The sequence below is a fragment of the Podarcis tiliguerta genome, assembly GCF_965153285.1.
Source record: "Podarcis tiliguerta genome assembly, chromosome: 8".
NCBI classification, from domain to species: Eukaryota; Metazoa; Chordata; class Lepidosauria; order Squamata; family Lacertidae; genus Podarcis; species Podarcis tiliguerta.
The window spans coordinates 19,339,201-19,441,395 of NC_139541.1; the positions used below are offsets into that span (position 1 = coordinate 19,339,201).

The window sequence follows — 102,195 nt, forward strand, 5'->3', positions numbered from 1 at the left end:
TTAAAATATCAAAGAGAAAAACTAATCTTAATAAAAACACAAAGGTAAAGAGAAAAAAAGGTAAAATGTATTATTATTCATCTGTCAACTATATATAGAATTTTTTTTCAAAACATACACACCAAGGCGACACCCAGCTATTCTGCTTTCTATAAATTTATAATTTCTTCAATTCTCAAACCCAGATATCACAAGTTTTTTCTTTTTCAAGCAAGAAGTCCATAAAGGCTTTTCAATCTTTAGTAAATATCAATAATGATTCTTCTCTAATTAAACACATCAACTTTGCCATCTCAGCTAAGTCCTTTAAATATAACAACCATTGTAGGTAATGGCAATTTTTTCTATCTTTGTGCATATACAACTACCTAACATTCAGAAGACATCTGAAGGCAGCCCTGTTCAGGGAAGTTTTTAATGTGTGACATTTTAGTGTATTTTTGGTCTCTGTGGAAGCTGCCCAGAGTGGCTGGGGAAACCCAGCCAGATGGGCGGGGTGCAAATAATAAATTATTATTATTATTATTATTATTATTATTATTATTATTTAGAAGTCTCGCTGCTGTGGAAGTGTTAACTGATTTTTACCTTTTTGTATTGCACCGCTTAGAGACTATTGTGGTTAAATGGTATATAAAATGTTCATATAAATAGTACTGTGGGGAGCAGACTGCTGGGCTTGACAGGGCTTTGCTCTGATCCAACAGGTATCACCTTATGAATGGCACACCTGTGCATCTGCACTAGGGGCAGTGTTAGAAACTGAGATATGAAAGCTAGGAGCTAAATAGCATTTTAAGCCTAGGTTACAGGCACAACAACTGAATGTCTAGGTGTGCTTTTTTATAACAAGAATACAGAGCTGAAAATGAATGAACTGCAGCTAAAATATTACGTTCATTTTTCACAAGGTCTAGTCCTTCCCCTGCCCACTCCCCTAATATTCTTTAGAGGGTCTCTTCTCCAGTCTTCAGAGAGGGGCTGGAAGTGGGGAGACAGAAAAAGCTCCTCCTTTTCTTCCACTCTGCAGTTTTAATCTGAAACCTTAGGTGCAGAACTGCACCCAGAGCTTGGAAACTGCTCGCGCAAATGAAATTCCCTGTCACAAGATGCACCTAGAACAACGGGAGTTTCGAACACTGGTTAGGGGGAGCTGGCAGCCACATGCAGGTTTGGCAAACGGCATCCATTGTGTGCCTATAGCTGCTTTCTAGGCACTGCTGAGCTCAAGGCTGTGCCAACTAGGAAATTGTTGGGGATTCAGGGAGCAGAAAAGGCCAGGCCAAGATGAACCTAACAGGGCAGCCAGTGCAAACTGGCTGGGCAAAACAGAGCAATGTTATAACCATCATAGGAAATTTATTGCGAGAATCTCATCTGGAGGAAGTTCACATCAATGAAACAAGGCGGGTTATGGAATCCCAGGGGGCAAACAAGGACACTATAAGCCGCCATTAGGAGGCAGGTTAAAACCAAGGCATGGCAGTAGAAAGGAGATGGCGTTTGGAATGGAGATCAGGGATGGAGAAACTTCAGTAGATTGTGGCCCTCCAAGCCTCTCTCCTCGGCCCTCAGGAGTCTCCCCAGGTCACACGTCTCACTGGTCCTCCTTCACACCCTCCTTGAGTGCCTCAGCCTGGCTAGAATATGTCCTTGAACTCTGAGCATGCCTCTTGCTTGCCTGGAGGGAGAAGAGAGAGGTCTCTCTGGGTGTAGATGCTAGCCTGCTGTACAAAGGGAAGACGCCTCTGGCCCTCAGAAGGTTGCCCAGAAGGGAATGAGGCCCTCAGGCTAAAAAAATGCTCCCACGCCCCTGCTGTACATACTCCAGACCTCACAATTTGCTTTGTTTACTGCTCAAACAAGCAGCAGAGAAGATGGTGGATGTGTGTCTGGACTGTACCACTCTGGATTGCACAGAGAGGCTCACTCAGGGTTGCCACCAGCTCCTGCCATACTTGGGTAACTGCCAGGGCCCCCAGCTGATGCTGTTCGTCAGAGATCTTTGGATGAGCAAATCCGCCAATCCACATCAGTTTCCGATTTCCCCTAAATTTCAGTTTGCCACATTTCCTTGTCAGTTTGATGTATTTCATAAGGCCTCCCAAAATACCACCAACCTTTTTAGTGGGCATTTCTCTTAATGTAAGGGATGCGGGTGGCGCTGTGGGTTAAACCACAGAGCCTAGGACTTGCTGATCAGAAGGTCGGCGGTTCGAATCCCCGCAATGGGGTGAGCTCCTGTTGTTCGGTCCCTGCTCCTGCCAACCTAGTGAAGGGAGAGGGGAACGGTTAATCATTAATATTATCTACACATAGTAAATTCCGGCACTCTGCTAGGATGGTTACACAAGCTCAAAACAGCCCAAAATTGCAGTTATTTGCAAAGTCTAAATCAGACAGGTCAGGAGGCCGTTTCCTGTCTAACCAGCTACTTGAAACTGCTGATGCTAGCTACAGGTCAGAAGGTCGCTTCCTGCCTAGCCAGAAACTGCTGTCAACTAAAAACCACTAGCAAGATGTTTCCTGCTTTGCTTCTGCTTTAAGTAATGCAAGATAAGAAGAGATACGAAGGGAATGTTTAGCAAGCAATAAAATGTGTTAAGCAAACAATATTTGCTAGCCGATTGGGGAAGTCTGGGGGTATAAGAAAGTCTGCTGAAGTGTCTTGCTTTACAGCCAGTGTATTTCTAGGAACTAACCAGCAGGCTGTCTCTGAGTACAGACCTCGACTCTGTGCTCAGATCTCAATAAACTCTTTTTCTCCAAAGAAGATTTTGCTTTCCTGGTACTTTTGTTCCCTCCGAGGTCCAGGGGATGGCGTGGCTAATGGATCCCTAGGTAAATAAGGCTTCATTTCTTTGGGGGCTCGTCCGGGATCAGCCCCCTCCCCAAATACGGACCGGAGGGCCAGGCTCAACCAAGGTGAACAAGCTCCAATCGGCGTTCGCATTTCCGGTGCACACCCTGCCAGTTTGTAGGGGGAGATTGCCACACCGTCCTGGAGCGGAGACATCTAGTTGAGGGAGAACAAGAGGACAGAACGGCGCCGAGGGGACAGGTCCGCAGCGGAGAAAGGTAAGCCCGAGGGAAAGGGCTAGGGGCCCGAGGGAAAGGGCCAGAGGCCTGATCAGCCTCACCTGGTAGTTGGCAGTAGAGTGCCCGGCAGTAAGAATGCCACCAGGAAAGGAATTGGTAAAGGTTTGGGAAAGGGAATGGGGCAGAGGGAATTGAGTGTTTTGTTGACATGTTGTGTGTCAGATACTCCAGTGGATGAATTGTTGAATGAGGGCCAAGGCTTAGTGCCCCTTGGCCGAGCGATTGTAGGGTTGTGCATTTTCTGACAAACTGTAGCATGTGAAGTGTGAGAGAATTTTGAAAACCCAGTTAGGAGGGGAGTATCTGAAAAGAAAAAAAAAAAAAAATAGGGTCTGGAGCAAGCCAATGTATTCCTCTGGAATGCTTTTTTAATAACTGGAAAACAGCCACGAAGAGTGATGATTCACATTGAAAAAACAGAGACTCAAAACTTTATGTGAGGTGGACTTGCCAACCCAGAGAACTGCGTGGCTTTGATTTGCAATTAATCAACCCCCTGTGGCAAATCAACCCCCTGTGGCAAAATATATTAAATGTCCACCCAGACCAGATCCCCTATATCTCTACATGGAAGACCAATGTAAAGAAAAGAATCTACCATGGCTAAAGTCTTGCTGTGACAGCAACACACAGAACAGGATTTGTACAGTGAAGCCTCTGGTGTTAGAAGACCCAGAAGATGAGGAGGGGGAGTGATTAAGCCACCACCTTACACTCCACCAACAGCCCCTCCAAACCCCCCCCCCCCAGGCCAAGATCAAGAAGCACAGGGAGGTGCTGGTGTAGGGGGGAGGAGGACCTGCGAAGGAGGATAGTGAGACGGAAGAAGAGGAAGATGAGGAAGATAACGAAGAGTTTAGGAAGACACTAGATGATATGAATCAAGGAAAGAAAATGTGGACAGAAAGACAGAAAAAGAGACTAAAGGAGTTTGTAAAGCCATTTGAGGAAGAAGTTGGATGTAAGCCCCTTGTTAGTTGAGGCAGCAGAATGCTGCACCCCTGAAAAGAGGAAGAGATGGCAACGTAAGTGGGGACAGGCGGCGAAGAGAGTTATGTCTCACAGATAGTATGAGAAAACCAGGAAGGATCAGGCAACTGGAGAAATGCCCCTTCAGAGGGTTTATGATCCACCAGCCCCTGTCCCAGCTGAACAAGCGAAGGCACCACAGACCTACACGGTCCAGCATATACCCTTTTCAAGTGCAGATGTTTGTAATTGGAGAAATCAGAACCCCTCTTTTGAGGAGAATCCAGCAAAGATCGTAAAATTGTTTGAAGGGATTTTTTTTTTTTTTTAAACCTATAATCCCACTTATGATGATGAACAATATCTCCTGGACTCACTACTAATTACAGAAGCATTGCTTGGCCCCTGCATGAGTCAACTAGGGAATAGAGAAGGATCCTTTTATATGGGGCAGGGAACAGCAGCAGGCTTTTCAGGATCTCAAAGTGACAACAAGCCCCAGTGCTTGGCATCCAAACCCCAAGAAGCCTTTTACGCTGTTCATAGATGAAGACCAGGGGGTAGCCAAGGGAGTCTTATGCCAGAAACTGAAAAATTGGCAGCAACCCGTCGCATACTTGTCAGAGAAGCTAACCCCAACAGAACAGAGATTGCCCCCCCCCTGTATGAAAGCGATTGTGGCAGTGGCCACCCTACTCACGAAGGCAGATAAAATTCACGTTTGGACAGGACACCACCTGTGTGACTCCACATGCAGTCCCAGCCTTACTTGACATGAAGGCACCTATTTCCTATCACAAGCGAAAATGAGGAAGTGCCAGATGCTGTTATTACATTCACGCCTGAAGTTTCAGGTTACCACAGCCCTTAACCTAGCTACCTTATTACAGGTAGGAGAAGGTGAACAAGGGAGCTGCCCACTCAGTCTTACCTGTGCCTGTAACAAAACCCACAAACCAAGTGGTTAATATAATTGGGGCCACAGGTAAATCACAAAAGGCCCCGTTTTTTGCAGTCTGTTACCTGCTGCCTAGGTGGCCAAGTAGTCCAGCACAATTTTTTGTATATACCAGAGTGTCCCATTCCTTTATTGGGCCAAGACTTGTTAACAAAATTACAAGCCCAGATTTCCTTCCAACCAATGGGGGAAGTAATGATGACAACTGGACCAGCAGGAGAGTTTTCTTTAGAAATGCCCCTGAGAGACCATTGGTGCTTGATGATGGTAAAAGAAGAGGAGGGAATCCTCCCTGTTAGCCTGCCTCATGATGTTGACCCTGGACTATGGGCGAAAGATAAAAACCAATACCCCATCCCACGACAGGCAGCTGAAGGAGTGTGGGTGCATTTGAAGCGATTGCTTCAACATGGAATCTTGAAACAATGCCAATCACAGTGAAACACCCCACTGTTGCCAGTGAAGAAGGAAGATGGTGGGTACCGCATATAGGCCCCAAAGTTCTGGAAAAGAGGAAAGGATGAACAGGACTTTGAAAAAAAACCATTGACCCAAGAAACAGGGTCTAATTGGGTGTCCATGTTGCCCTTGGCTTTGCTTAGAGTCTGTAGCCTCCCATTGAAACGTATTCACTTGTCACCCTTTTGAAGTGATGTTTGGGAGACCGGTTCCTTATGTGTGCATGCTTTCACCTATCCCTGCTCAAGATGTGGAATTGAACAATTATGTACAGTCTCTCTCTCGAGATTTTCTCTCTCAACCCAGGCCCGAACTTCTTGCATGACCAGTTTGAGCCAGGTGACGAGGTGTGGATGAGACTGGTCCCAGGCACCACTGCCGCCGTGCTGGAAGGGCCCATCTGCTCTCCACACCCACAGCTGTAAAGGTCGCTGGCACCACCCCTTGGGTCCACCACATAAGAAAGCTGCTTCAGATTGGACTGTGTCTCAGCATCCTGAAGATCCCCTCCAGTGACGACCGCCTTGCTGATATCTCTACGCACGGTGAAGAATTGGATGGGAGGGGCGCCCGCAGGCAGCGCCCCCAACGTAGACATTTGTTCTCCAGCCAATTTAGAGGCACCACCGGGACTTTTGATATTGGTACCAGAACTCACTCCAGACGATGTGGAACCACGTTACACCCTTGATGAACAGCAGTGGACCAGCCAAGAAGGAGCAACGCTCCAGGAAGGACCGGACAGCCGTGTTTTTGTGCCCCAACATCTGGCCAGCACAATTGTAAAGAATTACCACGAGTCCACCCATTTGGGAGGCCCAGCTGCTAAGGCGCACCTTGGGAGAATATTCTACCTCAACTAACTGCTGCTATAACTAACTGCTGCTATATCCCAAAATGTGCCCTGTGCGCCAACCAAGAGACTGAGAACTATCACCCTTTGAACTTCTATATGGCAGGCCAACCCCTTTCGTCCGAGGCATCCCCGCCGGTTTGGGCAGATGGGAGATCACATCACCCAAGAACAAGTGCAATCCCTGTGTTTGTTGTGTGTGTTTGCTTTCTTTCCAGGTATTCCCTCAAGCGTACACCTGCAGTCCCGTGGCAGTCTCGCTGAGCCGGTTCACCAGTCCCTCTGAGTGACAGCGTTTGGCGACCCCCTCATCCCTAACTGCAGTGAAAGTAGTCGAGGTGATCCCCTGGGTACATCACACGCATCTGAAGAAGGGTGTCTGGACTTGCAAAAGAAATCCCGCTGACCCTCTGAAGTTGATCATCACCTTGTGTCTGACGCTACCAGGAAAAAGCGTTAGGCCACGGGCAACGAGATCCTGCGACTAATCATCACAAGGACAGTTACAAAGACTTTCTCTTTTCTCTCTTATTTTCTTTATTGACTTGCTCTATGTCTTATTGCCCTGACCCTACCGAACCATACCAACCCTATTGGCCTGCTGGCCTCTGCTACGACTGGTTCGTCTTGCCGGTGGTAAGAGATGGCGTGCTCCATGGCTATTGGAAACTGGGGTTTGATGAGATTACCGTATTGAGACACCCCACTGCCCCGTTGTGGCTCCTCTCCCACACCACTGACCAGCATGCGTGGACAGTGCTCTTACGGGAAGCTGTAGAGACGATCGAAATCTATCTAGTTCTGTACCGCTCTTGCTGTTGTGGGAGGGTAGTCAACTGTTATCTGGAAGGTAGAGCACTGTACCAACCTCATTTGATAGACCAGGTCCTACTCTTAACCCAGGTGATAGATGGGAGCCTGAGCCAGGTGTGCATTGAAATTACTAAACAAGTGCCAGTAAGAATTGCCACCCCAGGATTTCAGCTTCCATATGCTCTGGTCACTAGGGAGGCAGCACGAGAGTTCAATCCACCCAACAGGGTTAATAGAAAAATTGACCCACATAGTGGGAGCATCAGCTCACCGGTGGGCTCTCATCCTTGAGGCTCAACAGGTAGTCGGGCACAAATATCAGTGGGCTCTTCAACAATGAGCACACCCCCTGAATATTGGTGGGAGGAACCATGGAGATATTGGGTTTGGTGGGTAGGAGTGATATGTACCGCCCTTGTCATATGGATGCTCTCGTATTTCTGTTGGCATGAACGGTATCGTATTTGTGGGGAGAATAGGCCCAATAATGCTTCTATTGCTTTTCTGCTTCTGTATACCCTGCTTAATGCAATGCCTGCAACATATGATGAAAAAGATGATGTCTCGCATGATGGGACCTCGCGTGATTGCTGTAATGAGAGAATATAGACCCCTACCCCAGAACGAATCTAAGTAATAGATTGTTCAAAAGAAGAGGACGGAGTGAAGGGAGAGGGGAACGGTTAATCATTAATATTATCTACACATAGTAAATTCCGGCACTCTGCTAGGATGGTTACACAAGCTCAAAACAGCCCAAAATTGCAGTTATTTGCAAAGTCTAAATCAGACAGGTCAGGAGGCCGTTTCCTGTCTAACCAGCTACTTGAAACTGCTGATGCTAGCTACAGGTCAGAAGGTCGCTTCCTGCCTAGCCAGAAACTGCTGTCAACTAAAAACCACTAGCAAGATGTTTCCTGCTTTGCTTCTGCTTTAAGTAATGCAAGATAAGAAGAGATACGAAGGGAATGTTTAGCAAGCAATAAAATGTGTTAAGCAAACAATATTTGCTAGCCGATTGGGGAAGTCTGGGGGTATAAGAAAGTCTGCTGAAGTGTCTTGCTTTACAGCCAGTGTATTTCTAGGAACTAACCAGCAGGCTGTCTCTGAGTACAGACCTCGACTCTGTGCTCAGATCTCAATAAACTCTTTTTCTCCAAAGAAGATTTTGCTTTCCTGGTACTTTTGTTCCCTCCGAGGTCCAGGGGATGGCGTGGCTAATGGATCCCTAGGTAAATAAGGCTTCACTAGCAGTTCGAAAGCACGTCAAAGGGCAAGTAGATAAATAGGTATCTCTCCGGCAGGAAGGTAAACGGCGTTTCTGTGTGCTGCTCTGGTTCGCCAGAAGCGGCTTAGTCATGCTGGCCACATGACCCAGAAGCTATACGCCGGCTCCCTCGGCCAACAAAGCGAGATGAGCGGTGGTTTCTGGAACCTGGAGAGATCACACAAGAACCCTGTGAGATTTGGAGGCCTCTGTGCGATCACTTGGGGGCTCCCACAAGATTTCACTGGAAGTTGCAGCCACACAACCCCAGTAAGCAAGGGTTTTGGCAGGGGCAGCAGGAGGGAGGGGCAGGTGGCATACGCACATTGCAGCACTTTTTCATTTCGCCACAGGCAGCAAAAGGCAACAGGGTACCCCTGCCTCCCAGGGTTTTTGGCACTAGTTTTCAGACATGATTTGGATGCAGGGATGGGGGTGGGTAGGAATGAAGGGGCAGAAATTCAGGCGTATTGCTTTCTTGTCCCAAGCAAATAATGCAATAAGGAATAAAATGGGTAGGTGCAAAGCTGTTAAATCGTATTGCCTGCAATTCAGAGCTAAAGAGCCAAGGTGTGCCAAGGTGAATAGTTGCCAGCTGTATAATTGGCAAGGCCATTCTTCAATATACCACAACCATAGCACTGTGACAACATAATTCGGCTGTAGTATTGCTATCGCCTTGTATGTTTTCTCCTTGCATCGACACATCTCTGCTGTAAAACTGGCAAATAAATGCATTTAATGGCACTCTATGTTTATACCTTTATTTGCACAAGGGAGTGGAACCAGGATAAGGCAAAAGCCATCCATTTGTTCTGAGAATTTATGCTTTTGCTTATTAAAAAAAAAAAAGTATAGATCCTCAAGATTTCCAGGATGAAGGAAAATGTGGAAAAACCTGGTGAAAATATCAATTGGGTTGGGTGGTGGAGGACTGTTTTTGGTCACCACAAGAGAGATATTTTCACTCAGAATAGACCTATTGGAATCAATGCTCATGGCTTGCTTAGGTCCATTTATTTCACTGGATCCACTCTGAATAAAACTTAAGTTTATGCTGACTGGCTGTGCCTCTCCAGAATGTCACAGGCAGGGATCTTTTCCAACTCAATGTCATGGACTGGTTGGGCACAGAGGAATGGTGGGAGGAAGCAGCTGGGGAACTCGCAAGGGAAGAAGCTCAGAGCCCAGGGATTGGTGGTTTGGATGACAATGAGTGGCCAGAGGGAGAAGACTGGGGAGGAGGAGGTGTCAGAAGCTGAAGGCGTAGCAGGGTTTAGGGAACTGGGAGAGTCTTTGACATGGAGAAGTCCACTATCAGAGGCAGAAGCTGAAGCGGGAGAAGAGGGAGGCCAAGAGGCAGAGATAAGTCAGGCTGGTGAAGAATCATGGGTGTCTCCCTCTCCTGCTGTGACAAGCTCCCCTCCTTCATGGTCTCCCAGAATCAGAAGAGGCATGAAAAGGGTAGAGAAGAGGTTGGTTGCAGGCAGGCACAGTCTCCGATTGCTTGGAAAAGCCCCGGAAAGGAGGGGACTTAGATAGCTGTGGGGAAGGGCGGGGGGACTTTCAGTCTCAGCAACTGATCCATGGGGCAAGACCTGCTGGGGATGAGCTGCTTTGCTCATTAGGCCTAGCACTCCACCAAGTCTGTGCAGAATGTGTCCTTGCTACTGTTGTTGTTGTTTAGCCGTTTAGTCGTGTCCGACTCTTCGTGACCCCATGGAGCAGAGCATGCCAGGCACTCCTGTCTTCCACTGCCTCCCGCAGTTTGGTCAAACTCATGCTGGTAGCTTTGAGAACACTGTCCAAACATCTCGTCCTCTGTTGTCCCCTTCTCCTTGTGTCCTCCATCTTTCCCAATATCAGGGTCTTTTCCAGGGAGTCTTCTCTTCTCATGAGGTGGCCAAAGTATTGGAGCCTCATCTTCAGGATCTGTCCTTCCAGTGAGCACCCAGGGCTGATTTCCTTAAGAATGGATAGGTTTGATCTTCTTGCAGTCCATGGGACTCTCAAGAGTCTCCTCCAGCTCCATAATTCAAAAGTTCTTGCTAATACAGAGTTTATTTCAATTTGAACAGTGTGATTTACGGCCGGCTCGCACCTGACACTCTACCTGGAGATGCCAAGACTACCTGCACACAAAGTGTGTCCTCTACTACTGACCTGCACCGAGGCCCGAAGGGATTCCTGTCCCTTTAAGAGTTACATAGAAACACTGAATTTCACCAACTTTCTTTCCTTGCCAATTGTTGCGGACACGGGGAACGTTGAATCTCCTTGGCCCCTCAGAAACATTCATAGGGGGCTTTAAAATGTCGGGCCAGATTTAACTGGGGGATCTGTCTCAGTCCAAACTCCATACCTTGGATTTGTTTACTCAAAACCTATCCATTTCAAAGAGAACCCACGTCACAAGCCTGTTAAATACAGAATTGTGCTTGATGATCAGATAACACCAATATTATTTCTGTGAAGACAACATTCATTCTTCCTTACATGCCTGGCCTTTGCGGATTTAAAAGCAGAGGTCATTCACTCCTTGGTGAAGGGCCGCAAGAGTCCCACGTTCTGTTTAAGAGGGCCAAACAAAGCTCAGCAGCTGCAATGCATTTCATACCAAAGGTCTGGGATATGAATGCATAAAGCCCTGAAGATCTCAGGACTAGCTTATGTGAAAGATCATGTGGGAACATTTTGCTCCTGGCACCGCACCCTAGAGAATATCACAGGCAGTGGCCTCAAATCAGGCGTTTCCAAACATTCTCCCTCAGTGGCGTAGCGTGGGGGGTGCAGGGGGGGCCGGCCGCACCGGGCGCAACATCTGGGGGTTAGGGTTAAGGGGCGCAAATCCACGGGTTAGGGGGCGCAAATTACTTGCCTTGCCCCGGGTGCTGACAACCCACGCTACGCCACTGTTCTCCCTGCACTCTGAAATGCCCTTCCCTCTACCATACGGGGAGCAACACACAACTGTCACTTCAGATGCATTGTGATGACATTTGTTTGCTCGGCTTTCACTGACCCAGACAACTGGACTCGGTTCTTACTGATTTTATTCTTTATATTAACAACAGCGTGGGGAGAGGACAGGAGCAAAATCCATTCTTTCACCAGAGACTGCTGTTTGAAATGATTTCTTCCCATAAATCAGAGTTGGAATGGAACTCAAAACAAAAAAGCCACTGCTTTGCAGGCCTGGATTTAGATTTGATGAGGCCCTAAGCTACTGAAGGCAAAGGGGCCCTTTATATGTCCAGCTGTCCTTTGTCAACAACAAATTGTTGCTGTTTTTTTGTGTTGAATATATGCTATATGGTAATTTATGGACCTGATAGGTATCTAAAGCCATTTGCACATAACAAAATATGGATTTTATCAAAGTAATTGCTGAACTGAAATACAACTAAGAAGAAGTATATTAATAGTGAAATACAATTAAGAAGAAGTATATTTTGGGGGGGGGGCAAGAGAGTGGGGCCCTAAGCTATAGCTTGTTTAGCTTAAACATAAATCCGGTACTGCTGCTACGTCACCCCGATTCAAGCCTCAGCTTGAAAAGCACTCACGACTGAGGGTCCCCCACTTTCAAGGCAGCCAACCCAGCTGTCAAGAAGAAGAAGAAGGAGGAGGAGGAGGAGGAGGAGGAGTTTGGATTTGATATCACACTTTATCACTACCGAAAGGAGTCTCAAAGTGGCTAACAATCTCCTTTCCCTTCCTCCCCCACAACAAACACTCTGTGAGGTAAGTGAGGCTAAGAGACTTCAGAGAAGTGTGACTAGCCCAAGGTACACTACCGCTCTTAACCACTACACCACACTGGCTCTCTTCCTAAACCTTGATCACTTTTAGTATCGGAGCCAAGCTGGGGATAGACGCCTTCAGACAACAACATGCAGGAAGAGAAAGTAAGAGGAGGGTGGGATTTGCTCCTGACATGCTCTCCCTCTGTTGCACCCTGAAAGTGAGCATCCCACCTGTTCTTTATAGATAAAGGTAAAGGGATCCCTGACCATTAGGCCCAGTCATGGCTGACTCTGGGGTTGCGGCGCTCATCTCGCTTTATTGGCTGAGGGAGCCGGCATACAGCTTCCAGGTCATGTGGCCAGCATGACTAAGCCACTTCTGGCGAACCAGAGCAGCGCACAGAAATGCCGTTTACCTTCCCGCCGGAGCGGTACCTATTTATCTATGTGCTTTCGAACTGCTAGGTTGGCAGGAGCAGGGACTGAACAACGGGAGCTCACCCAGTTGCGGGGATTCGAACCGCCAACCCTCTGATTGGCAAGTCCTAGGCTCTGTGGTTTACCCCACAGCGCCACCCGCATCCCTTAAAAGGTAAAGAGACCCTGTTCTTTATAGGCAGACTGTAAAACAACAGGGCACCTGAATTGTCTGTTAGCTTTCCAGGGAGAGAGCTGAACACAGGGGTGGGGGCATAGCTGTCAACTTTTCCCTTTTCTTGAGAGGAATCCTATTCAGAATAAGGGAATTTCCCTTAAAAAAAGGGAAATGTTGACAGCTATGGGTGGGGGTGGGGGTGGGGAATGGAAATACAAACCAAACTAACATAGCAGTATGATGGACGCAAGAAAGGCATCAAAATGCAAAAGCTTAAAAACCTCCCACAGCAGCCAACAACTATAAACCTAAGAGCCTGGTTGGATCAGGCCAAAGGTCCGTCTAAGTGCTGTTCTCAGAGGGGCCACCCAGAGGCTTCTTGTGAAACCCCAAAGTAGGACACGAGTGCATCAGCAGCACTCTCCCTACTTGCAATTCCCAGCAGCTGGCATTCAGAGGTGTACTGCCTCCAATAGCAGAGGAAGTACATAGGCTAGAGCACGGTAGGAAAACTAAGGCCTGGGGGCCGGATCCGGCCCAATTGCCTTCTAAATCCGGCCCATGGATGGTCTGGGAATCAGTGTGTTTTCACATGAATGTGTGCTTTTATTTAAAATGCATCTCTGGGTTATTTGTGGGGCATAGGAATTCGTTCACCCCACCACCACCACCAAAAAATATAGTCCGGCCCCCCACAAGGTCTGAGGGACTGTGGACCAGCCCCCTGCTGAAAAAGTTTGCTGGCCCCTGGGCTAGAGCCATGATGGCTAATTCCTCTTTAAAGCCATCCAAGACGAGTATGATGAATCATCAGGTATAATGGCCTTCTGGATCACGCCAGAGGCCCATCTAGTCCAGCATCCTGTTCTCACAGTGGCCGACCAGATGCCTGTGGGAAGCCCACTAGCAGGACCTGAGTGCAACAGCACCTCTCCCCTCCTGGAATTCAGAAGCATCAATGCTTCCAGCTGTGGAGGCAGAACATAGCCATCAGGGCTAGTAGCCACTGGCCGTCTTCCCCGCCTTGAATTGGCATGATCTTCTTTTGAAGCCCACCCTGGCCCTCACAACCTTTGAAAGGAGCAAATGCCATAGTTTAACTGCGCACCTGATGAAGGCTGAAAGATCGGAAGTTAAAATGCACATGCCAGAAGTAAAGGTAAAGGGACCCCTGACCATTAGGTCCAGTCACGGACGACTCTGGGGTTGCGGTGCTCATCTCGCTTTATTGGCCGAGGGAGCCTGCGTACAGCCTCCGGGTCATGTGGCCAGCATGACTAAGCCACTTCTGGCAAACCAGAGCAGCGCACGGAAATGCCGTTTACCTTCCCGCCAGAGCAGTTCCTATTTATCTACTTGCACTTTGACGTGCTTTCAAACTGCTAGGTGGGCAGGAGCAGGGACCGAGCAACGGGAACTCACCCCATTGCGGGGATTCGAACCGCCGACCTTCTGATCGGCAAGCCCTAGGCTCCGTGGTTTAACCCACAGTGCCACCCGCGTCCCATATGCCATATGCCAGAAGTTGATTACAATATAAGCTTAAAACAAAAAAACATCGCCAGAATAATTAGTATGTATAACACTAGTTCCCATACAAGAACGAAGTACAAGAGATGGCAACTTGGTTTTGTTTTGTACTAGATGCCAAGATACCAGAAATCAATCTTGCTTCAAAATAGCAGAGCAGCCATCAACGTCAATTCTGGGAGTTATCCAAAGTTAACTAAGACACCCTGGGGTGGGGCCTTATGAAACAGAGTGCTCACATCATCCAGGATCACGTCTATTAGCTAAATTGTCTCTGCTTCCCACTCAAAAGGAGAGCCACTAGTTTATTCTTCACCACATAATTGAAGAGTGGTTTCTGTATCCTACTTTACAGCAGACAGTCCTCTATTTAAAGGCATTTAAAGAGAGGAGGAGGAGCCTTGAAACTGTCCAACAATTAGCACCTGCACAGCAGATTTATCACACAGGTCCTGATCACAGTCTTACCCACAGTTGCTAAATTTCAAATACTTACGTTTAAATTAGAATCGTTATTTGTAAATGCGCGTCTATACGTATTAACCAACACATGCAGAATTAACACAAATCAACAGCCTCTTGTTGCCAAGTACAAATGACCTCCAGCAATAAAACTGCTAGCAAATTTGCAAAACTAAGAAGGGGCTGGTATGGTTTCAAATTGGGTGGGGGACCATGAGTTGAGATTCCTGCAATGGAGGAGGTTGTACCAGATTACTCTTGGGGTCTCTTCCAACTCTGTGATCTCCTTTTGTTATTATTTATTATTAGTTATTGAATTTGCATACTGCCCTGTACCCGTGGGTCTAGGGGCGGTTCACAGAATAAAATCACAATATAAAAACAAAAACAAAAAATATACATAAGCAAAACAAAATCAGAAACACCCCTTTTAGGGATACATCCCCTTTTCTCTCTGCAATGTTTAAGTAACTGGCCACCCTACTAAAGCACATTCCCCCATGCCGGTAGGTGTCCTCAGGAGCTAGAGTCCCACTTGCTATAAGCCACTCACCAACACATGAAGAATTGCTGGCACAGCTTAAGCAAACCAAGGTCAAGCATAGATTTTCAGGTAAGAACCAGTCATTATCCAGAAGTCAGGTCAGGAAACAGCCCGCCATCAATATCACTGGGTGCTCAGCAAGGCGTAAGACCTGCAAAAAATAAACTCCAGGCCACTGTTGTTTCTAGGAGCCAGAAGACTGAGACCTTATATACTCTGGCTTCCCAGACCACACCCTGACCACAGCTGCTGACAGCAAAGGAGCCTCAATGGACACCTACTCAAAAGTAGACCCCTTAGTCATTAACTGTATGACAATTCTGAGTTCATCAAGTCCTGCTGGAAAACTGCAGCCAGAAGGGACCTTCCCTTCTGCTTTAGCCTTCATGGAGAAGGTAAGCACAGGCGTTCATTGGCTTCATTGCTCCCTGGTACAGATTGTCGCCGCCACTGCATGCCATTGCTGAAACCGGGCTACCAATTAGCTACCAGGCTAACATCAAGGTGCTGGTTCTGGTGTACAAAGCCCCATGCAACCTGGAAACCTGGTCTATCCTGCTTTTGCAATACTCTCCCCAGGGAGGCTTGCTTGGCACCTTCACTATATATCTTTAGGTGCTAGGCAAAAGCCTTCTTCTCCCAGCCCTTTGGCTAATTAAATAATCTAATTTGTTAATTATCTGTTCTGGAGACTTTCTTGTTATTGATGTCAAGCTGACTGTTGTTTAGTCGTGTCCGACTCTTCGTGACCCCATGGACCAGAGCACGCCAGGCACTTCTGTCTTCCACTGCCTCCTGCAGCTTGGTCAAGCTCATGTTTGTAGCTTTGAGAATACTGTCCAACCATCTTGTCCTCTGTGCGCTCATCTCACTCTATAGGCCAGGAGCCGGCGCCATCCGCAGACACTTCCGGGTCACATGGCCAGCGTGACAAGCTGCATCTGGCGAGCCAGAGCCGCACACGGAAACGCCGTTTACCTTCCCGCTAGTAAGCGGTCCCTATTTATCTACTTGCACCCGAAGGTGCTTTTGAACTGCTAGGTTGGCAGGCGCTGGGACCGAGCGACGGGAGCGCACCCCGCCGTGGGGATTCGAACCGCCGACCATGCGATCGGCAAGTCCTAGGCACTGAGGTTTTACCCACAGCGCCACCTGCGTCCTGCGTCAAGCTGACTAGTTGGTAGTTAACCTAGATCTTCTTCTTTTCTTTTCTTTTTGAAGACGAGGACAACATTTGCCCGCCTCCAGTCTGCAGGGACCTCACTTGTTCTCCAAGAATTCTCAGAGATTATAGAGAGAGGCTCTGGGATTACATCCGCAAGCTCTTTTGGTACTCTTGGGTGTAGCTCATCAGGCCCTGGAGATTTGAATTCATTTAAAGTAGCTAGATGTTCCCTTACTACCTCTTTCCCTATATTGGGCTGCAGCTCCCTCCTGACATCATTTATTTTTGTTATCAGCAGGTTGGACACTGCTTTCCTTTTTGGGCAGAGGCAAAGTAGGTGTTGAGCAGTCCTGCCTTCTTTCTGCCACCTGTTAGCATTTCTCCTTCTCCACAAAGAGGACCTACTACAGTGGTACTTCGGGTTACATATGCTTTCAGGTTACATACGCTTCAGGTTACAGACTCCGCTAACCCAGAAATAGTACCTCGGGTTAAGAACTTTGCTTCAGGATGAGAACAGAAATCATGTTCCGGTGGCGTGGCAGCAGCAGGAGACCCCATTAGCTAAAGTGGTGCTTCAGGTTAAGAACAGTTTCAGGTTAAGAATGGACCTGCGGAACAAATTAAGTACTTAACGCAAGGTACCACTGTGCTTGCTAGTTCTTCATCTTGCTTTGAAAATGGGAATAAATGTGCAATTAAATTAAAAAATGATCTGTACCTGTCTTTTCAAGAAACATTTTGATTGATTCTGGATGGATATCCTCAAGACATGCAGCTACAAAGATGTGTGGATGTACTTGGGAATACCTCTGGAGGAATTGTACTGGATTGGGGAAGGAGCAGTGGCATAGCGTGGGGGGTGCAGGGGGGGGCCGGCCGCACCGGGCACAACATCTGGGGGGCGCGCGCTCGCACTCGCAGCTCTCTGCCCCTACCTGGCTCACTCTCTCTCTCTCACTGCAGTGCTGGCTGTGCGAATCTGATCCGAGCCGCCGGGTCGCCGCCCACTGTGGAGGGGAGGGTGCCAGGTGTGCGGTGCGGTGCGGAGAGAGAGCGAGGGACTATCTGGGGGAGGGACAGTGCAGCGGGGGGGGGGGGCAAAATTACTTGCCTTGCCCTGGGTGCTGACAACCCACGCTACGCCACTGGGAAGGAGTGTCGTTGTGAGGAGATGGGGAAATGTCTGTAACGTTACTTTGCCATTTGCTTGTTATTTGCTGCAGTTCTTTAAGGAAGGGAAGGGTGAGAGACTGGCCTTTTCCTAAATGTTTCAAATATTTTGACCCTCTTCTGTGCAATTTTTCTCTTCTTTCATAAATTTCCACGAGGCAGGAGATCTCTGCCCTACTGAGTAAACGGAAAAAAGATCCCTATCAGCAACTCTTTTGAATAGAATATTTCCCCCCTCTTCTCCTGTGTGGCAGGGCAGAGGGAGGAACAGGTCTAATGTTTGAGAAATGCTCTCCTTTTGCAAACTAAGCTGATCCTTGACCTCCAACATCGTGCATTTAGGTGTGAATGCTGCTTTGTGCAGCCAGAGGCTGAATTATACACTTATTGGGCATTTAATTCCACTTTCATTACCAAATTCCAATAGTTGTTTGTGGATAGGCTGGCAAAAAGAGAAGTAACTTGTTGGTTAATTCACTGATTGCATTTACAAACTGCTGTGAATTTTGTGTGAAGGAAGTCTATTGTTACAGTTTTGCCTCAACCATCATGGGAATTAAAGAAAGATGTCACTGTTCCTTCATAGCTGAGACTCTCTTGCCAGGCCTGGAAGACAATATCCATCAAAGTTTGGAAAGATGACCCTCTTCAACTAGTGGGAGAAGTTGTGTTTATGAATCTGCCAAATTCAAATTCTTCTGGTTTCTCATTTCTCCACTCTTAAACCCAGTTCTCCACATTCCACATCAGATTGTAATTCACTCCCCACTTTAAAAAGTCCCCATGAAAATTCACCAGCATTTTGGTGCTATTTTATCCTAATAAAAACACATTTTTAATCCAACCTTGCCTGATTTACAGTTTTGCAAAGCAATTTCCCCTGTACTGTAATGTAATTTTGTGTGTTTTTAAAAATTGATATGCCTTTTAATGCACGTTTTGCCCATTTGTATGCATTTTTGTAAAAAAATTATTGGCTGGAGAATTGTATTGCAAAATTTGAAGCAGTGTGAAGTTTGAGCAATAGCTGCGCTTCTGTTCTTGTGTTATTCTGAAAAGGGTGAATTGGGGAGGCTTGCTTTTAAATGCAAAGGAGACCAGGAGTCTACAGAGAACCACCAAAAGGTGGTGTGTGTATGTGTATCTAATAAATAAATAAAAATATGACCTGAACTGAATTTCTCTCCCATTCCCTAGGGAGAAGGCAGAGAAACAGTTCAGAGCAAAAAGCCACAATTGGGCGATACGTTTGTTTGGCTCAACCACACTGTCAAAAACAGTGAACAGAACTTTATAATTCTCCAGAACTCACAACCAGGCTTGATATAACATGAATCAGATGTGGTGGTGGTGGGCACTGAGAAAAGAAAATACAATAATGACCGCTCCGCACATTAAATGGGAGGTGCCCTTTGCGTGGTCGCTCGCAACCCCCTGGACCCTATGCGTCACTATTAGCACAGGCTTGGCTTTGCCTTCCCCAGGTGGGATACCTGGAGGTCTCCGCCTACCTCAGCCAGTTGCCCAATCCCACCTGGGGAGGCGTTGCCACGGTGATCAGGCCAGGTAGGGGGAGGGACCACCCTGCCCACACAATAGGGGGAGAATCTTACCTGGGAATCGTCAGTTGGCTCCAGAGCTTCTCCCACCCTATCCACCCTCAGTTAAGACTCCTTTTGCAGGTTAAACTTTTTTCCACAGGTACGCAGGTGCTGCTATGTCCAGGTCGCTGTTGAAGGGCTGGAAAATAATTCTCCTGCATTGGCAGGTGTGCCTTTCCCGTAGCAAAACGTCACAACTTTGGCGGTATCAGGCCTTGGGTGGAATCCTTCAGTCTCTCTTCCCTGAATGGGGGTGGGGCATGTAGCGGTGACCCACACCCCCCTTCTCGTTGCGGTGGCGATCCCAGGGTTCCCCATTAAAGGGGTTGTTTTGAGGGGAGGCTTTGGTCGTACACGTAGAGGTTGTCATTGCTCTCCTCTGCGACAGCGGCATAACAGGGGCGGGCTCTCTCTGCTTGAACATATATTCTCCAGAGCCAGCCCACCCGCCCACACACTCTAGATAACCCTGATGTTCCCCAGATCCCCAGCGGGGGACTGGGAGGGATAGACACCCAATGCCTGAGCCAAGGTCTACCCACATCTGAAACATAATAAAGTTGTGGCCAATTTTCAATCCCATAGCATGTTGTCTGGAGTCGTTATTCCACATGGGGGCCGCCCATGGTTTGGGGGACTCCACCTGTCCACTCAAAAGGTAGAAAAAAGGTAGAAAACACAGATGCAACAACAACAAAAACAACAAAACAAGTAAAATGAGATTATAAAAACAGACTGAAAGCAGGGATTCAGTAATGACAGGGTCTGATCTTAAAGGTCTGGGGTTGGGGGTGGTGAGGGGAGCCTGGAACTAAAAAGATATATGGTCTTTGCAAGATGTCTGAGGGAAGTGATGGATAGTGCTTCATGCATGGCAGAGAGAAGGACATTCCAGAGTTCAGGGGCAATGGTGGTATTCTGTGGGGCACAGTGTCATGGGTAGCATTTCTGCAGATGATAACAAACTATTGTACCAGTCTCTACAGGGGCAGGTGGTCCCTCAGATAACCTGGTCCCAAGTTGTTCAGGGCTTTAGATGTTAACAGGAACATGGCTCAGTAGCTGGTTGGCAGCCAGTGGAAAATGGTGCTCCACTCAGCATCCCAGAATGGGTGATAAGTAGTGTCTGATCCCCGTTTTAAAAAACACAAAACACAGCTCTTACCCAGAGCTGACACACACGTTCCTGATTAGAGTGTAGAAATAACAAGAAAGATGGCACTCTTTACATGAGCATAAAGGTAAAGGTAAAGGACCCCTGACAGTTAAGTCTAGTCGTGAACGACTCTGGGGTTGCAACGCTCATCTCGCTTTACTGGCTGAGGGAGCTGACGTTTGTCCGCAGACAGTTTTTCCAGGTCATGTGGCCAGCATCACTAAGCCACTTCTGGCGAAACCAGAGCAGTGCACAGAAACGTCGTTTACCTTCCTGCCAAAGCGGTACCTGTTTATCTACTTGCACTTTGAAGTGCTTTCGAACTGCTAGGTTGGGACCGAGCATCGGGAGCTCACCCCGTCATGGGGATTCGAACCGCTGACCTTCCGATCGGCAAGCCCTAGGTTCAGTGGTTTAGACCACAGCGCCACCCACGTCCCACTTACGTGAGCATAGCAAGAGATTAATTCTTGGTGGTGTGCCAGGTAAACAAGTGAACTGAAGCCCTATTGTGCAATATGTATAGTGACTGGAGGGAAGGTAAGTCTAAAATGTAAAGTCCCTCTGCAGGTATAGAAAATAATATTCCTCTGGTTGTAGATTCTGCCCTTTGGGGCTTTGGAGCCACTTTCCAGTTTTATGAGCCACTTTGGGACATGATTCCAGAGGCACAAAGTTACTCTTTCAGGGGAGGAGAGCTCTGATGCAGGGCTTGTAGATGTGCTATCTGCTTCTAGAAATTTATTTTCAGAATGAAAGGTATTTGCCTCCAATCTGCTGTTTGTATACAAAGCAAATATTGCCGAGACACTCACAGGCTGTCTTATCTAAAGCAAACAAAACCCTGTAGCTCTGCATCTGGTATGTCTCACTGCTTGGGGAAGCGCAGAATGCACGTGACAATATTACCCAAACCTCCATGTTAAGCGGCTTTGCGAACTATTGAAACTGTTAAGATAACTCTACTAGTAAACAAAACTTGCCAAATGAATAGACCAAAAGTACCATTTGTTGGCACTGTAAGCAACACGAGTTGGTAGTATACAAAGCGCTATGAAAGCATGAGTGCTGTTGCACTCATATGCTCTCTGTGAGCTTCTCATGACCACCTGGTTGGCCACTATGGGAACAGAATGCTGGACCAGATAGGCCTTTGGTCTGATCCAGGGGTCCCCAAACTAAGGCCCGTGGATAAGGCCCAAGGGACTTGTCTATCCGGCCCGCGGCAACCCCCGCCGCCCACTCTTACCGGTGCGGCGCTGTGTGGCTGCCCACTTCTGGGTTGGAGGAGCACCGGAAATAGCTTGTGTGCATGTGCAAGTGTTATTTGCGCATGCACGTTATTTCCGGTGCACATCCGGGTCTGAGGAGGCCTGTGCACATGCACACAAGCTATTTCCGGTGCTTCTCCGACCTGGAAGTGTGCCAGAAATAGTGTGTGCGCACGCGTATGGGCACGCACTCCCTCTCCCTCTGGCCCGCCGCGCAATTGGCACTGGAGACACCAGCCCGAGGCGCGGTAAGTTTGCTGACCCCTGGCTCTGATCCATAAGGTTTTCTTATTTTCTTCAAATAAGGGTGGTGAGCCCATTCAGACAGCCTGTTCTCAGACACTTGGTGGAACCTGACGTGTTCCTGAATGCTCTGGGGCATTTTCCAGTGAAGAAATTTGACAATCTTGTTGACAATCCCCTGGCCTTGCTATAGAAAGATAAAAGAGGCAGTTGACATGACCCAAGCATCCTCTCCAGCACTGGCCAAACTATGAAGCAAGCTGGACAGAGTCTAGAGTGTGAAGTGATCTCGCACCAAAACTAACAGAACACTGGTTAACAAATACCTCTGAGTCCACTATGTGGCAATGTGAGCTGTGAAGAAGGCTCACTTTGCAACTTGTGTTACATCTTCTAGTAGAAAGCTGGCAGAATTATTCTGGTAGGTCTGGAGGTTACTGACTCCTTAGGGGGACGGGCAGGTAGGGTCCCTCTGGAACAACAGGGGACCTACCCTGACCAACTGGCTACACGCTTTGAGGATAAACTGCTTGCTTTTGGAGTGACCTTGACTCTGAAGCTGCTGCAGTTGCAGATGAAGTAACCAGTGCCAGAGCCAGTGATGTGTTGTGGGATCTGTTTTGATTTCTACAGTCAGCTGATGTGGACAAGGTGTACTAATTTAACATTGAAAACATGGGAAATCCAAATTGATAGATTCACTCATCCCATAGATAGATTGATCGATAATATCAATACAGGATTATTCAAGTATTATGGTCTGGGTGGACTTCATGAGAACCCTCTGCTTGACTCCAAATGTTTATTTAGTTTTATGGTTACAAATCATGTTACAGCTCCATCCTGTGTATCTGGAGTAAACAAGAAGAGATACCATCAGGATCTGGAGGCAGCAAAGAGGCTGTAGGAACAATGACCTCTCATCCTGAGCTGGCCAAGCCCTGCAGGGGTTTTTCCATTGTGATCTTAAGATAGAGGAGAGCCAAGGGCTCTTATATAAACACAAAACTCTCCTGTTCCCCACTCAGACTACTTGAATGGTTTTAAACCTGACTGGACACTACCTACGTCAGGGGACACGGTTTTTCATTCACCTGAAAATTACTTACACATTGTGATTTATCTGGCTAGGGCTTATTGCCCAAGATTAATTTCTCCCTTGCACCTGTTCCTTTTTGGCCTTTTCAGTAGCTGCTCTTCTGATGCAATAAATAACATTTGAACCAAGTCTTAAGGACACCACATTATGTTAGAGAAGGGGGAATGAAGCAAAATGTTGCCAGTGGCATCTTCCTGTTCAGTATCTTAGTGATGCCTTCTTCCAGGATATACCATTCCAGGGCCCTCCAGACTTCACTTTTATTCATAATTATTTGTGCTCAAGACAGTATTGGGGCGGTTTACACACAATCCTGTTTGCATCCATAGATTCATTTCATTCTATAGCTTCATTTTCAATCAGTGTGGGTCCTGTGACTTCCTGCTGAAACTTCCTGCCACAAGTGTTCTGGGTTTTTGTCGTCCTGCTTTTCTTGCTAGAGCGCCCCTCCAGATGGCAATAATGCAATAACACTGTGGATCTGGAGATCATGGTTCATCAGGGTGGGGGTTAGAGAGGGGGGAATTACCCCCTTGTTTGTATGTATATATTACTTCTACAAATTCTGGTGTTCCTCCAAAGCCTAAATATACCTTCATATTCTGCATGAGTACTGCCGTGTTGGCTATGTAAGGGTTTATGCTTAAAGGAGGAACTCTTTATATGATCCCACATTTGTCAATATAGTTTTCCTCTACAACAATTGCTTCTGAGGGATTGAATCCAGGAAAAAAAACCAAGGACCATGAACCCAAGATGTACTTAACATGGACCCTAAAGCAACATGCCCTGTGGGGATTTTGGATTCCCTCATCACACTTTGCTTTTGAAAGCTCCCCATGTCCCAAAGAAATTTTCCGTGGGGCCTGGGGGCTATAGTTGAAGAAACCAGGCTAGATCAACCTTAAGGTTCTTGGGATCCTAGTCCATGCTGTTCACTTAATCTTTTAAAATACACAAAAACACCACCCTAAATTCTTTTATTATCTGAAAACGTGCAAGACTGCACTCCTTCTGTAGGAACTATGAGACAGAGGAGGGGGGTGGGAGAGGGCCAGGAAAAGGTCATTGGAACTATTAATAGTCTGGAGCCCTTTCCTTAAGAAGGAAGGCTAAAAGCACCTGGTTACTGACAGCTGAAATGCTTAATGTTTTCCCACTCCATTAAAAATGAAGACTCATCAACTGTACTTCTAAAGAGCAATTTGACAGTGGAGCCAATGCCTCAGAGGGGTGGTGGGCTCTGTCCTCAATGGAGGTCTTCAAGCATTGGTTGGCGTGTCATCTGCTGGGGATGCTTTTAGTAGACTAGGAGGATGAGGGCTCAGTGGTAGGGAATGACTATTGATCAGTGAGGATTAGGGCTGCTCACTTAAGTCTCTCAGCCTTACCCACCTCGCAGGGTTGTAGTGAAGATAAAATGGGGGAAAGGAGAACCACGTTCACCACTTCAAGCTCTTCAGAGAATATAAATATAATAATAAATGTGGAAATTGGATGGAACAGACTTGTGAATGCTTGGAAAACCGATGTGGAACCCCTTCTTCCAAATGCTTTTCACATATTACTCTTACCCCACCAGGCAGTTGAGCAACACTTTGATAATGCTACCTACCCCCTTCTCCAAAGGACCCCTTCCCACCTCCACCACAGAACCCCTGTTCTCCCCATCCAGCTCTTGTGTTGAGGCAGCTTGTTTCACCTTCTGAATCCAAGTTCCCCAACCTGGTGCCCTCCAAGAATTTCTCTCCTATCAGCCTCAACCAGCATGGCCAATGGTGCAGGGCTGGTGGGAGTTTGCAATCCAAAACATCTAGAGGGCACCAGAATGGGAAGGCTGTAATCTGAACAGCTGAGGGTGTTTTGAAACATGTATCATGAACACATCTGTAGCTCAGCCAATGATTGAGAGTGGACTCATTTCAATCAACTCAAGGTGGGGCTAGAGATGCATTAAAAAGTGCAGTCCAGTGGGGCAAAGCCCCACCAATCCTCAACCTCCTGGCAGTCAGCCTCACCTACCCGTGCCCTTACTTGCAACCACTCATGGGGTTGGCTCTGCCTTTCGTTGACTGTGGTGCCAGCTACTATTGGTTTTGCTGCCTTCTGCTCCACCAGTCCCAATGGGCATCAGCCACCACTGCCTGAGGCTCTGTGGGTGGGTGTTTACCCAATTTTGGTATAAACTAGCAAAAGCATGATTTCTTCCAAAATCTCTGTGCTCTAAACCTTTATTGGATACTGTATCTCAATTTCTGACAACAACCAGGGCAATCTAAAACACGGATGGGGGACCTACAGCCCTCCAGATGTTGCTAGACTACAAATCCCATCATCCCTGACAGTGCTGAGGCTGATGGGAGTTGGAGTCCAATGGCATCTAGAAGGCCACAGGTTTCACAACCCCTGGCTCCGAAAGGTTATCTAAAGCTGCATCTATCTTCACAGGCACACAACCAATCAATCAAAGAGATTTGTATGATTGGGTAGGCCTTGACACTGATGCAACAGCATGCGATGTCTGCAAGTCTTTACATTACCAAATATTCCACGTAGCACACATTTATTGTAATAACTGGTTGTGGAACAAGCATTTGCATGCAGAGGCCACATACTGGGCAGTGCAAGCTCCTACAGTATAATTATTGTCATTTATAGCACCACCCGCGGTGTGCAATTATCACCCTGGAACAGACCTCATTGGCTCAGAGGCCAGGATGGAATGTTCTGCCAGCTGATCAGACTGTGAGGATAAACAGCTATTAGCTGCCCTTCACAGTGATTGACATATGTTTGCAAAAGGTCTGGAAAAACTTCAGTCAAGTGAACTTCTAAGGAAGAAACACACAGTGTGATTACGAAGATGGATGGTGGATGGGTGTGGATCTGGGGCTCAAAACCCCCACAAACTCCCATCATTTCAGTCTACAACATTGCTTCTTGAACAACTGGAGGCTGTGTGAGTTCAAAATTGAGACACCAAGGGGAAATAATAAGTTTTTTGCTGCTTTGGCCCTTGCTGAAACATAAGGAAGAAAGTATACCAGACCTCCTTTCTTTTTTTAAAAAAAGTTTGAATCAAGTGAATACACAACGTAAGCTACTTTAAAACATATTTGTATTCAGAGGACTTTATTCAAAACAACAGTGCAGCATTGACTCAAATTAAAGTCATCAGTGGGTTCCTTGAAATATGGCAGGTTTGGCTGCTAACCATCTATCTGTGGAGTCTCATTCTCCACCTTATTTGCCAAATTCAACAGCCCACCTACATCCCTCCTTCTAGTTTCAGAAGATAAGTTGGGCTCACCATTACTAGAAAACCATAAGGGGTCACGTAAAAGAAAAATCAGAGCAGTGGTTCTGTGGAAGGAGGAGTTTGACCCCCTTCCCCATCCTGTTTTCCAGATCTATATATCTGTGAAACTGCAATTAGCCTTGAAAGGATACAAAGGACCCCCAATTTAAGCAACTTTAAGGGAACTGGATTATGCCATTTCAGATCGCAGACTTTTCCTCATCTTCTTTTTGATCTGTTATCTTTTGCTTCAGTTCTGGATGCTCTGGGAGATTCATGAGGATGACCCAACACCCCCAGGGATGTTTTTCCATCTTTCTTCAGAAAGGGCAGTTTGGAGCCTCAGCTCAGTGGCAGTTCACTTGGTCACGATCCTGCCCATGAAGTAGACACTGTACACCTCCTTGATGTCTCCCTTCACATTCAATATGGCTGATCCAGTCACAGGCTGGTTGGGCTGCGGAGACAAGATGGAGGGAAGTGCTAGGCAGAAATTGCAGGCAGCCCAGTGGACAGAAATGCTAGCCCTGCCTCCCCATTGACTTCTTTATGTTTTCTGAACTACAGCCCCTGTCACCCCTGACCACTGGCCATGCTGGCTGGGGCTGACAGACTGCCTGGAGGGCCACAGGTGCTCCAGTACTGTTATAAAGGGTGCATAAGTGTCACTCACCCCCTCCCCACAACCAAATAGATTCATCTAGAGCAGGAATGGGAGACTTGTGACCCTCCAGATGTTGCTGAAATACAACTTCAACCATCCATCAGCACTGGTCTTGAGGAAGATTCCGCCTTTGCTTCTTTTTTGGCAAGGGGTAGGGGAATTCCCCATTGGCACCAATAGTATCAGGAGGGAAGGAAAGAGTTAAATTATCCCCATACCACCTGCTGCAGTCTGGAGAATTATCAGCCCCCACATCAGATGCTACTTGCATTAAAAATAAAAATTGCATGTTATATACAAAGCTGCTTGTCGTGTTCAGTTTGGCCCTGAGTGTCTCCTATAAAATGACTCTCATGCTTCACATGGAGATATGAAGATGCATTTTACAGAGTCTGACCATTGGCCCATCTAGGCCAGACATCTAACTGGCAGTGTCTCTGAAGGATGTCAGGCAGAGATGTTTCAAGCCTGGCTATGCAAGATCCTTTTAACTGCAGATGCCAGATGTTGAACATGGAATATTCTGTCAGCTATGCTGGTGTTTTACCTAAGCCTCCTTTGCTTAACAGGGAAACTGACCTTATAAAAAACTTCCCTCCTCCTATCCTACTGCTTGGGGAAGTATAATACAATAGCAATAAATGGCACATTTTAAAACTTGCAACATACATTTGATCCAGCAGGGGGCACCCAAGAAACATTGATGGGTTTGGTTTGTCCACGCTCCACGCTTCCTTTCACAGGATCGACAGTGAATCCTTTTAGCTGAAGAAGTTGCATGTTTTCCCAGTTGAATTCTACATTCTGCAGAAACGAAAGGTTCACAACATGCTGTCAGACACTATGGCTGATGAAACCTCATGGCACAAAACATGCCTGGGTGAATAAGCGAACATGCCCTAAGATCTGCTCCTCATTTGTAGAACTGATTCAAACTCGGGTTCTTTTTTTAAAAAAAGGAAGGCAAGAGACCATCTCAATTTTTCCGAGTATCCCATAATAAGGTGAATCTATAGCACTGATTTGTGCTGGTGTAAAAAAAAATGAACACCAGCAATTTCTGCTCCCATTTTTGTTTGTGCATGAATTCTCTGAACATCCCAAAACACAAAGATGAGCAGAGCTGGACTCTACATGCTAATTTTCCAGGGTCTTTAAGAGAACAATGGGGTCTCTGCCACTGCGTCTGACATCAAACCTGACCTATACCTCTATTTCCCTTTTTCTTCTTCGCAATTCTCCTGCAGGGAAACAGTGGTGGGAGTTTTCCCCAGGTGACACATCCCAGGGTATTGTCGCTCCCTTTTTCAATGTGCCTCTTTCACCCATGCTAGCAAAATGGTTCATGAGAAGGAAGGCCAAAAATTGCAGAGAGACTTGCAAGGGTAGAAAACGACTGAGGGAGATGATTGGCTTTTTCCTACAACTTGAGTCCCATCCCTTCCAAACAGTGTTAACACACTCCTTGGAATATGGCCCATGTTTCCCAGAAAACCACTGTGCTGTGTCCTCTAAGGGTGAGGGTGTTGGGAGCCACTGACATATGCCTGGTCCCTATGGCTCCTGCACCTTCTTTGATGCAAACTGAGTGCTTCGTATCGCGCCAACTCTCAGCTCCCGAGTGGCTGGGATAACAAAAGTCTCTGACTGTACACATTCCAGGTTCAGAAGAATGGAGTTTGTAGACTTGCCGCTCTCTGCAGGAGAAACAAATCCAGTTGTAATTGTTGGTGGGGCAATAAGAAGTCGGTAAAAACACATACACATACACTCCCAAACAGTATTAATTGGGATTGTACAGGGACCATAACTACTGTCACTGGTAGGGATAAACAAATTTGCCAATTTCAGTTTGTTTGTTTGTTTCATAAAAATTATACACTGCTTGGTTTAATAAAAAAATTCTCAAAGCGGTTTACCAAAAAAGACAAGGAAATTATCAGTAAAAACAACTAATTAAAAACATAAAAATCAGCAATAAACTAAAGCAGATTAAAACATACACCAGCATTCTACATGGTGCGGTAAGTTAATCTAAACATGCTTCTAAAAATGAAACAGAGATTCATCCATCAATATGGATGGGTTTAAGGTGGGCTACCTGCTTTGCTTGCTTCTTCAGCCATAGACGTAGTTACAGCCAGTGACTCAATGGGCACATCCAGCGGGTCACCTCCTTCCACATACATTATGTGGTTCCGTGCTGCCCCTTTCAGCTGGATCACACGGATGGTTTCCTAAAAAGAAGATTATTGCAGCCTAATGTTTATTCCACTTTACTGCAACAGCCCTCAGTAGTTTTGGCAGCAATTCTCTTTGCAAACAGCTTTGAGGTTTTTTCCCTTTAAACAATTAAGTGGTCTGGAAATTAAGTGGTTGCTTTTGGGCAACCATTCAAAGCTCTCCACCAAAGTTCAGAAACTTTGTAGAAATCCAAATGAAGTTTGGGCTTTGCTGGGGGCTTTTAGTGGCTTTGCAAAGGGAAGAGTTGTTCTCGTTGCTTTTCCAGGGTATTTGAGAGTGCTTTGCCCTTTAGCCTAGTTAACACTAGATGGCACTCCTCATTCATCACCAATGTTCCTTCATTCACCGGTTCATCTTAAAGTAGGGAAGACACTTTCACAACTCAGTCCTTGAGGCCAGTCACTTCTGTTTGGATTGTGCCACACATAGTGTACCAGGAACCAAATTTACAAGAGCCTTAGGAACATAGGAAGCTGTTTTACACTGCATCGGACTGTCAACACCGATTGGAGGTGAGTCTCCAGGCTTTCAAGAAGGAGTCTTCCCTGGCACTTGCTACCTGGAAATGCTGGGGGTTGAACCTGGAATCCTCTACATGCAAAACAAATGCCACACCACTCAGCCCTTTCTCTAAGATACAGGAACAAAGGAAGCTGCCTTATATAGCTAGACCATATTGGGTCCACCTAGCTCAGTGATGCCAATACTGGCTGGCAGCAGTTCTCCAGGGTTTCAGACTGCAGACACTCCTAGCCCTACCTGGAGATGCTGGGGATTCCAGGACACTAGCAGGACCTGAGCAGAACTCTCCCCTCCTGCAGTTTCCAGCAACTGATGTTCAGAGCCCTACCTGAGCCAATCTCACCTTGCCAAAGATTAAAATGTGGATGCAATCGGAATAATACAGGCTCTCATGATCAGGGCTGAAGGTGATGGTGAACTCCTGACACTTCTTGAAAGTGATGGTGCCTTCCACGGGAGAGACGCTGAACACACTCAAGCCATTGTAATTTTGTGTACCTGGGAAAGGATGGAAACACAAACCGGTAGGAGAAAAGCAGCTGGAGAGCCACATCTCCTTGGCCAATATTTTCAGCACTCTGTTCTACAGGAGAGGTAAAAAACCCAGCAGCAAAGCTGGAAAAATCTGGATGATTAAAAGTATTAAGCTGGAGCCTGCTGTCAAGCTTGTAAAAAGGTATAAGAGAGAAACACACAACACACATACACACGGCTTAGGGAACTAAAGTACCACAGATTAGAACAATTCAAAGCAAATATTGAACACAAGGCTTGTCACCTGGCCAAGGAAGCCCTATCTGTTTTTAGTTTATTAAGTAAAGCCGCATAACTATGCATGTGAGAAAAGATTACTTAAGATTTCAGCAGTCACAGCAGTCTTCATCTTACAGGAGAGATCCTCATTCTTTCCTATGCAGGTAGGAATGAAGATGGTGCTTGCAAATAGTTGTATTAAAAGTAACCATCTAAAAATCTGCTGCTTAGTTGATCAGGGCCATTTAAACACTGTAGCCTACATTTTGTTAACTCCAACTCTATAGGCTTTTTCCTCTCCTTCATCTGCCATCCAGCAGCAGCTATTCCATTCGTCTGCTGCAGAGAAGAGAAGCAGGGCCAGCCCTTTTCCCTTTCACGCTGCACCTTCCAGATTGTAAATTTGAGGGCAGGAACTGCTGCAAACTGCTACAGGTTGGCTTTTGCTAAAACTTATGCTATACATCTCACTACCTGCTCTGACCAAAATGAAAACAGTTATTTCTTAAATTAATTTCAGTGGAAAAGGAATGTCAAAAATGATGCAGAAAATAATGTAATTATTTATGTTATGTTCATGGACTAAAAAAAGGATGGCGGGTGATTGTGTGATTTCTGTTCCTGACCTCGGACGAATGTGCGGATTGCGGCAATTTCCACTCCTGGTTCCAAAAGAATTCTCCAACATCCCTACTTACACCGTGTGGCTGGAATTATAAACAGCAACTGTGCCTACTCTTAGAATTACTTTCACAGAATATATACAGATCCTGATCAACACAGGATTGCTTTGAGTAAATCCACAATTATCTCCATCACTTCCATTAATGAATATTCAAAAGCATTATGAGCAATTATTTACCAACTACGTCTGCTTTCCCTGGAGATGCGAGGAAAGGGGGAATCTTTGGCTGTTCTCTCTCTCTGCTTGGTGACAGCGAGTCAAGAAGAATATTGTATTTCAGGGTCAGATTCGAAGTGTTCTCTATCTGCAAGAGACCAATCAACCAACGGCAGAATCAAAAGCTGTGTTCCTGCAAACTGACTTCAACCTTTTTCTGTGGTTGTCTTTCTGCTATATCCATGCATGGGCACACTTATATTAACAAGGAATCTTGATTAATAATAATAGCAATCAGCTGCAGCTGCCTTAATGTTTGTATACCACCTTCAAGTACAGTATTCTAAATGCTTTGCATGTGTGATCTAGTTGTAATCCTTACGCTGTACAGAAGTGATGGAGAACCTGTGACTTTGAGTGTTGCTAGACTCCAGCTCCCATCAGCCCCAGGCAGCTTGGGCCAAGGATGATGGGAGCTGCAGTCCAGCAACAGCTGGAGGTCCACTAGTTCCCCATCCTTCCTGTGAGGTAAGTAAGTATTATTATCCCACAGGCTGCAGATGAGGGGACAGAGGCTGTGGTTTGCCTAAGGCCAGCTAGTGAGTTGTGAAGCAGAGGTGGGATTCAAACTGGGGGTTTCTTGATTCATAGCCCAGTGTCTTAGCCACTAATTCAAGGCATTGTTTGCTTTGTCCCTGTAAAAAACAATCATATAAATACACTTGTTCTGGTCATCACTTGGGATTTGGAGCATACTTTCTCCTGGCTTTTTACAGTATTGAAAAGACAGCTGTTTATTCCAAGCCTCGGCCCTCCAGATGCTTTGGCCTACAACTTCCATGATCCCTAGCTAGCAGGACCAGTGGTCAGGGATGATGGGAATTGTGGTCAGATGTTCGGGTTCCAAAGAATGTTCACAAACCGGAACACCCACTTCTGGGTTTGCCGTGTTTGGGATCCAAGGCAAAACTGTACTGCTTTTATTCAGGTGCGTAATTTCTGTTCCTGACCTCAGACGGACCATCTCTTTCAATTTCTGATGGAATCCTTCAACATCCCTATTCACAGTGCAGTTGTGATTTACCTTGAAAGTGGCAGTGGCTGTTTCCTTAGCAAGAACATATCCCATGTTGAATACGTCTCCTTCCACTGAGCAAGAAATTGAAGGGATGACACCCTGGCCTGTCAGGGTAAGGGTTAGAGTGAATTTCCCACTACGGATCTCCAGCATTTCAAAGTACTGTGGGATAAAACATTATTGGTCAGTAAGGATAGTATTATTTCAGGTGGCATGAGCCACCTAAGGGGCTCAATAAAAGCTGAGTGTCAGTGTCACTTTCCTGATATTTAGGGGCTACTGATAGTAAAGTGTCCACTATGGATGGCTAGACCCATTTGTCTCAAAGGGGAAGGGACTAAGTCCCACTGGGAGCATTGGCACTTGATAACATTACATCATTCTCAGGGCAAATTGTACAGAAGAAAACCACTAGGGACAGCCATGTTTGTTTTCTGTACACTTGGACTAATAAGCAAATGGGGGCACTGACCCACCAACCTCAGTCTCCTCTCAGCTAGCTACCACTTGCCTGCCTTCTTACAACCAGTCAGGATGTGGCTCTGCCTGTTATTGGCTCTGGCTCCACCTGGCTTTCATTTGAATGTGTGATATACTTAAATGTACATACACATTTCTATTTATATATGCATATTCATTCTTTGTTTTAATATGTCTGTCTGTTTGTACTTATAGTTAATTGAACTGATTTTTTTTTTTTTTGTATTACTGTCATCAGAGAGGTGGAAGATGTGCCTGTGAGATTTCATCCCTCAGGTGCCAAAATAACCTAGCTGGCCTTGTAGCCTGACTTTGAGGGGAACCGTGTCTGCTGGCTGCACTGCCTCAGGCGGCAAAATGTTTTGGCCCTTCCCTGTGCACTTAAGATGTCTGCCCAGCGTTAACAAGCCAGGCATACATGATCTGAGCGCAGACTCTGCTGGCATGCTAACACAGCATGTATTGTGGGACAGCGCATGTGACAGGTATATTTAAGCATGGTGGGGGCATGCAGAACTCGTGCACGATTAACCACCTGTCATGAAGTCTGCGTCACATATAAACCGGGCCTTAAGATAAAATGGGTACGGAGGAGAGTATGCCAGGGCTGCAGAACCTTTTTCAGCCAGAGGGCCACATTTCCTTGTGGAAAACTTTCCAGGGGCCACATTCCAGCGGTGGGCAAAGCCAGAGGTAAAAAAAAAAGGGGGGGGAGCAATGGATGTGCCTCTTACCTTTGTACATAGGCAACATTTCAACCACTGAAAAGTCAGATGTTCTACACTCACACACACAACCCTACCTCCATCTTTCATCCAGGTAAGGAAGAGGCATTAGCATAGTTCAAAACCCATACATTTATCCAAGCTATCCTAGTTCAAGGACACATCCTCAAAGAATTTCAGCAGGCCCAGGGAATGGTGTGGAAGGGGTTGTGGCCTGTGGAGAGTTCTGAGGGTCAAATAATGAAGCCTGGAGGACCGCAGTTGATTCCTGGGCTTGAGGTTCTCCACCCTTGCAGTATGATCCCCTTGGAGGAAAGGTGGGACACCAATGAAATAAACTAAACCAATTCCTTGTTTAGAGACTCACCGGTGTGTTCTCCTCTGGGCAGAATGAGATGAGAAGATTGCGGGATTCGCCTTCCTCCAGTGTCCAGAAAGGATTTAGCACCGTGAAGGATCCAAAGGGATTCAAGAAGGAATATCCCAGCTGAAAATGACAGCTCAAGGAAACACAAGTTTAGTGGTAACCAAAGCAACCATCCCCAAAAAAGAAAAGAAATGGAGACAGCCATGGCAATATGTTACCTAGGGACTATTACAAGAATTAGCAAGCATGGGGACTTCCCTTCAGATATTACCATATTTTTCGCTCTATAAGACACACTTTTCCCCCTCCAAAAATTAAGGGGAAATGTGTGTGCGTCTTATGGAGTGAGTGCAGGCTCCATGGCTTCAGCGAAAGCAACGCGAAGCCTCCAGAGCGCAGCATATATGACATGGGGCTGGCTGCCCCTCCACCAGGTCACTCCCTAACACCTCAGATTGCATGCCAAGAACAATATCAGATGGTGGACAGCTGATATGCAGGTTGTAGCAAAGTGCCTCATCTATTTCATTTATTTGCAGATTTATAAAAACGCTTCGGAACAGAAAGTTAACAAACAGTAAAAATATACCAAATTTTTCTGTGTATAAGACTAGGGTTTTTTTTAACTAAAAAGTAATGTTAAAATGGAGGGTAGTCTTATACATGGGGACAATCTCCCCCCATTTTCTTAATTTTGGGTCCCCAAAATTAGGGGGCGTGTTATACACGGAAAAATATGGTACAGGATATATAAAATATCATCTTACTTTATGTTCCCTACCTCAAGCAGGCTTACCCACTATTGCTGCTGGCAGTGACAAGCAAGAATGTGATCTGCAGCTGATGACTCCGAGATCCTTGCCATTTTAATTTACCCACAATATCCCAACACAAAGGCCTTGTAGTGGGCACAGGATCCCACCTGCTCAGCTTCCAACCCCTTCCATTGCTGAGTGCAGAAGGTCTGAAGGGGCCTCCTATATCCAGATAACAGGGAACACTGCCTTTTCAGGGTTCCAGATTGTGTGTTGGTTTCAAACAAATAGATAATATAGCCCCTTTCAATCCTTGCCCACTCAGCACAGGAAATTCAGTAACTGAGATGTGCTCTTATAAGATGCACCTACTATTCCATTTTCTTTTTTGTATAAGCTCCATTACAGATACAAACTGTTCCTGCTCCCCAGGAAACCTCTGGGAACAGTAGTTCTCCAAAGCGGTGGAGGAAACCTCTAGTGATTCTGAACTCTCTAACAAAACCATAATTTTCAGGATCCTCTGGTTGCAATCATGCCAATTCAGTGGGTACCCAACTTAAATTAGTAGCACAGGTATCTCCATAATGTAATATTCTAACCTGTGACTTTGAAAATGGAAGTATATGTGGGTATCCTATTGTTTTTATTTTGGAATATTTATTTTGGAATATTTCATTCATATTTGGAATATTTCATGGTGAGTCCAGTTGATGTCTTCTACTGAGCAGCCACAGATTTTGGGGAACAGAGAGTGGATGATTCAACTCAAAGGATACAACCAGTTGTTCTTGAGAGATGTTATGTAGCTTCACTTCTTTCTTAACTGTGTGCCCTAGTAAGCAAGAGAACCTCACATTTACAAAGGTGAGCCACCCAGAAAGCATCTTTATTGGACAGCCATACAAATAAAAACAATAAACAAACCAGGAAATCAAGCCAGCGGAAGTCTATTTTAAAAATCCACCCGGAAGCCATTCTCATATTACTCCAGAAAACAAAACACCCGCTCCAAATAAAAATTAAAAATCAAAAAAGAATTCTTAAGATGCTTTCAGATGTTTCAGTAGGAAAGACAGAGGTCCAGCTGTTCCATGTGTAGAACTGGGACACTTTTTACAAGTGCCACACAATCTTTATTTGGTACTTGTAAGGAACTGATTCTTTACTGTGGCAGCACCTACATTTTGGAACTCACTGTCCATTGATGTTTGTCAGGGGCCTTGACTGTTTACTGGTAGTTTTCAGCACCTGGTAAAACTTTTTTTGTTTAGGCAAGCCTACCAACACATGCAATTTTTAGCATGTAATGTTCATGACATTTGTTGCAAAACTGCTTTGATTTTTATTTTGATCAATCTTTATGTCAACTGAGTTTATTTTTATTTTGATCAATGTTTATGTCAGCTGAGTTTTTTAACATATGACTTTATTGGCACCTAAAAAAAAGTTTATTAATTTTGAATATAAGAACAAACATACAATCGGTTACAGTTTCCCCCTGCTCCCTCCCCATAACAACCCCAACTACGTATTAGCATTTTTAATTATTATTATTATTTGCATTTTTTCTGGGAAAGTCTTAGAGGCTTTTGGTGATTAGGCAATGGTATAAGCCTTGTTAAATAAATACAGTGTGGCTGCCAATGCCCTTTTAGGGACAATATATGGTTTGAGCCATGTCAAGAATCAGACAGCGTGTGTTCTAAAGTTATCTAGTGAGTTCACAGTAAAGGCAAAGACTCAAACAAGAGAGTCCCCCCTGATTCAGCACTACAGCCTCATCTGTGCTATACATTTATATCACTATCATGTCACTTTAAACATTCCTAACTCTCTACAAGGCTCAAGACGGATCTGGCTAATGGGTGGATTTTATGTTTTAAAAAGTGGGGAGCAGCTTGTGTAGCGATTAAACCAACTCAGCTCTTTACTGAGCATTTGGTCTGGTTTGTTTAAGGAGCAGTTATATGAAAATGACCGCTCGTCTGATATTCATCCTGATTTGCTTTGTGGGGTACTTACACATCGGCCCACTAATCATTTGTTCACTCCACAATTCTCAATGCATTTCCCTGTCACTTTCCAAACCACTTTTGTTTTTTTAAAGTGGAATTGTTGTGCCAGGTCCTTTAATTCACTTTAACTGCACAAACCTACAGTTCCAATTAAGTGTTCCAATCCCTCCTGCAAAATGTTTACAGCCTGGAGATCACTCCATGTGTTTCCCAAGGGTCATCTAGTCCAACCCCCTGCAATGCGGAAATCAGAGCTAAAGATTCCTTGATAGATGCCCATGCAACCTCCCTTTAAAAACCTCCAGTGAAAGAGTTCAGCATCTTCCAATGTCTGCTGCACCCTTCTACACTCCATCTTAAGACTCATGACATATTTTTACTGCTTTAACACCATTCTAGCAATAGGGTGTGAGGAGGCTTGGTTCCATACCTACGGCAACATCCCCAAAGTTGAAGACTGTTCTCCCATTATTCGAAATCACCATAAGAGCAGGTGCTACGGAAGGACAATGCAGCTCTAGGTACAAGGTAAAATAAGGGCTACAAACACACACAAAAATAAAGAAAAATGATGATTGCTCTCAGAATATATAAGGTATCTGGTTGTTCCAATATATGGACTGCAAGTCACCCTAGTGTTTTATTCAAGGTCTCAAGTATGTGCAAACATGGCTTGAAAATGGGAGGCATTGGAAATACAGTTTTCTTGAACTTGAAGGCTTGAGCACCAATATCTGATATTTGGGTTGGGCTAAAAATGATATTGCCCTAATATGGATTTTGAATCAGCAGTAGAATTAAGAGTCCAGAAGGTATGAAAAAAGAACTTTTTCCTTTGGGCTAATGGTAGTATAGAGTAAAGGGAGGGGATTTTTGCTGGGACAATAGTGGGAGGGGAGAAAGGGCTAAACCTCTCCTCCTCCCCCATGGCTAAGTAAGGTCCGTTAATTTCAATGGATCTACTCTGACTGGTTCTTAATTATGGATTGAGAATCATGACTACCTGGGTCTCAGTTAATCCTGACAACAACAAAAACATGGTGCCCAAATTTATGTGCTTTCCTATTTTCTTTCTCTTTCTGCATTGTATTTATTAGCCTGCGGCCGGGGACCGAGATTCCTTTCTTAATCTTTGTATGGTGCTGAGGAAACTAGGAACTTTATAAATAAATTCATGAACAACAACCACACTCCTTGAAAAGTAGGAGAGACATTATGCTGCACAAGGGGGCAGAGGATGAGAAAGAATGGTTGGCCTAAGGGTGGGTTGGGGAACTTTTGACCCTCCAGAGGCTGCTGGACCACAACTCCCACTATCCCTGAGCATTGGCTGTGCTGGCTGGGACTGATGGGAACTGGAGTGCAATAACCTCTGGAGGGCCAAAGCTTCTCCAGCCCTGGCCCAAAGCCATGAAGTTAGTTCATGAGAGAAGCAAGATTTGAACCAGAACTGCCTGGGTTACATTTCAGTCATTTTCCCCACTGTGCTACACTAACCAATTTATTATTTATTACTGTTTTATTAATCATTCTTATTACATTTATATCTCGCCTGTTCTCCAAGGAACAAAGGGACACGGATCAGCCTCACCCCATTCTATCCTCACAAAAACGCTGTGAAGTAGGCGAGGCTGAGAGACTGCGACTGGCCCAAGGTCACACCGAGAAAGCTTCATGGTCGAGTGGGGATTTCAACTCTGGCCTCTTGGGTCCCAGTCCAGCACTCTAATAACTACACCACAGCAGCACTTGTTCCAGCTGGCTTTGTGTAGTAAGCTTCTTAACTGGTTTACCTATCCACTCGACCCCAACTGCAAATAATCCATCAGTGCAGTGGTAAATTACAACAAATCAAAGTGTTTTTTCCTTTTCCTTTTCCGTTTTCATATTTAATAGAACAAAATAGCTACTTTAAAAGTGACCCCTTATACACTGCCATGTGGCGGGGGAAGCAGTGCACACTCTTTCTCTCACACACCCACACCCCAACTCCCATCTACATCTATGCTCAAGGCATTTAAAACTATATGACCAGGGTACAAGTCTGACAAAAGTATGCTTGAGCAAGTCTAGCCTTTAATTATCCTGTGACGCAAAGAAGTCTGTGTCTGTTGCAACAGGCACACAGACTACTTGCTAATTTTAGCAGCTACAGATGTAGGCAAAGCAACCACAACAACAACACCCCCGCCACATGAACTGTATGGGGGATTGCAGCTCCCAGATAACGCACCTGCTCGGCTTGCAGGAGGCCTTGGCTTTAATCCCCAGCATCTCCACAGTTAGAAGGGGAAGGAGATGGGAAAGAGCTCTCACTCTCTGCAACTGACCCTGGAGAGCCGCTTTCAGTTAACAGACCAAGAATGGGAAGCCTGCAGCCCTCTAGATGTTGTTGGACTCCAGCTCCCATCAGTCCTAGCCAGCAGGGCCAATGGTCAGGGACGATGGGGGCTGTCGTCCAACAACATCACAGAGGTCCACAGGTTCCCCACCCCTGATTCGGATCAAGAGAATTCAGAGCCACCCTAACAAGACTGCAGCACCATTCAGCTCCGTAAGAATGGATATTTTGATCTGACTAAATAATTAAATCTTTCTCTCAACATCATCTCAGAGGCCCACAGGTTTCCCTTCCCTGGACAGAAGGCTCTTGGGAACTGGGGGCACCATTCAAAAAAAGAAGGCTGCCTGCTGTGTCTCTGTAGGAATAGCTGCACTGTCTTTTATCAAGGCTGATTACAATGCAGATGGGGAACCTGTGGCCCTCTGGATGTAGCTGGACCCTGCCTCCCAACAGCTGCAGCCAGCATGGCCAATCCTTTGGGATGATAGGAGTTGGAGTCCAATAAAAACTAGCCACCCAGAATGGCTAGGGCAACCCAGGCAGATGGGGTACAAATAAATATATTATTATTATTATTATTATTATTATTATTATTATTATTAGGCTCTCCCTCTCAATGGCAGACAATACTGGGCTAGCTGAATCAATGGCCTGGCAGGCAGCTCTGTATATATTTAGTTCCACATTCATCACTGTACTTGTAGTGTAGGTTTTCAGTTCCTTTCTTCTCGTCTATATCTCCACATGCTATCAGGCAAGGGATAACATATTTGTCAAAGTGGTTGGCGAAGCTCCGGATCAGAGATAAATGAGCTGCGATATACTCTTCGGAACTAGAGAGGAGGAAAAGAGAACATTGATGGCAAGGAGAAAACCAAAGCAAAACAAATCATCTCGCGCATCCTTTCAGTAACAAGTCATGGCTGTGGATTTGATGCATTTATAGCAGAAGAGGAGTCATCCACAGCTAAATGAAGTTTCCTTGTTCAAAGGGAGTATGCCACTGAATACCAGTAGTGTGGAACAGGCAACTGGAACAGGAGAGGTCTAGTCTTTAGGTCCTGCTGGGAAGCACACAATTGGCCACTCTTGGAAATCTTTGATCTGATCTATCTGAGATTTTATTATGCTCCCTACCAGGGATCACTAAGAGGGAAGAGCAAGCCGGGGATGAGTCTATGGCAATTGCAGGCACAGTTATCTCAGACCAGAACAGAGATGGCTTTACTGGCAGGCATCAGAAAGGGCCAGTAGAGCAAGTGGAAGATAGATCTGATCCATAGGCAGGGACTGAGGCTCTAGGTGGGGATGCAGACAGTGTGTGGTAAATCTACAAGGGGGGCCTGGAGCAGGAGTCAAAGGGAGTAGGAATGGACAACTGCGGAGTATTTGGAAAGATTTTCCCTGACAAGTGTACCAATAAAAAAATTAAAAATCTGTGCCACGGTAAAGGTAAAGGGACCCCTGACCATTAGGTCCAGTGGTGGCTGACTCTGGGGTTCTGGTGCTCATCTCGCTTTATTGGCCGAGGGAGCCGGTGTACAGCTTCCGAGTCATGTGGCTAGCATGACTAAGCCACTTCTGGCGAACCAGAGCAGCGCACAGAAACACTGTTTACCTTCCTGCCACAACGGTACCTATTTATCTACTTGTGCTGGCATGCTTTCAAATTGCTAGGTTGGCAGGAGCAGAGACTAAGCAATGGGAGTGCACCCCATCACAGGGATTCAAACCGCTGACCAAATTACACAAGTAAAGGTTAATTCTGCTACCCCCATAAATGATGCTCTGCTACTGAGTTACAGCCCTACCTGCTTAGAAGTGGGTGAAAAGAAGGCAGGATGACAGCTGGAGAGAGTTCCATCAAATGGCAAGGTTGCTGGCCACATCTTTTGTAAGGGAGACTGCTGGCTAATCCATTAGGAATCTATCTTAAATTGTAGATTATTGATTAGGTGTGGGAGCAGCCATTGTGGTGCTCTGCAAATGAGTTGCACCAGCTCTGCTTGCCTGTTTCCTGCTTGTTTGTTCTTAAGTCTTCAGTTATTCTGGGGTCCCAATGCCCTAGCAGAATCTACCATCTCTGAAACCTATCCTGCCTACTCTCATGCTGGGTGGCTATGAGCCGCTATTTAAAAAATTCCCATAATGCTGAAGTTTGACAAAGCATCACTCTGGCTTTTGTGGGAAACAGCAGCTCTTGGCTACTCACTTTTACCATTAGATAAATCCATAATGGGGGGAAGGGTGCTAGTGTAGGAGGATGGCATTGTGCTAAAGATTTCCCAAGCCTGATGCCAGCCCCAGTTAGCCATCCACATCCTGGCATGCACCCTGACAGTCATGGAGAGGTGTACTTGGTCAGCCATGGATGAGGGAAATGGAAAATGCCTTTTCTCACGCACTCTGGAGAAATGTCCTCTGGGTTGGGCGGCTGAAATGGTCGGGTGTGCTTTGAGATTTGACTGATGGAGAGTATGCTTGATGGCCTCTTTCCATCTTTCCGGGTAAGCAGGGCTTCCTCTTTCCTTCTCTGCCATTAAGAGAGAGAGAGAGAGAGAGAGAAGAGAGAGAGAGAGAGAGAGAGAGAGAGAGAAGCAGGGAAGCAGAGCCTTTTGGTTAACTGCTGGAATGGGGGGAGTCAGAGCAAACCTCCCCTTGCTGAAAGCAGGTGCCTAATGGGAGGGGAAAGGAAGATGATAAGAGAGCTGAGTAGAGAGGAGAATTACGGGGCAGGAATATGTTGTGCCATGGGGGCAAGACATGGACTCCACTTCCAATGAGGACCTTGTGCAGAAGTGGATCACCAGGTGTGGAGGAGTCACTATGCTTGCTTTCTGGCAGGTGGAACGCTTGGTTATGGAGGGGGTTGGCAAGGTGTCAGGAAGGTCTGCATGGTGTAAATGCACTCACAGAGCCAATCCAGTGCTCCTGCTGACGCCTTTGCCCCACACCGGCCTCCCCGTTGCCTCACCCCTCCTGGAAAGCAACAGCAATCTACATTCTGGGAAGTGACTGCAGTGGCTCCTCCCCACCCAACAAGTTGCTTCTGGCTCTGTGAGCCCTTCTCGTAATGGACTGCTTGTCGATAGGGGCTGATTTGTGGGCAAGAGCAGGGGTATGGTAGAAATAGGCACGTCTGGAGAGCAAAATGTTAACAGGAGGTTGATGAGGAAAGACCATCACTATCTCCAATACCAGAGGCAATGTGCCTTTGAATATCAGTTGCTGAAGAATGGGTAGTAGAGACTGGTTCATTAGGGCAAATGGGGCACTGCCCCACCAACCTCAGTCTGCCTGCAGACAGGTCCCCCCCCCCCCCCGTCTTCTAACTTACAACCACTGCCTGCCAGCATCCTCCTCCTTAGTTTCAGTGTCACCATTAAAGGATGGGGACAAAACTAGAATTGGTTGGCTTTCACTGTCAATGGCTTTGACCCTCCCTACTTCTTGGGCTCCTTTGACTTCGGCTCCACCTGTTGCAATAGGCATCAGCCACCACTGCGGGGCTTGGCAATTCCGAAAACTGCACCTGCCTCTCCACACAGTGTGACATGGGTACGGCAGATGTTCTTTGCAATGAGCAACACGCAGGAGGCACAGATCCCTCCCACACTTACCTGCAGTTCCAACTCCCGAGCCTTCCTCTCCATCTGAGCCTTTGCTTCGGCAGCCTGGCATAGCAGCTGGACTGCCTCCAGCCTGATAAGCTGATCACACAACACTGGACGGAAGGACACTTCCAGCATGCATTTCTGGCATGGGGGGAGGAGAGAGGAGGCCGGAAAGAAAGAGAACATGCAGAATGAACTTGGGTGGTTAAATGGAGTTCAGACTTATGCTCTATTTAACAGACAATCCAATCCACAATAGAGAACAAGGCAGGAGACCTGCTGGATCTGGCCAAAGCATCCTGTTCTCACTGTTATCCACCTCAATGCTATGAGGATAAAATGTGGAAGAAGGAAACCATAGATGCCCCTTTGAGCTCCAATGGAAATCCCACAGCAGGAAATGAGTAGAACAGCACTCTAGCACACATGATACCTAGCATCTGTTATTCAGAGGCATACTGGAGGTAATATAGATATTGTGACTGGTAGCCTTCATGGATTTGTCAAATCCCCCTTCAAAGTCATCCAAATTGGTAGCCAGAATTATAGTTTGTGGCAGCGAATTCCACAGTTTAACTGTGTGCTGAGTGAAGATGTACCTCCCTTTGCCTGTTGTGAATCTCCCACCATTCCGCTGCCCTGTAAGACCCCATGAGGTTACAGTATTGTGAAAGAGGCCTATCCACTTTCTCCAAACTGCGCATAATCTTATATGCCTCTGTCATGTCCCCCATTACTCAACTTGCTTTCTAAACTAAAACTCTTCAAGGCATTGTAACCGTTCCTCAAAGGGGAGTTACTCCAGTCCCTTGATCATTCTGGTTGCCCTTTTCTGCCCTTACACTGTATGGTCCCCCACAAGGCCTGTCAATTCCGTGCCTCCCTCTGGACTCACAAAATATACATTGTATAGCAAATGAACACAATCCAGTTCATGTCCACGTTACTTCCTAAATCTGGGGTTTTACGCTTGCAGCATAGGCTCTCCTTATTAAGAAGCCTGAACTATATCTAGTGGAGAACAAAAAAAGGACTCCGATTACATTTCTTTTTTAAAAATGTGAATTAAAGCTACATGTGCTCTCAACACTTTCTTTTCCTTTAAGGGAGGTGCATAAGGCCAGATACATAGGCTGTAGTACTCCATAAGCATGAAGGTTCTATTTTTATCCAGATCTTTAATAGGCTGAGAGTGTGTGTTTACCTTTCCAGGCAGGACAGTTCCGACACATGGCATGATCGTAATAGGAGAGTCTTCTGGAACAAGGAACTGGAAGGAAGTTGGCCCAACGGGGGCCACTTCTCCTTTGCCAACTCTTGGGACACTGTGAGTGAACTGATTGACACTGACGTGATTGTTGATCACGAAGATATTTGCTGCTGACACGTCGTTGAGAGCAGTGGCAGAAAACTGGACCAAGGTATGAGAGAGCTCAAGAGGAGGGTGGACTCCGACTGCCTTGCATGACAGCTTGAATTCTCTAAAAATGGAAACACAGCTGAAAAAATCCGGTCACAGCACAATACGCAGCCTGTTGCCAAGACTTTAAATAAGCCCTATGACAAGTATCTCATTGCTTTCAAGTACAAAGATATTTCGCTGCCCATTCCAGGTTCTGTGGCACCCCTATGGCTCAGGACTATACGGAAATCAAACCATGATGACACAAGATGGAAACAGCCCCTCTAATCCCAATGTTCAGGTGTGAGTGTGGTTGCTTAAGTAGCCAAAATGGCTCCATACCCATGCAGAATAAAGAGTTTTCATCAGAGGACAAAAAAGGTTGCACCAACCAAGTTATTCTTAGAGTAGATCCACTGGGTTGGTCTTCAATGTTAGCCCTATGCAAAATAGACCCACTGAAATTAATGGGCTTGGCTAATGTACTCCTAGTAAAATTTAAATGATACAATCAATTGCAATTAATGGACCTAAGTTTGCTATGTCTTTTATTTTCAACGAGTCCACCCTGAATAGAGCTGAAGATGTATAAAACTCAAAACCTTTCTTAACAAAAAGCTTAAAGGGGAAACATTCCCCAAACAGCCCTACAAAAACATGCGTCCTGGATGAACACACTGCACAGGAGCACTTCATGCTGCAACACTTTGCTCTCAGTCCCACTTCTGGAATACTTAATTTTCACTGAAAAGATGCTGCTGATGCTGAAACATGACTGCAGAAATGCTGAAAGAAGTTGGAATGTTCTCTGGTGGTTTATTACAAGTAGAGCAACTGCAAATATTCACTTTTAAGTTTTGGGTTTGGTTCTAACATGCAAAGCTCGGGAGCGGGGGAAGCTTCGCTGCGAAGAAGCGACAGGTAGCAATGCATGTTTAACCCAGTCCCACAGCTGCTAATTTTCCTATGCAGTTCTTCCACCCTGGCTGATTTCCCCTCAGCAGGCCTCCAAGACTGGTGGCATTTCCAGGCTGTCATTGTTTTCATGTAGGATTCAATCACACACCAGCAATTCCAGACTGCACAATTACAGTTGATGGGAGGGAGGGGTCGGGTCTTTTGCAACAAGCCTTCTTTCCCCCAAAGGTTGAAAAGTGGCAGGAAATGCAGTTTGAAAGTGTGGGGTAGCACTTTCATGCCACATCATCTAATCTCCCTGTGAGGAAGTCAGATTGCATGCTCATTAAATAGCCCATATCATCTGATCTCTTAGCAAACAAATCAGGATGAATGCTCAACGAACAGGTCATTTGGAAGCATTCTGAGGGTCCTGGCTAAGCAAAGGAAAGTGGCCTCTGCGTGCATGTGCATGCAGAATGCAAGAATGCAAGCACCCTGCCCCCAAAGCAGTAAACAGGTATAGGTTGGCCTTCACCTCCTTCCCACTAACTGCAATGTGTTTTGGCCATTTGGGGCAAACCTGAATCAGACCGGGGGATCAAACCTGGTTATCCTGTCTCATTGGCAGAACCCTTGATGGCTTGAAACTCTGTGCGCACCTGTTGATTTCAGTCTTGCAAGTCAGCTCAAAATTGTATTCTTTTGCCCGCTGGGCTTTGAAGATGATGTCCAGCTGCAACTGTTCAAGAGGCAGGAGCATTCCAAATCCATCATTGGGCTGAATTTCTACAAACTTTCAGAAGGAGGCAAAAAAGCATCACTCTCTCAGACAAACTAGCCATAATCCAAATGTTAACCCTCCAGAAAATAACCTACCTATTCTAAACCCTCCCAATTTGGATCCCGCCCCCAACCCAACTCCGTAAGTGGTAGAAAAAAATCACACTCATTTAACTTCTCACAATATAAAAACATAGACACTGCATGTATTTTTGTCACTTATGGAAAAATCTTTCAATAAAAACATTTTTTTTAAAAGAAAGGGAGTAAAAGAGAAAAATAAATGTACAGTATTGAGAATATACCAAAAGGAAAAAAAAGCACTATAGATCAAATGGAAACAGGGGAAATGCATTGCCTAATAATGCACTTATCAGGAACAAATATTCATTTGGTCCTAGCCCATGCGTATTGTGATGATCAGGGCTGTGTGTTTGCATATATTCTGAGTGGAGTACAGAAAACCCTAGAGTGCAGTACTGGGAACACAATTATGCTGAAAATCTCCATTTAAAAAAAGTTCCTAGCCTTCATGGCTATAAAATGGTATACTTTTAAAGTGTGGGTGAAACGAACATAGCTCCTCACCACTTTTCCATAATGTGCAAACCCAGAATGAATTAACATGTTAGAATATATTATGCAACACACACTAAATGATATACATTTGCTTAGTTTGCTAATTTGTGCACGTTACAGAACTGAGCTGTTCATGGGACAGATTTTATTCAAAATGAGATATATGCAGCTCTGATAGTAATCATTTGGGTGCAGTTCTCTCCTTCATTACAAAACTTCATGGAATATTTATTGTGTTAGAAACTGAGAAGAAGGTATTTACCTCTGGGAGTTCCACAAATCCAAATTCCTGGGGAAGGATGGCTTTGTTTGTTAGTGTGATTGTTGTTTGGACAGCTTCGTAGATAGAGCAAAATCCAAAATCCACTTCAGTTGGTCTGATCTCCAAATCTGAGGTTGTAACAATTGCATGGACCGTAAATTCAACTGGCTTACTCTGAAACAAGAATACAAGTTGTGTTGTGGTGTAATGATTGAATTAGGGCAGAAGAGATTCAGATCCAAATCTCAATTCAAATATGAAGCGCGCTGGGTAACATTGAGTCAACCCAAGTTTATTGTTCCAATAATTTTGTTAAGAGATCTCTCCCCATCCTTGCTATCTTAAGTGCAATTCCTAGAGATCCCTAGACAGAAAGAATTACCATTAAAACAATGTGTCCACCTTGTAGATATGCTCTAAGAGAGATGCATCAAGAGAAACATATACATTAAAAAATTAAAACTGAAAACATCAGAATGACTTATGGGAATTATTGGGAATGATTATGAAAAGCAGTAGAAGTATGAGATGAGATGATCAGATCTCCCCCGACCTCAGAGCATGGTGAAGTCCCCCGAAAAATTTATAATTTGGCATAATATTTGGATTGATTATTGAATAATATGTATAATTCGGAATATACGATGTGGTTTGATTGGATTGTTAAAATGGAAAGTTTAATGAAGATCATATATATAAAAAAACCCTGAACACTGTGCTTTAGGTTACAGTCCTAGACTTTGTATCCCTTCAAGGCACTCCTGCTGGCCTGGGGAGCTCTCCTAGGTTCTGAAGAAAACCATTCTGACCCAATCCCTGCACTTCACGGGTGAGGAACATTTTTTAGCTGTGGAGCTACATTCATTTATGGGTAACCTTCAAGGGGTGGGTGGGGGTCAGTGCCAAAGTGGGTGGGGCTGGAGGTAGGGCAAACTGATGTGCCTCTCACCTTCCTACAGTAGGCTACATTCGAGTCATGCCAAACTCAGAAGTTCCTGCATACACATTTTCCCATGCAACACCCAGGCAAGCAAGAAACATTATTATAACTCCAGCCATGCCCTTGAAGAAGGGTACAGAGCTAGGTCAGCAAAGAGGGATGCTCTGTAGCCTAAAGTCTTGAGGGTCAGATAGAGAAGCCCCCATCATAGGGTGGGCACATTTGGTTTCCAGACCTGAGGCTCCCCACATCAGCTGTACTTGGTTCTCTGTTTCCTACCACTGATGGATATTATGCTACTCAAACCATTTCCCTCAGACCTGGACCACACCCAGCAGGCTCTCATCCTGCCTGAGCAGGACACAATCTTCCCTTGTTCTCTAACAACAAGCAGCTGAATCTTGCACCAACCTGATCTGAAACCATGACGGTCATTGGGACTTCCAGAACTCTTGTTTTTACATCAAAGTACTTCCTTGCATCTTCTCGAAGAGAGTGCCTGAAACAGCAAAGTATCACATACTCTTTAAAGAGCCAAGCGGAAGGAATCAGACAGAAGGAAATCATTATGAAAGCCTTTTAACATGGCTGACTTTTGTCCTGTTAACATGTAGCCAAACCTTACAAGAAGACGGGGACAGTCCTTGAGAAGCTGTTTGGGGCTTTTTCAGCTCAAACAAAATGAGGTACATTGTGCTTGAAGAATGTCTGCTGAACCTCTGCAAGTAATGCTATCTGGAAATATGCTTCCAGGGGAAACTTTGGCCCCCCAGATGCTGGACTACAACTCTCATCATTCCCAACCATTAGGTGTGCTGGCTGGGGCTGATTGGAATTGGAGTCCAGCTACATCTGGAGGGTCAAAGGTTCCCTAGCCCTACAGTACAGGCTTGAAACATATTTCATCCAGATACAAATGCTCATAGAAAAGTTTCACATTAAGTGTTTAGATCATGCAAATGACGTTAATAATTGCCTATCTCTTTTAAAACCTTAAACAACAACTTCCCTCACCCAATACTGCATCAAATTGCTGAATAACAACTGATTCCTACAATGTAGATAGTGTAAAATCCAGGCTTGTTTCGTGCGACAGTGTATTTTTAAGTACCAATTCCATGTGGGAACTGCAAAGCACATGAAAGGGTCCTGGCCTCTGTTTCTTTGCGTGTAATTCCCATTAATGCTCTCATAAGTGTTTTCGGCTTGCATTACTAAAGGGAGCTGATTATGGGGCCATGTTGTATTTACCAGCGTTTTAAGAAAGTATTAACCGATATATTGCTCTTTTCCTAGCAAAATATTGACGACTATAAATAGGGCTTTAGAAACTTGCTCGATAATCAGTATGCAAGCTTCCTCGGCCCCAGCTGTAGTCAGGAGCACAGATGAGACACCCATCTTGGGCAATCTGTTCCTTTTGACATTGACGTTAATTAATTACCAGCTCTTCTGAGTCAGTATCAATAGGAAGGCAATACCACACAGATACTGAAATAAGAGCAGGCTGCAAGGAGAGTCGTAAAGACCATCTCCGTCTGTCTGATTACCCACCACGGAGAGGGGATGTGTAGGGATTCGCTTGCCAGAGCTTCTTGCCTAGCGCAAGCCTTGTTTGCAATTTTGAGCCAAATTAGTACAAACAATGTATCATTTTTAGAACCCCCATCCTATTTATAATCTCTGGGTCCTATAACACAGAGTGATTTTTCCCATTTTGTCTCCAGGGAGACAGTGTTCTGTCTTGGAGTCTTTGCTTTGAAAAAACGGGTCGCTAGTGAGACGGTACAAGGTCATATAGATTTGGTTTCCCTCCTTTTATAATATCATAACAAGTGGAGGAAATGCTGTGAAAATGTTGTAGATGTATGGTTTTCAAATTTAAAAAGGAGGAGGTAACCTCAAAATAGATTCCAAATGGAAAAATTATTTAATGAGTTGCCTAGTATATGTTGACAAAATCTTTGTCTATAGCAACTGTAATATTGTTAGACTATCAAAATCAAATCAGGGAAAACAATATTCTGTAAGATGATAAAACAATATTTATAAAAGAGAGGGAGAGAAACTGAGTAAACAATCAGCATACAATACAAAATTGCCATACTGAGTCATGTGGATACATTTGAAATCCTTTTTTGAAGAAATGATTGGCAACGGATTTATGATTTTCTCCTACTCAGAGCAGACCCACTGAAATTCATGGCCATGACTAACTTGCTCTGAGCAACACTTAGTTGGAGACAACACTTAGAATATAATAGTTTATGACAACCTATTTTCAAGCCAGCCATTAAATGAACACCTTCAGCTAGCAAATTATGCAATATTCTTGAGAAAAAAGACAAATTTTGCATATCAAAAGGGCATCTTTTAGATTAGAAACCTGCAACAATTATATCAAGTTGTCCTCTTTTGTAGTCAAGCATTGTCACAAAAGCCATTGTATGTTTTTTGTTTTGTTTTTTTCAGAAGAGAGCAAGGATCCATTCATGAAACTCAGGCTTCTGCTAGAATTTGTCTTCCCAAACAACCCCTGTGAACAAAAGCCCCTCTTGTGGAACCCCTCAGAAGCTTCTCAGGGTTTCCTTCATGAGAAAATTATTGATGGCAGATAAGTTTCTCCAAGCCCATTGGTACTGATCTTTCCCCTACTGCAATGGGCAGCCATGTGGGGAGTGCCAGGCGTGTTTCTAGATCACACATTTAGTTGACATGGAGTGATGACAGAGCCAACAGGTGGTCAGTTGCAACCACAGGTTTGGCATCTGCTCAGAAAATGGATGGACACAAGGACCATACACAAATTGCACATTGATACTTATAGACACATAAACACAAAGGGAAGCAGGTGTTTACAACTGCACACATTAACACCCAATCAGAAATTCAGCGAAGCAGGGCAGTGATAAAAAGTATCTGCAAATGAATGACTCTTAGGTGGTGTGGTGTGATGGACACAGGGACATGGAAAACTATCTCATACCTTTGACCCTCTAAATGTTGCTGAATCACAATGCCTATCAGGTCTAGAAAGCATGGCCAGTGGTTGGGAAGTGGTTGGGGATTATGGGTGTTGTAGTTCATCTTTAACATTTTCAACACCAAACTTTAGTAAACCCTCCCGGTAACCCTGCTCTGCCTTCCATGCACCCCATCCCCTTTTATCCGATCTCTGCTTGGTGAACCAGTCAGGGGCTTATTTCATGAGTCAGAACCTCCTTAATCTCATCAAATCTCCTTTGAAGCTTTCCCCCAGCCCCCCCCCCCCAAATGCAGATTAACATTTTAAATCCAAGCTGTGTCGCCTCTATCCACTTGACAAAACTATAGCAGTGTTTCACAACATTTGAAGTTTAGGGACTGGAAACTGTCATAATAATGGTAACTCTCTTTCTATAATGGGATAGGAATTTAATTCTGCACAGAGACATGCAGTGTTTGCATTTCTTAAGGCTCTACTGCAAAAAAGTGCTCTGGTAATTTATTCCACCAGAATGCAAATAACAGATGCTGATGCTGCTTTCATCTTGGTCTATGTAGTTCCGTGGTTCTCTAAAGTCTCAGGCAGAATCCTTCCCAACCCTGTGACCTGATGGCCTTTAGCCCAGGGACTGGAAAACTGCAGATAGAAGGACCTTTTCCATGCATAGTCTGAAAAAGAGGCCTTACACTAAATCTGTATTTTGTAAGAACAGAAGTAGAGCCCTGCTGAATCAGGTCGAAGGCCCATCTAATCCTACATCCTGTTCTCACAGTGGTCAACCAGATGTCTCAATGGGACGTCTGCAAGCAGGAACTGAGTGGAAGAGCCCTCTCCCGTCTTGTAATTCCCAACAACTGGTATTCAGAGGTATTACTGTATTTTTCACTCTATAAGACACACCAGACCATAAGACCATAGTTTTTGGAGGAGGAAAACAAGAAAAGAAAAAATTCTGAATTTCAGAAGCCAGAACTGCAAGAGGGATTGCTGCGTAGTGAAAGCAGCAATCCCTCTTGCTGTTCTGGCTTCTGTGATAGCTGTGCAGCCTGCATTCGCTCCATAAGACGCACACACATTTCACCTTACTTTTTAGGAGGGAAAAAGTGAGTCTTATAGAGCAAAAAAAACGGTACTTCCTCTGACAGGGGAGGGAGAACAAAGCCATCATGGCTAGTAGCTATCTGCTTCTCCTCCCCTGGAACTTACTCCACGGTCCTTTGGGACCCAATGTCAAAGTTGGTGGTATTCATGGACAACTGGTATTCAAAGGCATTACTGCCCCCAACAGTGGCAGCAGAGCATAGCCACCAGGGTGAGTAGACACTGACAGCCTTGTCCTCTATGAATTTGTCTAATACTCTTTTAAAGCCATTCAAGTTGGCAGCCATCACTGCATAGTAGGAATGTAATCCAAGTCAATTTCCTTTCTGGACACTCCTAAATATGTTTGGGGGGGGAGGAAGAGAGGCATGGTGGGAAAGAGCCAATAGACCTTTTAAACTACATGGTAGTCAGAAGTGTATTCCTTAACGTAGGGTAAACCACTCACAATATTTAAATAGCATGCTGCATAGTTCACATCTGTGCTGTTTAAATGCTATTGTTGGATGAACTGGTGATTAATTTTTTCTTACGATTAAGCTGAGCACAGGAAAGTTAATCACATCTTCCCTTTCCCCACTATACCTGAAGGAGTGTCTCCACTCCCATCGTTCTGCCTGGACACTGAGGTCCAGTGCCGAGGGCCTTCTGGCAGTTCCCTCGCTGCGAGAAGTGAGGTTACAGGGAACCAGGCAGAGGGCCTTCTTGGTAGTGGTACTCGTCCTTTGGAACGCCCTCCCACCAGATGTCAAAGAGTAAAACAACTACCAGACTTTTAAAAGACATCTGAAGGCAGCCCTGTTTAGGGGAGCTTTTAATGTTTGACGCACTATTGTATTTTAATATTTTGTTGGAAGCCGCCCAGAGTGGCTGGGGAAACACAGCCAGATTGGGGGGGCGGGTATAAATAAGTTCTTCTTGTTGTAAACTCTTAGTTAAGGTCACACAATTATACACCAACAGTACAATTCTAGGAGTCCTTGATGGGGGGCACCGACTACCTATTTATTGACTGAGCATTTGTCCTGCATTCATTCTGATTTGCTTACAGGGTGTTTACACATCTTCCCATTAGTCAGTCATTCATCCCACACTCATCAAAGCATTTCCCTATCACTGTGTAATCTTGGTCCTCTCACTGCCACTCAGCCTAACCTGCCTCACCAGGTTGTTGTGAGGCTAAAAGTGGAGAAAGCATAATATATGTTACATTGAGCTCCTTGGAGGAAAGGTAAGATAGAAATGAAATATAGTAACAACAACCTTAAGACACTGGAAGTTGTCTTATACTTGGCCTATCTAGCTTAATATAGTCATACCTCATGTTACGTTTGCTTCATGTTATGTTCTTTCAGGTTATGTCCTGTGGTGACCCGGAAGTACTGGAAAGGGTTACTTCCGGGTTTCGCCGCTCGCGCATATGCAGAAGCGTAAAATGATGTCACGTGCATGCACAGAAGTGGCGAATCGCAACCTGCACGTGCGCCACTGCGGGTTGCACTCTTTTCATGTTGCGAACGGGCCTCCGGAATGGATCCAATTCGCAACCAGAGGTACCACTGTATTGTCTACACTGAGCAGCAGTAGCTCTCCAGGGTTTCAGACTAGGAATATTCCCAGCCCTACCTGGAGATGTTGAGGATTGAGCACAGGATCTTCTGTATGCAAACAGATGCTCTACCACTGATCTAGGACCACTGATCTAGAACAACAGTTTGGGACCAGGATATCTGAAGGGCCACTATCTATGGTATGGACCTACCAGTGCACAGAGATATCTCCAGAGGCCCCATAGTGATGTCATGGCTAGGTAACTCATCCCAAGAGATTTCCACTTGACACCATCTCTCTTCTCCTTTCAATAACATCTCAGGATAGTTTTATTCTCTCATACCCTGGGTGACCCAATATGAAATTGTCTTGCTGCTACCTTCTGTTCCCATTTCCATGGTCTGCATTGTTCTGAAAATTTTGTAGGCTGCTTTGGGAGCTATAGAAGTGGGATGTCATTAGGGGCCAATGACTGCACCCACATGAAAAAGGCAAATAGATGACGGAAGGATCCCAGGCAGAGCAGGGAAATAAAGATCTCCCAGGATGGACGACTAGAGGAGGAAATGAAAGCTCCCAGGCTGATTTGTGGGGAAGGTGGAGGCAGGATAAGAATTGTATTTGTGTACTGCTTTGTATTTTATATACCCTGCTTTGGATTTTCTTCTTTATTTTTTATCTTGCTGCTGTTATAAGAATGTGCATTTCATAATGTATTTCTTATTGTCATAGTTGTATTTCTATAACCATTCAGAATTTTATGTTGTATAGATAGTATGCTATGTATGGACAAAGGGTGGTTTGTAAAGTTAATAAATATAAAAATAATAAAGATTAGCATTTAAATAGAATTGAGACACTTGGCCATGGATGGCTGAGGTCTACCTTGGCAGAAACTTCAGCTGCACACTAAAGGATGAATGAGCTTGAATGTAGCCTGTCTTTGGAAGCAGCTCCATGTGGTTGGCAAGTTCCTTGCAAACTTCAAACTTCAACCGCAAGGCACTTTTTGCTCTGCAAAGAGAAGAGGAACATCTGAGTTGGCATGACATTCTCTGGCCACCTCTACTGACAGATCTGACTGTATCAGCTACCATTTCTTCTCGCATTGCACAAATACACAAATACACAATGACTGCATTTAAAGCACTACTATGTTACCACTTTCAACAGTCATGGTTTCTTCCCCCAAAGAATTCTGGGAGCTGTAGTTCAGTCCGGACACTGAGATCCAGCGCCGAGGGCATTCTGGCAGTTCCCTCATTGCGAGAAGTGAGGTTACAGGGAACCAGACAGAGGGCCTTCTCGGTAGTGGCGCCCACCCTGTGGAACGCCCTTCCATCAGATGTGAAGGAAATAAGCAGCTATCTTATCTTTAAAAGACATCTGAAGGCAGCCGTGTTTAGATAAGTTTTTAATATTTAATGCTGTATTGTTTTTAACACTCGATTGGGAGCTGCCCAGAGTGGCTGGGGAAACTCGGCCAGATGGGCGGGGTATAAATAATAAATTATTATTTTTATTATTAAGGGTTCTCAGAGTTCTTAGGAGACCCGGCTTCTCCTCATAGAGCTACAATTTCCAGAGTGTTTTAACGCTGGAAAGGGGATGAGCTTATAGCCTATATTTTAAGACAGCAAAAACATCTCATTTAAGGAGCAATTAGCAGGAGAGCATTCGTCCAGTGCAGGATCCTGAACACCATACAAAGAAAACAAAAAATGATTGATATTTGGTTTAAAAAAAATATGAAAAGCAGCTCAGGTTTGGGGCTAAGCAACTTGACAGTTTTCTGTCGGGAACACCTCAAAACCTTGGATTTGCATTGTGAGGATGAAGCAAATGGATCTGATAGCAAAGATACTCTGCCACTATACTTATAATCCCTTTCCTGGTAGTGAGTGTTATCTAGACCCAGGAAAGTCTCTTACATAACTTGACGTTTGTCACACTTGTAAGCTGAATTTCTGAGATAGCAGCTTTATTCATTTCCTTCCAACTGTGAAGAATCTCAGCGGGGTCTAATTCTAGTAAGGAGTTTAGGATGTATCCCTTTCCAACAAAAATAGGAAAAAAGGAAAAGAAAAGAAAAGAGAAAAGAGAAAAATAAATACCATTCAATTGTATTCGCTTGCATTTAACTAGAATGTGAAATAGTGATAAAGAGGAGCAAGTTAAAAATAGCAAGACTCAACATCTAGCTAGGAAAATCCATGGATTCAAAAAAAAAGGGGGGCCGTCAGCAATGGCTTGTCAGGGGAGATGACAGAACCATTTCTAAAAAGCAAAAATTGAGCTTCCATGGCCTACAAGTGGGATGGTGCTTGTCTGCCAAGAAACAAAAACCTAAACTTTTTTCTTTTAAAACTTCCATGTGTAGAAGTCCTATGGAGATAAATGGGAATCTTATATCCCTATGAAACTACAATATAAAAATATGGGCCAAGGGCATATATCAGCGAATCAATTAATTACTTTGTTACCACCAATAACCAGTATCCACAGAACAGCTAAATAGAATACAAATATCCAGAGCCAGTCTAATTCTGGACCACCTGCCCTGCTTTTTAAAAAAATAATAATTTACTTTTAATAGTTTTAATAAATACAGAAAAATGAAAAAGAGAAAGGGATAAGAAGCCCCATCCCCTAACAACAACAACAAAACCTGCTTAATTTCTACAAAATTAAAGAACTTGGGTGTAGCCAAATCCTACTCAGAGTAGACCCACTGAAAGTAATGTACCTAAATTAGTCATCATCATTAACTTCAATGGATCTACTCTGAATAGGATTAGCAATGGATGCAACCCTATTCAGAATAGATCCATTGAAGTTAATGATGATCAGCAACCAGCACAGCTTCCCCATCACTTCCTTTAACATGGACTCCCGAGTTGCTTCTGACACATGTGACCGACCCAGCAAAGGCTAATGTAAATGAGCTGCCTGCCCAAAGCTCCCCTGCTGTTTACATTGGGAAGGAAAGGGTCAGCAGGCCTTTGCCTGCATTTGAGGAGAGAGCAAATAATGATAAGGTGTGCAGAAAAGGCCCGTAATCCTGGGGTAGGGCTGGGAGGCTGTGGGGTTGAAGGCTGGCCACCCAAAGGCAAGCCTGGCCACCCAAGGTGACCACCTCTGAGGAAGGCAGGAAACAGACTGCGGTTGAGGAGGACTAAGCCCTGCCTACTTACTACAGCTTTGTGTGCATTGGATGACAGGTGGCGCCAATACCCATTGTGATGGACCTTCATCCCAGCAGAATAAAAGTGTACTTGGGAACACAATCGAGTTCCCAGCTTTAAATAAATAATGGCAGATTAACAAAACCAACAGTGCAATCCTATTCATGTCTGCTCAAACTAAGTTCCATTGAGTTAATTTAGACTTCCTCCCAAGTAAATGTGAATATGATGGCAGCAAATGCTAATAAATGAGGGCAAATTTAAGAATCAGTCAACCTGCAGATGAACCTGGAAGTAGATGAATTCCTGGGCCACACACCTGCTTTGGATGATGATGCAGTCCTGATACAGCCTGTCATACATGCAGATTTTGAGGTCAACGTTTGGATTGGGCACCCACACCGGCACAGCCACAGAAACAGCAGTGACGCTGAAGGACAACTGAACACGAACAGATGCAAAGTTTCAGGGGCAACGCGGCCTTGTATGCTGAAAAAACAATTGCTGCCCCAAGTGTTCAGGTTCAAACTCTTCCCCCAAACTCTTGGAGGCCCCAAATTACATACGAGAGTGGCAGATATGTTTGCTTAGTCTAGGGATGGGGAATGTTTGTGGCCCTCCAGATATCTTCCTTACCTGACCTTTGGCAACACTGGCTGGGGCTGATGGGAGCTAGAGTGCAACAACATTTGGAAAGCCACAGTTTCCCAAGCAGCCGGTAGAGGGCTTTGAAACTCTTATCAGCTTAGGGAGGAACCGCCTTGTTTCAGAAAGCACTCCCTTCAATAGGAACCTGGATAGGGCTGCCCTCTTCTACCTTTTCTCTTCACTCTACTTCTCTTGTGTGTCTTTTTAGTTCCTAAGCCCAAGGGAGTGACCATTGCTTTCCACTTTTGCTGTTGATGCCAGCTCTCTCATTTATCTGAAAAGTGTGGGGGGGGGGTGATAAATGAATGAATGAATATTGTATCACTTTGCTCTCACAGGAGGCAGTGATGGCCACCAACTTGGATGGCTTGAAAAGAGGATGGAGGACAAGGCTATCAGTGGCTATGGTTAGAAGCAGTAATGCTTCTGAATGCCAGTTGCTGAAAACTGTGGGAGAGCAGAGTGCTATTGTGCTTGAATCTTGCTTGCAGATTTAGCAAAGGCATCTGGCTGGGCACTGTGAGAACAGAATGCTGAACTAGACAGGCTGTTATTCTGATCCAACATGCTCTTTTTATGTTCTTATGCTCAACTCTCCGAAAAAGCACCATCATCCTAAGAAGGGGCGCTAGTCAGAATTGCCTGCAGATCTTAGGGTGAAAAATACACGTTTGGAGGCAACTCGGGTGACCAAGGGCACTTCCAAATTGCCTGTTTATTGCACATTCATTCCTATTTGTATGCAGGGAGCTTAGATGATGTTGCATCAAAGCAAGTGTTGCCCTACACTTTTCAGTGCATTTCCCCATCAAAATCTGCCACAAACGTCTGATCTTTGTGAGGAAACTTGGTTTGTTGTGAAAGACCTCCCAGTAAACTGCAATTGCACAATGTGATTTACTAGTATGAGGTTGAACCCCACATGAAAATAGTAACAGTATGAAAGTGCCCTAATCTGGGGCCCCAGGCCTCTGCCAAACAGCTACAATACTGCAGCTGTTTGCCCTGTAGAAGAGGTGGCTGGATGCTTAATGCTTACTCCTTGAAAACCCCTTTTTCTTGCTCAGGTTTCTGAATGTGCCTTTGACACATCAGGGGAAAAGAACACCTGTGGGGACTAGAAGACGATGTTGCAAGGATGGGGGTGTGGGGAATGGTGGGCACCTTTTTTGGCAGAAGGTCCCAGTTTGACTCCTGGGCATCTCCAGGCAGGGCTTGGAAAGAATCCTCCATGGAGAAATCCTGCCAGTCAGTGTTGACAATGTGACACTATATGCCCTGGCTTGATGTAAGACAGCTTCCTATACTGCTCTTTTCACCTGCCACTTCCCCACTGCTAAGCATGTTTTACTGCTGTTTGGCAGCAACCCAGCTTCCCAGACCTGCTAGGTGCATATGTGGGCCTGTCAGGTGTACACTTCTGGACCTTCCAGAAGAGGGTTTCAAACCCATTTTGTCCTGAGCAAATTCTTCTAGAGCCATGCCTACCCTGGCCACATCCCTCACTAGCCTTGCTTTGCACCCTCCCCTAGTGATTGGCATTCCATGGCTGGAATGTTTCTTTGAAGTGTGATAATACTTTTTGTTTGCCTAGTATGTGTCTGGCCAAACCCACTCTGGGAATGTGGACTCAGCAAAGTTCCCCATGAGAAAATGTGGCCCTTATGCTGAAAAGCCCTCCATCCATTCCACAGCACATCCTAGCACCAGCACAAAAAGCAAACATAAGACTCAGAGCAATAACTACTCACTGGTTTGCAGTCTGGGTTGTCAAAGGTAATCTTGAAATCAGCCTGCACAGCCCCAGGAACTGCTGGGGTGAACATAATCTGAAGTTTGACAGAGCTGAAGGGTCCGATATAACCTTCAGAAACCTGGATAATAAGCAAAAATGAAGAGTAACGACAGCTCAACTTTCAAAAAATGGTTTGTGGTTATTGCTTACTTTCACTTCCTTTTTATTTTCACTCTGCATCTTTTCTCATCCATGTTTAAGTTGCATACGCACCATACCTTTAAAGCATATTTCCCACCTTCCCAAAGAATCCTAGGAACGCTAGTTTACCCCCACAGAGCAACAATTCCCAGTACCCTTTACAAGCTACCATTTCCAGGGTTCTTGTGGGAGGGGGTAAACACTCTCCCTAGTGAAATGTGTCTGTCTCCATCATTATTAAGCTTCAGAAGGAATTTGGCTGAAGGACACGGTTTCTGGCATCCCCAAGATCACTGGATATACAGTGGTGCCTCGCAAGACGAAAAGAATCCGTTCCGCGAGTCTCTTCGTCTAGCGGTTTTTTCGTCTTGCGAAGCAACCCCATTAGCGGATTAGCGCTATTAGCGGTTTAGCGGCTATTAAAGGCTTAAGGGATTAGCGGATTAGCTGCTAAAAGGCTATTAGCAGCTTAGTGCCTTAGAAAAAGGGGGTGGGGAGCGAAAAAAAATTGCAGGAACTCGCAAGACATTTTCGTCTTGCGAAGCAAGCCCATAGGAAATTCGTTCTGCGAAGCACCTCCAAAATGGAAAACCCTTTCGTCTAGCGGGTTTTCCGTCTTGCGAGGCACCACTGTAAGAATGTATTTTGACTGTAACTGCTTTTAAAATGTTTTTCCTTGGTCAAGTTGTTGAGAAAACCTTTCTTATTGTGAGCTGCTTATTGGCACAGTCCACTATGGGAAAGTGCCACTAAAATAAAAAAAAACTACATGAAGATATCTCATCTAGGGTATTGGAGAGCCTTTACATTCACCAATAAGCTCACAGGGTTATATCCCATGTTAGTCCAACCCAGAGTAGACTCACTGAAATTAACAGGTGTGACTAATTAGGTACATTAATTCAAATTGGTCTACTCTGGGTAGGACTTTGTTAAGCTACAACTACAGTTTCTCTTTCAATGCATTACCTTGCCGACTGTGATCTCAAGTACTTCTTCCCTAGACTGCTGTCCCGGAGGTCTCTCAGCTGAAGGGACTTGTAGGCTTTCCCCAATGATGTCCGTGTCAGAAGCCAGATTATCAAGTTGCTCTAAAAGGTAGACAAATGAGGAAACCCGGTAATATTATTAGCCATATTTATTTATTTGTCTCCACCTCCTGCCTCTAAAATCGAACTCAAAGTGGCTTGTTAAAATCAGACATTGAAAACAATTGGAAAAACAAGGGGGGAAACAAAAACCCTGAACTGTTCACCAATAACATTATATAATATGCAGATCCAACTCAACCCCAACTCACTAAAAGAATAGCAGAAAGTGAAGATCCAAATGCCTGGGAGAAAAAGAGTGCTTTTGCCTGCTGCCTAAAACAGATGGTGCCAGCTGTGCCTCCCTAGAGGGAAAATTCCACTAACAGGAGCAACCACTGAGAAGGGGTACACGAGAATGGCCTCAGATGACAAAAGCAGTGTCAGGGTTGGTTCAGAGTTGGAGAACCTGTGGTTTTCTTGATGCTGTTGGACTACAACTCCCATCATCCTTATGTTCCTGGTTGGGGTTGGGGTTCTGCAAGCCTCTTATATAGCATGTGTGGTCCCCCAGATACTGCTAGACTAAAACTCCCACCATCCCTATTAGCCATTTGTGGCAGAAGCTGGTGGGAGTTGGAGTCGAACATCTGGTGGGCCATAGGTTCCTCAACCACTGCTATAAAACAAAACATGACTCTTCAGACAATGATACTAGAACCAACAGCCTCCTGAACTCTGCAAAATTATCTAAAGCATGTTTGCTCCTTCTTGGTGTTTTGTACAGGAAGTTGATGGGATGAGTAATTTCTCTTGGCTATCATAGAATACTCCAGCTGTTCCTTTCTGACCTCTAGAAACTGCTTCCAAAGGGCTGGTGCTGCAACACCAAAAGCCCAGTTCCCAGTGTGTACAAAAAGCATAGTTGCAGCGATCTAAGGGGCAAGGAGGTCCCTTTGGCAACTTGTCCCAAGTCATGTAGGGCTGACATCAAAATGCTGCGCTGTCTTTGGTAGTGTATTGGCCACCAGTGAAGCCCTCTCAGTAGAGGTGTTATATGGTGTTTGCAGAATGTCTCAGTTAACATTCTAGCATTCATGAACAATAAATGAGAGTGAGCTATTGGGATAGGTGGCAGTTACTGTCGCCCCCCCCCCAACCCCGCATTGCTTTCACCACCGCAAGAGTTATGAGAGATAGTGAGCAAATGAAAAATATATTATAAAGGTGTGAAAGTACTTCTTGTCCTCTCCAGGCCTGCAAATGGATTGGGCCCAAAGGGTGAAAGCAGGGGAGGTAATGGTGGCAAGAAACTGTTGCAGCAGATGTGAAATATATTCAGAGTCGAGTGTGGATTTCATGCTCTTTATTCAGCTCATAGTGGTGAGGAGGAGGAATGGAAGTTCCCCCAGAATGTCTGCTTTATATATATTATTTACACAATGAGCCCCATGTGATTGGCTAATTCCGGGATTCACCTGTAGGCCAATCAGGTTGCGGATTCACTTCCACCTGGAGCTGCATTGGGTGGCTCCTGTGGACCAATCAGACTGCTGCATTCTGGACCCTACTGTTCCAGGACCAATCAGACTGCTGCATTCTGAATCCTATTGTTCTAGGACCAACAGACTGCTGCCTTTTGGATCCTATTCAACTCAGTACATAACAAGATGATTCTAGTCAGAATTGGGCATTCTAATACAGCTGTGTCCAGGACCCTGATGGTCGCTGGAGACTGATTCATTAGGGTGAATGGGGCACTGCCCTGCCAATCGCAGTCTGCCCTCAGCCAGGCCCCACGTGCCTGACTTCTTAAAGCCAGTCCATGGGAGTGGCACTGTCCATCACCTTCCTTCCTCTTAGTCTCACAGTTTTCCCCTAGGGAATTCAGCTGGGAGGAGGCCAAGGACACAATTGGAATTATTACTTGGCTCTGCCTGTCATTGGTCTTTGGTGTGTCTGTGATTGGATCTGGCTTTGCCTACTGTTGGGTCTCCCTGCCTTCTGCCCTACCAGTCCCAACAGGCACCAGCTGCCACTGCTGTATTGCACTGGCAACTTGTTTTAGCTGTACAGTTCAAAGCCCACAGGCTAGAGTTTTGTTGAAAAGCAGCACAGCAGGGCAACTGCGGCACAGGCAGCATTTGATAAGGACAAAAAATGGGGGAGCAAATATTTCCAAACTGAATGGCTTTATTTTCTCCAAAATAAATAAACTTGATGACGCTTTTGAAACATTTAAAAGCTGGGGAGAGAAACTTACGCAATTTATCGTTGTGTCACTTTGTTCATAAAATTGCAGGTTGTAAAAATAAACTTGTCACATGGTTCTCGCTTTTTGAGAGGTGGGTGTTTCAGATAATTTCAAGGAGAACAATGATAAGGATTCTGTATCCGTGGGAAGAAATCCTTGGAGGTTTTGTACTTGAGGGGAAACTGCTATTGCCTGCTCAGGACAGGGTTGCAGGAATATGCACCTTAAGGTGCTCCTGGATAATTGTCATTAGAGGACCAAGTGACCCCAGAAGGTTGGGAATGCTGTCCTTGGGCTGAAAAGGATTCCCCACCACTGTTTTAGCACCTTTTCCAAGCTATCATTCTTTCTCCTTGCAAGTCCATGCAGATGGGGGTGGGGGGTGGGAATCCAAAATCCATAGTAGGGTAATAATGTTATTAGGCAGCTAACCCAAATGTCACAAAATGGCGAGCATGATTTTGATTTCTTCAGAACTCTTGAACAAGCCAAGTTTTATAGGAAGCTTTTTAAAAACAAAAACAAACCAGGCACAAATAGTATCTGCAAGAGATTTTTTTCTACTACTTTTACTTACACTCTTGGAATTTACCTTAAATCACTTAAACCAGAAACCTTACCAAAATTGTCAGGCAGAGGGGTGTGGTGAATAACCTCTTCAGAGCGGTTAAGAGAAACCGTTTCCTTGTCGCCAGTGAAGCGCCCCATACTAAAGTTGCTGTCTTTCTTATTCCCAGTTGTTGTTTCGACCAAAGGGGCACAAACCTAATTGGGAGATATACAAAAAGCTCTCGGGTTTACGAATTCCAATTATTTTCAGATGGACTAAGATTTGATTTATCGTATTTATATCCTGCTTTTCATTCAGATGAATCTCAAAGCCGCTTACAAACAATAAATAACAGTAACGTAATAGAACATCACAAATACAGCATAAATCAAATAAAAATAATGAACAAATGATCAGTAAGCTTTATGGTTGAGTAGGGATTTGAACCCTGGTCTCACCAGCTTCTAGTCTGATTCTCTAACCATTACACCACACTGACTCCCAACAAAGTAATCTGATCAGTCTGGCCTCCATATAGGGCTATTTCCTGGACAGCTACTCAGCCTTTTGATTCTGATGGGAAAAAACTATCAGTAGCCACAGAACAGGACCATCCACATAAGAACACTAGAAAAACGTGCTTGATCAGGCCAGTGGCCAGTGACTCATCTAGTCCAACATCCTGTTCTCACACTGGCCAAGCAGACATCTTATGGCATATTAACTACGCAAATAGACAACCTAGAGACTACCCCACCAATGTGACAGCAATGTGGCCAACTCCCCAGAGACTGCGATCTACTCACAGTTAAAGACTGGCAGTGATCTACCCCCTTTTTGATCTACCACAGACATCCAATGATGTTACCTGTTGGACGTGCCTGTCTTATGGAAAATATGCAAGTAGGACTTGAGCACAGCAGCACTTTCCCCACTTGCGATTTCCAGAGACAAGCTGCCTCTAACAGAGGGGGGTGGAACACAGTCTTCATGATAAGAGATTGAAAAATAGATAAGAGATAAGTTAAGAGATAATATAGACAAGAGTTAGATAACAGATAAGCAAGGAAAACGATAATATAAAAGAGATAAGAATATATAAGAGATAAGAGAGATGAGAGATAAGAGGTATGTAAGCTATATATGATAGAAGAGATATAAAAGATAAGAGGCAGGTATGTAAAGAGGCAGGCAGGTGGGGACTGGCTGACGAAGACTGAGCTTGGTAGGGTAGCCTCCACAGAGAATATGAAAGGAAATATCAGTGCTATATAAAACCTAGGGACGCGGGTGGCGCTGTGGGTTAAAGCCTCAGCGCCTAGGGCTTGCCGATCGAAAGGTCGGCGGTTCGAATCCCCGTGGCGGGGTGCGCTCCCGTTGCTCGGTCCCAGCGCCTGCCAACCTAGCAGTTCCAAAGCACTCTCTGGTGCAAGTAGATAAATAGGGACCGCTTACTAGCGGGAAGGTAAACGGCGTTTCCGTGTGCGGCTCTGGCTCGCCAGAGCAGCGATGTCACGCTGGCCACGTGACCCGGAAGTGTCTTCGGACAGCGCTGGCCCCCGGCCTCTTTGAGTGAGATGGGCGCACAACCCTAGAGTCTGTCAAGACTGGCCCGTACGGGCAGGGGTACCTTTGTATAAAACCTTGCCTTCTGTATCATGAGTTCCAGGGCCATTTCCCCTGAAACACTGCACCATATATTGCATAATACCAGGGTATTTTTTGGAGGGGAGGGGGGAGACAAATACTCTTGAACAACATAATAGCCAGGAAACCCAGGAGGAATATATGGTCAACGAGCAGAAGCAGCCACTGACCTCAGTGTTGCTGCCATACTAGAGTAAAGTAAACTGCCCTAATCTCTGAATGGCACAAATGGGGAACGTAGAAGTCTCAGTTTAGAGAAATTTTTCATTTGTTCCAAAATGAAAGAGGGCTCATAGTGCTCATAATGATCAAGGGGCTTGATGTTTATGGTTGTGGTAACTGCCTGCTCTCTGCTCCATTTAAGTTAGTCATCAAAGCGTTCACTGGCTTATCCCAAAAAAGGTTCCTGGGAAAAACACACCTTGATTCGATAAAACAGTAACAAACAAGGCATGTGCAGTTTGGGATAGAGAAATTTGTTCATTTCAGTTTCTCATTTTTGCAATTCAGTTCAGCTGCCCCCATTTCCTGAGTTTGCTAAAAAAAAATTAAAGTTCGCACAAAGTTTGTATGCATTTGCTACATACAAGCAATTTTTGCAGACCAATTCCCTCAACATAATGTGGTTTTGTACATCATTTTCCATAATATGAGCATTTTTGTGCTTTTTTGTAAACATTTCTTGGTTGGGCGGATGCACCAAAAATTGAAAGCAGTGCAAATTTTCAAGCGATAACTGCATTTCACTTTGATGAATGGTTCAGGAAGTTTGGTATGTTTCTATTAAAATGCAAACAAAATATGTTTCTCCTCTATCCCTATATTCAGTCTGTACCCCACCCCATCCCACAAGAAATCTTATCAGAATGCTTTCTTTCTTTCTTTCCTTAATAGTCTTGCCTGAAAAGCAATCATTAATTTTGCTTTAAGTTTTCATATTTCTAGTAGCAAATTTAGGCTGGGGAGAAATAACATCACTGGGCTAGACTCTTGGATCCTATTAGGAAGCCAATCCAGAGCAAAAGGAATAGAGAAGAAACTCTGAATTGCAAACTCATCAAGGAAAGGATTCCTGCTTCCAAGCAGGCTTAAGGGAAATGACAATCAGATCTCTCTGGGAAAGGAGCACCTATCAATGACTAGTTTGAGATATGCCGATCTATGTCGCTTAGAGCTCTCAACTGAGGAAGGCTTACAAAGACTGATTTGTCGATGGAAGGTGGTGCAGTCACAGTATGTTGCACCATTGCAGTGTGTGTAGTGTCAGCTGCTTTGCGGAGCTGGAATCTTGTTCCCAAGGCGCCACAGTTCGTCAAGGTGATGGTCCGTGAAATTGTCTCTCCCACCACATGAGTGCCAAAGTCAATGAGCTCTTTATCTAGTGCCAGCTGAAAAGAGAGGGAGAGAGGGAGGAAACATAATTACTACTGTCCTAGATAGGCAGTAATGTCAGTTAAATGAACGGCTACCATTTCAAGCACAAGACCTTAAAATCCTTATTGCCGCTTCAAAAGGCAATGTCACAGTGGGATCTTTTCCCCTTGACTGTTGCATGGAAGCTGCAGCAGATTTAGAATCATAGAGACCACAAGGGCCATCGAGTCCAACCCCCTGCCAAGCAGGAAACAGAGTATAAATCAATGATTTTTATATTATTTTTTTACAAAAGGAAAAATGAAATAGAATTATAAAGAATGTAAATCATTAAAAAAACACCCATCTAAATACTACAGATTGCACTCAGTGTTCATCCCACTCAGAGCCAGGATTAAGGCCCATTAAATTCAGTGACTCTACTCTGAGAAGGACTTACAAGGATACAACCCAACATCTCTCATATACAATTGGGTTAATACTAAATCTTGATAAAAGCACAAGTCAAAGTTTAATCTCTAAATTAAATCAATGCTTCTACTAGGTACATCAAGTTAGAGGAGGCTTTTCTATGTAAATGAAAAACTCATTGAATCATTTATCAAATATGAATATTAACACTCTATCACCCACTGAGGTTACAGGACCCCTCTAGTATGATGAGCCCATCCTGCACTAATTACTTCTACATTCCACAACTGTACATTCATACAAATGTTTCTATCCATTTGGTGAGCATAGGACAGAATATTACAGCCCCTTCCATGGTACAGTAAAGATAGTGCTTTTTTATCAGCTTTGTATTTGGATATCAGGTCTGCTACTTGTCCCCAATACTTCATCCTCCGAGCTGCTGCCTCAGTGATACGCCTTCTGGGATGGGGCATTAACTATATTCATAATTCAGCTATTTTAGTATTTAGGCATGTTTGTTGTGCTGCTCAGTTTTGACATTTAGTGACAAATAAGAGATCCAGCTAACCGATTTATTAAGCAATTCATTTCCTGCCAATTTGCTGCTAAGTCAGGGGGCACATTTCTAAACTTGGCAATGCGGATTGCCATGGAGAGCCAGCAAGAAGTGATTCTCGCCCAAGTGTTGAATACTTGTCATGGTTTATTTGATGGGAAAGAAATTATTTATGAAACATCCCTGATAAGGGAAACACACACACACCACAAAATCCTAAATGCATAAGGAGAGCCCTGCTGGATTAGGACAACCCTTTTCTCACAGTGGCCATTTGCTAACATTGTCCTCCGAGATGGCTGTCCAACTGCAAACTCTTGAATAGTCCTGAGGTCCTTCTGTGGTCAGAAAGTAGCACAGAACACATTTACACTGGAATACACATCAGACTGATCCTATCAACTTGAGGCCTTGGGTGCAGTGATGCACTAACAGGCTTGTCTTTGGGACAGAGGTCCACTCAGCAAAACTAGTAGGAAGGCTCAGAATTGAGGCGTGTCTGCGGAAGGAACAAGCAGCAATGCACTACATAGACTCAGCCTAACCTACCTCACAGGGTTGTTATGGAGATTAAAATGGGGTGGAGTAGAAACATGTGCACCACTTTGAGCTCCTTGCCCCTTTGCTGGTTTCCCACAATTTGCCTTTGAAGAATTAAAATGCTGCTACCTTGCAATGCCTTGATAGCAAGCACATGTCGTGGAACTAATCATGTCCTTGGTTGTACAAGGAGCTTGTTTAAGCATCTATGTTTAATAAGAGCGACTGTCCTTGATGGAACTGTGCGTCCGATGCCTAAAAATAATGCGTTGACGTCTTTTCCCCTCAAATAGCTGCTTGATAAAATTCTCGAAAGGCTCCCAACAATGTATCAGCAATAAATAAATAAATAAACAAACAAAAGGTTCATAAACTTTTATTGCAAGCTGTTGGTTAGATTTCAAGATGCTGTTGTTTTCCACTGCACAGCTAATTTTAGGAACAAATTCTCTGAAGTTGTTGTCTTTGAGCATTATACTCAAGTGCACTTTTAAATGGAACCACCTACATGTGTTTTTGCAGCACTAGGCACCTGTAGTCTTAAAAAGAAAAAACACTATAGCAATACATATTATTTAAAATTTAAAACAGAGAGCTTCTGTGTGTTTGGGACCACCCTGTTCTCTGCAGTTTTTCTGAGGCTTTCCTCCAAGTGGCGCTATGCAAAGCAGGTCCCTTTCAGTAATGGCACCAATTGTGTGGAATGTCAGGTTTTACAACATACTCATTTCACTGCCAGGTCAAGAGTGGTTTCCCCTGCTCTGAAGGCTTTAAAGTCAATTCTTTTCAGGCCCTTTTCAAGGGAGACGGCTTGAATGTGAGTAGAGGAAAACTCCAGTCGAATGAAGTCAAACACTGGTGGGGACTCATCATCGAGCCAACCTAGTGGCAGTGAAGGCAGAAAAGAAGGCATCCTTTGCTGCCTCCATTGCATCCTCACTGTGCTGTTCAGCAGAGCTTTTCCAGGTAGTGCGGGTCCTTTTAAAGTCTGGCCCAATGGAGGTGACAAAACCAACAGTAGTTTGCTGTGACTTGTTTGCTAAGCATTTTGAGGATAAAATCAATTGCATCTGCTTGGACCTTGACTCCACTCTTAAAGCAGATAGTCTAGTCATGTTGGATGAAGTTAAACAATACGGCTCGAGGATGCGGACAAGGTGCTTGGATTGGTCAGAGCAACCACTTGCGCTCTGGACCATTGCCCCTCTTGGTTGGTAAAACTAGCAGGGAAGGGACAGCCAGATGGATGAGGGAGGTGATTAATGCCTTCTAGCAAGAGCGGGTGATACCTGTCTGCTTGAAGGAGGCAGTGGTAAAAGCACTCCTCAGGAAACCCTCCCTGGATTCAGAAAACCTAAGTACCATATTTTTCCGTGTATAAGACTAGGTTTTTTTCCTTAAAAATGTGAAAAATTAGGGAGCGTCTTATACACGGAGCCATCTCCCCTCATTTACTTAAATCTGGGTCCCCCCAAACAGGGGGCATCTTATACATGGGGGCATCTTATAGAAGGGAAAATATGGTAATTACCAGCCAGTTGCCAGTCTCCCCTTCTTGGGCAAGGTTCTTGAGCGGTTAAGTCTGATTAGTGAGGGGTTAATGCCATAGAGTAAGCTGTCCTGCCAGGCCTCTGTCTATGTGAGAAGCTCAGAACCTAAAGAGGTATGAGCTGGTTGCTCCAAGCTCTGACAATATGGCTTTAACAAGCCTTTCTTGAGTTCCTATACCAATAATGTAAGAACTTTCACCACTGTAACTAAGCTAGGTTTTAATGCCTGTGCAACTTTTTCTGATTGCTGTATGGAAAAAGCACATGAATCTGACCTTTGAAGAGTTCATAAGTAGAACATTTTTAAAGCGTGTGACCTTTTCCTATGCTAGTGGAAGAGGGGAACTTTGGTAGGAACTGAGAAGAGCATATTTTAAAGGTCTAACAGCCTACATTTCCATGCTTTCCTATGTTTCATATTTTGTGATTTTAAATATCTGCTGGGGTTTTCTCACCAAAGAGTACTTGCCCCAAACCTGGATCCTGGCATCGAGGAAATTCTCCTTTTATGCTTTTTTCCCCCTTGCCACCAACACTTGCTTCAACAGAGGCGGTGGTGAACTGAGGCCTTCTGAGCTTCTGTCTCCTGTCCACCTCTCCTATGCTACACCCTCTTTGTTGGAGAACAAGAGACTCTTAAACAGCCAAACCTATCAGCTGAAAATGGGCACTTCTCTGTTACTCCATGGTCTCCCACTTGGAACACTCTTCATACCAACAGACTGGTGTGTGTAGGAGTGCCAAGGCTCCTCTCATTGTAGCTATGGAGACAACAGCTGTTCCCGCTTTGGAGTGCTGCTATGCTGACCTGATTAGAGTTACAAGGCAGCAGCTTACTTAAAGGAAGCTAATAAGGGGAGGGGGGTGGAGCCAAGCATACTGGAACGTAAGCCTCAGACTTCAAGAAATCACACCAGGAGACGGTGAGCAACTGGTGGGCACCCCCCGGACAGAGCAGCCCAAGTGTTCCAGTGGCCACTTCATCCCCTCCTGAAGCTGAGCGACGGTGGTGCTCTACAACCCTGTGGTCACCACCACCAGCTCAGCCACAGCCAGGGCTTGGGACTGGTCTAACTCTTCTTAAGGCCAGATATATCTCCTCCCTACTTAATCTTGCACCAAGGAAACAACTTGCTCCAATAAAGCTTAACAGCAGATTGAACCTTTTTAAGACAATGCCCCCACACTACCTTTCCTGGGCTCTGCCCCCCACTTTGTGGGTAACTTGAGGTTCTTAGTGGGCCAGCCCTCTGGTTGGAAGATGGGCACCCCTCTTCTGTCCCAAAGCCTCTTGCTTGTTGTGCTTCCTGCACCTCAGGACGGGGTCCTGTGAGGGGACATTCAGCTCCTCGGAGGAAGGTGCCAATGAATGAAGTGGCTCTGCCAGTCTTCACTCTGGCTCCGCCTACTGTTGGCTGTCTTCTGCAATAACAGTACCAGTAGCTACCAACCTTTGCTGCAACTGGATAATGAATTTAAGGTACTTGGAACACCTGTAAAGTGCTATACAAAATGTTAAGCATTGCTTTTACTACTTCAGCATTTTATAACTGTGCACAACAGGCAAATCACAAGTGACTTGGGTTGCAGTTCCACAGACAAGTCACCAAAACATATGCAGAAATTGTGTTTACTCCAGAATAAATGGTGTCTGGATTTGCTGGATTAAAAAGGAGAGAGAATGCAACCAGTTTCCCTCCTTCTACTTGCTAATATCTTTACTTTCATTCCTATTTCCTGAAACAGGGCTGTCTCATCCAAAGATTCAAGGATAGGTATTGGACTCACCACACATTTCTTGGTTGAACACTTGAGTGGGATTGAGAAGGAGCCAATCTGAGATAAAAATGTGACTTCTCCTTCAAGATCTTGGTTTATCTAAAAAGGAAACAAAAATTGCTCTTCAGAATCTAGTTATACCTGTCAGTAAATTAAGCATTGCTTTAGACTATTTAAGAGGTTAATAAAAAGTGTGCAACATTTTGCAGGATTACAGCAAGTATTACAGTCTTTCCATATATAGCCCTAGCTCTGGAATTAAGGCAGATTCACCCAGCACTATTACTGCGATTTTTTAAACAAAAATCAGTCCTATTTGCATAAGCTTTTAACCATAATTAGTATCAACTGTCCACCAGCCCTTCTTATTGGCAACTGTGCTATTGTTTACTTACACATTGTTTAATCGGGCTATTGCTATTATTTCATACTGTTTTATATCTATTATGCAAGTCAATTTGAAAGCTGAATTAGTGGGTATACAGCCATGGTGAAGAACTTCAGGCAGAATGTGGTCCTTCAAGCCTCCCTAACTGGCCCTCAAAAGTCTCACCTAGCCACACACCTTTTCCCAGGGCAACACCCCCTCTCTGGCCCTGCTTCATGCCCCCTAGTGTTTTTGCCTGGCTGGTACGCGTCTTTGCTCCTTGTTTGGTGTAAAAAAAAACCACTGAAGGTCAAACTAGACTCACATTTAAACTCTTATCATCCCACAGTAGCCCTGAGTAAATCCTTGCTGTTTGCATTACACCAATGGAAACTTTTCCCGCCAATGGAAGTTTTTCTTCTAATGCAAATTGCAGGCATGCCGCCCCTGTCCCACCCAGGTTGGAACATCTGCTTAAACAAAAGGGTTAAAGCCCCCTAACTTCTGTGTGAGGGTCTAATCCCAAACAAGACTCCTACATCTGCTAATTTGTATAGTATTGTGGGTACATCCAATAGGTGGGACAGTAGGGCATGTAACATTGTGAATGGACACTGCCATTGCTGGTTGGCTATGGCTGAAAGTCTAGCCACCCCTGCCTTAGGTGTCTATTAAAGTGAACAGGAGGGAAGCATTTGCTCTTGTAGACTGTCACCAGCCAGAAAGCATTTCAGCAAGTCCATGGTCCCTCTTTAGATGCATTGATGGGAGGGATTGCAGTTCAGTGGTACAGGGGCTGCTTTGCATGCAGTAAGTTTCAGGTTCAGTCTTTTGCCCCCCCTATTTTTAAAAATATGACTTTTTATTTGCAAATAAAACAGGAGAAAAAGAAGAAATAATTTATAAATAAACTCCATTGCCAGCTGACATTAGTAACAATATTCCATCTATCCTGATTTAAATGTATGAATATAGGTTGCCCGTAAAAGTATCTGAACGAAACAGATGATTACGAACCACACAATCAAATGTAGAATGGTCAGTGAGATCTTCAAATCACTGGTGGGTGTTTCTCCTTCCAACCTTACAGGATTCTTAGAACTGTTGTCCATCTGTTAGTCCCCACTCCACAAGAATATCATTTAAGAGTTTGTGAACATTCACAAATGTCAAGGATTTATCCAAGACAACATTGATGTGAGCAGTAATTTCTGATCAGAAAGAAAACTCTGCAGCAATTTCAGCGCTCCACCAGCAACACCTGTCTGAACTGTCTGAATTCCTTCCTATGGAGGTGCTGTGGAGTCCAGTATGCCCCAAACATAAACTTCTGTTGCCTCAATCTCCATTTTAAATCTAAAGAAATGCTGCACACCAGTGCTAAAGCAACATTCCATTGATTGACCTTGCAGTACCTGGAATCCTGAAGGGCTACAGTCATTCAGAGTGGCCAACACTGGGGCAGAAAAATACTCTACCCTGGGGGGGGGGGACAGCTTTCTACACTCCTAATTTTTCCTCAGTTCAAGAACGAAGCATTTCAAAACGTCAGTTCTCTATGACTGGTACAGTTATAAAACAGAATGATGGAATTTCACGGTTTGCAAAAGGCAGATCAACCTTGTGTGACTCTTCACTTAATCCTTTTGCTATCATGAAATTTGCAAATGCCATTTAATCAGGATGACTGCATGGCACGCCTACCATAGGTTTAAAGGTCACCCCTACTTCGCAAGATATTCCAGAAGACATTGGGCCCGGAGGATCAAAGCTGCAGTGGGAAATGAAAGACAGAATTAGATGACCATTTGAATGACTTATTTGTGCTGTTCTTGTAACAGCAGCAAGCAAAATATGTGACTAAAATCATTTTAATCAATCAATTTTTTTTTGAAATGAATCAGCTGTCATTTTCCAAATTAACTGACAGGTCTTTAAAATTCGCATATATTTTGAAAATTACTGAAACTTCAGTACAGAGGCCTTTCCGAGACCTACTTTAATACATTTGCTCTTTGAGAGATTATTATTCACTGTTCAAAGGGAACAACAGGTTTAATGGTTTCTATTCCAATCCTTATTAAAATAAAAGAGAAATAGTCTTAAAAATAAGTTAGGGACAGGTGAATCTGTTCATTTTAGTTTCTCATTTTTCCAATCTCAAATTCAGTTCCCCATATTTCAACACCTGTTTGCATTTATTTTTAAAATTCTCATTAAAATTATCAGTAAATTTCTCCTAATAAAAACATTTTTTGAAAACAACTTTTCCTAATAGAATGCATTTTGCCTGCTATTTTCCCTAATATATACATTTTATGCACACTTTACCCTGGTATGTGCCTTTCTAAACCCATCACTGGGCTGAAGAACTGCTCTGCAATTTTCAAAAGATGTACGTGTTTTACTTCACATCTTGGGTGGTAGTTCTCAATAAAATCCTGGCTACATTCAGATATATTTCTTATCAGTCTCAATCTCATATGGATACCTATCTGGCCATCTGGAAGTTTTATATTAATCTATATGCTTAATTTAAGATTCATGAACAGATGAGTTGTTCACAGTTATTCACAATGTGAACTGATGGTGGTCTATTATTAGTAGTATTCTTGATAGTATTTTTATGTATCATTATTATTATGTTTTTTTCTCTTCTCCTTCTTTAATTTTATTTCATCTTTTTCTTTTTTTCTTGTTAAATTTAAATAAACAAATAAGCAAACCAAAAGTGGTAAGCCAAGTACAAACCATGGCTACAAATTATGATTTCTTTGGAACAGAACAAACCATAATCCCTGATTCAAGCATAACGCTAAACCAGGGATTTTTTAAAAAGTTTTTCCTGGGGATTTTTGAGGCGGGGACACAAAGTGGGCAAACCTAGCTTATACACCATTAACTATGGGTCACATGCAGTGGTGGTATGCAACATACATTGGACACTTGAAAGTATTCTATACATTTCAAGTATTTATCATTATTATTGTCCTGAATTTGATATTTGATCATTGACACACCAGTGTAACAGTGCTGTGCACCTTTAGCATAAGAAGAGAGAGCTGTCACATGACACATAACCACTGTAACTATTTTTAAGCATATGAAGGTAGAGTTTCCTGCTTCCAGGGTGGGGGGAATAATCCAGCCTGGCAAGCCAAACCCCGATTGGGACTCTTAAAAGGATGACATGAAAGTAAGATGTCAAGTTGCCATTTGATTTACAGCATAATTTCTGAACACTTGGCTAAAACCGGTCACTGTAATAAGCTGCTAATTTACAGCTTTCAACTTGAGATGAGAGTATTAGAGAGCCCGAGTTCAATCCACACAGATCTTTTCTTTCCAAGAGCCACCCCTAGCAGCAAATCTGCTGCAGCATGTAATCTTTGTCGAGAAGAGGATGTAGAGTCGAAAATGCTAGACACGTGCTTGCCTAATATGTGCCGACACAGGAATAAAGTTGTGCTTTCACCATATGAATTTGCTAATCAACATTACGTTCTTAAGTATCAGGTACCAAAGGAAATAAATCAAGCTTCATGAATGGTACCCTGTAAAACAGGGATTGGCAACATGCACCCCATTGTAGTTGGACTGGAACGCCCATCATTCCTGTTCACTGGCTGAAATTGATGGTAGTTATAATCCAACCACTTCTGGAGGGTTGTGGGTTCCGCATCCCTGATTAAATACAATCCTAAACATGTTTGCTCAGAAGTAAATTCTGGGCTTCTTCCATAGAACAATGCAGGGGACTCCTGTGGCTCTCCAGGTGTGGCTGGACTCCAACTGCCACAATCCTTGGCCATTGGCCATGCCTGTTGGGACTGCTGGGAGTTGCAGTTCAGCAACATCTGGGGACCAAAGGTTCCTCACATACAATGACCAGGGACTTGTGGCTCTACAGGTGTTGCTGGACTCTAGCTCCCAGCATATCTGGCCACTGGACATGCTACTAAGGCTGATGGGAGTTGGGTCCCATAACATCTTGGGGAGGAAGGGCCAAAACTTCTTCCATCTCTGTCACAGGAGATGACAAGGGGAAGCCAGGACGCAGGGAACCTTGGCTAGGACCCAGGGAACCCACAGACTGTGAGAACTGTTGACCAACCATATGGTGTTGGTCTACCACTCCTGTATCCCATTAGCCTTGACAATTGGCCATGCTGATGAGAGATGTAGTTCAGTAACACTTGGAGGACAAAGGTTCCCCACTTCTGCAGCAGTGGAAAATCCTGTTTCTTTACTACCATGGTCATTTGCTGCATTGCTGGCCTTCAGAAAAGTTAGAAACTGGGAAGCTGTAAGGTCTAACAAATGCCACTGCTCATTTTCTTTTCCACCTCCCCTGCATCCCCAGTCCCAGAAGAAGCAAAAATCCAACCAAATGTACTTACTGAACTGTGAAAAAATCCTTGAGGTGTTCACTGACTCCCACCAGCTTGCAGTAGTTAATGCTATAGAAAGCATTGATCAAAATCATCTTCTTTTTATAGGTTTTACCAATGTCAAAGTCCTGGAAAGAATTAAAACATGTGGTATTCTAACACACTAAGAGATTTTGTGGTGGATATAAATGTCATTGACTGTGATTGGCTGAGCTGCCCTCATATCACACAAGAGTCAGGGCAATCAAAAAGCTTTCTTGTTGCCATTGGCTGAGTTCTACTGAACTTACTTCTGAGTAGACATGTATAAGATTGTATTGGTAATTATAAATTGTTCTTTAGATTCCAACAGGGATTAATTTGGCAGTGTACTTTTATTTTTAAAAACAATTGTAATACAAAAGCTAACTAACGGGAGGTAGCATGCACCATCTTAGAAGAAGCATTCCGCTTCTTTCACACACAAGGGAACACCTCTTCTAAGACTGCCTACAATGGTGGCTAACTTGTGGCCCTCCAGGTGCTGTTAGACTCTAACTGCCATCAGCTCTAGCCAGCATAGCCAATGGTCACGGATGATAGAAGTGGTGGTTCAACAATACCTAGAAGGCCACAGGTTCACCATCCTTGTGTTATAGTGCAAACCTGTGAATATTTGTTTAAATAAAGTCCCATAGTAATCAATGGTGCTTACTCCCAGGTATGGAATTGCAGCCGTAATTCATAGTTCCATTAAACAGGGCCATTCTGCAATTGATTAATCCATGAAATACATCAATTACAAGCAACCTGATTGGCTAAAAAACATCAGTTAGGCTCAAGATTTATTTAAAATTTATTTTTAAAGACATGAACAGCCATAGGTCAGGGTGGAGGAACCTATGACTTTCCAGGTGTTGTTGGATTGCAATTCCCACCAGCATGGCCAATACGCAGGGATCATGGGATATGTAGTCCAGCAACATCTGGAGAGGCATATGCTCCCTATCTCTGGAATGAACCTAAAAAAGAATGCACAATATGTTTCAATATGCTGTAAGTGTCTTAAATATCTTTGAGTCAATCTGTTGCATACCTTTTGAAATATCAGAGCCTTATGTTTCCCCTTTCTTTAAGTACGAAGCTGTGTGTGTATATATATATAGACATTGCTCCACACAAATAAAGAAATATGCATGCAGCATGGAAAGCTATTCCTATGTGATATTGATTAATCAACTAAGATTTCTTAGATGAATAGATGAAGAATTGGAGAGTAAGTACAGTCTAGTTGTTGCAGTGCTGGACTAAATCACCCACTCAACCATGATGCTTCTTGTTTGACCATGGGTCAGTGTCTCACTGTCTCTCCCCCTGCCTTCAGTCTCACCTACCTCAAAGTTGTTGCAGGGATAAAATGGACCGTGTACACTGCTCTGAGATCAATGGAGGAAGGGTGGGATGAAAACATAATCATCATCATTTTATGAAACTTGAACTTTGCCAGAGAAGGGAATCCTGTTTTGTGCATATTGTTACAGTATGAATTAAAGCCACCAGAAGTCAATGGGCCATTTCTATTCTTTCCAGAGCTGTAAACTCAAAGTTTTTTTATTTATTTATAAAAACACCAAAAAACTACAACTCAGGCCCTGATCTACCCCCCACCCCCACAGAAACCCCATACTAACCTTAAAGTGAATGAGGCTTGGCTTGCTATAGAAAGGACACCCCTTAAATTCAAGTCCACAGACTTTATGTTTGCGAATAATTCCACCATGCAGCTTCTCCAAGTTTTGAGAAAATATCTCCTTTTCCAGTTTAGATGCACCAACAGGTTTGGAGTCTAAACCGACATCTGGCACCTGAGCAGTGTGAAACCATAGCGGGGAGGAGGAGATATATGATTAGGTTGTTTCAAAAATGGTAATATTTTCCCCCATTTTTTTCTTTTTTGCTAAGGCTATTCATTATTTGCAGGGCTTTAGTTAACAGTTGCAGAGAGGCCCACAGCACCGGGAAGAGAATGTCCCATTGGGTGAAACATACATGAGCCCACCCTCTCGCCCACTCCAGCTTCAAACACCATGATTGTAAACTGAGAAAATGATGTGGAAAGCATTAGGAATTCAAATTGTGAGAAGAATTTCTGTCATTATTATTATTAATTAAATGTGACATATCTTCCTGGCTGATCTTCTGTATCACATAATGGCCTTGTTTGCACACCAGAGTACAGCATAGAAACAAAACTACAATCCCTGGTTCAGACATACCACTAGGGGCAGAATTCAACAGTGTACCCTTCTGATTGATCCATCAATGAAATCATGAAGAGGAACAATTCCCCTCCTCCCCTGTAGCCTTTTTGGGGTTACTACAACCCCTCCATCATGGAGGGGGGCACAGGGGGGATCCCTGGTGCACAAGCAAAAGCCGTTACATGAGCTTCTGCTGATAGTACTCATTAGCTAAATACCGTCCTAAGTCAGGGATTGTGATATGTTCCAACCATACACTACTGAGGAGACACATTTTCAAAAGGCCCTATCATTGTAAACCACTATAAACTATGGTTTGTCACAATGTGCAAACTGGGCCAGAGTTTGGCCCACAGTTGTCTCCCAAAAGCCACTGGAGAACAGAACACAAAGGTTCTTGGCAACAGAGTGAAACAGAGGTTTCCACTTTGTGAATGTACATTATTCATTTGTCTTCCAAGCCTTTAACACTGCTGCAGTGCTCTAAAGAGTCGCTCTGTTGTTTCAAGCGCAGGGTGAAAAGGGATTTCTTTTTTCCACATGAAATCATCTCCATCACCAACTCAACAGAATGTCATGTTCAGTCGCAACAGTCAAACAAGCCAGCAAACATGAAGTGATATGTGTCTTCACAAATCTCTGAGGCAAGACTAAGCCAGATATCTCGCCCCCACCCCCAGTTAAGAGAAGAAACGCTTTTGAAAATAGTCCCAGATTTCAGCTCCTTTAAAATAGAGCATCCTAACAAGAGTTTTGGCAAACCAAACGCTTCTCCAAGAACTGAGGCGAGGGGGAGCCAGTTTGAAAATGGCATGAGAGAAGCATCAATCCCATAATATTAGGAAGCTGAAAACCATTGATATACTGGTCCTTTGGGATTGCCAGCTTCACAGAGATGTAAGGAGACACAATTTCTGTCCTGCTCCATTCAATTAAACTATGGTTTAATGCAACCTGCAAATGGGTCATTTCCACACCATACGCTTTAAAAGGCTATCTAATCTCTACTTCCTGAAGCAATAAGCAAACTGAAACACAATCATTCTTTGAGATTCACAGTTCTCTGAATTTTGCAATGCAGTTCTCCAGCAAAGTAATAAGCAGAAAAATGCTTATACTAGGATAAATTGTGCATACAAAATAACATACAAAAATGCATTATATTAGGGGAAACTGTTTTGCAAAAATCAGTACATTAGGCAAAATTGAGGTGTGGGTTATAGCCAATGCCAGTCCTACTTAGAGTAGACCTATTAAAGTTAATAGACACAGCTGATTAAAGTTTGCTAATTTCAATGGGTTTACTCTGAGTAGAACTCAGTTAGGGAAATGCACACAAAAATGCTGATAAATTCTTACAAAAACTTTTAAAAATGCAAACTGATATGGAAATGTGGAGAACTGAAAGTAAAAATGCGAAACTGAGAGAAACTAAAATTGACAAATTCTCCCATCTCTAGCAGTGGGTGGGGTCTCTCACAACAACAGGGTAAGACTCTTCAAGGACTGATAGGGCACCCACACCCACCCACATCAAAGGAGTAACCTATCTTAGCAGAACCTCTTCTGCTGAAGGAGATCTAGTGTGGTCCTACCAAATAAATAAACAAAAAAGTAAGTAAAGCATGATGAACCTGGGGCACGCTGCACTCTTGGTTCCAAATTCCCGTAAACTCTGGCTTTGCTAGTGTCTCATCCCGGGTGTTCCCATCTTCTTCTTCCTCCTCCTCCTCTCGGTATTTGGTTTCTGCAATCATCTCTTGAGATGTTCCCATAAGTAAGTTTCTGTCATCAAGTGAGGCGCAAGGTGAAGGAGAACGCCAATGTTTCTATTGCAATACAAAAACACGAGTGACTGCCTGGCTACCCTGGTGAAACAGACTAAACCACCTTGAAACTTTTACTGATTAAAATTACATAGGGGGAAAATGCTGGAGATACATTTAATTTTTTTACGTTGACAAATGATCTAGAAGTCTTGACAATATTACAAAACAACATATCATGCATTTCAAAGCAAGAGCAGCCCAAACTAGTCCAGGAGTCTGGCTTTCCACAGTGACCAATTAGAAGCTTCCAGGAAACTCAGACTATGGGCACTAAGGCAATAGCACCCCTGCATCAAATTGCATTTGGTGAAATAGTATCACCAAACCAGGAAGTTCTCCTTAGCTATTAATTCCAGTAGCCAGCCATTTATACACCTTTTATTAACTTGTCTAATTTGACTATGGTTGCCATGCGTTCAGAATTTCTTGGACATAGCCAGAATAATGCAGTCAGAAGCAGTGTCCAGAGGAAATCGCTGAACTGTCCAGGAAAATCCAGACGTATTGCAACCAATGCCAGTAGTCTTGAGTTTGGCGTGTTTTATTAAAAATAGCTCAAAAACTTCATTTTTTAAAATAGATTTTGCAAATAAAGCTCAACCAACAACTTTGGGCTGGGAGAGATTCTGCTTGAAATCCTGGAGTGCTGCTTCCAGTTAGTGTAGACAATACTGAGCTAGGCGGACCAATGAGTCTGACTTGATAAAGCAGCATCTGATGTTCCTAATCACACTGTTAACATCACATATAGTTAGGTGCCAAGACCCAGGCTAGATTATGCATTCCCTAGGGTTTGTTTTTCTTCTAGAAATAGTGAGTGGTGGGAGGGATCTTGGATCGGGATTGTGGTGTATAAGAAGGAGAGTGATCCTTCCCCCTCCTCCTATCATTTATTTCCAAAGGTGTCATTGCAACAATTAGAAATTTAAGGGGCAAACAGTCATTCTGAAGAGTTGATTTTTAGGGTGGAAACAGTGGAGGTCACAGTGCCAATCTATAAGGTCTGTTCTTCCCTACCAAGACATAGCTGCTGTTTCTAGAATTAAAACAGATCCTGCATTCTTTATAATCTGGAGCTAAACTAGTGGCCATCAGCAACACACCTTATGTCAGTGAATTCCTACATGGATTCTTATTTATTAATTAACTTTCTATTGAGCCCTTCCTCCCAAAGGAGCTCAAGGTGGCAATAACACTGAACCAGGAACCCTACATGTCTGGTACTATTTACCTACACCTATCCCGACAAAGGAAGGAACTCCAGGCATTTCAAGCTAGGACAGCCATACCACTGATCTATCAGCCCTTAAAGACAGAAGTGGGAAACCTTAGGCCTGGTGTGGGGAGTGAATGCAGCCCTCCAGGTTTGTCTGTCTGACCCTCAGAACTCTCCACAGACCACAGCCCTCATTGGCCCTTGTTGAGCACCTCAAATGTTTGCCTGGCTGAAAGGAGGATAAAAAAGTGATTTTGTTCTGTAGAAACTGGATTAATGTATAAAGGTAAAAAATTGCATTTGTTGCTCCACCACCTTTTACCTCTAGCCCTGCCCACCACTGGCATCAGGCCCTCGGAAAGTTGACCTGAACTGAATGTGGCCCTTGCGCTGAAAAAACTTCCCCGCCTTAGTTCCAAAGGCTAGCTACACTTCTGTTTACCTGTGGAACAGTGGGCACTGCATCATCACATGCTTTCTTGATGTACTGCCATGTTTTCATGCGCCATTTTACAGCGTCAGAAAGCTTATCCTGGCTCTTCAGGGTCTGTGGGCATGACTGCTTCTTCACTTTCTCCATCTGAGCATCTTCTTTCAAAATCTGACTGACAATCTCAATTTTCCTTGCTTTCTGCTGTTCCACAAATTCCCTGTATTGAAAGCAAAGATGCGCAAACTAAGAGCCCTAATGAACCGTCAGATGGCTTCATCTTCACCTAAACAGCTGGAATGTTATTACAATTTGAAAAAAAGAATATAGAATAGGAAAAAAAGCATTCTCTTTGCATAGGCAAGGTATTCCCTTTCAAGGCTTATGTATAGTTTGTGCCAGCTAAGTAACCCTGTGTTATCTAGTACCTGTTAGCTACTAGAATTTGTGTCAATGCCCCACCTGCTCAGAAACTATTCTGCAGTTTGCATCTAGCCAGTGAAAGAGACAGAAGCTCCAGATGGTTAGCAAGAAGGTGTCAGGGAAGTCTTCAAGGATTTGCTACTGGGGTGGCTTGTGGGTGGAAGAAGCAGTAGCTTTACATCTGGCTACCTGCCTGCTCCCACTTTAGAGTCTCTATGCTGCTGTAGGAGCATTGATTATATGCCTCTACTTAGTTATGATGTTTAAAAAATACACAGAGGGGAAAAAGTTGTGTGTATATCACTTATGCAAAGTTTCCCCATAAAAATAAGCATTTCTAATCTAGAAGACATATTAGGCATAATCCAGGAGAAGGTTAAAAACATATCGGATGGCCATCTGTCATGGATGCTTTAGCTGAGATTCCTGCCTTGTGGGGGTTGGACTAGATGAACTTCAGGGTCCCTTTCAAATCAACAATTTTATGTTTCTATGATAAGAAAAGCGTGCTGGATCAGACCAAAGGCCCATCTGATCCAACATCCTGTTCCCACAGCGGCCAACCAGATGATGTTGGGTAACCTGCAAGCAGGATTCAAGGACAAGACCACTCTCCTCTCCTGTGGTTTACAGCCAACCACTTTTCAGAGTAATCACTGCCTCCAGCTGTATCACGGCTAGTAGGTATTGATAGCCCTATCCTATGAATGTGTCTAATCCTCTTTTCAAGCCATCCAACTTGTCCTGCGCAGGGCAAGACCCAATGAAATCATCAGGAGCCATGTAAGAACATTAAATGAGTTCTTTGCTTCAATGGGACTCATGCAAATGACTTTTTAGAGAATGAGGGAGCACTGTAGAGCAGGGGTCAGCAAACTTTTTCAGCAGGGGGCCGGTCCACTGTCCCTCAGACCTTGTTGGGGGCTGGACTATATTTTGGGGGGGGATAAATGAATTCCTATGCCCCACAAATAACCCAGAGATGCATTTTAAATAAAAGAACACATTCTACTCATTTAAGAACACGCTAATTCCCAGACCGTCCGTGGGCTGGATTTAGACGGCGATTGGGCCAGATCTGGCCCCTGGGCCTTAGTTTGCCTACCCATGCTGTACAGCATCTAGTCCAACTCCCTGCCCGATACATCAAGCCCATAGTTAGATCAGCTCCAACAGATGCCTATCTAACTTCAGCTTGATAAACTTCACTGTTGTGACTTACTCTTCCCTGGTACCAGGCACTGCGTCCTCAGAGGACGAAAGAGGTTGAGGACCTTGAGGGTCAAGCCAGGTCTCCTTCAGTCAGTGCCAAGGATCCTGTTGAGGAGCCCTGTGGGTTGACACGTGCTGAAGAACCCTTGAAGCCACCGCTCTGTCCTTGAGCCCAGGCTGCAGAATAACAATGCAACATGTGTCTACAGACCCAAAGTCATCACACACCTCATGAGTAAGGGGTCTGGTTGTGCGTAAGCAATCCCTGGAACTCCTCTACTATCAGCAGCTGGGGTTAGGGTGTAGTCTAGTATGTGTAGCCAAGTTATGAGAGTAGGGACAACAATCACATACTGTATGTCACATTGGACTCATTAGAGGAGAGTCAGGCTAAACAAATTTTGGGGTAACAATCTTATGTGTTTTTACAGGTAGCTTTATGCAGCCTAAGATGACTCAGAGAATCCCTAGAAAGTCAGCACCTAATAATATAAATGACTTAATGCACAATGCCAATGCCTTCCTTTTTTTTTTTCGATAGACCCAGCAACCAAAGCATAAAAACCTTCATCTAATCTTTGTCTTTAGTGATGCAATGCCTCCCACACCTTTCCAGAGTTAGATATTATATAAACCAGTGTTCACTTGGTAGTTTCCTCTAAGTTTGAGACTTCATATCTTCATTGCAAGAGACACAAATAGTTTCCTGTTCCTTTTTTAAAAGTACTACCATCCCCCCACCCCACCCCCACAAAAAAAAAGTGGCAGCTCACTTCTTCCGCTTCTCAAACTCCACCTGTCTTTTATAGAGAAAAGCCTCCCGGGTGACATTGTGTCCTTGGGCCTCGATGGTTTCCTTCATCTTCTGCTCTTGCTCTTGAGCATCAAGAAAGTTGGCTTTGTTCTGAGCCTGGTGAGTTCGGAGCTTTTCCTACATATTGGTGCAGGGGAGGGGTTAGATTCATTTGTGCACAGTTCCACAAGAAAGAAACTTAAGATAAATTTGCAGAGCACTACATATTTAAACATGCCAGACAGAGGGACATCAACCTACAACTGAAGACCCTTGGGACAAGAGGGCCTTTGCCATAGAGTTGAAGTTTGCCCTGCTGGCCCCTGTTATCAAGGAGGCACCCTGCCTGTCGAAACCAACTGAAGACACATTGATTTCAACACAGAGTTAAAACTGGTTTCAAAAAGTGCAATCCATTTCCAACCTAACCAAGATGCCAGTGAGCTTCCACTGGACTTGAAACAGGTTGCAAGCATTCCAGCTATTAAAATGCTCTCCACCTTCCATATAATAGCAACACTGGTGGTCGTTAGAAGGGAGATTGTAATTATTACATATTTATCCTTCCTTTCCTTCACAATTGAAGCAATACACATAATCTGCACACACTTGTAAGGTAGGTTAGGCTAAGACACAGCAGCTGGCCCCAAGTCATCAACTGAGCTTCATGGCTGATCTGAATCCTAGCCCAACACTTTAACCACTGTGTAGTCCTGTCAAGGGGTGCTAAAAGAGACTCCTCAGTTGGGAAAGCTGGTCTACCCAAGGACTCCAAGGCATGCTTAGAAAAATCAAAGAACTTCAAAATAAAGCTAATACCCGATTGTAAGAGATGTTGTTCTTCAGGGACAACACGGTTTCCATCCTCTTTTGCATATATTCCTGGTTTTTCTGTTCCTCGCTTGCTTCTTTGTCACGGATCCTATTGGAGGAGCAAATCCAGTCAAGTTCATGGCTGCATCTATCATTCCCAGTGTTGTTATTGAAAACTTAAAATTTTAATGAAGTGCAAATGGCAAACCTTCCCAAACTTTTCTTCAGAAACTTGACTGCTTTTTCATGGTTCCTCTGAGCATCTTCCAATGCTTTGGAAAGACGGTGCTCATAATCATCCCTGGCTTTCTGTATTTTTCTATAGAGAAGCCAAACACAGATTTCAAAACAAAATAACATTGTATGCCTGGCTTATATTATTGAGTTAGTAGGACCACGGCTGGTGTTAGGGGTTGGTTTATGTGGGCACCTGCCAAGGTCCACAATCCAGAAGGGGCCTTTTACTAATCCTAGACCTGCTACTCCTCTTCATTGCTGCTGCTGTCTGTTTACTTGCCCTCTACAAGCAGAGAGAGGAGCAAGGAGCACTAACCTTTGCCCAATTAGCCTTCCCTCCCTGGATACTGCTGCTACTGAAACTCAGAGGAAGAGGCAAGTTAATGGATGGCAGCAGCATCAACAGCAGTAAGGAGCTGCCGCCCACTAAAAACATGTTGCCCAAGAACCACCACACAAAAAAGCTGGATCCAGCAGTGACAGGAACTTCAGAAGTTAACTGAGTTTGCTGTCAGGCTGGTGATCTGGAAGCAAGCAGGTCCCATTCAGGTGGGCAGTCCAACCAGGAAAAAGGTGGGCTGTATAAAGCGGGTATGTGAAAGTGAAGAAGGGGCAGGCATTAGTTTGGGTCCTGCCTTCTAGAACAACAAGAAACAAACTTTGTTCCATCATCTCATATTTCAAGGATGATCTCATATTTTATAATGATTTATCAGTACACAAGTATGCATCGCTAAGGGGAAGAGATATGAAGGAGCTGGAGAAATGGACAGCTACATTGCAGTATATTGAGGCAAGAACACTAGGAAAGAAAAACCAACAGAAGGTTCCTATTGCATTGGTTGCAACTTGAGAACTGGGACAGGTAATTTAGAACTCCAAAATCCAGGGAGAAATATGGATGGGGAGACTTCGGGAAACAACTCCAGAGTGGCCCCTACACTGGTACCTTCCACATATTGTTGGGAATAAAATCTCCATCAGTTCCAACCAGCATGACCAATGGTCAAGGGTTTAGTCCTGGGGTAGGGAACCTTTTCAGGTTGAAGGCCACATTTCCTTCTGGGCAACCTTCCAAGGACCACATGCCAGTGGAGCAATGACTGTAATATTTACCTCTATACAGTAGGCATGTTTCTATACACACCTCTCTCTATCCTCCTTCCAAGCAAGCAAGCAAGAGGTGCTATCAGAGTTTAAGGGCACATTCCAGCCAGGCAAAAGCACTCAAGGGGGATGCAAAGCATGGCCACTGCAGGGTGTGGTCTGAGAAGAAGGGATATAACTTTGGGGAGAGTTTGATAAAGAAGCAAGTAGGGACATATTTGCCCCCTAGGCTTGAGGTTCCCACTCCAAGTTTAGTCTAGCAGCATCTGGAGGGGCTGGCCTTAAGTTGGGGAAGACTGCAGCACACACCTCACTTACCTCTCCATGGCCAGCCACCTCTGGTTTAGCTGCAAAGTTCGGTTCTTCTGGTTCTGGAGGCGTTCTGCTGCTTGCATTTGGTTCTGCTGGTCCAAATATTCCTCGTCCTGTTTGATCTGGTTACGGAGCTCGGAAAAATTGCCCTGCTCAATTTCAATCTTCCACATCTCGAGTCTTATAAAAACAGACAAAGGAAGAACAAGCAATAATTAAGGACGTCTGCTGACTTGACCGCTGAGCAATTTGCTAGCACTTTGTGGATGGGAACCATCCTGCATTTCCCCCCCCAATCTGACCACAGCTTACAGTAACACACCAAATCAAGTGAAAGCTTGCCAAGTCACAGATTAAAAATATTTGACGGTGGAAAATAAAATAAAACATTACACTATAGAAACACCATGAAAGTAAAACTCACTTTGCAGCTACTGAACAGAGAAACCACCTTCAGCTCATTAGCCAGAATTTCCCCTCCCAAACAGCCACACAACAGCCCAATAAGGATGCATCATGCTCAATGACAACAGAATGCTTACTAGCTATTCAGGGCTTAAAAACCAAACATCAAGTGGGCAGGTGTACGGAATGGAGTATCCATAGACCAGGCATGACTAGCTACTTTGAACCCTGAACAGGAGCACTTGATACAACAACGTTTTTTCATAGCTGCCCCTTGTTTCTCATCATTACAAAACTTAGGTTATTTTGGTTTCATCATGTGATAAATGTTTTATGCTACAATTCTATACACACTTACCCAAGAGTAAGTCTCTAAAGACTTAGTGGGTTGTATCTAACCAAGTCCTATTATGAGTAGACCTACTAAAACTAATAGATTGCAGTTGGTTATGTCGCCTAGCGCCATTGGGTCTACTCTAAGTAGGACTACCATTGGCTAAATATAACCCAAAGGCAACGCCTAAAAATAATCACATGTGGTCCTTTGCATACCAAATACTAAAACCTTCAATTTCATCCAATCCTTTGAATTAGCTTGGGCCAGCTGAGGCCACTTTTGACAGCCGTTTTTTAAAAAATATTTTTAAAAAATGCAAATGCCACTCATCACAATACTAAAAAAAAGTGCCATGGAAGGTTTCTCCCCCGTTTCTTAAGCTTTTTATGTAATTCAGCTGCAGGAGTCAGGCTGCTCTCTGGTTAATCAGCTGCTCAAGCTCTGCCATAAGCCCTTCATCCTGGACTCGCTTTGATGTGGCTGCAACAGTGGTGTGACCTCCGAGACAAAAATAAAAAGGATTGGGTTTTTCTCCCCTCAAAAGACAAATACCTTGCAAGGCATCAGTTAAGAGCATGCAGTGCTGACTATTATGCCAGCTGAAACATAAATTGCTGAACTAGCCATTATTTTGACAATTCAGCCCCCTAAACACTCCTCTCTCATCCTAGTCCAACACTCTTAACCTGAATACCACACTGCCTCTTCTCCCCTTTCAGGCAATTTCTATCTCAAGTGTGAAAAGGAAGGATTGACTTTCCTCCCTCTGTTGCAAAAGGAGAAGCAGGCCAAACCAGTGCAGCCTGGCAGAGCTCCATCAAAACATCATAGAAAGTTTGAGAAAGAAGTAGGTTAGACAAACATCTGTTGGGAATCGTTTAGATAGAAATGGTCCTCTTTCGGGGCATGGGATGACCCCATTAAGCTCCCTTCCTGTTCCAAATGTCTTTAATACTAGCAGTTGCTTTCATTTGCTTCAGCTTGTGTATCAAAGTTTCATTTACAAAGCAGTTGATTTTATGGGTGCAAGAGAAAATAACTAGTGCTTTTTCTACAAATATGTATGTTGAACACTTAAATTATCCAAAGAATCATTTAGTAACCTAAATCAAAGCTGCATTTTAAAAATACATGATTTCTTTTTGCAAGTTTATTCTGGATTGCATTGAGGACACAAACGACAACGTAAGGTTCAGGAGATGGGGCACTTTCTGCTTCCACTCTGCCCCCTCACATTCTTGCTGCGGAGGGGGTTGGGAAGGAAGGACCAGAAGATTTACCCAGTGCCTGACAGTTGGAAAGAATCAACATGATGTGAAAAATTATTTCTAGGCATCTCAGTTTTACCCATGATGCCACAAGACCAAACAAATAAACAAACAAATAAATAAAACTGCTTCCACAATGCAATTCAAACTTTCTTTAAGAGGGTGGTTGTCTTTTCACATTTTCCTTCCATCCAAGCATTAGGCCTTAACACATTTGCATACTTATTGATTAATTCCTCCACTTTAAAAAAACCAAAAAACATTAAGTAGGTTTTTCTGGACTCAGGGCTAAATTGCTAGGTTGCATTAATAGAAAACCATAATGATCAATCCTGCCTCTGTCTCTTTTGTGCTCTTTAAACTTACAGGCTTTCGTTCAGCATTGCAGTAATTTTTGACTCAAGGTCCTTTTCATTTCCCAGTTCAACACACACACGTCGATGCATTGCCTGTAGGCGGAACACAGCGGCACTATTACATTAAGGGGAAAAAGAGAGAGAAAGAGAAAAGAAGAAAAATGGAAATAATGAATGTTAAAACCTGGCACATAAAAAAGAGAAACAATTATGGTGCCTTGAGGGGTAAAGGCTTATGTTTTCAGAATTCTGCCAGTTTATATTAACAGAATGTCTTTCAATTGTGTCCCTAAAGTGTCCATTCCCCATTCAATCTCCTTAAAAACATCTACACAATGTGAATGACAATAACCATAGACAGCATTTTTGCAGACCTTACAGTCCATTTTAAACTGGTTTGCGAGTAAAAAAAGAAAAAGGAACAGAAAACATATTACAACATTTTGTAACTAATATATTTTAAAACACAGGAGATTGGTTTATCAGGTGTGAACAAGGCCAGGGGCATCTTACCCATAGACATTAGTGGCGCCAGATTTTGGAGGGCGCCATAGGCTGAGTGTCCAGGAAGGAGTGTCAGGGCACGCTCCCTTCCCCGCTCTGGGGCAGCCCGCTCCTCTCCTCTCAGCCGCCCATTGGAGCATGCTGCGTCCAGCTCAGGGAAGCCCTTTTTGTCCCCTCCTGCCAGGGCTGCCTGGACGCCTGGTGGGTGCAATCGGAGGTACGGGCGAGGGTGGGGCGGGGTGGGGGTGTCTCTCCCGCCCCTCTCTGGCCACATCGCTGCCTGTTGCCTCCCTGTGGAGTCTGCAAGCGGAGCAGGGAAGCACCCTGTGCAATCCCGGCGCCGAGCAAGGATGGGACAGTTGGCGAGTCACCTGATCTGCTTGCTGGCCCTCCTGTTGCATGGACTTCCCATCTGGGCTGCGATCAGACCTCCCTTTAAAAAGGTCGACAACTCTGAGAAACGGGGGGCGCCGGAGAGATATTTGCACCACGGTGCCGGATATGCTTAAGATGGCCCTGAACTAGGACACATTAACTGTCCAGGACTTGCACCAGTAGCAGACATCACTGGGCACCTGCAGAGGCCCCTGTTTCCTTGCTATTTTCCCCTGCTCCTGGTGTTCTTCCTTCTTGCTACTTCTGCCTTTCATCTGCCCTCTCTGAGTAAGCTGGCAGAAAGAGGAGCAAAGGAGAATGGTTACATCTGCCTGCCTCGTCCTCGTCCTCTGAAAAATGGTGCCAACCAGGTCTAAACGGAGACTCGAGCTGTTGGTTGGAGGAGTCACTTACAGGCCATCCCAGCTGGGTGTTTGACATTGCAGCCCATGATTCCCCTCACGTGGATGTCGGGCGATGCTGAAGGACCAATTGGGCATGGTGGAGAAATTTAAGCACATAGATCTGCTGACTTCACTCCAGCTAGCCGACTCATCACTGGGGATGAGTCACATACTCCTCCCCATGTACCTGCAAACTTCTAGTTTACAGTCTAGCTATGAATGGCTTTAAAAGAAGAATAAACAAATTCATGGAGGTCAAGACTACCAAATGCTTTTAGCCACAATAGCTATGTTCTGTCTCCACCATGGGTAGGCAAACTAAGGCCCAGGGGCCGGATCCAGTTCAATCACCTTCTAAATCTGGCCCACGGAAGGTCCTGGAATCAGCGTGTTTTTACATGAGTAGAATGTGTCCTTTTATTTAAAATGCATCTCTGGGTTATTTGTGGGGAATAGGAATTCCCTCATATTTTTTCCCCCAAAATATAGTCTGGGCCCCCACAAGGTCTGAGGGACTGTGGACCGACCCCCTGCTGAAAAAGTTTGCTGACCCCTGCTGGTCTCCACAACTGGAGGTAGTGTGCCTTTGAATGGCTGTTGCTGGAAAGTGAAAGTGGAGAGAGTGCACTTGGGTCATTATTGAACACCTAGTTTCTTAAACAAGTACTACAGATCAGAAAGTATCAGTGTGTGAAGAACTGAGACCAACTAGAAAGAATTGACAAGTATGAGCCTAACAACAAGCAAGTCAGCCTTTTGTGCTTTGGCTAGCATTGAAATAACCATTTGGAAAATCTGATTTGATGTCTGCTTGTATGATGAAGCATACTCCAAATGTGCATTTTTTTCTGAGCTGAAAACATTTGCAGAGATCACTACAATGTGTGGACTACTCCAGTTATCGGGCATCTGTACAAACTCTACAGCATAGATAGGAGCCTGTTATCCCTGATGACTGTGGCTGATGGGAGCTGGAGTCCATCAACATTTAGAGAGCCACAGGTTTCTCCAATCCCTGCTCTGTAGCAACTTTTTATAATCCTTAACTGTAGAATTTAGTAGATGGACAGAACATGAAGTCAAGTGCAGTTCATAATTTTAACAGAGGAAGAGTGTCATCAAAAGGTTAAGGAGAACAAAACAAACAAGGACTTCACATAACCACACTGCTGTTTAGCATAGGAGGGGGAGCCATAAGTTTCAAGAAATAATTGGAATTCCTTCAGGATTATACTATTCTATCTCAGAACAAAATTATGATCATAACTTTGCATTTGGTTAATGAATCAGAAGCCCATCCTGCTGCTAAACACATTTGTGTGCCTTATTATTGCTTTCTCCTCAGTGAACAAAGCCATTAGAAATTACTGTCAAATTTAAATTAGTCCCATGAGCAAAGGGTTGGTAGCAGTACAGTGCCATCTTGCCCTATTCTCCTTAACAATCTGATATAATGATGGTATGAAACCATGAAAAGGGAACATTTTGCTTGATTTCATTTCACCTTTGTACCTAGTGGTTGTCTTTAATGCACAGTAGACCAACTGAAGTTATTGAGCATGACTAACTTCATTCCACTGACTTCAATAGGTCTACTCTGAGTGGAACTACAACCCAAAACGCTCTAAAATAAGGTCTTATAAACTTTTATGTATTTCACCTAGGTTGCCCCTAACAATAATACTTAAGATTTGCATAGCACTTCTAGTGTTCTGAGAGCTTCAGATACGTTATCTAGTGGCAGTTCTGACAGCAGCCCTGCAAGGCAGGGATGGGAAACCTGTGATCATCCAAATGCTGTTGGACTACAATACCCATCATCCTAACCACTGGCCACACAGGCTGGGGCTGAGGGGACTTCGGGTCTAACATGCTCCCCAATTCTGCTGTAAGGTTAAGCCAGTTCTATTTTGCAGATGGGGGGCTGAGGGAGCCTTGCTTAAAGCCCTTGAGTAAGTTCAGGGCAGAAAAAGTTCTGCAGATCCAGAATAAAACTGGAGACCTCCTGATTTACTTCTGAAATGTCATACACATCATACATTTAAGTCACATTAAAAACCCAGCCCACAGACACACACATAAGGGAATGGCTATTGGTTTGTTTCTATTATGCATTTTGGGTTCTCATTTTGTATTTTTATGTTGTGAACCACCCTGTGATCTTCAGATGAAAGGAGGTCTACAACAACAAGGAATCATGGGAGCTGTAGTTTTACCCTCATATAGCTACAATTCCCAGTATCCTTAACAAACTACATTTTCCAGGATTCTTTGGTGGAAGCGAAGTGCTTTAAATGTATGTGTATGTGCAGCCTTACCCTCTATGCCAGGCTTCCTCAAACTCAGCCCTCCAGATGTTTTTGGCCTACAATTCCCATGATCCCTAGCCAGCAGGACCAGTGGTCAGAGATGATGGGAATTGTAGTCTCAAAACATCTGGAGGGCCGTTTGAGGAAGTCTGCTCTATGCTATATCAATTCATGAGCAACGAAGCATTTCCATTATGAGGAGACAGAAGGCTTAACTTGAGCGTGATTCCCCTGTGCACCCCCCCTCCCACAATCACCTCGTCTTGTGTGATAAGATCAAATGATCTTTGATCATTTTCTTTCTTCACTGCATGGTTCAGCCACAAAGAAAGTTCAGTAATCTGCTATTAGGCGCCTTGCATGTGTGAACAATTGCCCGACTGTAATCTTACCTCCTCCTTGGATGTGGAGAAGAAAAAGATCAAGCATTTCCAAAGCTGCAACATGCACCTAACTCTGCTGAGTAGTAGGCACCCACTGGGTATGAACAGTGTGTGACATACAGAGAGATGGCATCAGCAAGGAGGAGGCAAAGTGCTCCATCTGCTTCCCAGCACACAACAAAAGGTTAATGTTTCCTACCGCACACTGTGGTCCTCAGAGATAACTGCATTTGTGTTTATCAAACATTTTAATCACTGACTCATTAAGAACCATTCAACAAAGAGAATCAGGAGAGGTGGCGGATGGGGACTATCAAACACTTCCAGCAACAGCAAGAGGCCAGAGAGAGTAATCAAAGTTCAGAATGAGCCATGTGTATAAATAGTGAAAAGGGTAGCAATCTATGACATGCAGGTACAGCTACGTACCTGTTCCCAGCCTCCTTCTCTCTCTCAATTTCGCTCTCTACAACCCTTTGTTGGTTTGTTAGGCTGTCAATATGGGAATGACAGGCATCCAGTTCCTCCCTGAAAATAAGCAGGCACAAATCACTGGGGGCAGGGAGGGGGTCTTCCTAAATCTCAGGCCCTTCTCTTTCTTTGACATTTCTGGCAACTAAGCTGCAGATTTCAGCACAGAATTAAGAGTCAAAAATCCATCTGTGTACAAATTAATGATTATAAATACTGTATATTTTAATACTGTAATTAAAAAAACCCCCAAGAATACCAGGTTATATCCAATGTTAGCCCTACTCAAAGTGGACCCACTGAAATTAATTGACTAACTTCAATCTATTAATTTTAATGGGTGTACTTCAAATAGGACTTAGTTGTTTACAACAGATGTTCATCAATTCCAGTGGCTCTGCTCTGAGTAAGCAGATAGCGATACTTAGGGTAGTGTTCAACTTATTCTGAGTAGAACCTCAGGAATTAATGAAGATGACTGAAGGCTTTCACCTGGGGAAAACCACTCTTCAGTACTCAATCAGAGCAAATGGCATTCATGTTTTCTCCAATTGAGATTTGCTCCAATTTAGCACCAAAGAGCAGGTTTTCCCTGGGAAAGGAATGGGGCAGGGGGAAAACCATATAGTGACAAAAATAATAAAAAAAACATTAATTTATGTTTATGGGCTTCTTTGAAAGGATGATCAGGATATAAACTGAATAAATAAACAAAACAAATAAATAACAACAGTGAAACAGTAAAAACATCACAATTACAGAAGCAGGGTAATCAAAAGCTAGCATCAATGGTTGAGAAATTTATATGTATTTATTTAAAATCAATGATATGGATGTTGAGGGTTGGGGAGGTGGGTAGTTGCTTAGGGCAGCTGAGTGCATGGGAAGGGAGAGATTTGAACTGAGTTTGCAGCCAAGAGCTTACCAGTGCCTTTGACCACATAAAATGTCATAAATTTCTGAAGAGGGAGACAGCAGCAATCTGTGTTAGGCTCTAGCATGAGGGGTAGGGAGGCGTAAACCCTTTTGGACAGTGCACAATTTGCGCTGCAAAACAACCTCTAATTCAAGGGGAGCTCTTTCCCCCAGCCCTCCATGCAAATTGCAGGTTTGTGTCCATGATCCCAATCAAGACCATAGCAGGGGGCAGACAATAGGATTGCCAGAGAATTCTGATGAAAACAAAAAAATGAGGTGGAAATTGCTGCAATTCACATGTTTGCAGTCATGCGATTCACATGTTTGTTCACACCCTTCTTGATTTTTTTAAGTCGTCAAATGATCCATAATCAATGACTATTTTTTAAAACGTTGTTTTGACATTTCCTTTACATTGAAATGAATGTAAGTTACGTAAATAGCGCCATAGTCTATGTTAAACAGTGAACAGTGAGACAAGTCTTGAAATATTTGGCAGAAAGTGAACTGCAGTGAAACAGAAACAGCACTGATTATGATGGATACAGATTAGAGCAGAAATTACTGCCTTTTTATGCCCATAGGAGAAGCATTAAAGACCCCTTACCCACCATGCTAGGATCCCAGAATGCTAGCAATCTGCATATAAAGCACACCTCTGCACTTAAGGGCATTGACACAGAGCTAACTATTTTCTAGCTCAGCCCTCAGTCGCTTGACACTATATTATGCTACTCAGTTCCTCCATTTCCTCCCCTGCCTGCTTATTCCTACTTCCAGGAACCCAAGGGTATTTTAAGCAAGAACATTTTCTTTAAAATAATGGCAGCAGACAGACCCTTTCAGCATAATGAGAAATCAAGTCTTTAAGCACAGTCTAAACCCTAAAAACAACTTTTACTCCATACATTGTGGAAACAGCGGAAAATGCTTATGTGCATGTAGTGGGGAGGGTGGGTGGAGAACTGACCTGGTTTTCCTAATAATCATCTCCTTTTCCTTGGCTAGATTGTCAAGTTGGTTCAGGTTCCTGCGCAAGTTGAGAACACGAACTCTGTCTGCGTAGTTCATAGTTTTTTTTATTCTCTGTGTCTTCGGTTGTTCTGAGCCTTCCCTGCTTGGTTGGCTGGGCGTGGGGAGAGAATAGATTTCTATTTCCATAGATCTTAAGATCAAAAAGCCATTAAAAAAGAGGCCTTAAAGGCCTTATAAGTTTACTTATATATTTAATTAACATCTTAGAATTATTTCTGTTCCACCTCTTTGCTCCTACAAGGTGTCAAAGATGGAGACAAACAACAAGAAGAAAGTTGTCATGTTTCTGCTTTTCTTGAGGGCTTTCTGTTTGGTATAGTGTCACCCAGCACTGAAGACAGGGATGCTTCATGAAATCAGGTTGAGGATTTCCTGTGCCCCTCCCTAGATCAAGGGTGGGGGCTGACGGCATCCCTCCCTGTGTCTCCATCTGGCCCTCAGCATTCTGCCCAAGTCACTCCCCTCAGTAGCTCTGACTTATTTACCTGGCTGGAACATAAGTGTGAAAATACTAATTGGAGAATGAGAGAGTGGTGTGTGTCTATGTGCACCCACATCTCTCACACCCACCACTGGCATGTGGCCTATGGAAGGTTGCCCAGGAGGAAATGTGGCCCTTTGGCGAGAAAAAAATCCCTACTCCCACTGTAGAGCTGTTGGATTAGAACTTCCAACATGCTGGTGTTCATGGGGGTTGGAGTTCAACCAGATCTGGAGGGTCAGTGGTTCCCCATTCCTAGAAGAGACCTTCATCTAATCAAGGGACACAAGATGCTGCCTTATATCAAGTCAAACCAATGATGCATCTAGCTGTGTACTATCCACCCTGACTGGCAGTGGCTTTCCATGGTTTCAGGCAGGGAGCATCCTCTGTTCTGCCTGGAGATACCAGGGATTGAACCAGGGACCTTCTGCATGCAAAGCAGATGCTCCACCACTGAGCTATGGCCGTTCCCCAAGCAAGAACATTATGTTCTTCTGGGTACTGAATTCTGAAGTGAAAAGAGTAACTTCTCATGCCAAAGCACTCACCCAATAGAAACCAAATCCTCTCCTTTCTCTCCTTCCTCTTCACCTCCTTCCAAAGCATCATTACTGTCTGTGCGGGCCTCCTCCTCATAATCGTCTTCAAGTTCAGGTCCTGATGGAAAGGAAGGAAACTTTTGCTCTTTGTGACTTCGATACCCTTCCTTGACAAGTCGACACAAGACAAGAGGCCACACAGATGACAAGCTAAAAGCTTTACTACTGTGTATAATGGGGGGGATCTTGTCACAAAATATATACAAAGACAATTTTACACTCAGGGACTTAACGCAGGCAAATGCACTCCACCTTGGCGACAGAGCTGTCACAAGCCATCTTTCCTAAGTGCTGCACAAAGGAACTCTGTAATAGCCAAATGGGAAAATGGAATTTACAGTTCAATAACAGGCTGTAGCAGACAGCAGAGGAAAACGCATTTGTTTGAGCATTCTGTTCATACGTCTCCACCATTTCCAGAAGCTCCACATCTATGCTCCGTTGCTATCAGGAGAGGCAATGAAGGTCCTGAGTCAGTGCCTGGAGGTGGTAATTGACGGGGTTGCTACCCTGGGCTCCTTTCAGAAGGAATGGCAGGAAATAAATTGAACCCATAAATATGGACCCATAAATTGAAGCTGAATCCAGACAAAGTGAAGCTTCTGTGCTCCCCAGGTCCAGGATTGGTTGGGACAGACTGTTCTGGACAGAGTGGTAGCACACCTTGAAGGACATGAGGACATAAGAGACTGCTGGATTATGCCAATAACCCATCTGGTCCAACATCCTGCTCTCACAATGGCCAACTAGATGCCTGTAGGAAAACCACAAGGAGGAGGAGAACACAAGAGGACTCTCCCCTCTTGCAGTTTCCAGCAACTGGTATTCAGAAGCATTGCTGCCTGGTAGGTAGTTTGGGAGTACTCCTGGAACTATCACTGTCACTTGAACCCCAGGTGTTTATGCCTAGTGTCAGGTGATGTATTAACTAGAGCCTTTTCTGCACAGGGATAGCTGGCTACAGTTATCCACACTTTAGTAACCACCAGAAAGGACTACTGTAACACACTTTATGTGGGGCTGACCTTGAAGGAAATACAGAATTTGCACCTAATGCAGAATGCAGCAGCCCAGGGTGTTGACGGGGAAAGTCACATATAATCTCTATTTTCAGACAGCTGCAACATTGCCTCTCTGATGGGCAGACCTTACCTAGGATAATTTGTTTTTAAGATTCAGCAACTGTTGGGACAACTTCAATGCTACCATTCAGAACTCCATGCATGCTGTTGAGCCTGTATTGTTATTAAGCTGAATAAAATTACCTTCCTTTCAAGTCAGAGCTGCTGTAGTTGCAAAGCTCTGATGACCCAGAGTATAGCTCATAGACAGAGTAGAAGGTTTGCTCTTATGAGGACACTGATGTCTCTAAGGTAAGGGGCAGACCACCGCTTTGTTATCTATCTACCTTTCCCTGATGTTCCTCTTCCTCAGCTCATTGCCTATGTGTTTCATGCTTCCTTCAGCTGCTTTGCTTGTGGGCTTCATGATACTTGGCTTCCTCACCACTCTGTGCCACAAAGCTAATCCTGCCCCTATGACCTGTGTGCATTTTTAATTAGCAGTGTGCTAAAGGTTTCCTTTTGTTTATTTAAATACAAAAAGGGGAGCTATGGGAAGAGCATGAAAAACACACTTTTCTCTAGCATTTGCCTTTTTTTTTTTGCCTAGGCTTCTTCTTTCCCAAGTGATCCTGACTATTCAGGGATCATATAAGGAATCTGTCAATGGCACAGCATCACACCCGTGGTTTAAATTAGCAAGGGGTGAGGAAATTTCCTCACTGCCAAGGCAACTGAGCTGTGCAATCCTGGGTTTCTTGGCACCAGAGACACAATTTGTCCCTATTCTCCAGAAAAGTGAGTACAGACACCCCGATTTGCTTGGGGGTTGCTTTCCGGGTCATCACATGCAACAGCAGACCATGCAAAAGCCTGCTCTGACCCCATTCTGTCCCCTTTTCCAGCCATTTCCAGATCACTGCAATGCACATGCACGGACACGGTGAAAATTGTACTTCTAAGGAGACACAATTTTTTTCTGAAACTCATTCCCACCCTCCCACTTCCAGCTCAACTCTAAATTCCTGACCAAACTGGCAGCTCCCTTCCTCCATTGAATCTAGACTTCAAGTATTCTTGCAGTGTCCTTCCCTGAGCAATTGGAATGTTCACAAATATTCCATGTCCTCACACTCAGCTTGACCAGTTGGTCTCAGAAGCCTCACAAGTGAAGTAAAATATACACCATAATTTTATATATGAACCTTTCCAGCTTTCCTCCTCTTGCACAAGTTGGTCAGATATAATCTCATCTTCTTCATTATCTTCATTATCTTCATTCTCTTCAGGCCTGAGGTTCTCTTCTGAAATGCCAGTGGATTCCATGTCATTTATTTGGTCCATCTTTTCCCTTTCAAACAGAGCTTAGCTGCCAAAGAAAACAAGAAATGTTAGCGCGAAAACTGTTTTCAACCAAAACAAAGCATGTAATTTAAAACAAATAGTACTAAATAAATGTCTTCCTGTTCTGCGGCCAAAATACTATAGGTCCAATATTTTAAAAAATTATATCCAACTAAGTTACTCTAGGCCTAAGCTGGTCATACTATTTAACTTCAGTGTGTCTACTTTGAGTACATAGGAAACTGTGATAGACCATTGGTCTACCTAGCTTTGGTTGGCAGTGACTCTCTAGAGTTCTACCCCAGCCCTATTTGGAGATGCCTAAAAGGACATGGGTGGCACTGTAGTCTAAAGAACTGAGCTGCTTGGGCTTGCTGATTGGAAGGTCAGCAGTTTGAATCCGTGCAGCGGGGTGAATTCTCATTGCTCTGTCCCAGCTTCTGCCAACCTAGCAGTTCAAAGCATACTGATGCAAGTAGATAAATAGATACTGCTGTGGCTGGAAGTCAAACAGCGTTTCTGTGTGCTCTAGTACTCGTCGTGGTCCTCTGTGCACCAGTAGCAGTTTAGTCCTGCTGGCCACATGACCTGGAAAGCTGTCTGCGGACAAACACTGGCTCCCTCAGCCTGAAAATTGAGATGAACGCCACATCCCATAGTCACCTTTGACTGGACTTAACCATCCAGGGGTCCTTTACCTTTACCTACCTACCTGTAGATGCAAAGGATTGAATCCAGGACCTTATGCATGCAAGGCAGATGCTTTACCAATGAACTATGGCCCTTCCCCTAATCATCCAATGGTAGGATTAGCATTGGATACAACCCTTGATGTTTTCCTTAGAAATTATATGAAAAGTGGTGTGGTTTTTTTTAAAACAAACCAGCCAAAATTAATTTTGTTCTTAGCCCTGTATTTGACTGTAAGCTGAATCAATGCAGGTCTTATCTGGCAACTCTTGAGAAGAAGTCTGCTCCCTAACAAATTTAGGAGAATTTTTAAAAATTCTGGTAAAAACTCTGTATATATTATTATTATTATTATTATTATTATTATTAGACAAGTATGAGAACACCTGTCGCTTTTCAATGTGCTGAACATTTTGTACCATTCGTCCTTTCTTCTTCGTTTTTATGCTCGTTATTTTTTGTAGTGGCTTATGACTGAAGAAAAGAAATTAATCTGAATCAAAGCTTTTATTATGTAAAAATCATTATCTAAGCCATCAGTTCATTATCTAAACCTGGAGTCAGTAGCTCATGAAAAAACATTCTTGGAAGCTTCACATGAAGTGTTTGCTCTCAAAGCATAAACTTCCCCTTCTTTCCAGCAAACAGGTATATGTAGGTCACCTTCAGACTGTATTTTGCAGGAGGGATTCACACGCATACCAAAAACATAAGGGTGTGCAAGTGGATTATAGCGCCCCGCCACCCTAGCACAACAAATATTTCTTGGGCTTGATTTCAAAAACAGAGAAACTAAAGACCAGGGGTGGGAGGGAAGGGAGGCTCAGTGCAGACTGGGACAATGGCCATCCCACCCAGGCCATTTCCCTGCTAAATGTCACCCCTCAAATCTGTCATTTCTTTATTTAAACAATTTTATACCTTGCTTTTCATAGCTGAAAAACTTCCCAGAACCATTTACAAAAAAACAGTAGGAAGACAGCCCCTGGTTCATGGCTTACAGTCTAAAAGGCAGGACACACAAGGAAAAAAGGAGCATAGGGGGAAAGTCAGCTCAGACACGAGTCCTTAAAAGATACCTTCAAATGTGCATTTGGAGCAAGATCACCACAAAAACAAATACAGGAGATGAAGAGAAAGACCCACTCATCATATTGTGTGTACTCTTCACCCTAGAAATGTAATTTTCTTTTTCTTTTTTTCATAAAGAAAAAGATAATGAGGTAACCCTATAGCCTATTCCAGCCCAACTCTTGGAAAACAATAATTCTAGTACTGGTGGGCTTGATCTGGAAGCAAAGGCCAGCTGTTTTAACCAAACCCAGAGGCGAAACCTAGCACAAAGGCTGTCTACTCTTCTGGAGGTCCACAATATTTGGGGTCTGCCATGTAATAAATAAAAACACAACAATGCTGTATATCAAAGGTTGACGCAAGAGTGTATACTTAAAAAAACGTTTTAGCATAGCCCGCCTTCCTATTAAAATGCTCAAAGCTGCTGAAATAAAACTGGGGTGCTTAAAAACAACCCAAGGTTGTAGCCAACTAAGTTTTATTCCGACTAGACTCACTGAAATATATGGGCTGTATCCAACGCTAGTCCTACTCAGAGTAGACACAGTGACATTAATGAACATGGCCAACTTATGTCCACTAGGAGCAATGAGTCTACTCTTGAGTAGGACTTTTTGTTCGATACAACCCCCAGGTCTCTAAGCTAGTCGTCGCCATTCATTTCAAGGGGTCTACTCTGAGCAGGACGAGCACTGGGTACAAACTTCCAACAGTTTTAATTGTGTACACATGTAGCAGCTGCAGAATATCAACTTTCCTTCATCCCCTGTTGGATTTATCGCTGTTGAGTAAAATTGTTATCAGCGCAAGTGACTTAAGATTGACTGATAAGTGTAGCAAACCAATCTGTATTAAAACTTTGGACGTCTTTTACATCTAAAACAGCGCCGCAATGGAAACTTTCCCCACCCTTCAATCTCTCCCTGTCCCGCTATTGGTATCACCCAACCGCCTCGAGTTTTAAATGAACTTGCCCCAAAGGAAGGACGCAAAAGGGAACACAACCGCCTTACCTCCGGAGTGCTTTCCGCTCGTCAAGTTTGGGGTGGCTTCTAAGGCAACGGAGCGAACCAAGTTATAAAAAAGGGGGTGGGAGATCATAGTTTTGCTTTTTTATTATTATTAAAAGGGGAGAAATATGGCGCTTTCCCACACGTTCTGTAACGGAAAATACTTTTCTTTTTTTTGGCCATTGGTAAAGTACTGAGGCAAAGGCGGGTGGGCGTAGATGTTCCCTTACCTCGAGTTGAGGGGATGGTACATCCCAACAGCGCCTAGGATGGCTAGGTGAGCTCTGTCACCTTTTAAAGCTTGCGCAGAAGGGCAGCTTTTTAAAAAGCTGTTGAGAGGACGGCAGGAGAAGTGGCGTCTGACCTAATGGTGCCCCCCGCCCCCCCCCCACACTTCTGTTTTAAATCTTAAAAACCCAGGGGCATAATTCTTTCCATTTCGCTTTCTAGACATCATGTTTCTTGGGAAAACACGAATTACAAACGTATACTCGCCGAAGCCAAACACGCGCGGGCACGCGCACACACACTTATTACCTCAGCTGCCTCAATACTGGCAAAATGGGAACCGATCAAAACTCAACGATATGTAGCACCCAGTGAAAACATTGATAGCATTACAATCAAGCCTAACAACTGAAACATCATTTAAATAATAATAATAATAATAATAATAATAATAGTTAATAACATTACAAGTTCAGGTCAAAGGAACAGGGATAGCTCAGTCAGTTGTAGAGCATGAGACTCCTAATCTCAGGGCCATGGGTTCAAGCCCCGCTGGGCAAAAAGATTCCTGCTTTCCAGGGGTTGGACTAGATGATCCCAGGGGGGCCCCTGCAACTCTACAATTCTATGAATTGTATGAATGCTTGATTTTTCAGCGGGAGAACAAACTCCCACAAGAGTCTCTCCTTCCTTGGAGGTTTTTAAGCATAGGTTGGATGGCCATCTGTCATGTAGGACCTTGTTGAGATTCCTGCATTGCAGGAGGGTTGGACTAGATTACTCTCAGGGTCCTTTCAAATGCTATGATTATATGAACACTGGTGCCACCCGTGGGGAAAAAGTCCCACTACGTGTTCCCACAAGCCATCAGGCTGTGGCAAAACTAATTGGGCTCCGTTAGT

General features: G+C 44.2%; 1 protein-coding gene across 3 annotated transcripts; it reads right to left on the reverse strand.

Annotated features, from left to right (window-relative positions):
- Positions 1–26,118: 26,118 nt before the first annotated feature.
- On the reverse strand, positions 26,119–101,087 carry CFAP74 (cilia and flagella associated protein 74). Of its 3 annotated transcripts, none has more exons than XM_083453654.1 (39): positions 101,069–101,087; positions 98,153–98,316; positions 95,836–95,944; positions 94,739–94,894; positions 92,809–92,907; positions 88,415–88,519; positions 86,045–86,218; positions 84,591–84,701; positions 84,389–84,491; positions 83,550–83,707; positions 81,154–81,361; positions 79,301–79,495; positions 77,097–77,270; positions 75,436–75,554; positions 72,740–72,806; positions 70,678–70,767; positions 65,652–65,843; positions 62,879–63,023; positions 59,946–60,067; positions 58,792–58,914; positions 56,712–56,833; positions 54,093–54,221; positions 47,981–48,068; positions 46,630–46,803; positions 45,668–45,801; positions 43,911–44,187; positions 42,713–42,847; positions 41,498–41,625; positions 39,791–39,925; positions 37,179–37,288; positions 35,510–35,565; positions 33,976–34,095; positions 32,410–32,565; positions 31,347–31,473; positions 30,075–30,229; positions 29,067–29,202; positions 28,535–28,662; positions 27,635–27,769; positions 26,119–26,758 (listed from the first exon to the last, which is right to left on the reverse strand). In XM_083453654.1, the coding sequence occupies exons 2-39, from the start codon at positions 98,289–98,291 to the stop codon at positions 26,660–26,662; spliced, it is 5,133 nt and encodes a 1,710-aa protein (XP_083309780.1). In that variant the 5' UTR covers positions 98,292–98,316; positions 101,069–101,087; the 3' UTR covers positions 26,119–26,659. The 3 variants fall into 3 exon arrangements, with proteins under 3 accessions (XP_083309780.1, XP_083309779.1, XP_083309781.1); XM_083453653.1 differs by lacking the exon at positions 101,069–101,087 and adding an exon at positions 100,914–101,044; XM_083453655.1 differs by lacking the exons at positions 26,119–26,758; positions 27,635–27,769; positions 28,535–28,662; ... (1 more) ...; positions 30,075–30,229; positions 101,069–101,087 and adding an exon at positions 100,914–101,044 and having other exon boundaries at positions 31,344–31,473; positions 32,410–32,507.
- Between the last annotated feature and the right edge of the window lie 1,108 nt (positions 101,088–102,195).

What these genes read in the sequence shown, in the direction of transcription:
- CFAP74 (XM_083453654.1), bottom strand. Translation starts at nt 98,291, where the DNA reads ATGGACCAAATAAATGACATGGAATCCACTGGCATTTCAGAAGAGAAC. An exon ending in CAAGCCTCATTCACTTTAAG is followed by an intron (nt 75,555 to 77,096) that starts GTTAGTATGGGG and finishes AATTCTTTCCAG; the next exon opens with GACTTTGACATTGGTAAAAC. An exon ending in GTTCAACCAAGAAATGTGTG is followed by an intron (nt 65,844 to 70,677) that starts GTGAGTCCAATA and finishes CTCTCTTTTCAG; the next exon opens with CTGGCACTAGATAAAGAGCT.